Genomic DNA, 121,896 nt, shown 5'->3' with positions numbered 1-121,896 from the left:
TCAGGTCAGCAAGCCAACCTTTAAGGCACAAGGCTTTAACCCACTTCGCCACCGGAGGCTCCATATTTGTAACTCACACAGAACACATTCAGCTTTGGGAAACTGTGGAGTATTTTCAGTCCATTCCAAATCACCTATCATTTGCAAATAGTTAAATTGTTCAGTGATGCAAGTTATTTCAACTCTCACCAAAATGAATATGATATCTGCATTATTCGGCCCATTCTTATTTATTCACTTTAGTTCTCCAGCCTTTCTCCTGATATAGGGACTCAGCCTAGACATTCTTATTTGTCTGGGAATTCATTTTTAATTAGCATTAAAATAGGACAGTTCTTACTTTTGTTCTATTGTGTGCCTTCAAGTCAAAACCCTAAGGCAAACCTTATCATAGTGTTTTCTTGACAAGATTTCTTCATAAAGGTTTACCTTTGCCTTCCTCTGAAGGTGTGACTTGCCCAATGGGAAACCAGTGGTTAAATTGAGCTTTAGATCCGGGCCTCCAGAGTTGTAGTCCAATGCTAAAACCACTACACCACTATAAGACACTAGAACAATTATATTGATATTACAATTAAATAAAAAAAAACATTGTAGCACTTTATTTGATAGTGGTATGTCAAATTTAAAAAGTTAATCCAATTGAACAATTTTTTAAAATGTCTTTATATCTGCAGGTCAGACAATGTTGCATATTACATTCATAAGCAAATGATTCAACTATCAGTAGAACTTGGGGTGTCAGCCATCTAAAAGATGAGGACTGTGTGGCCTTCCAGATGTTTTGGGACTGAAACTCCCATTAGTTCTAGCCCACTAGCCAGTGGTGAGAGATTATGGAGGGACAGAGGTACCTCCACCTATGATCTGTCTCATCTTTAAAAAAAACTTCCCCACTCCAGTTTTTTCTGTTCTGCTTTATCTTGAGAGCTGCTTCTTATATCATTCCATAAAAGAAAATTAAATGAGATCTAAAATAGGATGGAATTCCATAATTAAATAGGCAAATTAAAGAGATGCTATTTCTTTCTGTCATCACTGTTACAGCAAAAAAGTATTAGGGATTTATTTAGTAACAACTATGTGTTAAGTATTGCTGAAGAAATTATCAAATCTAGTTCTACCCTTGATATCTTTCACACCTTTGGGAAAATAGTATGTGAACTGGAGCAAGAGTTTCCGTATTCGTTGGATGTCTGCACAAGGGTCTCAGATGTGAAGGGCTTCTAAAACAAAATAAAATGTCAGTTTCTGTTTCTATTCAAATAACTCCCTCTTAAGAGGAGGCCTCTTAAAATGACATATCTTGGGGCCTCAGCATGTCTTAATCTGGCCCTGCAGGGTTTGCAGAGTATAAACACCAGGAGCTTTTGATTTGAGGAACAATGGCATCCTTTGTTAATTCTCTCAATGTTCCCTCTTCCATCTTAGTTTAGCTGAGATACACACAATAACTAGGGGGTTGAAAGATGGATTTTCACAGCAACAATCTATTGTTTTGAGCAATCCTTGTTCTAATGCAGAGTATTTTTTGGCAGCTTGGTCTTGAAGAATTCCTTAGGACACATTAGCTTTACAAAAGACTACCTCCTAGTGGGGATGAAAATCACTATAACTAGTTTGCTGATATGAATCAGCAATACTATCTACAGTTTATTTCTGGAAGCCTGTTTTTTGGAAATATTCTTATCAGTGTCTGCAGTTCAAAATTTACCATCTTACCCCTACTGAAGAGGAATTCCTAGGCATAAACTGATGATATCATGCAAACTTTTGCATGCACACTGAGCTAGAAGTACAACTACTCTTGTTTGTGAAAACCTTCCATGCAACATAATACCTCAGGGCAGATTGATGCATGAGAGGGGTGGACAATTCCTTATTCCCCAATACATATTTGTAAAAGGTAAAGGTAAAGGTTTTCCCCTGATGCTAAGTCCAGTCATGTCTGACTCTGGGGGTTGGTGCTCATCTCCATTTCTAAGCTAAAGAGCCGGGAGTTGTCTGTAGACACCTCCAAGGTCATGTGGCTGGCATGACTGCATGGAGCGCCATTATTTGTAGGCTGATATATTCAGTCAATTTAATACTCATCTACCCAGAACTGAGTCCAATTGAAATCAATGTGATTTATGTCTTAAGTATGCAAGAATGCATGCAGGCCTGGCCTCAATACAGGCAAGAATGTACTTTTATTCTAAAATTGGACTGTCAAACAGCTCTGCAGGTCAACACTTTTTTCAATAGAAAGTAAGAGGGTCAAAAATGTCACCTTTACTACCTTCTCTTATTCTATAGAGTACAGGATACTATTATCCTGTTTCCTGTTGTGAAAATTATTTCCCTCTTTCTGAATTATTTACTATTCTGTTTAATGCTGAATCAAAGAAAAGCGAAGGACATTAAAGAGGAACATTTTCACTTTTGACAGACTGGTCAAGGCATTCAAGCCCATTGCTTTGGGCTCAGATGAATACAACATACATAAAACATCACATGACTCTTTCTTTCTTTCTATTTTCTTTTGGGGAGGAAGGAGAGAACCTATATTTCAGGCAGAGTGCCTTCCACACCTCTCCCATAAAATGCCACAGCAACCTATGGATAGTCAATAAATCTTATTAGTATTCCTGTTTACACAGTAGAATTCCAAAGAACAAAGTTCAAGAGAGATTTCAATGCTGGAATTAATGCTATGCCAATCCTTCAGTTACCTATTCAGTAAGCTTTTTGTTAGATTTCCTCACTGCAAAAAGCAGATTGTTTTATGAGCATTGTTTGGTGGGCTTGCGAGGAAAGAGTTGTCCTGCATTCTCACCCCATTAACAGAAAATAATCTTATCTTTTTCTCACATCTGCGATTTATCCATGGACAGCTCTACAATTAGACAGAGTGAGGCAACTGCTTCAGACAGTCTGCGCTGGCAGCAAGCAAAGGCAGTCATTCCTTCTCTTTTGTAGGACAAAGCTATGTGTATCACAGAGCCTGTCCTCCACTCCCGAAGCTAATCCACTGCCTTCAGATGTGATAAAGGACCTAACCTCTGTGCCAGGGTTGAACTAAGATTCAATGTTTTGTTCAGTCAGGCTCTGCATGTTGAACACACCTTGTCCTTTGCTTCATACTGCAAAATACTTTGGACCATCTCCAGATTCAGTACTGGGAGAAGCTACTGGAAATGCCTTATCAGGATAGAATGGGCAAACCTTTCCAGTTGTATGCAAAGTTCCAGCATCTTGCTACAATGACCCACATAATGTACCTGGGTTGCACACATTCTGCAGACAAAACACAATAACACCAGCAGACTATTATTAGCAGTGCACCCTCCCTCCATACAAGCACACACACAAATACAAATCTTAAAAGGTTTTCATCTTGCTATGTGCATGTTGGGTTATTTAGCAATCATACATGCATTTTCAATGTGGGATGGTTTATGTAGTTAGTTTTGCTTGTTGCTTAGTAACCTGAAGCTAAAGCTGCATTCCAGAGTTGATGGCACCATTTTGGGGTTTTCCATGTGATGTGGGAAATGGGAGTATACTTCCTGGAGACTTAGAGGAAGTGACATATGCCTTTAGAATTTGGGGCATAAAACATGCTGATGTTACTTCTTTGTTAAGAGATATGTAGTATCCTGAACTGTATTCTTTTGGAACTAAGATGTTTTACCTGTATGACCATCATCATACAAGATTGTGAGTAAACATATTTTTGCTATTTTACTTTTGATGTCTCTGACGCTTATTTTATGACATGACTCTTTAAAGGGAAAGGGAGGCTGGTTGTTTTTGCTTTTTTCTCATCTCTGTTCACATAAACCCCTAGTATTCTGCATTTTTGCTACTATGCACCAATATCTAACCATATTGGTATCATAATCCTAACAGGTTATGAATATATTCCTAATTGTGCAGGGGACCCACCTCTTTTTTTTAAAGTAATTTTTATTGAGGTTTTCAACAAACAAAACATTATACATATTATATATAAAATGGGAGAGGGTGGCAAAATGGGGTCCAAGGTGAAAGGGGGGTAAAAGGGAAAGGGAGCAAAGGAAGAAAAAAAAAGACTCACACACACAAAGGGCAGGGATAAACACTATTTGGTTTTCCATCCAAATAGACCTTAGAGTTGTTTATTTTTAATTTTTATAGTCCTGGTTGCTCTATTATTGTCTATCTGAATCTTCAATTCCAAGGCTTATTTCTTACTGATTGCTCATGTATTCTCTATATAACGTCCAGTCTGTCTTTTTTATTGACTCACCCCTATGTACTTTTAATTAAAAAAAGTTAATTCATCCATGTCTCAGATCTCTTCCATTTTTCCCTGCCATTGTTCTTTCGTAGGAATGGCTTGTGACTTCCATTGTTTCGTGTATATAATCCTTGCTGCCGTATTAATATAAGTGAACAATTTATCTTCATTTAAATTGAAATTTGTTTCTGTATCTGTCAGTCCCAATAAATAATATTCTGGCTTCATCGGGAATCTTTTTTTAAATATTTTTTGAGATTCCAAATGTATCATTTTCCAATATTTATTTGTTTCCGGACACGTCCACCACATATGATAATACGATCCAATATAAATTCTACATTTCCAACAGGTGTTTTGAGTTTCTTTGTACATTTCCCCCAGCTTTTTTGGTGTAATATAGCACCTGTGGAACATTTTCATCCAATTTTCTTTTAAGTCCCATGCGTAAGTGTATTTTATTTTTTTCTTCCATATTGTTTCCCATTCATCCATATTTATTGAACGACCGATATTTTTAGCCCACTTTACCATACAGTTTTTACCTCTTCTGTTGCAGTTGACTAGCCAAGTAATTTGTCATAATTTTTTATTATCTCCTTTTTATCATTTTGAAGAATCTTATCCCAGAAATTTTCTGTACTACTGAAGCCAGTTTTATTATCAACCAAAAATTGTTCCTTAAATTTGAGCATATTGTAGCCATGATAGGTTTTTAAACTTCCTTTTTATCTCTTCTTGACTTTTAATTTGGTATCTACTGTTCTTTTTGGTCAAAATTTCTTTATATGTGGGCCACTCCGCCCAACCTAGTAATTTTCTATTGTTCCCTTCTAGCGGTGAAATCCATAGTGGAGTTTTATCATAAATGAATTTTTTGTATTTTTCCCACACTTTTATCAGGGATGATCGAATAAATGATTGCCAAAATCTTTCTCTATTTGTTTTTTACCATACCATACGTACGCATGCCACGCCCGTCTCAAATCAAAACTTTCTAAATTTAAAATATCCTTTCTGTTTAGGTTACACCAGTCTTTTATCCATGTCAATGCACTGGCTTCAAAGTATAGTTTAAGATTTGGAAGGCCGAAGCCTCTCCGATCTTTATTATCAGTCATTATTACATGTTTAATTCTGGGGTTTTTACCTTTCCGAATAAATTTTGAGAGATCTCTGTTCCATTCTTCAAATGTTTTGGCTGTTCTTATTATAGGTAAGTTTTGGAACAAGTAAAGGATTTTCGGTAGAATATTCATCTTAATTACTGCAATTCTTCCCAATAAAGAACTGTTTAAGTTCTGCCATTTTTGTAGATCGTTTTTTATTTCCTTCCACTTTGATTTGTAATTGTTTTCTAATAATTGTGCATTTTTAGCTGTCAACCATATTCCCAAATACTTGATTTTTGTAGTTACAGAAATTCCCATCATGTTTTTCAAGACATCTTGATTTGTTTTTGTCATGTTTTTTGTTAATATCTTTGTCTTCTTCCTGTTTATATAGAAGCCTGCCACTTCCCCATATTCCTCAATTTTACTTAACCAAAATGGTAATTCTGTTCTCGGATCTTCTATAATGCATATAATGTCGTTTGCAAACGCTCGATATTTAAATTCATTTTTCAGTATTTTAGTGCCTTTTGTTACTTGATCTTGTTTTATATTTTTTAATAAAAATTTCTAAGGTGAAGATAAAAATTAAAGGGGATAGTGGGCAACCTTGCCTTACCCCCTTCCCAATTTTTATATTTTGTGTATATTGACCATTAATCATAATTTTAGCTCTTTGTTTGTCATAAATTGTATCTATGGCATTGAAAATTTGATACCCAACATCAGTTTCTTTAAATAATAATTTGAAAAAAGGCCAATTTAAGTTATCGAAAGCCTTCTCCACATCAACGGAGAGCAGCGCTAATTCTTTTTGATGATTCCATTCATAATATTCTATTATGTCTAAAATGCATTTGACATTCTCTTTCATTTTTCTTCCTGGAAGGAAGCCTGTTTGTTCTGATCCGATCCAATTGTTTAAAAATTATTTAAATCTATTAGCTAAAATACTGGTGAATATTTTGTAATCTGTATTCAAAAGGGATATGGGGCGATAGTTCCTCACATTTGTCGTATCTAAGTCTTCCTTAGGTATGGCAATTATTTCGGCTTCTCTCCATGTGTCCGGTATTTCCTTATTTTGTAACACTTTATTCGTTACTCTCTTCAAATAATTTATTGTCACGTCCTGCATTGTTTTATAAAAGCTTGCTGAGAAGCTGTCTGGTCCTGGAGACCCACCTCTTTTTCAGTTCCTAGCTTCCAGACTAAGCTTAGCAAAGCTGGGTCTACCGTGTTTCCTCTAAAATAAGACCTCCCCAAAGAATAAGACCTAGCAGGGGTTTGGGGGGGATTGCCAAATATAAGGCCTCCCCTGAAAGTAAGACCTAGCAACTAAGGCTGCAGCAGAGTTCCATTGGGAAGCATGGCTGCAGGGCAGAAGCAGCACTCATTCATACACACCGGAGGGAGGGAGGGAGAGAAAGTGCTTGCTGGCCTTGCCTTGCCTGTCCCCCAGCCTCCCTGGCTGCTGCTGCGCTGCTGTTTCTTCCTTCCATCTCCGTCCTGGCCATGCTCGCTTCGCCCCCAAGGCTTCTGATTGGCTCCTGGAGCCAGGGCAAGGGAGGGTGGGAGGGAAGGAAGAGGGCTTTCCACTCGTCCTGCTCTTTCTGTTTCTTGAAGGTACAGGACGCATAGGGATTCTCCTCTCATCCTTTTTCCTATCCTATGCCATGAAACTTATTATTTTATACTATTATTCTATTACCATGTTATTATCATCATATCTGTTACTATTATTATATCCCATTATTATATTATCTTATTAATATATTTTATATCATTATATTATATTTTTCTATTATTATTATATCATTATATTATTATTATATTATTATTATATTATATTTTCATATTATTATATTATTATTCTGTTATTATTATATTCCATTTTATATTATCCTATTAATATATTTTATATCATTATATTCTATACTATTATTCTATTATATTATCATATTATTATTTTATTATAATTAGCATATTCTGTTTTATTATTATATTCCATTTTATATTATCCTATTAATATATTTTATATCATTCTATTCTATTCTATTATTCTATTATATTATCCTATTATTATTATATTATTATGCTATTATGTTATTATATCCCATTATTATATTATCCTATTAATACCATATTATTCTCATATTCTGTTATTTTTATATCCTATTATTATATTATCTCATTAATATATTGTATATCATTATATTATTATTATAGTATATTATATTATTCATCATTCATGACTACATTGAAACTAGAATAGAGAGAAATCAGCATGGAAACCTTGTGAAACCTAAACTGCAAGAGGTACCATAGATTGTTGTACATGTAAATAATGGTAGTAACAAGAAATTCTTGATAGGATTCATAGTTTGTCTGGTTATGCTGGTTTGTGACGACAACTACTTTACAGTATATAATAAATGTTCATTTTGTTGTTATAAATGTGAGCTCTTCTTCATGGAAAAATAAGACATCCCCTGAAAATAAGACCTAGTGCATCTTTGGGAGCAAAAATTAATATAAGACACTGTCTTATTTTCAGGGAAACAGGGTACCAGAATATAATCAAAGTGCCATTGAATGACTTGTCTCTGCTGAAAACAGATTAAGAGGGTTTTCCAGGACTATTTTAGATGCCTCCACATATTACAAGGGCAGAGATCTCAGGCATCCCTTCAGAGATCCAGGAAGACATAGTGATTTGGACATTGAATTACAGCTCTGGGGACCAGAGTTTGAATCCCTGCTTGGCCATGGAAATGGATGACCTTGGGTATATTACACTCTCAGCCTCAGAGGAAGGTGAAAACAAACCCTCTCTGAGCAAATCTTGCCAAGAAAACCTGATGATAGGTTCACCATTATCTAGGGGGCAGTTAGACCATTTAGGCTGCAGTCTGGGAGCAAATGTCATCTAACTGTAGCCAGATTCTGAGTGGACTTGCATAAACTGGATTTGCATGGTTCCCTATTCCAGATCCCGTGGATTTTAAAAAAAGATTTAGATACTGAGTGGTTTGATTGTGTTTATTTTTGAATTTGTGGCAGACAGGTGTTAAAACAAGAATGGGAATCATGTTCCCCACCCCCACCCGAAATGTTGTAGGACTGCAAGACTTAGCAATATTAAATGTGGTGAGATTATGGTGATGGTGAAGAATACTGGTACTTGCAATAACTTCTGGAGGGCCACAAAAATCCTGTCCCTGTTTTAAAATCCCACAACTCATATATGCAAGGTTCCTCCCCTCCCATCAAATAATATTTGTATATTTTAAATTGTATTGTAATGCTTTTAATCTTGGCCACTTTGAGTCTCCTTATGGAGAGAAAAAGCCGGGTATGAGTAACATAATACCAACACTAATACAAATAATATCCACCAAGTGCAAGAAAAGCTGTATTGCAGAATGAATGCAGCTTGACACCACTTAACTGCAATGGATCTATGCTACATATTCCTGAGAGTTGTAGTTTTAGAAAGGCTTTAGCCTTCTCTGCCAAATAGTGCTGGTGCCTCACCAAACTGCAACGCCAAGGATTCCTCAGCATTAAGCCATGCCAGTAAACATAGTGTCGAACTGCATTAATTCTACAGTGCAGATAGATGTTCCTTTTTCTCATCCTTGTGCACCGACTCTGGATGTGTTCCTACAAGGAAAGACGTGAGACCACCGATAGCAAAGGAAACCTTCTTTCCAAACGCGCCGATCCCACAGCAGCCCCTCCAGGCCTTTCAGTTCCTCCTCCCTTCACTCGCAAAAGCATCCTCCACTCCCGCGCGTCCATCTCGGATCGATGCGAGCCTTCCGAAAGTTGATGGGCGGTTTTCCTCCCCGCGCCTCCCCCTCCCCAGCCCTCCCCCTCGGGCTGCTTTCTCCAACGGCGGCTCTCTGTCATCTCTCTCCTGGTAATTGGCAGCAACATCTGACAAGGGATCAACCGTTGCTCGCAATCTGTTCAGTGACATTGCACACCTGGTCTTCGCATCCTCTCTCCCTGCGTGCACGCGTGTGTGCCTCCCTCCCTCCCTCCCACTCCGGCTTTTTGTACCGTGCTGGCACCAGACGCCTCTCCAAGAGTCATCACTGGCGGGCAAGAGAGGCCAGGCTTTCCTTTCCCTTCCCAGCCAGGAACAAGGTCGGCTCGCCCTGCATGACCCCGCGGGAGAGGCTCTGCCGGATCCTGCCTCTGAAAAAAAAAAAGGGAAAAATGTGTTGTCGAAGGCTTTCATGGCCGGAATCACTGGGTTGCTGTGGGTTTTCCAAGCTGTATGGCCATGTTCCAGAAGCATTCTTTCCTGACGATTCGCCTGCATCTATGGCAGGCATCCTTAAAGGTTGTGAGGTTTGTTGGAAATTAGGCAAGTGGGGTTTATATATCTGTGGAAGGTCCAGGGTGGGAGAAAAAACTCTTGTCTGTTTGAAGCAAGTGTGAATTCTGCAGTTGATCACCTTGATTAGAGTTGAATAGCAACAAAATGTGATTCAAAGCCTAACTGATTCCTGCTGGGGATTCTTTGTTGGGAGGTGTTAGCTGGCCCTGAATGTTTCATATCTGGAATTCCCGTTTTCGGAGTGTTGTTCTTTGTTTACTGTCCTGATTTTAGAGTTTTTCTAAATATTGGTAAACAGATTTTGTTCATTTTCATGGTTTCGTCCTTTCTGTTGAAATTGTCCATATGCTTGTGGATTTCAATGGCTTCTCTGTATATTCTAACATAGTGGTTGCTCGAGTGGTCCAGCATTTCTGTATTGTCAAATAATATGCTGTGATTCCCAAAGTGGGCGCTACTGCCCCCTGATGGGCGCTGCAGCGATCCAGGGGGGCGGTGATGGCGCCTATTAGGACACAGGGGCGGGGCCAGGGAAGGGGCAGGGCCTCTTCCCAAGTGCCGGAGACAGGGCTGAGCACCTGAGGCGCCTGTTAGGACACAGAGGGCGGAGCTAGAGGAGTGGGCGTGGCTTCTTCCCAAGAGCCAGAGACAGTGCTGAGCCTCTATGCCTCTCCTGAGAGGGCTTTTAGGACTTAAAGGGCGGGGCTAGGGGTGGGGGCGGGGTGTCTTCCCAAGAGCCTCTGTACACCTCCCCTGAGGTGCTTGTTAGAACATGGGGGCGGGGTATAGAGGTTCAGCCCTGTCAGGCACTTGGGAAGAGGCCTCGCCCCTTGTGTCCTGGCAGGCGCCGCAGGACAGGGATAGAAGCTCAGCCCTGCCTCAGAGCTTGTAAGTCCGCCCATCCCAGTCCTGGCCTCCCATTTGTGGCCCTGCCCCCCTCCCCCTCCGAGCCCTGCATCTTGGACTAGGGGAGAGGCTCAGCCCTGCCCTCTTGAGCAGGAGCCACACCTACCCCTCTAAGCCACACACCCCTTTCCAGGGGGCACTGAGTAATATTTTTTCTGAAAAGGGGGCGGTACTGCTCTAAATAAAGAACAACACTCAAAAATAGGGGAATTCCAGACAAGAAACAATCAGGGCCAGACCTTGAAGCTGAAAGGCTATTCAATGCTAATCAAGGTGGCCAATTGAAACATTTACACATGCCTCAAACAGACAAGTGTCTTTCTCTTATCCTGAACATGGGAGCCCTTGGTGGCGTAGTGGATTAAAGCTTTGAAGGTTGGGTTGCTGACCTGAAGGCTGCCAGGTTCGAATCCCACCCGGGGAGAGCACAGATGAGCTCCCTCTATCAGCTCCAGCTCCATGCAGGGACATGAGACAAGCCTCCCACAAGGATGGTAAAAACATCAAAACATCCGGGCATCCCCTGGGCAACGTCCTTGCAGACGGCAAATTCTCTCACTCCAGAAGCAACTCTGGTTGCTCCTGACACGAAAAAAAAAAAATCCTGAAGATTCCACAGATATATAAACCCCTATTGCCTCATAAGGGCAAAACCTCAGGAAAGAATACTTCTGGAACATGGTCATACAGCCTGGAAAACTCATAGCAACTCAAAGAAAGGAAACCCTCAGCACTTCCCTTGAGGGACACTGCAGCTGCCCACTGCCTCACCCCTGCAATAAACCTACTCTTGCTCTCTGAAGTGGGAAGACTTCAGCAAACCTACTGTGTGTTTGTGCCTTCAAGTCCCCTATGGACTGATGGTGACCCCTATGGATTTCTAGGGTTTTCTTAGACAATATATACTCAAAGGTGCCTGCTGCCCTTCCTCCCTCCCCTTCCCCCCTCCCAACCCAAAGCAGTCACAAAATGCACTTCTGAGGTGTCCCCAGTGATGGCCTTAGGATAAATGAGGCCCTGTGCTAGTTAAGTTATTAGGCCCGCTCCTTGGGCCCTGGAAGAGGTAGGCTCATTAGGCCTACATTGCCTACTTTGTGACACACTCCCATAATCAACTCGATCACATTTAGAATTGCACCACAAAATCTATCCTAAAATTGGGGGGAGGGGCAAGGAGACCCCCCCCCAACAGGGCCCTGTACTTAAGCACACCTAAACACAATGGTAAATCTGGCACTGAATGTATCCCAGAGTCAGGGAGAAATCCTCTGGCAAAATGCGGAGGACAGTGTGGACTCCTGCCCTCACCCCAAGTGCACTATAAATTCCAGAACAAGGGCTGGAGAACAGCACCCCCCCCCCAGGCATGGCTGTACAACAGGGAACTGACCATATGGGAGGGGTAACTTATTTCCTCTGCCTCTATCTGTCACATCCCCCCTAATTTTAAACTCCCTATGCCTCTGGAGTGCTAGGAAATGGAGGAAAAAAACAGAGTAGTTTGAGGCCAGGTTCCATAGTTAATATAATCACGTTCCTGTCTTCAAAATTTCAGACATGTCAATCATAACATCTGTGCATGTCAAAACTATTTCCTCCCAAACCAGTTCCAAGCAGCATTATAGTGTCAATGTAGATGTGCCCTGCAACTCACTCCTTACAGGCCTAGACCCAGCCCCACAGGCCTCAAACCAGGCAACCCAAGCTAGAAATGCACTGCATATGAAAGTCCTACAGAGCAAGGGTTGTAGTTCTGGCCAGAAGGCAGCAAGGCTGACAAGAAAACGGTTACTGGCTGAGGAGTGAAGTTAGCAGGATTGGTCCAGAGCTGCCTGGAATTAGTCAGGCACCATTTGTGACTGAGGAAAAGACCATAAGAGTCAGGCCCCATCTATAGTGGCTGTTCATTTCATGCAGTTTGATGCTAGCTTCACACTGCAGTGATCAGACAACCAACTTCCATATAAGTGCACAAAAGAAAACCCTTAATGTGCAGCAATATTATGTAGCAATTTTATGCTATCACCAGCCAGGCCTCAACCCGGCACCAGGATTTCCTATACACAGCAAAACCACTTTTTCCAATGGTTAGTGTAGATGAGGTCACAGAGGCTAAATACAATGCACCCAGAGTGACCCTGAAAGGTTTCACTGTTACTAGGCACATCTAAATGTCCACTTAATATGTGATGAAAGCAGCAAAGGAGGAAATGATTCCATTATGGAGCTGATCACACCAGGTCAAGGCCCTTGGTCCTGCTTATGTTCAAGTGTGGATCACCAAGTGTCATCTTTTTACCATGTAACGTGGTTTACACATAGTCTTGTATGTGGCTTATCTGGGTTTATCACATCCCTGTCCATCCCTGTCAACCCCCCTCCCCGAATTTTTTCAAGTTTTTTTTTAAATTTGGTTTACTTATGAATTTTAACTGGTTGACCAAATCCCCATGAGTGTCCACTGAAGGAACTACTCTTCATGATTTGCTTTAAAAAAAAAGTTTCAAACCCTCCAAATATTTTCTGGCTACCGCCCTGCCTGTGACCTGCCTTCAACCCACATTAAGTAGCCAGTGTAGATGTGTGCACTTCTCTCCCAGCCCTTGTGCTTCATTTGCAGACTACTGTGGTCCAATCCTATGCTGGTTTGCCAAGGGTAGCAATCCCCAGGGCATTTAGGAATATGTAGCCAGACCCTAAAAACATTTAATGGCGGGGGGGGGGGGGGGGGGAGAGAGTTGGGGATTTCACGCGTTGCCTAGGCACGTTTAGGGAGTCTTTCAACCCATCGACCACACTCGTTTGAATTAATGCTCGCTGGTCTATGTAATATCCTGCCTCGCCGCCCAGCACCGGCACTCAGCCCGACTCTGCGTCCTTGTGAAAAGGGAGGGAGGGCATAAAACCCAGGCCCGAAAAGCTTTTAAAAACACTGAAGACTCAGCAGGGAATTTGGACCACGGAGTGTGTGGGGGGAGGGGGGAGGATTGCGAAGGGGAAGCAGCCAAGAGAAGCCACGGTTGCAAGCGAGGCTTCACGAGCGAGAGCGGCGCGGTTCTTCTCCTTTCTCTCTCTTTTCTCCTCGATGAAGGCTGCCGAGGAGAGATTTCTGAAGGCGAAGGAGGGACCGAAGCTTCCGAGGAGATGGGAAGGGATGGGGGAAGCCGGCAAGGAGAGGCAGAGGTGTCCTTTGGAAAGAGGCCAGTTCTTCAAGGTTTGGAAAGTTCCAGGCTCTTTATTATCACTATGTAAACTATGGACTTAATCTGCTCAGAAGCAACTCATCTGTGGTTTTCTTTTCAACAGCACAAGGTCCAGCCACCCTCCCATTACTCCTTCTTGCAGTCTCGATCATTGGGTTGCTGTGAGTTTTCCAGGTTGTATGGACATGTTCCAAAAGCATTCTCTCCTGACATTTCGCCCACATCTATGGCAGGTATCTTCAGAGGTTATAAGATGTTGGAAACTAGGCAAGTGGGATTTATAAAGCTGTGGAATGTTCAGGGTGGGAGAAAGAACTCCTGTCTGCCCCAGGCAAGTGTGAATGTTTCAATTGGCCAGCTTGGTTCGCATTGAAAAGCCATGCAGCTTCACAGCCTGGCTGTTTCCTGTCTGGGTGAATCCTTTGTTGCGTGGTGTTCCTCCAAGGTGAACTGAACCATCTAAACTGGGCTCTACAGGCCAATAGAGACTCCAGATACAAGAAGAGCTGCAAGGCCAAGAAAAGGCCAAGAGAATAAAGACAATGATCCACCTAGATCATTGACCGCATAGGCAAGTTGATGGAGAAACACAGCCTACAAACTATCTACAGAGCCATTAAGAAAATCCAACAAATGCTACCTTCAGGGAAGGACAAGAGATCCTCTTACCTCTGCAGGAGTTTACCAGATAGCATGCAGCTATAGGGATGTTGGGTAATCTAGCAATCATGCATGCATTTTCAATGTGGGATAGTTTATGTAGTTAGTTTTGTTTGTTGCTTAGTAACCTCAAGCCAGAGCTGCATTCCAGAGTTGATGGCACCATTTTACGGGTTTTGCATGTGATGTGGGAAATGGGAGTATACTTCCTGGAGACATACAGGAAGTTACACATGCCTTTAGAATTTGGGGTATAAAAGGAGAGACTTCCTTTTGTTCTCCCCCTTCCTGCTTCTTGATCCTGCCATGCTGATGTTACTTCTTGTTAAGAGAGATGTAGTATCCTGAACTGTATTCTTTTGGAACTAAGTTTTTTTTTTACCATCATCATACAAGATTGTGAGCAAACATATTTTACTATTTTACTTTTGATGTCTCTGAATGCTTATTTTATGCGCATGACTCTTTTAAAAGGAAAGGGAGGCTGGCTATTTTGCTTTTTCTCACCTCTGCTCACATAAACCCCTAGACTTCTGTGTTTTTGTTACTCTGCACCAATATCTAACCATATTGGTATCATAATCCTAACAGGTTATGAATATATTCCTAATAAGTTATGATCATATTTTCTAATAAGAGACCACCAAATGCAGCAATGCCCAAATCAAGGAACATGAAAAGCATTGCAGACTAATTCAACCAGAGAAGCCATCCATAGCAGAGTCCTTGCTGAACGAACTTGTACACAGCATATTATTTGAGAACATAGAAATGATGGACCACTCTAGCAACCACCATGTGAAACTACACAGGGAAGCCATTGAAATCAGCAAGCATGTGAACAATTTCAACATAAAGGAGAAAACCATGAAAATGAACAACATCTGGCTACCAGTATTAAAAACCTCTAAAATCAGGACAGTAAACGAAAAACAACACTCTGAAAACAGGGGAATTCCAGACATGAAACAATCAAGGCCAGCTAACACCTCCCAACAAAGGATGCCCTCAGACAAGAATCAGTCAGGCTTTGAAGCTGTAAGACTTTTCAGTGCTAATCAAGGTGATTAATTGCAACATTCACGCTGGCCTTCAACAGGCAAAGTTCTTTCTCCCACCATGGACCTTCCACAGATATATAAACCTCACTGGCCTAATTTCTTCTAATTTCCAATATTAGGCATCCTCGCAAGCTCTGAGGATGCCTGCCATAGATGCGGGCGAAACTTCAGGAGAGAATGCTTCTGGAACATGGCCATACAACCCGGAAAACTCACAACAACCCAGTGATTCTGGTCTTGAAAGCCTTCGACAACACATTACAACTCTCCTGATTCCTGTGGACCCAGAGCAGGTATCCTATCGGCCAGGGCTTTGAAAAATGCTTTCCTTTTGAGTTTCCCTGCGGATTTCCAGTTGACTTCCTCGTGGCCTGCAGAAAATCCTTCTCTGCAGCCAGTTTTTTTTTTTGGGGGGGGGCTTGTCCCGGGGCCCCTGGGCCGTGACTGGACTGCCCCGTCAGAGGAAACTTTGCAAAGCCAGCGGCGGCCTTTGAAGTGGGCAGCCGCCAGGAAACGGCAGAGCTGAGCGCTCCTCTCCGGCAGGCCTCATTTCAAAGAGAAGCGCTTAATGGTGCGGGTTCCTGCTTTGGGGAGAGAGGAGGAGGGAGGGACACAAACACACACACACACGCCCGAACTGGCGCCCAGCCCGACTACGGCGACATCAAAGGTATTTGTTTTGATGATCTCCTGGCTATTTTTGGCAAGAACTTTCCTCCTCGTTCCTCGCTGGAGAAGTTTCGCCCCTGAGAGCGACTGGAAGGGCCTGTCTTTGTTCTCCCCTGGATGTTTACGCTGCTCGGGGAGTCACGTGCCTTTTGCGGGGACCACCAGCCCGCCGTTGCACTGGCTTCGTTTGGAGTTAATCCGAGAAGGGAAGGCGGAGAACAGGACGGATTGCCTTAACTCTTTAGGCCCCAGCTTGAGCTGTGCGGAGGGGGAAGGGAGGGAGTTTGTGCCGTGGAGCCTTGACTACCGTATTTGATCGCTTAGAAGTTCATCGCAGGCTTAGTAATAACAACGTTGCCTAGTGGCACTGGTTAGGCACCCTTCCTCGCCTCTCTAGAGCTGCCCTGGATCAAGCAGTGTGAAACTATTGATTACACTGGCCAATTCACATTTTGTTGCCTCAGATATTAGGCCTGTTTCTGGGTATATTTGACCTGCTGATTCCAAATGGCAGAAGTTACCCCCTATCCGTTCTAGTTTTTGAGAGACATATGCCATCTATCAGTCTTCATAAGTTTGCCCATAGAAAATCATGATAACCTTATCTAAGGGTCCTTCTACATTGCCATATAATACAGATTATCAAAGTAGATAATCCACATTATCTGCTTTGAACTGTATTAGATGAGTTTACACTGCCATATAATCCAGTTCAAAGCAGATAAACCCCACTTGCATAGTTTCCAACATACCTCACAAATGTGTTGTTGTGTGTGTTTCCAGGCTGTGTAGCCATGTTCCAGAAGCATTCTCTCCTGACGTTTCGCCCATATCTTTGGCAGGCATCCTGTGGCAGGATGCCTGCCATAGATGTGAACGAAACGTCAGGAGAGAATGCTTCTGGAACATGGCCATACAGCCCGGAAAACACACACAACAACCCTGCGATTTCGACCATAAAAGCCTTGGACAACACATACCTCACAACCTCTGAAGGTTCATGCCATAGATGCAGGCGAAACGTCAGGAGAGAATGCTTCTGGAACATGGCCATAAAGCCCGGAAAACTCACAGCAACTCAAAGCAGATAATCTGAATTTTATATGGTACTGTAGAAGGGCCCTAAGAAACTAGAGCCTACGCTGTCTATTCAATATAATCCCAAGAACAGGCCTAAAAGACAAGACACCAAGAAATTATTGGAGGGGGGGTTAGACTCTATTATCCTTCATCTTTGTGATTCCTGTATCCAAAACTAGTTCATAAATTGAAACACAAATCACAGAGAGCAAGCGTGATGCAGTGCTGGAAGATCTGGGTGTCAACCTATTAAAATGTTGTGGTTGTTGTTGTTGTTGTTATATCCTGCTTCCCTCTCATAAAGGAGGCTCAGAGAAAAATCCTCTGGGTGAACCTGGGCAAGTCACACTCTCTTCCAGAAGGAAGGCAATGGCCAACCTCCTTTGAGTAAATATTGCCAAGAAAATCCAGCCGAGAGTTGGCATGAGTCGGAGCCGCCAATCACATCCTGCCTACATTCTTCATTAATCCAGACTGGCTACTTCTGCGCATACCATTCCAACCCCTCCAGGCACTGAAAGACTGGGAGAAAGAATGTTTTGCAATCTTAAAGCACTTTCCTGGTTCGTCGGAGCAGACTTGATGTGATCCCCTGATGTAAAAATATAATTTATGGAGGATCAGTGTTTATTGCTCAGGACAGATACGCATTGCTTCCAGGAGCCTTCTCCAGCGGGGGCCGCAGTGCTTTGAGGGTCGGACTGCAATTCTAGAGACCCGGATTCAAATCCCCGATTGGCCATGGCAACTGGGGACCGAAAGCTGGCCTAATCCTGCAAGAATCTTCTCATGGCATCTTTCCTAAATCTCTAAAGCGGATGCGATCCTGCGGGGCCTGTTAGGAGGGGGTTGTCTCCCAGGCAGTCGGCGCCCATTTTTCACGCCCTTTTTATGGAATGACAGTCACTGAATGCAGCGAGACTGACTTCTAGGGGACACAAGGCCATCCTTCTTCTTCTGAGTGTCTGGAAGGGAAGGACGTTCTGGGGGGCTCAAGGAAAGGGAGAGGGGGCATCCATAGCACCGCGTCCGAGGAAGGCGCGACCCTTCCCCACCCCCCAAATATATATCCCTGTCGGCTTTGGCTCGCCTTCTCCAGGAGGCTCCAAATTCGAAACAGCTGCTGGCCTTGCCGTGGTCTGCCTGCTAAAATATGCCGATCTCCTTTTAATCTGTTTCATATTCACAAATTAAGCACTTAGCCTAGGTAATAAATCATTAGCAGTTTACGAGACTCTGCCAGAGAGAGACACAGCGGCGGAGGAGGGAGGGGGAGGGCATGGCGATGGGGGAAGGGAGGGCGATCCCCTCGCAGCAGGCCAGCCAAGGCGGGGGAGAGAGAGGGCGAGCAGGCCGCGCTGCCGCTGGAGCCCGTTGCCAGGCGGGCCCGGCCTGGATGCCATGGCAAGCAAGCAAGCAAACACACAAACACTTGGGCTTCTTGCGAGGCTTCGGCCTCACCCGCCTGGGCCGGAATGCAAGCGCCTTCCCTCCTCCTCCTCCTTCTCTTGCAAAACGCCCCCGGGTTGCCCGGAGCAGGGAGCGCCCAGCTTGACTGCACCTGCAAAACAAAACAAAACAAAACAGCCAGAACAAAAGCGCTCCGCTACGAAGGACTGGAGAGTGGCAGGGAAGCGAAGCTGAAGCGAAGCTGAAGCGGGGCCTCTCCTTCCTCCTTCCCTCCCTCTCTCTTCCCCGAAGGTCTGCGTGCCCTTCTCTTTCGCAGCGGCAGCTTGACCCTTCCTGAGACCAAAGGCCCCACACATGTGTGTGAGTATGTGTGTGTCTGGGTAGAGATACAGAGACAGAACAGATGCATACATATACACACACATATATATTGAGCCCCCGTGGCGCAATGGGTTAAACCCTTGTCCGGACAGGATTGCTGACCAAAAGGTCGGCGGTTGGAATCCGAGGAGCGGGGTGAGCTCCCGTTTGTCAGCTCTAGCTCCCCATGCGGGGACATGAGAGAAGCCCCCACAGGATGGTAAAAAGAACTCTTGTCTGTTGAAGGCCATCGTGAATGTTCAATTAATCACCTTGATTAGCACTGAAAAGTCTTACAGCTTCAAAGCCTGGCTGATTCCTGCCTGAGGGAATCCTTTGTTGGGAGGTGTTAGCTGGTCCTGATTGTTTCGTGTCTGGAAGTCCCCTGTTTTCAGAGTGTTGTTCTTTATTTACTGTCCTGATTTTAGAGGTTTTTAATACCGGTAGGCAGATTTTGTTCATTTTCGTGGTTTCCTCCTTTCTGTTGAAATTATCCACACGCTTGTGGATTTCAATTACTTTTCTGTATAGTCTGACATGGTGGTTGTTAGAATGGTCCAGCATTTCTGTCTACACAAATAATATGCTGCCTCCAAGTTGGTTGATGCGTGTTTGATACGTGTTTGGGAGCTGCGTTTGGTGGTCCCTATGTAGACTTGTCCACAGCTGCATGGTGTAGTGTAGACAATTTACACTCGCCTCTAACAGACAAAGAGTTCTTTCTCCCACCCTGGACCTTCCACAGTTATATAAACCTCCCTTGCCTAGTCTCCAATATACCTCATAACCTCTGAGGATGCCTGCCATAGATGTGACCGAAACGTCAGGAGAGAATGCTTCTGGAAAATGGCCATGCAGTCCGGAAAACTCACAGCAACCCAGTGATTCTGGCTTTTTTTTTTTCGTGTCAGGAGCAACTTGAGTCGCTGGCTATGAAAGCCTTCGACAACAAATCAAACCGCCTTGCCTTCTTCTGAGGAGCCTCTGCTTGAAGCCTCGCCTCTCGCTGCGCCTCCTTCCTCCAAAGGTTTCCTCCCCAGGAAAAGCCTGAGGCGAGGATTTTCTCCGGGAGTCTCCTCTTGGCGAGCTTGTGGCCGGGCTCCAGCGATGCCAGAGGAAGAAAAAAGAGGCCGAGGCGGGCCAGGGACGCTGCTACTCCTGCTGTTGCCCTCCCTTCTTCCTTCCCTCCCTCCTCAAACCGGTTCAGCCGGAGAGATCACCCGTCTCACCGGCTTAGCGTGGGATCTGGCACTTCCCGAGCTCATTGGCATTCCTCTTCCCAAGCGCTGGGGCCTCGCCTGTCGATTGAATAATCCGCTCTAGCGGGTTCAGTGGTGCGAGCGTTTGGGGGGGGGGGGCATTCCCCCTTTGAGACACGCTTGCTTGCAAGTTGGTCTGGAATAAATGCATGAAGACCCAAGCAGATCAACCTGGAAGCCAGACAAGGTGGACTTTTCCTTGAGTAAGCATGCCTAGGGGTGCATCTGCACTATGGGATTAAGGTTCGACCCCACTTGAACTGCCTTGGCTCAATGTTTTGGGATCCTGGGGTTTGCAGTTTGTTGGGGCACCAGAATTCTTTGGTGGAAAAGGCATATGACCTTGTAACTTTACAGTTCCCATGATGCCATAGCACTGAACCTTGGCAGTTCAGGTGGGGTCAAGCACATTAATTCTACAGTGTAGATGCCGCCTAGGATTGCATCCTACTGCATGCTACACAAATGTATGTGGATGTGATGTGTATCTTATTCTGGGGTCTTTAATCCAGAAGGAGATTGCCATTGCCTTCTGGGAAAGCTAGGTGATTGTGCCTCGCCCTAAGGTTACTTGGAGGGATCTAAACTCTTGGCTCCTGGGGTCAGAGTCCAGCAGTTCTCTCTGACTTGAATTAACTCCCTGGATAAACAATGGGGCTTTCTTCGAAGTAAACAACGTTTAGAATTGCAACCTTAGGGCTGAGTTATGTTATCACTCCCCACCAGAGCAGACTCCCTGAATCAATGGGAGTTACTTACACAGTGCTTCAGCTTTCAATACTGGATTCAACTGGCCTACTCTCTCTGGAACCCAGGAGTAAGAGAGAGGCATTTTGTCATTGTGGCCTACTTTGTGTCACTTTGTTGGAAATAGCAACTTTCTACAAGCCTCCTATACTAGTTATTTGTCATGTACAGTAGAGTCTCACTTATCCAACATAAACAGGCCGGCAGAACGTTGGATAAGTGAATATGTTGGATAATAAGGAGGGATTCAGGAAAAGCCGATTAAACATCAAATTAGGTTATGATTTTACAAATTAAGCACCAAAACATCATGTTATATAACAAATTTGACAAAAAAAGTAGTTCAATACACAGTAATGCTATGTAGTAATTACTGTATTTACGAATTTAGCACCAAAATATCACAATGTATTGAAAACATTGACTACAAAAATGCGTTGGATAATCCAGAACGTTGGATAAGTGAGACTCTACTGTATATAATTGTAATTGCTTACTATATTGTATGTATATATTGATATGCAGTTTTCCCTTAACTCTATGTTGTTTGAGGTTGTGGGAGGGATTGCAGACCATGTGACCAGATCTGCGACTTTTCAGATTAAGACTCCATTTTAGAAGCCAGTTTGCATCAGAAGCAGTGGAGCCTCCGAAGGCCTAGGGGATAAAAGCCTGTGACTTGAAGGTTGGGTTGCTGACCTGAAAGCTTCCAGGTTCGAATCCCAGGGGGAGAGCGTGGATGAGCTCCCTCTATCAGCGCCAGCTCCATGCGGGGACATGAGAGAAGCCTCCCACAAGGATGGTAAAACATCAAAACATCCGGGCGTCCCCTGGGCAATATCCTTGCAGACGGCCAATTCTCTCACTCCAGAAGCAACTCTGGTTGCTCCTGACATGAAAAAATAAAATCAGAAGCAGTACAGTTCAGAAGTCAGTCAGTACAGTATGCAATTGTCAGTGTTAGTGTAAAGTCAGTGTCAGTATGCTGCAGTGTATAGTCAGACTGTATTGAGTCAATGTTCAGTAATGTATTAGTCTGAAGAGTGTTAGTCTATATGCAACAAAGAAAACACAAACAGAATGCTTTAGAGACCTTACTGTTTAAACTATCAACCAATAAGAAATCTACCTGTATGCTGAACACATGAAGTTTGTAAGTAAATCAAATATGTTACTTTTAACAAAGAGTGTTTATTTTTAGTCTCTTGAGAGCATGATTTAAAAACCAATATATTGTAGGGGAGAGTAGATCTTTTTGGGCAACTGAAATAACACTTCTGAAGATCTGCTATCTATTTTGTGCATTGGCATATATTTGTTCTTAACTGTTCAGAGAGATAACCAGGTATATCAGTCTAACAACTGAGAAGCTTACTTTGCCTTGCATGAATACTAGTGGATATTTACAACTAAGGAGAAGATTCACTCAAACGAGTATTTAGTTCTTCTCAGAAAGATCGTCCTTTCCAAAAAGCTTATGATTGTTCCAAATAATAGGGAGGCCTCACAGTCTTAGACCTGGCTCTGGAAGAAAGCCAGTGAAATGGCCTGGATAGGGCCCTGGGGAGAATGTCCAGGCCTTTCCACAGCCACTTCACTGCTGCCTACTTCACCATAAGGTTTATTGGTAAATAGTGGGGCACAGAAGTACCTCCTAACACTTACTTTGGGCCAGCTTGCCTGGAGGCTTCTGCTTGGGTATCCCTCCCAATTTAAACGGGGAAGGTAGGGGAATATCTAGAAATACCAGGTGCCTCTGATCTTGGAAGCTAAGCAGGGTCAGCCTGGTTAAGTGAGCAGAAAACTGTAATGTTCTGAATCAGTGTCCCAAATAACCTCAGGAACAGGTCTAAAAACCAAGACACCAGTAATATTTGTTGTTGTTGAGCTGTGTTATATTTCAGAGGAGAGTCTGGAAAAATCACCTCTATCTCTTGCCCAATAAAATCCTGAAATCCATGTGGTGACGGGCTATTTGAAGACTGGGCTTCTTTGGAGAGGCCAAGCGCAATGCTGCTCCACACAGGAAGTCCCTCTGTTTGCAGGAGGCCTTCCGACTGAACCCAGCCATATTCGACTCGACCCTGTCCTTCCCTCTTCTCTCTCTGCCGGAACCGCGAGGCTGCAAATCGATTTCCGTTGCTAATCCATAGACATCAACGCTAATTCCAGCAGGGGAGGGTTACGGGGGCTCCTAGTGACACTTTCCTCATTGAGCCCGTTGGCTTCAACGAGGCTTGACTGTCACCTCGGCCGTTTTGTGTGGTTGTGGTCCTCTTTCAATCCCTCAGTCGTGAGTGAGAGAGAGGATCTGAGCGGTTTCGATCCACACTGGCTGAATTCAAGGCTGAAGATTGGCAGCATCAAGGCTGATTTGAGAGAAGGGGGGACATTTGTCTGGTATTTTTTTTTTCCTTTCAATGTGTAGGAAAGATCGGGTTTGTGGATGGGAACCGTCCTGGATTTGTAATGTTGTCAATAGTAACCTCCCAAGCCTTTCACTATTAATTTGTTAATGTGTATATGCTAGCCTCTATTCTATGTTGATTTGTCAGTTTGACTGTACCCCTTTGGTGTGGAAAGGGTTATAGATATGTGATTATACAGAGCATGTTGAGACTCAGAACTCCATTTTTCATTCAGTCTGCTCTACACCTCATTGGAAGTGGATGTGTCTGCATCACACCTCAGTGGTGCATGCTGCTGTTTGGACATACAGAATAATGACTTATGGACTTTTAGTGAATACAATTATACCTAAAGACTATGGACTATATACCTTGTGTACTCAACACAGAGAGAAGACGACCCAGACTGATGTATGGATAAAGTACGAGGATATTGGATGAACGGATTTTAAGCATATGTTTTATATTTTATACTGTATTTCACTGTTTGTAATAGATTTTATATGCTGTTTGTTTTTAATGATGTGTCGGCATCAAATTGTTCCCTGAGTCCCTTCGGGTGAGAAGGGCGGGATAGAAATATTGGATATAAATAAATAAACTACATCCTATCTATAACTGAACTTTAATTCACCTGTATGGTGAATTAATCAAGATGTTTATGAGTAAACAAGATATGTTATTTTTCAAAGAATACTTTTAAAAATCTCTGAGTGCATATTTTAACGAAGAAATATCAAGGAAGTGTATATCTTTTGGGCAATTACAACTGCAACGGCAAAGAAACAATCATCCTCTGTTAGCCAAATACATTTTTGTAGTGTCATGTCTTTGTCCTTGGCCGTTCAAAGACATGGTTCTTCGGTTTAACAGCTGAGTTACCTATGTGCCATTACATGGATGCTTATGAATCTCACTTCAAAGGGCTGACTTCTAACAAGGTCATGCCTTTTCTTGACTAGTGGTTTTCAAAAGGTGGTCCCCACATGTTCATAGTGACTGACATTTGCCAAACGGGTGTGAGATCATTTTTACCTTTTCAATAAGGTTATGGTTATTAGTTATTTGCAAAGGGATATGTGCCTAGAGACTGGGTGCAGTTATTTCCAATAATTAAAGCCTCCAGTTTCGGGTGGCGAAAGCAGACGTGAGCAAAGGCAGCTCTGAATCGTGGTGGCTGGGAAACGAAGGCAGGAAGGAGAAGGGAGGAGGGAGGAGAGGAAGGGAAGGCAGCCTAAGAAGCAGGGAGGGAGGGACAGGCCAAGGCGAAGAAGAGGGAAGGCGCCGCCCGCCCGCCGACCTGGGAGAGTCCTCGGCGCGCAATTGGAGGCCATCCCCCGGCGACGAGGCGCTGTCAGAGGCGATTTATCTCCTGCCAACGCCGCGGCTCCGGTTCCCCCGCCGCCGGCCGTGCGGAACAATGGCAGCCATCAGCAGCCTTTCACGCGGCCCAGCGCCGGGATGAAAGGCGGAAGGGGCCCGCGTGGTGCCCCATTTACCCATCTCCCGCACACGGACGGACGGACACACACACGCACAGGGAGAGGACGCGCTCCACTTCTCCCTCCCGCGCCACCTGGTTTTCCATTTGCAAGGCTGGGGCTCGCAGCCAGAAATGTCAGCGAGGGCTGAAACCTGACACAGAGATAGCAGCCCAAAGCAATTTCCTGCCTCCGCCTCTTCTTCCCTTGCTCTCGCCCCCGCCGCCATCCACTCCGATGCCTTACAGCTCCCAAGTCCACTCGGAAATCGTTCGGGATGAGATAGAGAACGAGGCACAGGGGAAAGCTGTCTCTGCGCTGCCATATAATGCGGTCTGAACGGCATTGTATATAGCCAGTGTGGGCCCATATAATGCAGTTCAGTGCCCTTCAAACGGCATTATATATGGCAGTGGAGATCCAGTCAGAGGACCCAGCTACACTACTACACAATGCAATTTAAAACTGCATTGCGTTGCTGTGAGCTTTCCGGGCTGTATGGCCATGTTCCAGAAGCATTCTCTCCTGACGTTTCACCCACATCTATGGCAGGCATCCTCAAAGGTAATGAGGTCTGTTGGAAACTAGTCACGTGGGGTCTATATATTCGTGAAAGCTGGGAGAACGAATTCTTGTCTAAAATGTGAATGTTGCAATTGATCGCCTTGATTAGCATTGAATAGGCTTGCAGATTCAGGGCCCGGCTGCTTCCTGCTTGAGGGAATCCTTTATTGGAAGGTGTTTGCAAGGACATTAAATGGTAATCAATTGCAACATTAACACTTGCCTCAAACAGAAAAAAGTTCTTTCTCCCACCCTGGACATTCCACAGACATATAAACCCCACTTGCCTAGTTTCCAACAGATCTCACCGCAGGGGCAAGCACTTGCACCCTTCATCACAACCTCTGAGATACCTGGCATAGATGTGGGCGAAACCTCAGGAGAGGATGCTTATGGAACATGGCCATACAGCCCGGAAAACTCACAGCTACCCAAAATTTCCTGCCTTGAAAGCCTTCGACAACACATAAAACTGAATTAAATGGTCAGTGTAGACCAGGCATGGGCAAACCTCGGTCTGCCATAGGATGCCTGCCATAGATGTGGGTGAAGTCTTTTGGACTTCAACTCCCACAGTTCTCAGGAGGAACTGTGGGAGCTGAAGTTCAAAACATCTGGAGGGCCCATGCCTGGTGTAGAGCCATATAATGCAGTTCAATGCCTTTCAAACTACATCACATGGGTCACTATGGCAGTCTAGATCCAGCCAAAGAGGACATGCACATACACAGAGAGAATAAAATAAATATTTTGGGATGTTAGTGGTTTCTTCTTGTTGTTGTTGATTGCTGTTTTTTAACACACACAAACCCCACACACAACGCAGCGTTTCCAAGGGCATCTGCTCTCTTCAGTCCGGAATGTTTTATTCTCTGCCTAATGCAAACCGACAAAAACACGAGCGTTTCAGACTCTTGTATGGGAAGACATGCTAATCCCACTCTCTGGAAATAGATTGCCACGATTCGGGTGGTGATAAGAAGGCAGCCTAAAGATGCTCTGAGGCCCTCCCGCCCCGAAAGTGCTCTCTGGATGTTGAAAACGCGCTGAAAGAGGGGAGATTTGGGGAGAGCAGCGCAGCGGGGAGTTTGGGAAACGTGAAGAAAGATGAGCCATTCAGAGCAGTCCACGCGGGTAAACGGCCTCCCGTTGTTGTTCTTGTGTGCTTTCGAGTCGATTCCACTTATAGCCAACCTCTTGCATGTTTTTCTGCGGCCAGTGTGTGTGCCTTCTGCCCAAGTGGGTTTCCATGGTCTCCAGAGTCCCAATCCAACGCTGGATATCCATACTTTAGTGTAAATTAATCTGAAGGAGGATTTCTGCGGCTCGTGAGTGTGCTTCCTAGGAGACCTCTCAGCGTGGCTCGGCAAAGCCTTGGACCCCAAAGATCCGAGAAATGGAAACTTGTATCTGTGTTCCGACCAACATGGAAGTTGTTGTTGTTGGGGAGCGGATGCACAAGGGAATTGTGGGAGGACAGCCCAGGCAGAGGCTTCCTGTCTGGTATCTCGGGGCTGTTTCCTGCCAAAGGAGAAGGAGGCCGAATGTGTGTTGGTGGGAGAGAGGTGTAATTCTTACTCCACTGCTGACATTCTTCTGACAACAGGAAATACATCAAATACATCTACAGCCAATAGCACTGTCTGCATGATTCCAATAAATAATATTTACTGTCTTCAGAGCATAGCATTCTTCTCCTAACCAGTACGTTTACAGTATTTCTTCTGAGCTTCATTTGTCCATCAGTCCAAAATAGGCCATGACTCACAGAGATAAATATGGCACTTCTACATCTGTCTTTCAACGTGGAGCTTGACTGACCAGAAGTGGGAGGAAATCTGACTACCAGCATTTAAAAAAACCCTCTAAAATCAGGATAGTAAATAAAAAACAACACTCAGAAAACAGGAGAATTCAAGACAGAAAACAATTAGGGCCAGCTAACACCACCCAACAAAGGATTCCCCCAGGCAATAAGCAGCCAGAACTTGAATCAGCAAGGCCATTCAGTGCTAATGAAGGTGGCCAATTGCTACATTAACACTTGACTCAAACAGACAAGAGTTCTTTCTCTCACCCTGGACTTTCCACAGATATATAAACTCCTCTTGCCTAGTTTTCAGCAGATCTCACAACCTCTGAGGATGCCTGCCATAGATGCAGGCGAAACGTCAGCAGAGAATGATTCTGGAACATGGCTATACAGTCCGGAAAACTCACAGCAACCCAGCGATTCCGGTCATGAAAGCCTTTGACAACACTTTGGGAGGAAAGGTTTGACGGTGGGCCTTTGGGTCCATGGAGATATTATCTCGCATCTTGGTTCCATTTGACAACAGAAGGCAGATGTTAACGAGTCAACTGTCCATGAGGTGAAAGTACAAAGCAAGTTCGAGCAAATGCACCGGCCTAAGTAGCTGCGACGCGGCTCTTCCTTTGGCTGCCAGACTCACACTCGGCCTCCTTCTTTGGCACGAAAAAGCCCCGAACCAGCCAAACCCTGGACTGTCGGCCTCGTTGGACGTTCCCGTGACCCAGCTGCCTCCCTCTTCCCCATCGCTAACCCGGGTGGAAAGGACAAGAATATGCCTGGAGGAAAGAGGGGAAGGGAAACCGAAGTCCTGCGCTACCGTGGCTAAAGGGCGAGGCGAGCTGGTGGGAGAGACGGGGGAGGGCATGTCTCAGCAGTTTCCTTTCTCCCTTCCTGCCTCCCTCCTTCCTTCCCTCCTTCCTTCCCTCCCTTCCTCTGGTGCCTTTGCAGCGCGACGCTGGCTAATTCCTCCGCTGAGGGCCTCAATCAGGCATTTATTTGACACACATGATGCATGAACGGCTAAACGCTTTTCTCGGCAGAGGCGGGGCGGGTGAGGGGAGCGGAGCGGATGCTGGAGAGGGAGAGAGGGAGAGAGAGACATAGAAAGAGCGAGGCTCGGCGACCAAGCCGATCAGCCAGTCGTTTCGGGCCGACGTGCAGCTTGCTGGTTTTGAGAAGGGCGAGGAAGGAGGGGGGCGAGGGAAGCTCAACTTTTCCCAGCCTCGTCTCCGCCGCAGCCAGCCAAGGGCGAGGTGATAAACCTCCCGGCCCTTCCCCCTTGCCAGATGACCCCCTCCCTCCCTTCCTTTCCTTCCGTCCTTTCTTCCTCCTCCTCCCTCCCTCCTCCGGCTGTTGTTTCCTCCCTCGCTGGCTCTCCCCCTCCTCGCCTGCCTCGCCTCCCGCTTCCTCCCTCCCTCCTCCTTCCCCTGCTTTGTGTTTCGCTGCCTGGCTGCACCGCTTGTATGCTGGTGGGCCCTGGACTGAAACTAACACGGGAAGCTTGGCAGGGCCCCACCGGTCTGCCGCGTCCTGGGCCACAGGGCTGAGTGGGGAGGCCCACGCAGGACCCATTTTCTCGAGTGGAAAGCTACTAGGGGTTACTCGCTGGGTAGCTCATCCTTTCTGCCTTTGATTCTTCTTTTGCCTCTTAATGACTGGGGCTCCTTGGATATCCCATCCTTTGAGCTTTTAAACATATATTTATACATCTATATCTTTATTTGCCTATCTAAATATTAATCTATCTCACTGGTCAACACACATTTTTCGTGCCTCAAATGTTATGCCTATTTCTGGGTATTTGACCTGCTGGTTCCAAAAAATGGCACCAGTTTTCCCCTATGGGCTGTAGCTTTTGAGGTATGCCATTTACCAGTCTTCATCTGCTCACCCATAGGAAAGCATGATAACCATATCTAAGAAACTAGAGCTGACACATCTATCCAATGCAATTTTCTGAATCAGAACCCCAAGTAAACCCAGGAACAGACCTACAATCCAAGACAACAACAACAACATCATCAACAACAAAAACATTTTTGTTGTTGGGTTGCTGTGAGTTTTCGGGGCTGTGTGGCCATGTTCCAGAAGCGTTCTTCCGTCAGAAGTTGTTGAGGTCCTTCTGAGGATGCCTGACATAGAAGTGGGCGAAACGTCAGGTAAAAACGCCTCTGGAACACGGCCATAGAGCCTGGAAAACTCGCAGCAACCCAGGCCATGAAAGCCTTCGACAACACATTTTTGTTGTTGTTGTTGTTGGGCTGTGTTACTGCTGGTTCGCTTCTTTTGACTTGTAATAATTGGGGCTCGTTGGTATCCTCTTTTCTGTGCTTTGATTGTCCCAAGATGCGTGGAACTGATTTAAAACATATACGCGCTATCTCCGATTCAGACTCTTCAGAGGGGGGGGGGGGAGAGAGAGAGAGAGAGAGAGAGAGAGAGAGAGAGAGAGAGAGAGAGAGAGAGAGAGAGAGAGAGAGAGAGAGACTGACTGACTGACTGTAGGAGACGGGTAAGACTGCCTTCCGAAACTTACCTCTGAGGCCTGCGTTTCTTTGCAATCGCGATGGTGTTATATCTGTAGAACACAATAGATAAGGCTTTCTCCTTGAAGTCAAGCCCTGCACTGGGAAACATGGCCAGGCCAAGGGTCACCAAAGGCTCTATACATCGCCGAGCCTGGCTTGCGGTATTGTTGTCAGGCGTTCAAATACGAATCTGTCCTCCCGAGGAGATTTGGATTCATTGTTCTTGTAAATCCTCGGGTCTCTCTTGCTCTTACTGCGGCATCTCTGGGTTGGGTTTTTGTCTCCATCGATGACTTTCAGTTATAGCATTTTAATAGCACTTAAACGGCCAAAGCTCCATCATATGGAATTCTGGGAGTGGTAGTTGGGTGAGGCACATAATTCTTTGGCAACCTATTCAAAATACCTCACAAAACTACGAATCCCAGGATACCATAGGATAGACCCATGACAGTTAAAGTAGGAGCAAACTGTTGTAATTATGTAGTGTGACCAAGCACTTAGTCCCAACTACAGCAAACTTACTGACTGAACGCTGGTTATTAACTCAAGGGCCATTGATTGAATTCTACTTGAGGCTAACACCTGGACCGAGGCTAGCATTCAATTTTATGTCTGACGAAATCACCACCACCTCCATAGTTGTGGGTGCAAATGTAACCCTGGACAACCCAATGCAGTATGTTTTTTATAAATGTCAGTGTGAAATACATTTTTGTAAATGTCAGAGCAAAAGCCTAGGAATTGGTGGAGAGAAGGCTTTTCGGGGAGTGTCACTATTGTCTTCAACACTACACGCCCATTTCATTGAAACTCCAGAGCCATCCGTTCAACCTGAAAACCAGTGCAAATGTTGGGCTTGGCTGAATGCCTTAGCAACTGCCTCTTCCTCTGAATGCTGTAATCTACTTCTAAAAATCAAGGATCCGTGGCTCTGTACTATGCCACTGCAAATTAAGGAAGAATAGATTATTTGATATTACATCTTCAGGAAGAATGGCCATTCATGTGCAAATTTATAGGTGATTGATTTAGCCCTCTGACTCATCCAACAACCTTTTCCTGGGTATTTCAGCAACTTCTCATCTTCAGTGGTCACTCCTACAAGACCTTTTCTGTACCAACTCAGGATTTTCAATACTTTTGTTATTCAATTAGCAATCTTCTAGTCATTTCTCTAGCTTCTGTCCTTGTTCCTGTATTGTACTGTCCATGTACTATGCAATTTCTGAGGCTCTGTCCTCTTTTCTGTACCTAGAACACTGTTACCAAATATATGAAAGGGAAAGGTATACATTGTGGAGACAACTCATGTTTGCTGTTTTATCAAGAGAGTGTTATACTTATACAGTATTGCTGTGGGTCGATTTTTTGTAACATGACTGGTGCCCCATCCTAAACAAGTTTATTTTAAAATAGATTGATAGGATTTATTTCCACTGAGTGACAGCTTTCAATAGAAACTTCATCTTGTTTAAGTCCTATTACAACCAATGTGAAATGAATGCATTGTGGTATGTGGATTTGATCAAGACTCAGATGATCATTATTGTGTGTTGTGTTCTTAACTTAAAGACACAATTCTGGCAAGTTCAGAGGGGACAGATCCATATCACAAGAGGGTATCTCCTTGCTACACACTGCCATAAAATCTGTCTTGCATTCTAGGTTTGAAGTTAATATGTTTCTGACTGGTTTACCTTTCTCCTCAGTCAGGATGGTTGGTTTGGTGACAACCTTTTAGGGAAAGCTTCTATTCAGTATATACTATATAGACTATATACTTACAACCTTTTGCATCCCATAGAGAGATTTTCAGCAGAAATAATAATAAAATAGTACATGAATGGATGATAATAACAATGCTATGGTGAAACGGTATGCTACAAAGAGACCTTTCCCAGCTTGTAAAAAAATGACTAATCATCTTCCTTTATCTAAAAGTGTTTATTGGTGCTTGCATATACAAATGAAAACAGGCATTTATTTACTGTATTTCTATGACATTCAGTAGTTCTCTGGGTGGTTCACAAGACAGAAATAAAACAATCACCACCACCTCTCCTTGCATAACAATCTTCCCTTTAGAAATCTGAGCTGTTCATTTGCAGATGCTGTTTCAAATGAGGCAAGGGATCAGGCTTGATCAGACCTGGCCTCCTAAACTTAGCAAAGAAAGTTCACACTTTCAAAGTAGAGCTTGGGGACACAATGTCTTTGATCTGCAAGCCCTAGATTTTGCCAAGCAGGATGGCAACTGCTGTCTGGACATTCTGGAATTTGTTGCTCTAAAATACATAACAAATAAATCCAGGTTCTGTCTCAAAGTAGAGGATCTAGCAAACTACTGAAGAAGGAAGACTCAGGCCTAGTTCTCACTGAATCAGAAAATGTGTGTTTGGTCCACTAGAACTTGGTGAGAATGCATGACTGAGTCTAACTGAGAATTTCTCCACATAAAAATAAAAGGTGCTTAGAACTTTCTGCCATAAAGCTCTATTGCTGTAGCTTAGGGGACTGGGCTAGAGGTTCTCCAGCTGAGAATTCAAAGTATTTTGTTGTTCTTGTTATGTGCCTTCAGGGTGTTTTCAGCTTGTCCCAACCCTAAAGTGAACCTATTGTGGGTGTTTTGGGCAGTGAGATTCATTCAAAAGGGATTTCCACTGCCTTCCTCTGAGGCCCAGAGAAGTGACTTCCTTGCGGTCACTCAGTGAGTCACCTTGGCTGAGCAGGGCCTTCAAGCTTATGCTGGTACTTTATTAAGCTCCAAAACTCTGGTTTCCATAGAATGAGACCCTGTAACAGAAGAGTGTAGATGCAAACACATCGACTTTTTGGCAGGAAACTACTTTGTTTTGTTCTGAAGGAGTGTTTAGTAATGCAACCCATGCTCACCAGCCCTGAAGGACAAAGGGTGGAATCAATGTGTCGAATCAATGTATTTAACATTACTTTAACTGCACGGCTCAGTGCTATGGAATCCTGGGAGTTGTAGTTTGATAAAGCACCAACACTCTTTGGCAGAGAAGGCTCAAGACCTTGCAAGATTATCAGTACCATGATTGCATAGCATTGAGCTATGGCAGTTAAGGTGGTGTCAAACTGCATTAATTCCATAGCGTGAATTTACATGAACTTTCTTCAGTCTTGATTCTAGTTTTCCTACCCAATCCATGAGTGATTAGAAATAGCATATTAAACAACTCAGGTAGTGAAGAAAAAGTGCCTCTGAAAACATACAGAGTACTTTTCCCGAGGCCATTTGGTGGGGATCTCCAGTGGTCCTGGCCTGAAGAGCTTTGTGAAATTTTATCGGAGACAAATCTACAGTGTCGTTCAGGGTTTCTTAGCTTGGGGGTCGGGACCCCTGGGCGGTCGCGTGGAAGGTGTCAGAGGGCCCGTGGGACATGGAACTGAGAGTGTCCCAACAGCATTAGGAGGAGGAGGAGGAGCAGAAGCAGAAGCTGCTTAGGTAATTTATAACGCTATTTATTAGAAAAAAAGTTCAGTTTTTCCTTTTGTTTTTTATTAATTCTCCTATTAGAAAATGCATAAGGCTGTGGGTGAACTACAGCTCCCAAAATCGTGGGTCAACCCCCCCCCCCCAATCCCACCAGTATTCACAGTTGGCTATGTTGGGTATGTGTGCCAAGTTCAGTCCAGGTCCATCCTCAGCTGAGTCCAGTGCTCTTTGGATGAAGGTGAACTACAAATCCAATATGCCAAGGTCAATCACTCCCAAACCCCGCTTGTATTCACCTTGGGTCTGTGTGCCAATTTTGGTTCAGATCCATCATCAGTGGGGGTCATAGGGTTCTCTGGATGCAGGGAGAATACAATTATTATCATGTTGGATCAGCCCCCCCCCCCCAAAAAAAATCCCCACCAGTCTTCTCGGTTGGTTATATTGGGTATTGGTGCCAAGCTTGGTCAAGAACCATCAGTTGGGTGCACATAGCTCTGTGGATGTGGGTGAACTACTGTAAATAAATACTGTAAATAAATTATAACTACCAACCTCTGATGTCACTCCCATCGAAACCCCACCAGTATTCAAAGTTTGGCATGTTGGGTGTGTGTGGCAAGTTTACTAGGTTCATCACCAGTTTGGTATAGAGTGCTTTCTGAGTGATGGTGAACTACAACTCCCAGGATCCAAAAACAGCCGCTGCAACCCTACCAGTATTCATTGTTGGCCATGTGGGTAGTGTGCCAAGTTTGGTGCAGATCCATTGTGGGCTGAGTTCAGAGTGCTCTTTGACTGTAGGTTAACTATAAATCCCAGAAACTACAATTCCCAAATGACAAAATTAATCCACCCGCCCAACCTCACTGGTATTCAAATTTGGGAATATCGGGCTTTTGTGCCAAATTTGGTTCAGTTAATGAAAATACATCCTGCATATCAGATATTTACATTACGATGCATAACAGTAGCAAAGAAAATAATTTTATGGTTGTATTAAGTCTGTATTAAGGCAGGCAGGGGCAAACTTTGGCCTTCCAGGTGTTTTGGACTTCAACTCCCACAATTCCTAACAGCCTACCGGCTGTTAGGAATTGTGGGCGTTGAAGTCCAAAACACCTGGAGGGCCAAAGTTTGCCTATGCGTGTATTCAAGGGCCGTGGCATTAGGAAAGTTGAGAACAACTGGTGTAGATGCTCCCAACAATATCTCCTGAATTTCCCTTGACAAAGCTTAGCCGATGTGGAATCCCACCGAGACCCTCGCGGTGGGTCAAGCGGAGGGGTCCCGGTGCCCCCCCCCTTCTCCTCGTCCCCCGTTGCCCCGGGCGAGGCCTGGCGAGGCCGTGCTGGTCTTTGGAGGCCGGCAGGCAGGCAGGGTCTGTTCTGTTCAGCTGCACCTCCCGACAGGCCTGGAGCACAAAGGCGGCCCCTCCCCGAGTCCCCATCAATTTCCTAATTAGCGACGCCTTTTTGTGTAGCAAGGCGTTTCATATTAATGGGGCCTTACGCCTTGGTGGAGCGAGAGGCCGGAGAGGCAGCGCGGGGCACGCTTCCTGAGCAGGCGGCCCTCCAGGGCCCAGTGCGCAGGCGCAGCGGCGGGGAGGGGGAAGGGGAGGGGGGAGTCTGCCGCGGAGGAGGCAGCTCGCATCTCCTTTTCTCTCGCTCTCTAGCTCTCTCCCGGAGATCCGTCGGAAGCCTTTTCCTTCCTGCACAGTCATTCTCCTTGGACCAGCGAGCTGCAGTCAATCCCTCCATTTATCTCGGCCCACAAGGCCTTCCTTCCCTCACCCCCCTTCCTTCCTGCCTTCCTCCCGCACCGCTCCCTTCCTGAAGCGTTCGCTTTGCTGGAAGCATGGCGAGCCCAAGCAACGGCGACCTTAAAAATAGACCAACTTTTCTCCCCTGCGTTTCAGAGTGGAGCCTGGCGCCGAAGGCCGTGCGGACAAACACACGGCGCGCTGCTTCTCTACGTATATTCACATTTCGAGGTGTGGGCTTGCTATTTACATCCTTCCCCAAAATTAAAAAAAAAAAAACATATCCGCCATCAAATATGCTGTCCGTGGGAGCGTGTGTAGTGGGGGAGCCGGGATCGATCTGTTGTTATTGCTGAAAGGGCGAACGTCATAGACATAACCTTCCCCCTCCGCCGCCCACTCCATCTATTGTTCCATAAAGGTCTCTCTTTCTCTCTCCCTCTGCCTCTCTCTCTCTCTTTCGCTCGCTTGCTTCCAGATGCTGCCAGATTTATACCGTGTGCCTTTCTTTCCTCCCCTCTCTCCCTGCCTGCCTTTTTCCTGGCTCGTTGCTCTTGTGGCTGTGGGCCTCTTTCCTTTGCCTTTGCCCTGGCCCAGCAAATGATTTCCTGCCACCCTCGGGTCGCCTTCCTTCTCTCCGTGGAAGGAAACGGCGCTTGCAAAGCAATACAAAAACACAGCCAGAAGCGCTCTCGCTCTCCTGGGTGGAAGGCAGCGGCTGGAAAAAAAGAAAGCAGAGGGGTTTTGTTGGCAAGTCAATGCGCTTCCAAAGAAGGCGAGGCTGGAAAATACTCGGTGCAGTGCGGGGATCTCCCTGGAAAATCTTCTGGCTCCTTTCAAACAATATTTGAAAGCCATATTTGAAAGGATGTCACATTGAAGAGGGGACGAGCTTGTTTTCTGCTGCTCTAGGGAGCCCTGGATTCAAATAGCGGGGGGGGGGGGGGGGGAGAGATCCCACCTAAAGCATTTTCTCCTGACGTTTCCCCTGCATTTGTGGCAAGCATCCTCAGGAGTTGTGAGGTCTGCAAGTGGAATTTATATATCTGTGGAATGTTCAGGGTGGGAGAAAGAGCTCTTATCTGTTTGAGGCAGGTGTGAATGGTGCAATTGACCACCTTGATTAGCATCAAATGGCTTTTCAGTTTCAAACTATGGCTATTTACTGCCTGGGGGAATCTTTTGTTGAGAGGTGTTAGCTGGCCCAGATTGATTCATGTCTGGAATCAATCCTCTGAGTGGAAACCATGAAAAGGAACAAAATCTGGCTACCCGTATTAAGAAAAACTCTAAAATCAGGGCAGTAAATAAAGAACACCACTCAGAAAACAGAGGAATTCCAGACATGAATCAATCAAGACCAGCTAACACCTCCCAACAAAGGATTCCCCCAGGCAGTAAACAGCCAGACCTTGAAACTGGAAGGCTAATCAATGCTAATAAAGGTAGCCAATTGCAACATTCACACTTCCCCCAAACAGACAAGATTTCTTTCTCCCACCCTGAACATCCCACAGATATATAAACCCCACTTGCACAGTTTCCAACAGACCTCACAATCTCCGAGGATGGCTGCCATAGATGCGGACGAAACGTCAGGAGAGAATGCTTCTGTAACATGGTCATACAGCCAACAAACTCACAGCAACCCAAGAAAGCAACTCAATGATTCCGGCCATAAAAGCCTTGATCAACACATCCCACCTAAACATTAGAAAGGATTTCCTGATGATAAGAGCTATTCGATAGGGCAATATTGGCTGCATCGTGGTGTGGAGGAGGGGAGGTTTGTAAACAGAGGCTAGATAGCCATCTGTCGGGGGTGCTTTCCTTGTATCTCCCTGCGTAGCAGGGAGTTGGACTGTATGGCCCTTGGGATCTCTTCCGACTCTATATTTCTACAGTGGGTCAGGCTTGGTGATGTTTCTGGAACTTGGGAACGGAGTGGAGAGACTGCGTCGGCCAAGGAAGGGGAAATCTCGGGAGAGAGGGTTGTTTCCCTCCTCGCAAGATAAAGGCAGTACAAAGAGCGATCCATTTGCTGGAAGGAGCTGCCGAGAAAGAGGAGGAAGAAGAGAAGGAGAAGGGGGAGGGGATAACCAGGGAAATGTTCCCGGAGCGGCTGCCTGGGCTGAAAAACAGTCTCAGCCGGGGCCACCAAGGTCAAATCCAGCCGGTTAAGAAGCGGAGAGGGAGGAGGGAGGCTGAGCTGTCTCCGCGGAGCCCGGGTCTCTGGATGAGAAGGAAGGAAGGAGGGAGGGAGGGAGGGAGCAAAATCGCTTTTTTTGCCTGTCCAAAGACGCCGTATTCCCCCCCCCCCCCCCGCCGCCGCCCCCAAACCCATCAGCTGCTGCTTCTCCTTTCGCCAAACCTGCCGGAGCCAGGCAATCCGGGGCGCCTGCCCGAGGCCGCTTCACGGGGATTAGGCCTCGCCTTTGGGCGACCCTGTTTGACCCATGCAAGCATGAGGGCAGGGAATGCCTCCCTCCTGCTCCTTCCCTCGCGCCCCCCCCCCTTCTCGGCCCATCCACATTGATTGATTGGATACAGTTTCACACCGGCGTTGAAGAAAGTTGTTTGGCTGCACAGATGGCGACATAGGGAATTCTTAACCATACAGCTGTAGACAAGTCCACAGACCCATTAAGGAAATCCAACAAATACTACGTTCAGCAAAGGACAAGAGAGATCCTCGCTCCTCTGCAGGAGTCTACCATATACCATGCAGCTGTGGACAAGTCTACATAAGGGCCACCAAACGCAGCAATGCCCAAATCAAGGAACGTGAAAAGCACTGCAGACTAGTTCATCCAGAGAAGTCAGCCATAGCAAATATAGCAACCTGGACACCGCGAATTATTTGAGAAAATAGAAATGCTGGTCCACTCTAACAACCACTATGTCATACTACACAGAGAACCCACCGAAATCCACAGGCATGTGGACAATATCAACAAAAAGGAGGGAACGATGAAAATGAACAAAATCTGGCTATCAGTCTTTTTTAAAAACCGCTAAAATCAGGACAGTAAATAAAGAACAATATGCAGAAAACAGAGGAATTCCAGACCTGACTCAATCAGCTAACACCTCCCAAAAAAGGATTCCCCCAGGTAAGAAGCAGCCAGGTCTTGAAGCTAATCAAGGTGGCCAATTGAAACATTCAGACTTGCCTCAGGAAGAAAAGAGTTCTTTATCCCTCCCTGAACATTCCACAGATATATAAACCCCACTTGACTAGTTTCCAATATATCTCACACCCTCTGAGGATGCCTGCCATAGATGTGGGCGAAACGTCAGAAGAGAATGCTTCTGGAACATGGCCATACAGCCCGGAAAACTCACAGCAACCCAGTGATTCCGACCATGAAAGCCTTCGACAACAAATTCTTAACCAGTTTGAGGCCCAGATGGGAATGAGATAAACCGCAAAGCACTGATGCATATTGAGGGCTTTCTTTCGTAGGAGCACGTGGTCCGGCCACCGCGGTTTGAAGCTAGTTTTCAACTGCATTAAATAGTCAATGCAGATGTGGCCTAAGACACACACACCCGTGTATGTGTGTACCTGCTTTCAAGTTGCCTGTAGGTTTATTTATTGCTACCCCGTGAATGTAATGTTTTTCATAGGAGGTGGTTTGGCCAGTTCCTTCTCCTGAAATATAGCTTACATCTGCTTATATTCATTAGCGGTCTCCTATCCAAGTACTAACCGGGTCTCACCCAGTTTAGAATCCAAGATCAGTCGCGTTTTGGCCTACATCTCGGTGAGGTGAGGTATGAAAGCCCCACAACTCGCCCACTCACACACAAAGGCAGCACACGATGTCTGCCTTGGCGACCTGCCTGTTTAGTAAGAGCGCTGCCTCTCCAAATCCTCCCCTCCCCCTTTTCCAGATTGGGGGAAAAGAGAGAGATTGTGCGATCGCAGCCAGTAAACCCAGATCAGCATCTCCCTCTTAGCTGCCTTGAAAAGAGGGAAAGGGCTGATCCTCAAAAGGCGATAAAGAAGACTGGCCCAGCTTCAGTGATTGGGAGACGCATCCTTGGCGGCTGGAAACAGGGAACACGTCCTGGTTGTTGCCAGTGGGCTATTTTTAAATAAATATATATAAAAACGAGAGGGGATGTGTCCTTCGCTGGGGTGAAGCACAGACTGACGCAGGCAGAAGCACACGCCGCCCAATGTCCCCGATGGATGTGTGCCAGTCTGCGTGTAAATGTGGCTCGGGTGCAGCCCTCCCCGAGCCTTCCTTCCTTCCTCCCTTCCTTCCTTCCGCGGGGAGGGACATTCCAGTCCGGAGGAACGCGTCTCTGTCCGCCGGCAGCCCCTCTCCTGCTCCAGCCCAGTCACACAAGTGTTAAGTCCTCAGACAGCGGCCTCAATAGGTTGAGCCAAAGGTCGAGACCTTTGACCCGCCGGCCTCCCGGTTCCCGGCCCAAGGAGAGACTCTCCGATACCACGTTGGGCGCCCGAGGTGACCTCCGAGCGGGATTTCGTGTCCCCCGCACCCCGGCCTCCTCCCGGAGAGACTGAGGTTGGGTCTACACGACCAAACAGCGCAGTCCAGACTGCGTTATAAGGTACTACACCAACTGCATTGCATGGCGGAGTAGAGCCAGCCTTCATCTACCAAACCAGTTGGTTGAAACAACTCAAGTCTCTCAAACGAGCAGGGAAAACAAAGGGCGGCGGTTAACTTGGGGAATCAGAGAATCATGTGGAATAATAGAGCTGGAATAGACTACAAAGGTAATCCAGTCCAACCCCTGCCATGCAGGAACACACAATCAAAGCATACTCAGCAAATGGCCACTCAGCTTCTGCTTTAAAACTGTTAGAAATAGCAACCTCCCAAATATTTCACTATTTATTTGTTAATGTATATATTTGCTAACTTGTATTCTATGGGTATATTGATTTGCCAGCTTGACTGTATCTCTTTGGTGTGGAAGGGGTTATGTATTGAGCACGTTCAGACTCCATTTTGTATTCTGTCTGGTGGAATTCTGTCTGGTCTCAGTGGAGGTGGATGCATGTTACTGTTATAACTTTAGTAGAGAAGTATGACTTATGGACTTCAGGGAGTACTATATATATATATATATATATATATATATATATATATATATATATATATATAAATGAGTGATGGCATCACGGCGACCCACAAAACAACAAAACTACAGGCCCCCCAACCTCGAAATTTGACAACACAACCCATCATCCACGCCTCTAGGTTGATACAACAAAAAGAAAAGAAAAATAAAGTCCTAATTAGAGGGAGAGCAATAATTGTTTTTATCCAATTGCTGCCAGTTTAGGGGGCTAATCTCTGCCCACTTGGTCTCCTAGCAACCAACTCAGCCAAGGGACAGCCAGGGTTCAGTTAGGGGACAGGCAGATTTAGGCCTCACTTAGGCTTCTTCCACAGATTATCTAATTTGCACTGGATTATATGGCAGTGTAGACTCAAGGCCCTTCCACACAGCTATATAACCCATTTATAATCTCATATTATCTGCTTTGCACTGGATTATCTTGACTCCAAACTACCATATAATCCACTTCAGTGTGCATTTTATACAGCTGTGAAGAAGGGGACTCAGATAATCCAGTTCTAAGCAGATAATATAAGATTATCAATATACAGTAGAGTCTCACTTATCCAACATAAACAGGCCGGCAGGATAAGTGAATATGTTGGATAATAAGAAGGGATTCAGGAAAAGCTGATTAAACATCAAATTAGGTAATCGTTATACAAATTAAGCACCAAAACATCATATTATACAACAAATTTGATGGAAAAAGTAGTTCCATGCGCAGTAATGCTATGTAATAATTACAGTAGAGACTCACTTATCCAGCACTCACTTATCCAACATTCTGGATTATCCAACGCATTTTTGTAGTCAATGTTTTCAATATATCATGATATTTTGGTGCTAAATTCATAAATACAGTAATTACTACATAGCATTACTGCGTATTGAACTACTTTTTCTGCCAAATTTTTTGTCTAACATGATGTTTTGGTGCTTCATTTGTAAAATCATAACCTATTTTGATATTTGATAGGCTTTTCCTTAATGCCTCCTTATTATCCAACATATTCGCTTATCCAACATTCTGCTGGCCCGTTTATGTTGGATAAGTGAGACTCAACTGTACTGTATTTACAAATTTACCACTAAAATATCACAATGAATTTAAAACACTGACTACAAAAACATTGATTATGAAAAGGCAGGCTGCGTTGGATAATCCAGAACATTGTATAAGCGAATGTTGGATAAGTGAGATTCTACTTTAATATGAAATAATTACTGGGATAGAATAATGCAGAACAATATAATCTCTAAAACCAGGACAGTAAATAAAGACCAACAGTCTGAAACCAGGGAAATTGGAAATTCCACAAAGGAAACAATCAGGGCCAGCTAACACCTCCCAATAAAGGATTCTTCCAGAAAGGAAGCTGAGAAGGGAGTGAAGCACTGTGTATTACCAAAATCATTATTATTACTATCATTACTATTATTACTATTATTATTATTATTATTATTATTATTATTATTGTGTTGCGGTCAACCGTGAAAATGAATTCAATCTGGCTCCAAGTATTCAAAAAGACTAAAATAAGAATATATAAAAATTAATGTGGTATAATACAGAACAATACAATATCTAAAATCAGAACACTAAATAAAGAACAACACTCTGAAAACAGGGGAATTCCACACAGGAAACAATCAGGGCCAGCTAACACCTCCCAACAAAGTATTCCGATCATCAAAGTCTGGCAAATCCTCTGTTTTCTCAGGGCCACAGACAGTAGAAGAACATAAAATATTGCAAACTACACCACTCTGAAAACAAGGGAATTCCAGACAGGAAACAATCAGGGCCAGCTAACACCTCCCAACAAAAAATTCACTCAGGGAGGAAACAGCCAGGCTTTAAAGCTGCAAGGCCATTACATCCTAATCATTTTTCCTAATTGCAGCATTCATACTTGCCTCCAACAGACAAAAAAAAACAATCAGAAATATTGTATATTCATAACCTTTAGGAAATAATATCCCCTGATGGCGCAGTGTGTTAAAGTGCTGAGCTGCTGAACTTCTGGACCGACAGGCAACAGGTTTGAATTGAGGGAGCGGAGAGAGCCCCCACTGTTAGCTCCAGCTTCTGCCAACCCAGAAGTTCAAAAACATGCAAATGTGAGTGCATCAATAGGTACTGCTCCGGCGGGAAGGTAACGCCGCTCCATGCAGTCATCCCACATGACCTTGGAGGAGTCTACGGACAACGGACAACGCCGGCTCTTCGGCTTAGAAACGGAGATGAGCACAAACCCCCTGAGTCAGACATGACTGGACTTAATGTCAGGGGAAAACGTTTACCCTTTACCTTAACTACCACCAATTCCTCAATACTTTATTTCCCATACCACCATACTTTGCCATAGCAACGCAGCCGGGCATAGCTAGTATATATATATAAATGTTCTGACCGTTCCTGCTTTAAGGTAAACAGCAAAACTAAACACCCCAAACCCACAAAACTTGGCCACAAAAGACATGATCATCTCGGCTGTGTTTAGACATTTTAAAAAAACCAATTCAAACTGGAAGTCACTCAAAAAACCCCAAAAAACAGAAAACTGCACTGTGTGCATGCGCGGAGGAGCTTCCACCCTTGGAAAACCTACATCACTGACAGGCAGCAGCACACGAGCATCCCAACCCAACGTGAAGGAGGAGGACATTAGGCCAACACAACCACATCCGGCAAGTCCTCAAAACTGTGGAGGTGAACGAGGCAGAGGAGAAATGAGTGAAGGAAAGCTTTCCCCTTTTCCAGCTTTTAAAAACTTATTCTCTTTGAATTCAGTCAGGAACTTTGCGAAAAGGACATAGCGTGAACGCTGGCGGGAGGAGGGAGGGAGGGCGAAAGCCACACCGCCATTACTTCAGAGATGCCTCAGTTTGCTTACCAGACATCCTCCGAAGGGCTGCGAGGCCTTTTCTTTTACCTCAGTCAAGCACTTCTCTGACAAAATGGGCCCCCATTTGGACTTCAACTCCCACAATCACTAACCAGCTATTTGGGACCAGCCAAGAATACCCCCACAGAGGAAGCAGCCAGACTTCAAGGCAACAAGGCCATTACATGCTAATCAGGATGACTCATTGCAGCATTCATACTTTCCCCCAACACACAAGATTTTTAACACCAAACATGGACAATACTCCACTGGGACATAAATCCCCTCTAGCCTCACTACTTCCTTCCAAACGCAAAACAATAGTAACCAACATGAATAGCACTACAAAGCTTTGCATCAACAAACCCATCCAATCCCTATCTTCAATGAGGAGCACAGCCAATGTATAGAAGTGTGTGTACACACAACCGCAATATAGGGACAGAGCAACGGTGACACAGACAGTAGAAGAACAGTAGAAAATTATAAAACAAAAATAAATGCCAAACACATATATGTTGTCAAACGCTTACATGGCCAGAAAAACACAGATAACATATATGAAATACCACCACTTCCTCAAACATTTTTTATCAACACCATCAGACTACGCCACAGCAACGCGTGGCCAGGCACAGCTAGTTATACTTAAATACTATGGACTATTGATTAAAAATGATACCCTGTATACTCAACATACACAGAGAAACTACATCCTATCTATAACTGAAATTTAATAAGAAATGTGCCTGTACGGTGAATTAACACAAGATGTTTGTGAGAAAACAAAATATGTTATTTTTCAAAGAAGGTTTTGTTTTTAATCACTGAATGCATATTTTAAACTAAGAAGTTCCAAGGAAGTGTATATTTTTGGGCAATTACAATTACAACTGCAACTGCAATTTCAGCTTCAAAGAAACAACCATCCTCTACTAACCAAATATATTTTTGTAGTGACATATTTTTTACCTTGGCTGTTCAAAGACCTGGTTCTTCAGTTTGACAGCTGAGTTACCTGTGTGCCTTTACATCAATGCTTATGAATATCATTTGTTCAAAGGGTTGACTTCTAACAAGGTCATGTTTTTTTCTTGACTAGTGGTTTTCAAAAGGTGGTCTCCACATGTTCATGGAGATTCACATTTGCCAAACAGATACGACATCATTTTTCTTTTTCAATAAGGTTATAATTGCCCTTTCTTTCCAAAGGGATATGTGGCCAGAAACTGGGAGCTGTTATTTCCAATAAAAACATCCAGAGAAGGAGACTCCATCACTCTCTGAGGCAGTATCTTACTGTCTGGGAATTATTCCCAATGTACTTTTCCTGAAGTTTGAATCCATTTCTAACCTCAAGAAGGGCCAGTTCCTAGTGAATGGCCACAGAGGAGAGGTTTAGCTCAAATAGAGACCCTATCTGGAAAAAAAGGAGGAACAAACATTAAGTCAACCAAAAAAAAAGCGTGCAGATTATTCTGACCCTTTGTTCTTGCATTGATTCATTTACTAGCACGCTAAGATTAGAGGGGGTGTAAACTAGTACCCCTGGCAGAAGGGGTAGAATGGAGGGAGAGAGGGAGAAAAGGAAATGGGACACCTTTGAATTTAGCAGGAGTTTTCATGCATTTAAATCCACTTCTTCAAATCCACAGAGGGATACCTGAAACTTCAGCGTGTTTCTGAAGGGGTGAAAACCATACTGAAATAAACAGCAGTAGGTCTCAAAAATATGGCCCCGTTCTCCCTTCCCCCTCTTCCTCCTTCTTTGAAAACAAGCTCTGCACATATGCCATATCTTGTACCAGAGATATGTGCAGTACTGACCTTGCAAAGTTTAAAAATTGTGTTAATATACAAAAAGAAAATGAATAAAATCTGGAGGTAGCCTGTCCAGTCCATAATATTTTCCCCAACCTTATCAAATTCAGTTAGGCTTGTACCTGGATTTTCAAAGGTCAGGTAAAACCAGATATTTTCGGTTTACAGATACAGATGAGTGAGAGGATTTTCACTCAGAAAAGCTCTTGCTGTACATAGCCCAAGGAAAAAAATAGTATCTGTGTTTTCAGGCCTGTTCCTGTTGGAATGACATCCTCCGTCAAGCCTTTTCTAGCAATCTGTTTGTCTATGATCTTGTTGCTTACTGTTTCCTGTATGTATGTTCTGGTGTGCAGCTTCCTTTACTCTATGGTTTCTGAGAAGTTATAAAAGGGGCTACAGACCACATGCTTTCCCCCCTCTCCTTTTGACTGTGACCTGTTGATAGCTGTTTTGTTACAAGAGAGATGCCCTGGCCTGCTGGCACACGGAACCATCTCAAAGATATTTGAAACTGGACTAAGAAGTTTTTGTACCTAGAATGTAACACACTTAGTGTCTCAACATTAGACAATAAAGATTTTGCAATACATTTTGAAGGAAACAAATGTGAAATCTCCTTGAACAAAGTCTTATATGTTGAAGGAATTCAGAAACAATGTGTTTATGAACTTTCATTTTCATCTGACCAAATTAATATGGTGCAGACACAGATAAATAAAATAGTTTGGAGATATGGCATAAAAGACTGGGACATCGAAATTGTGAAGCCATATTACAGCTACAGAAAGAAAAACTAGCTGCTGGAATAAATGTTAATAATGATAAAATTGATAAATGTGTAATTTGTGTTCAATATAAAGCAACCAGTCCATTTTTTCTCTCACAACACTGAACAGAGAACCAGCAGAGTTCTTGATTTAATACACAGTGACATTTGTGAACCTATCAAAGTAAGTTTGCTTGGTGAAAATAGATATATTTTGATTTTCCAAGATAGTGCATTACTTATCTTCTGAAAGAAAAGAGTGAAGCTCAAAAGATGCTACAAAAATATGTTGCCATAGTTAAAACCAAATTTGGTTACACACCAAAAACTCTTCAAGGTGATTGTGGTGGTGAATACACCTCACGCCAGACCCAAATGCTTCTAGCAGAAAATAGAATCAAGCATAGACGTATGGTGCCTTATTTACTTCAGCAGAATTGAGTTTCAGAAAGAAAATTTAGATTTCTTATTGAGATGACAACATGCATGTTATTGGATGTAAATTACCCAGAAGATTTTGGGGTGATGCCATTGTAACAGCTACTTACATACAAAATAGATTGCCAAAAAAAAAAGGAACTATGAAGACTCTTTTTTAGATGTGGCATGGAAATATACCAAATATAAAATACATTAGAAAGTTTGGAAGCATAGCTTATGGATACATTCCAGAACAAAAAAAATGAACTGGATTCTACATCTGAACAAACCATTTTGATTGGTTATGTGAGTGGAACAAAACAATACAGAGTAATGAACTTAAATACTGGAGAAGTATTTGTCAGACGCGTGACCTACTTTGATGAACAAACTAGAGTCAACATGAGAGGAACCATAATTGAAACTCTAGATGAAGATACCAGTCTAGAACTTCTTGAACTTTTGATAATACACCAACATTTTCTCCAAATGAAACACTAGAAATAAGACCTGATTTAGATCAGAGAAGCAATGGATCAACTTTAGAAAACCAGCAAGAGTAATCTAACAGTACATCAAGAAAGGAAAAAGAAATGAATGATGCTGATGAGCCAGAGACTGTATCTGCAGAGGTGGACCAGATTCCAGAAGAAGCTCACAGATATTCACTGTGACCTAACAGAAGTATGCCACCTGATCAGTTGTCTTACAGTGTAAAATCAGTGTTATCTAGTGAACCAGCAAACATTGAAGAAATTGAACTGATGCCCACTGCTGAGGCAGAACAATGGAAAAGGGCAGCTCAAGAAAAAATAGATGCTTTACACAAAAATGAAACATGGACTCTTACTGAACTTCCACCAGGAAAGAAATCAATTGGATCCATATGGCATTCAAATTAAAACAAGATGCAGAAAGAAAAATAGAATGCTCCAAAGCAAGTTTAGTAGCTCAAGGTTTTTCACAAAAATACAGAGTTGATTTTGATGAAACTTTTACACCTGTTGTGAGACACAGCACTATAAGATTACTTCTAAGTTGAGCTACTTCTAAGAAAATGAAGTTTGACATCTAGATCTCAAGACAGTATTCTTACATGGAGTGATAACGGAAGAGATTTACATGAAATAACCACCAGGTTTTATAAAAAGAAGCAACCTTATCGTGTCTTCAAACCTTAAAAAAAGGACTATATGGACTCAAACAAGCTGCTAAAGCTTGGAATGACAAACTTGATGCAATGTTAAAACAATTAAATTTTAAACAAGGAGAAGCAAATCAATACTTTTATACAAGAAGTAAAAATTGATGTTTAACCTATATTTTGACTTATGTTGATGATTTTATTATTACAACACAATCACATGATGATTACACAGAAGTTGTATATCATTTGAGTAAACAAGTTGAATTGAAAGAATTAAGAAAAGTTTCACATCATCTTGGAATACAAATTCAGAGAGAACAAGATGGCTCTTTCATGTTAAATCAAAACAAAAGATTATTGATCTTTTAGAAACACTTAGACTTCAAGATGCTAAACCCATAGCAACACAAATGAATACAAATTATTTTTAAAATGATGAAGGAAACAATCTTTTACCAAGCAATGATAAATACAGAACAGGAATAGGATACCTTCTATACCAAGCAACAAATACTAGATGTGACATATCATCAGCTGTTGGAATTTTAAGCAGAAAAGTCAATGCTCCTACTGAGAAAAAAAACTGGACTGTATTAAAATGAATTACCAGATATCTTTAAAAGACCATGGACTTAAAATTAAGACTACCAGCAAATAGTGATCTAAAGATGATTTGTACACTAATGCAGACTGGACAAATAATGAAAGTGACTCCAAATCTGTTAGTGGTTTCTTGTTTTTATATAGAAATAGACCTATTTTGTGGGCCTCAGAAACAAGAAATAGTAGCTCAGTCTACTGCAGAAGCAGAATATATTGCAGCATCACATGCAGCAAAAGAGTTGATATGGATTGACCAGCTACTGGCTGATTTCAGAGTTGATGATCAAAAGCCAATTCAAGTTCACAAAGATAATCAGAGCAGTATGAAATTCAGTGTAAGCAATAAAATGATGTTATGGAAAAAGCACATCAGGATCAAGTACCACAATGTATGCAAACTCATGTAAGAGGGGATGATTAAGATGACCTATTACCCAACCAAAAAGATGCTGGTGAGCATTTTGACAAAACCTCTGCTGAGAGAGAGTTTTGAAGACCTAGATGATCAGCTTGATTGGTTGAGAAGGGCTGTTGGAATTACAACCTTCATCAAGCCTTCTCTAGCAATCTGTTTGTCTATGATCTTGTTGCTTACTGTGCCCTGTGTGTATGTCCTGGTGTGCAGCTTCCTTTACTCTATGGTTTCTGAGAAGTCATAAAAGAGCTGCAGACCACATGCTTTTTTCCTTCTCCTTTTGACTATGTAACCTGTTGATAGCTGTTTTGTTACAAGAGAGATGCCCTGGCTGGCACAGGGAACCATCTCAAAGATATTTAAAACTGGACTAACAAGTTTTTGTACCTGAGTATGCTCATCACATAAAAGTTGTGAGTAAACCAAATATGTTAGTTCCATCACAGTCTACTTCAGTTTCTTGAGTGCATGATATGAAACAAGTAGTTTACATGAGAGAGTACCTTTTTGGACACTGGAAAAAAACTTCTAAAGCTCTGCTTTTTTATACACTGGCAAATCTCTGTTTCCTGACAGATCAGAGATTGCAGGTTATTCAGTCTAACAACTGAAACCATTGCCTAGCATAATTATATTTGCTTGTATACTAAGAGAGGAAATTCTACTGTAAAGGGTTTTTTTTGTTTTTTGTTTTTTGCTCTTCTCTAAAGGGTTATGTTCTCTAATAGTTCCTGGGCTTATTTGGGGCCTTGATCCAGAACATTCCATTGGGTAGACCACATCAGATCTAATTTCTTAAATAATTTTCTATGGGAGAACAGATAGCACATGTCTTTCAAAAACTAGAGCCTATAGGATAAACCTAGTGCAATTTTTTGAATCAGGAGGTCAAATATACCTAAAAACAGGACTAATATCTGAGGCACCAAAATGTGCCTTGGCCAGTGTTATTATCAAGCAGTCTTGAAAGGCAAGGAAGGCTCTTTGTTGTTGCCCATTGCCAGCGTCCTTGGCCTTCAAACCTGCTCGCTGTGGTCCCGATTGTTTTTGACCACACCATACACACACCCTGCATCCCCCTCATCAACTGGGCCGGTTGAAGTGCTCTCAAGGGCCCTCCCCCCCCCCACCCACCCACCGGCCGAGGCCATTGTCTGGCAGGCAGCGGAGGCCCGCCAACCTCAGCTCCTTTGGCTCCGCCGAAGCCCCATTTGCCAACCTCGCCGAGCCCCGTTGGGCTGCTCGGGGCCTTTGTCGCGCTCTCTGAAGAAGAATGGCGCTTCTCTTGCCAGGGTCCCACAGAAAGGCGAGCTGCAGGGCCTGAATGTCCGCATTGTTCGGGACGAGGAGCCTCGCGCTTCTGTGGGGGAAGAATACAAGGCATGCCTTCTCTTTTAAAGAGGCAAGGGGGTGGGGAAGCAAAGGCCTCCCGGCTCCCCTCTCCCTTTCCCTCCCCAGGCCCTGGAGCAAGGCGTGGGCGCTTCCCAAGAGGCGGCCCCTTCACTTGCTCCCCTCGGAAGGGGCCGTAACTCTCCGCTCCCCTCCTCTTCTCTTTCTTTTGCGGACGGGAAAGAATAGGGTCCCCGCCCGCAACAAAAAGGCTATCTGGGCAAAGCCGAGCTGGACGAGCAGGACAGGGAAGCGACCCTAAAATCGTCAGCCCTGCAAGCTCTCCTGGCTGAGACAGACTCCTCAAAGCTGCGCCCTGGATTCTGCAGTCAGAATCAATGCAAGGAAGAGACTCCAAGGGCCCCAGCCATGCATTTTGGGGGTGCCTCCTGCAGTCAGAATCTATGCAAGGAAACAGAGTTGGAAGAGACACCAAGCTTTGCCATGCAATCTAGAGATGTTTCAAAAGTGCTCCCAGAATTCCCTAGAAAACATAACGAGGGTGGATGTGTTGGATGTGGGATTCTGGGGGCTGTCGTCCAACTTCCCTCATTGCTCCGTTGCACCTCATAGCGTGCCTTCTCCTACGTTAACCGGCCACTTAAAGCCCTACAGTACACAGAGCCACGGAATCCTTCTCATTGAATTCAAGAAAATATGCACCACGTGGATGTTTGGTTTATTCTCTTTCCAGCCTCGTCATTTTTTCCTCTCCCTTTCTTTTCTTTCCAGGCCATAGATACAAACATTATTTGGAATCCAGTTCTTCACAACAAAAACATCAACAAAAGCAACCACAACAAGGGCTGAATAAATCAACCCATTGAAATGTCTCAGCCAGAGGCTGCAGCCCCACCAGGCATCTGCCCTACATAAGAAGCCTTTCCAAGTAAACGTAGCACTCCCTTGACGTCAAGACGATGACTAAACTGAGGCTACCATAGGTTTCATGAAAAGGCGTGATTAATTAGAGAAGACGTGAAGGTGTAGCGGTTCCAGCACTGGACTACAACTCGGGAGACAAGGATTTGAATCCCCCCTCAGGCATGGATTTCCCCGTTTGACATCTTCCCTGGCATTCTGCTGGTTAGTCCCAACTCGAGTAGACCCTTTGAATCAATTATTGAATGGCGGGTCAACATGTAGAGAAATCGAATGGACTCAATAGGCATGCTCTAACTAGGACTAACAATAGGATATCAATGGAATATGATATTAGGAGGAGGGCAAGACAGGTGTCCTTCCTGGATTGAACCATCCTCCCCATATTCCTAGATTTTCTTATTTTTTTAAAGTAAGTCTTTAGCACACCTAAAGCCAAAGATTCAGGAGATAATTGAAATTGCCAAACTTAGCCCATTCCTTTGGTGAGGAATCAACCCGTCTTGCCTTTCAGTGTTATCACCCAGTGGATTAAGTTTTGATTGTGGTTGATGATTAGCAGAGTTAGTCCTATAAACAAAAAGAAGAGTACAGTGATGCTGCCCATTGCCTACAGAAGGAATGTCTTGGTCCATTTTAAAGACGTTTGACCTCTCCTGAAGAAACACCACATAAAACAATTGACTTGCCCTACAAAAAACAACGCAGAAATCCAGAGATGCAGTGTAATTGTAATTGGGTAACAGCATCTAACCCAGTGGTTCCCAAACTTATTTGGCGTGCTGCCCCCTTTCCAGAAAAAATATGACTCAGCACCCGCTGGGAAGGGGGAAGAAGCCACACTCACTCCTCTAGCTCCGCCCCCTGTGTGTCCTAACAGGCGCCTCAGGTGCTCAGCCCTGTCTCCGGTACTTGGGAAGAGGCCCCGCCCCTCCTCTGGCCCCACCCCCTGTCCTAATAGGTGCCATCACCGCCCCCCCTGGATTGGGGGGGGGGGCGCCGGTAGCACCCACTTTGGGTATCACTGATCTAACCAAAAACATAATGAAGCAGTATCAGAGAGGCCATATTTCTAACTCATGCCTTATTCTATGAAAAACATGACCCTGTTTATGTATTTTTTACAATGATTCTACTGTGTTCTAGTAAATGAAGTCTACCTGGGTAAATGGAAAAAAATATGACTCTGTTTCATTGATTGGACTTTTTATGTTCCCTATGTTCGGTTTACTTTATAAAACTCTGCCTTTTGGACTATTGGCATCTTTGAAGGTTACATGCTATTTTTAAAGGTTCTGACATTTTGAAGAGATAGGAGAAAGGCAGCAAAGTAAGGAAACTCGGGAGATATCCAGTAATATAAAATCCTTATTTTATGTTGTGTATTTTGACATGTATATATTATATTTATTTGTGTATGTGACTACGTACCTATTGTATACAAAATTGTATATATGCTTTCCCCTCTGTAACAACAGAAATCTGTGCAAATCAGATAAATTTTGATATTTCGCCAAACTTCACTAAAAGTAACACTTGCAATTCTACTATTTTGCTTATCTAATTCCATTAACTCAGGCCCTACTGTTTGTACTGGAAGCAACTTTTAAATAAACTAGACCCAAACTAATTCCCTTTATATGTTTTCAGTCCAATAACTTAAGCAATTCCGTTCTGGAGATGCTGATTCATAACATGCAACCTAACCCCGTTTCCTTCCTGTTTTACGCTAAGATCAGGAAGAGTGTTTCCTTAGAAATTAATTGCCGAAATAAATGGAAGGAGCCATGCTCCAGATCAGATAAGGGCCATTTTGCTTCGGAAGTCCATGATGAGCACAGATTCTAAATCCAAGAGTCCATGGCTTACCAGTTAAAGAATAACAAGACCACGGGAAAGTAGGAATTCAAGTCAGGCCATTTTGATTAACTATTTATAATTAGCAGCACCGAGGCGGGAGCTGTGCAGTCGAGCTCCAGCAGAAGCAGGGCTTCACCACCACCACGTTCTCCCCTCTCCCCCTTCGTCTTAAGCCCTAAGCAATCGCTTGTCACCAGCAACTATTACATATTTAATGGAGGCCTTCCTTGGGGACCTCCCGCCTCAGGCCAAAGGCGCAGGGGGAGTGCAGGGGCCGGATTTAGGAAGAGTTCGCCCCCTTTCCTCCCTCAAGCCCTGCTCCCCGGAGTCTAAGACATCCCTTTGGTGAGCAAAATGTGAGAAAGAGCAGTGATTTCCTAGTTTTCGGTCCCTTCAGAACCTACAATGTGTGTGGTAAGCGCCTTCAAGTCGCCTGTTGACCTATGGAGACTCCCGTGAATTCCATAGTTTTGCTAAGGCAATGAATCCTCAGAAATCGTCTTTTCCAGCTCTTTCCTTTGAAATATAGCCTTCAGCATCTGATATTTATCCGTGGTCTCCCAACCAAGTACTAACCACTCCTGGAGTTAGAAATAGCAGCCTCCCAAGCCTCTCACTATTTATTTGTTAATGTATATATTTGTTAACCTGTATTCTATGTGTATGTTGATTTGCCAGTTTGACGGTACTTCTTTAGTGTGAGATGGGTTATAGACATGTGATGGTACTGAACATGTTCAGACTCAGGACTCCATTTTGTAGTCAGTATGTGTTTGGTCTTCAGTGAAAGCAGATGTATGTGTCCAGATCTCAGTTGAGGTGGATGCATGTTGCTGTTTGGACTTCAATGAAATAAATTCGCTTTAGACCTCAGTGGAGGTGGATGTATGTGAGTACAACTATACTAAAGACTATGGGCTATTAAGAATGAAACCCTGTGTACTCAACACAGAGAGAAACTATCTATAACTGAACTTTAATAAGAAATGTGCCTGAATGGTGAATTAATACAAGATGTTTATGAGTAAACAAGATGTGTTATTTTTCAAAGAAGATTCTGTTGTTGTTTTTTTAATTTCTGAGTGCATATTTTAAACTAAGAGGTTTCAAAGGAGTGTATATGTTTTGGGCAACTGCAACTGCAATTTCAACTTTAAAGAAACAACCATCCTCTGCTAACCAAATATATTTTTGTATTGGCATGCCTTTGTCCTTCAAAGACATGGTACTTCAGTTTAATGGCTGAGTTACCTGTGTGCCATTACATTAATGCTTGAGGATATCACTTGTTCAAAGGATTGACTTCTAGCAAGGTCATGCTTTTCTTGAGTAGTGATTTTCAAAAGGTGGTATCCACATGGTCATGGAGATTTACATTTGCAAAATGGATATAACATCAATAAGATTAGGATTGCCATTTATTTCCAAAGGGATATGTGCCCAGAGACTGGGTGCAGTTATTTCCAGTAACTGCTGCTTAGCTTCCAAGATCAGAGGAGACCTGGTGCCTTTAGGCTGTTTAGGGCTAAACTTCTCTCTGCCTGCTTTCTAGTCCACCTTCTAAATAGGCTGCAGCTTCCACCTCCAACAAGGCTTAACATTTCAAAGCAGACTGGACTTTGGTCACATCTGAATGCCTTTTTCTTTTCTTTTTTCTTTTTTGTCATGTGGGGCAGTCTGTGTATCCATGGAGCGTCTCATCTGCATAAAATAGCCTCCTGAACCCACAGCAGTGGCCCGCCCCCCGCCCCCCCCCCCCCCCCCCGCCAGGTCAGCTTTCCTTTCATCCCTGCCACGACTCGCTCCTTAAGACTGGGCCCAAGGCCAATCGCTCCAGAGGCCTTACTGAGCTAAGCTCAGCTAAACTCAGGAGATGTGAAAGAAAACGATTCTCACCAAATTCACTTTGGTGCTTATTGGCTTTTTATATCATCATCACATTATTTTATATAACATCATTTGTCATTTTATACTTTTAATTCCACCTAAATTTATTTAGATCATTTTGATATAAATGTGTATGATGACGTTTATATGTTTTTAACTGTTCTTTGGTTAATGTGTTGTGGAAGGCTTTCATGGCTTTCCGTTTAGATTGATGCTAGTTTTTTCTTGGGTTACTGAGAGTTTTCTTGGTTGTAAGGCCATGTTTCAGAAGCATTCTCTCCTGATGTTTCACCCACATCTATAACAGGCATCCTCAGAAGTTGTGAGTTCTATTGGAAACTAGGTAAGTGGGTTTTATATACCCTGTTTCCCTGAAAATAAGACAGTGTCTTATATTATTTTTTTGCTCTCAAAGATGCACTAGGTCTTATTTTCAGGGGATGTCTTATTTTTCCACGAAGAAGAATTCACATTTATAGTTGAACAAGAAAATGAAACTTTATTATATACTGTACAGTAGTTGTCATCACAAACCAGCATGACCAGACAAACTGTGAAGCCTATCAGGAATGTCTTGTACTACCATTATTTCCATGTATATGTTTCTATAATATGTACATTTACGGATTCTGCACGCTCTGGTGTTCTGTTTGGCGGGCATGATTCTAAACAAAAACTTTGCTAGGTCTTACTTTCAGGGGAGGCCTTATATTTAGCAATTCAGCAAAACCTATACTAGGTCTTATTTTCCAGGGATGTCTTATTTTCGGGGAAACAGGTACAGTAGAGTCTCACTTATCCAACGTAAACGGGCCAGCAGAACGTTGGATAAGCGAATATGTTGGATAATAAGGAGAGATTAAAGAAAAGCCTATTAAACATCAAATTAGGTTATGATTTTACAAATTAAGCACCAAAACATCATGTTATACAACAAATTTGATAGAAAAAGTAGTTCAATACACAGTAATGCTATGTAGTAATTACTGTATTTATGAATTTAGCACCAAAATATCACGGTGTATTGAAAACATTGACTAGAAAAATGCGTTGGATAATCCAGAACGTTGGATAAGAGAGGGTTGGATAAGTGAGACTCTACTGTATGTGTGGAATATCCAGGGTGGGAAAAAGAACTCTTGTCTGTTTGAAGCAAGTGTGAATGTTGTGATTGGCCACCTTGATTAGCATTGAATGGCCTCTCAGCTTCAAAGCCTGGCTGATCCCTGGCTGGGGAAATCCTTTGTTGGGGGTGTTAGCTGGCCCTGATTGTTTCATGTCTGGAATTCCCCCAATTTCAGAATTTTTGAAAAACTGGTTGCCAGATTTTGTTCATTTTCATGGTTTCCTCCTTTGTGTTGATATTGTCCACATGCTTGTGGATTCCAATGGCTGCTCTGTGTAGTCTGCCATGGTGGTTGTTAGAATTGTCCAGCATTTCTGTGTTCTCAAATAATATGCTGTGTCCAGATTGGTTCATCAAATGCTCTGCTGTGGCTGCCTTCTCTGGTTGAATTAGTCTGCAGTGTCTTCATGTTCCTATTTATTTATTTCTTCTTTTGATTTGTTTTGTTGCTCACTTTGTCATTGAATGTTTGCCCTTTTTTCTTTTCTAGAAACCGCCCTGAGTACCCCTAGAAAGATAGAGCGGGTTACAAATAAAGTATCATCATCATCATCATCATCATCGTCGTCGTCGTCGTCGTCTTCGTTGTTGTTGTTGATGGAGCCCCGGGTAGCGAAATGGGTTGAAATCCAAGCGGGGGGAGCGGGGGCGTTCCCCTTTGTCAGCTCCAGCTTCCCATGTGGGGACATAAGAGAAGCCTCCCACAGGATGGTAAAACATCCAGTTAACGTCCTTGCAGACGGCCAATTCCCTCACACCAGAAGAGATTTGCAGTTTCTCAAGTAGTTCATGACACAACAAAAATATCATCATCATCATCATCATCATCATCATCTAAAGGCCACCCACTTCGGAATGTCCTGCCATTGAACCCTGAGAAGGCAAAGGGCTGAGCTTTGGGCAGAAAGGTTTCAGTTGCCCAAGCTCTGCTCTGGGTCCGAGAGGCCCGCGGCTTTAGAAAGGCAACCAAGGCGGCCTTTCCCACAGGAGCCGTGTTTGGGAAGGTTCCCAGCCAGACGAGTCCGGAAAAGGGTTTGCTTTCAGAGCACCGACCGGGAGAGCAAGGCCAACTGGTTTGTTCGGAAACTCGTGTTTCGGTCTGCACTCCCCCCACCCCCCATCCTCCTCGAAATCGCTTCAGCTGGACGCAAAATGTCCGCCGGGTCCCGAGTCCAGCCGGTGGGGAGCCTGGGCAGCCTTCTGCGATCCCTGTCTGTTCCCTTTCCTTGCTCCCAGGGAGCTCTCTCTTTCGGGCAGCCCCTCCCTCCCTCAATGAGGCTCAAAGGGAGGCGGGGGCGAGAGGAGGCCATGGCTTCCGCCCCCCCCCCCCCCAGGGTCCGGCGCACAAAGGGCTCCTTGAAAGAGGTTTCCAAAGCCTCGCCGAGGCCCTGAGAAGGCGCTGGGGGCAAAGGCTCGGGCACCGCGGGTGGGAAAGGCCTCCGCTGTCTGAGCTCGTTTGGGAGGCCTGGCCTCGCCCTTTCCCCTACTCCCCCTCCCACACACACACACACACACAGAGGCCAGAACAACCGGCTGCTGCTGCTGCCTCCGTGCGTACCAAATGCGGACCATGTGTGCCAGGAAGCGGGGAGAGGTGATTCGGCCCCGAGGCCTCTGTGCCCTTCAAACGAGGCGCGCCGGGGTCGTTCGACCTCCGAGCCAGAAGCCCCCTTGACTCCCTAAATGGGCCCAGAGGCCGCTGGCTTCGCACGGAGGAGATCGGGGGTTAGGATGCGACACGGGAGATATGAACTGGAGAATGAATGCACTTCGGCACCACTTTAGGCCATGGTGCAATCCTCGGATTTGTGGTTTAGTGAAGCACCAGCACTCTTTTGGCAGGAAAGACTGGGGAAAGACTGCTGTGAGTTTTCCAGGCTGTATGGCTGTGTTCCAAAAGCGTTCTCTCCTGACATTTCGCCCACATCTAGGGCAGGTATCTTCAGAGGTCGTCTGAATTCCCCTTCAGAGGGGAGTTCCAGACATGAAACAATCAGGGCCAGCTAACGCCTCCCAACAAAGGATTCCCCAAGCAGGAATCAGCCAGGCCTTGCAGCTGCAAGGCTTTTCAATGCTATTCAAGGTGATTAATTGCAGCATTCATACTGGCCTCTAACAGACATGAGTTCGTTTTCCCAGCCCGAACCTTCCACAGATACATAAATCTCCCTTTGCCTAGTTTCCAAAATACCTCACATGCGGGCAAAATGTCAGGAGAAAATGCTTCTGGAACATGGCCATACAACCCGGAAAACTCACAGCAAACCAGTGATTCCGGCCATGAAAACCTTCGACAACACATTGAAGATCCTGCAAAAGGACAACACCCAGGATGGGCCCCCGCCCATCGCCCCCGCATCCTGAAGTGGCCCCAGACCACCCTCTTTGGGGGTAGGCTGCCTAGCCTACCCGCTGAGATTAAATCCCCGCACTGCCTCTGCAACTGTAGGTCCCGACCCTAAGTGGGCTCCCCTTATTAGCTCGATGTTCGGGTCACAAAAAACTCGGCAACAGGAACAGGTTTCCGAACGCCACTTTTTTACAGTCATGGCAAGAACGTGCCGTGTTTACAGCGGACTCTGTAGAAAATGCTTCGGCTGCACTCCACAGAAAGAAAGCAGCCTATTTAGCAAGCCTTGCAAATGCTGATTTATTGTCAGGAAAGGTTTGACGTTTTGTCGAAGCCTTTCACGGCTTGAATCCCTGCCTTGCTGTGAGTTTTCCGAGCTCAGGTGCCTGCTATAGATGCGGGCGAAACGTCAGGAAAGAATGCTTCTGGCACATGGCCATACCACCATGGAGAGCAAATGAAGGTTTTAGGAACCTGGAAAACTCACAGAAACCCAGTAAAGGTTTTTTTATATACAGTAGAGTCTCACTTATCCAACATAAACGGGCCGGCAGAATGTTGGATAAGCGAATATGTTGGATAATAAGGAGGGGTTAAGGAAAAGCCTATTAAATATCAAATTAGGTTATGATTTTACAAATTAAGCACCAAAACATGTTATACAACAAATTTGACAGAAAAAGTAGTTCAATACGTAGTAATGCTATGTAGTAATTACTGTATTTACGAATTTAGCACCAAAATATGACGATATATTGAAAACATTGACTACAAAAATGCGTTGGATAATCCAGAACGTTGGGTAAGTGGGTGTTGGATAAGTGAGACTCTACTGTACCTATATACACAGAAATTTATTTGGCCAGAATGGGTCCGTGAGTGGGAAAAGTTTAAGAAGCCCTAGTCTACACGATTTAGGATAAAATAAAACAGTTTTAAAGATGAAAAAATAATATGTATATGTATATGTGTGTGTATTTGTGTGTGTGTGTGTGTGTACACACACTATACAGATGTAAGCAATATAAACTTAGAATTATGCACAATAAAATAAATAATTTTGGTTGGACGGACAAACAAAAGTCCAATGTGTTGTCGAAGGCTTTCATGGCAGGAATCACTGGGTTGCAGTGAGTTTTCCAGGCTGTATGGCCATGTTACAGAAGCATTCTCTCTTAATATTTCGCTCACATCTATGGCTGGCATCCTGATATTGGTAGCCAGATTTTGTTCATTTTCATGGTTTCCTCCTTACCTAGTTTCAATTAGACCTCACAACCTCTGAGGATGCCTGCCATAGATGTGGGCGAAACATCAGGAGAGAATGCTTCAGGAGCATGACCATACAGCCCGGAAAACTCACAGCAACCTAAACAAAAGTCCATCTTTTACGAAGTCCCTTTTGGTCTTCTGTCCTGCTCCCCCACCTAATTCCAGACTAAAGCGCTTTGTGGGGTCATGGGTTGAGCCTTTTTCATAGTCCCACCCTGAGACTTCTCCCCAGGAGCTCACGCTATTCTCCCCAGGGCCGGAGCTGTTTCCCTCCCCCCCCCCCCACTTTCCTTAAATGGGGAAGAGTTCGCCCTCAGATTCAGACCACGGTTTTATTCAAAGCAAGGCCACGCATCTTGTTCGCTCGGCACGTCTAAGCCTCCTCGTTTGGCCCACTTCCCCCTCCCTCCGCGTCTCTTTCTCCTTTCCAAGATTGATAGATTGTTTCGGCTGTTCAATCAGCCTGCACTGCTGAGTCCTCTCTCGAAAGAAATCCACAAGCCTTATTTCGTTAGGCAGAAATAACGAACACCTCTTGATTTGTCTCTTCTTTTCGAGTACTTTTTAAAAGTAAGATTTTATTGTTTCCATAAGCCAAACAAAAGGTATCTCGCAGTCTTCCTCAGAGCTGCCTCCGAATATTTCCCAGATGAGGTTTAGGCCTTTGGCTTAGTCGACCCAAAGTCCCACAAATATCCAAAACTCAGAATTGGGCTTCATGGCCAACACAGCAACCCTAAAATATGTTTCCTGGGTCTGCAAATTCAGTAAAATAACAGTCTTGGGCCTCTTCCACACAGCTGAATAAAATTCCACGTTATCTGCTTTGAACTGGAACATATGGCAGTGTGGACTCATATAACGCAGTTCAAAGCAGATATTGTGGGATTTTCTGCCTTGATATTCTGGGTTATGTGCCTGTGTAGAACGACCCTTGAAACCAAATCCGGTAACTCAACCTGTTCAGGGCAGCCGAAATCCTATGCTCCCTTATGAGTTATTTTCCACTCAAAAACAACAACAATGCAACGTAAGGGCACAAGGCAAAGGAGATCAACCATTCTCCAGCACTTAAACCCCAAGGACGCTCAGTTTAGCTAATGTGTGGAATGTGTTGTCGAACACATAATTCACACAACATTCACACTGGCCTCCAACAGACAAGAGTTCTTTCTCCCGCCCTGGACCTAACAGAGGAAGAGGCCATGGAGGTGAATCCACAGATATAGAAACCCCCCTTGCTTAATTTCCCAATACACCTCACAACCTCTGAGGGTGCCTGCCATAGATGTGGGAGAAACGCCAGGAGAGACTGCTTCTGGAACATGGCCTTACAGCCCGGAAAATACACAACAACCTAAGGAGTGCTCAGAGCCTCTTTTTATTTACAAGCTGTGTTTTTTAAAAAGGGAAATGTCTCTTCCAGAGACTTCCCTCCCCTTGCCTTCCCTCTCCGCCTCTTTTCCTAGGAAAGAGAGAGGATGGGAGGAAGAAGAAGGCGAAGGAGGTTTGATGCGGCTGACAAAGGCGATGCCTTTCTTCCCCATCGACCGGAGCGCGGACAGATGTGAGATTTCCAGCCGCACAAGGCGGCGGCGGCGCCTGGCTTTTCTCTCCCTCTCCCAGCTCCGGCTTGGCCTCTCCCTTCCCTCCCTGCCTGCCTCTCGCTCCACCGCCTCCCCACCCCCCTTCCTTCCTTCCTCCCCTCCTCCCTGCCTGCCTGCTTCCCTCCTCCTCCTCCTTCCTCCCGTCCCCGCTTTGTTCTCCTCCCCTTTCCCTCTCTTTAAATAGATTTCAAGGCGCTGCTCGCCCGAGAGCAGCTGCTGAGCTCTCCAGAGGGAAGGCCGGCGTTCGCTTCCCTGTCAATAGCCTCCCCGCTTCTCCGATTTCCAAACAGAAAACAATCCACGGCCGGATCAACCTGCGGGGAGGAGTTAAGCCCGCGGAGCTGGAGGCCGGGCGGCGGCAGGGAGGGACGCCAGAGTCACAGGGGTCCCCACCCGCTCCTTCCCCTTGCCTGGGCCGGAGACCTCCACTCTGGATCACCCCCCCCCCCCGCCCGCAAGTGGGTCCCAAGCAGACGCCCCCTCTCCCTCTCCGCCGCCCCCAGCGGCCACTAACCTGCTCGCAATGGCTCTAAAGGCGCCGCGATACGAACCCGGCACTGCTGCGCTGGCCAGGCACCGCCATTCATTTCCAGGGGCTTCGCAGGGCGAGCGAACTCTCTGGGCGACCAGCTGCGCCTGCGCAGTCGCTGCTCTCGCCGCTCGCTTCAGTTCAAGGAACTCCAGCCTCAACGTCCTTAGGCCTGGCCTCGACCCTAAAAGCTGCCTCTGGGGTCTCCTTCCCACGGATCCCTCTGCTCCGAGGGGCCCAATGGGTCCTTGGGCAGGAGGCACGTCGCTCCGTGAGGCGAGAAGGCCCTTTCTGGGCACAGAAAGGCCAGGGGGAGCTGCCCATCGCCAGAACGGAGAACAGGGCATCCAACCAGCGTCAAAAGGCCCGAGTGGGGGTTAGGACGGGGCTCAAATGCAATAGGCTTCTCAGGAAGCCAACTCAGCCAGCTACCCCCATCTACACTGATAAATAGATGAAGTTTTGAGACCACGTTTAACTTCCGAAGCTCAATGATATGGAATCCTGAGAAGGTCTTTAGCCTTCTCTGCCAAAAGGTGCTATTGTTAGGGAATCTGAGCTGTTAGGCTCAAAATAACCCTCAGTTGGGGTGATCCCACCATAAATATAGCAGAATATAGAAATAAGCTTCATAACCAGCAGAAACTTACGTGTGGTGAGCTGGGATAAGCTTCTATTCCTCAGGATGGCTTACGATTGCAGAGTCAGAACTTCAGGTACAAAAATATTTATTGAATTAAAAGAGATACATTCTTGATTGAAAATATCTTGGAGCTATCTAGCTTACTAAATCTCATCTTCTAAAGCGGTAAAAGTCCATGCAGCTACATTTTGCCTAAAGAGAGGCAAAATGTGCTTCCTCATAGGTAGAAAGGAAAGCAGGAGACTGAAAAATAGCGAATGGCCACATGGCCATCCCAGGGCAATAAAACCTAGAAAACAACGCTCACAGAATTCCATTGTTACATCATCAAAGATTGGAGGGGACAGTGGCTAGCAGAAGGAGGAAAGACGAAGTGGGACAACGTGCATAGGAATGTGAGGAAAGGAATCTCTCAGCTTAACCCTGTCTTTGGCCTAGCTACTTATTGAGGACTGGAAACTTGATGACTAAAGAGACGTGTGCGGTTCAGGGATGAAACCCAACAAGGCTGTAACTATAATTTATATCACTGGGTCACAGCAGTTAAAATTGTGTTAAACTGCATTGATACTACAATGTAGATCAGGCATGGGCAAACTTCGCCCCTCCATGTGTTGGAGTCCAAAACACCCGAAGGGCCGAAGTTTGCCCATGCCTGATGTAGATGCACCCGAAGTCTCGGGAGAGGCTAGGAGAAGCCAAAAATAAAGAAGCACCCCCCCCCCCCCCCAACCACCACCACCACCACCCGCATGCCTGAAAGATGGCCCTTCCTTAACCCCTGGGCCGCAGGGCACTTTTCATGGTGAAGGAGGCCCTTATCAGAGAAACAAAATCCAGGTCTCAGTCAACATTTCTTTGGGGGAGTTGCACCGTTGGAGGATTCTGATGTTTTTACAGCGATAACACACTGCTGTAATTAGAAATGTGCTGTTTACAAGTCGCAGGGCTTTTCTGGTCGCGATGTGCCTTCCTTCCACTGACCCCGAAAGGGGCCCCATTCGCTGGGGTTTTATTCAGCCTTCCTCTGAGACGGAGAGAATGGGGCCTGCCCTGATGTTCACCGTGGGGCTTAAACAGTCGAGTGGGGTTCAATCATTCAAATAACTATCCCACGCTGGCTTTTTCTTGGGACTTTGTTTTTTATTCAGATCATTTCGGAACCTTGGCGGAAGGAACCAAAGGCAGGGTTTTCCTGGCAAGGTTGGATCAGAAGAGCTTTCCATTGCCTCCCTCTGAGGCCGAGATAGTGGGTTTTATGGCCTAGTGGGGCTTCTAGCCCTGGTCTCCAGAGTCACAGTTCAATACAAACCATCTCAGCACACTGGCTTCCTAGCAAAGGTGGTAAGACAGATAGGTAGATCTGTTAATTGATTAGTCCACTCACCATATCAACAATAAAAGACAACCCCCCCCCAAAAAAAAATACACAAATAGACACTAATCGCTATCCTAAAACTCCTGTAATAGTTAAGTAAAATTAAAATACAATTTTAATTTGTATCGGCTGTATGTTGACCTTTATACCGTGTGTTTTGGTGCATGCTCTATAACAGTGCTGTATGTTTGTGTGTGTGTGTGTGTGTATGTTTGTGTGTGTGCTGTCAAAGGCTTTCATGTCCGGAAACGCTGGGTTGCTGTGAGTTTTCCAGGCTGTATGTCTATGCTCCAGAAGCATTCTGTCCTGACCTTTCGCCCACATCTATGGCAGACATCCTCAGAGGTTGTGAGGTCTGTTGGAAAAATATACGTATCTGTGGAAAGTCTAGGGTGGGAGAAAAAACTCTTGTCTGTTTCAGGTAAGTGTGAATGTTGCAATCAATTAGCATTAAAAAGCCTTGCAGCTTCAAAGCCTGGCTGATTCCTGCCTGGAGGAATCCTTTGTTGGGAGGTGTTAGCTGACCATGATTGTTTCACGTCTGGAATTCCCTTGTTTTCATAGTGTTGTTCTTTATTTACTTCCCTGATTTTAGAGTTTTTTAAATACTAGTAGACACATTTTGTTCATTTTCATGGTTTCTCCTTTCTGTTGAAATTGTCCACATGCCTGTGGATTTCAACGGCTTCTCTGTGTAATCTGCGTGTGTTTACGGTGTATGTATTCTATAATGGTGTGTGTGTTTTATATAGATAGATAAATAGATAGATATGTTTTGAACCTTGAGGAGAGGTGGGTGTTGTTGTTGTCATATGAGATAGCGGCTGTATCCAGGAAGTCCGGGTCAACGATTTAAGCGGTGCACTTTACTCTTGTTCAAATGGGATACACCCGATGCACTAGGGATTAATGCAGTTTGACACCGCTTTAACGGCGTGCGAGGGAGAAGGAGGAAGGGGAGAGGAGGAAGGAAGGCAGGCCCCGGCTGACTTCTATGTCACCCTGGGAGCTGTAGTTTGGTGAGGCGTGGGCCCTCTTTGGCAGAAGAGGCGAAAGACGTCGCTCCCACTTTCGCCTTTGTGAGCCTGGCAGCCCCGGAGCCTCCGGCGTCGCCTTTTCTCTCTCTCTCTCTCTCTCTCTCTTTCTTTCTCTCTCTTCCTCTGCGGAGCTGCCAGGGGCGGAAGCGCAGCGGGGCTGCTGGTGGTGGGCGGAAGGCAAATGTCACCCGTGGAGATGTTCTGACAGATGCTCCGAGGAGCTGGGTCGTGCGCGTGCGAGGGAGAAGGAGGAAGGGGAGAGGAGGAAGGAAGGCAGGCAGGCAGGCAGGCAGGCGCTGAAGGCAGATTAGCCAGCCAGGCTCTCCATCCCTCCCTCTCCTTTCTTCCCTCCCTCTCTCCCTCCCTCTTTCAGGCGCCGCTGGTAGAAGCCGTCCATCAGCAACCAGTCCAAGCTGCCAGGGATAATGTGCGATCAACACCAAATCACCCCCGCCAGGCACGATCCATCATCCCCTGCAACATCGGCACCCCTCCCCCCAGAGGAAGGGGGGAAGGGAAGGAAGGGAAGGGAAGGAGGGAGGCTACAGCCACGTTAACGTACAAGGCGGTTGCAACCACAGCTGCAGCAAACGGAGCCCGTGGAGTGGCTGCTGCTGCGCACCGAAATTGGATCGCAGCCCAGCCAGCCAGCCGAGCGGGAGGCACCCCAACAAAAGACAGGCTCTCGGGCTGGCCTTCACCCGGAGAAACCAGACGCCTCCGCCCAAGGCAGCAGAGTCAGCCACTGGCCTACATACATTTAGGTGCCTCAAACGTTAGCCCTGTTTCTGGGTATATTTGCTAACCATACCTAAGAAACTGGAGCCCCCATGACGCAATGGGTTAAACCCCTTGTTCCGGCAGGACTGCTAACTTGAAGATTGCCCCTCAATTCCAACCCGGGGAGAGCGCGGATGAGTTCCCTCTGTCAGCTCCAGCTCCATTGTGGGCACATGAGAGAAGCCTCCCACAAGGATGGTAAAACATCAAACATTCCTGCGTCCCCTGGGCAACGTCCTTGCAGATGGCCAATTCTCTCACACCAGAAGCGACTTGCAGTTTCTCAAGTCGCTTCTGACACACACACAAAAGATCCAAGAAACTTGAGTCCAGACGGTCTAGTCAATGGAACTGTCTGAATCAGCACCCCAAATAACCCCAGAAACAGACCTAATAAAACAAAGACACCAAGATTTTAATTTTGGTAGGTTGCTATGAGCTTTACGGACTGTATGGCCATGTTCCAGAAGCATTTTCTCCTGATGTTTCACCCACATATATGGCAGGCTTCCTCAGAGGTTGTGAGGTCTGTTGGAAACTAGGCAAGTGGGGCTTAAATATATATGTGGAATGTTCAGAGTGGGAGAAAGAACTCTCCTCTGTTTGAGGTAGGTGTGAATGTTGCAATTGGCCAGCTTAATTAGCATTAAATGGCCTTACAGATTCAAAGCCTGGCTGCTTCTTGCCTTTGTTGGGAGGTGTAAGCTGGCCCTGATTGTTTCTTGTCTGAAATTCCCCCCTTTTAAAATGTTGTTCTTTATTTACTGTCCAGATTTTAGAATTTTTAAAATAATAGTATCCAGATTTTGCTCATTTTCACGGTTTTCTCCTTTCTTTTGAACTTGTGGATTCCAGTGGCTTCTCTGTGTAGTCTGAAATGGTGGTTGCTAAACTATCCCAGCATTTCTGTGTTCTCAAATCATATGCTGTGTTCAGGTTGATTAATCCAATGCTCTGCTATGGCTGACTTCTCCGGTTGAAATGGTTGGCAGTGCCTTTTGGTTTTTGTTGGGCTATGTAGTTTGCTGTTTTGTGCTTTCAGGTTACGTCTAGCCTAAGGAAATTCTCTCACCGGTTTTCGAGAAAGATTTATTCCGAGTGGGGTTGACTTCTCAACCTCAGAGGAAGGGAAGGTCTCCTAGCTGAAGGACTAGCCCAGTCCACTTCGGAGATAAAAAATGGTAAGGGAGGAGACAGGAGATTTGAAAGAGCACATCCTTGTTTACAGATCAGAGTGTAGGTCATGCAAGTCACCTTGTCTTTAGGGTGTATATACACTGCAGAATGTATGCGGTTTGGCACAACTTGAACTGCCAGGGCTCCATGCTATGGGATCATGCACGTTTAGAGGATTGAGCCATGGTAGTTGAAGGCCCCATCTATCCTGCCATGTAATGCATGTTTAACTGCATTGGATTGGATTATATGAGTCTACACTGCCATATAATGCAGTTAAAGTGCATTCTGAAACAGCATGACGTGGCAGTGTAGATAGGGCCAAGGGAGTGTCACACTGCACTCTTTCTACAGTATAGATCAGGCATGGGCAAACTTGGGCCCTCCAGGTGTTTTGGACTTCAACTCCCACAATTCCTAACAGCCTATCGTTGAAGTCCAAAACACCTGGAGGGCCCAAGTTTGCCCATGCCTGGTTTGATGCACCCTAAAAGTCTTCTGGAGTCGAGTATTGATACTGATATCATTTCCAGTTCAATACCTACAACGCAGCAAATGACGTTTAGACTTTGGCCCTCTTGTCTGAAGATACTTATGCAGCCAGCTTTCGGAGGCCAGATCGAGTTTGCTGGGAAAGGAAGGAAGGGGGGAAGGGGAAAGCTAGCCATGGAAGAGGGGCTCTCCTTCTAAGCGCCACGATCTGGTTTGGGAAGGAGAGCTACCCGGATCGGGAGCGAAACCTGCCAGCTCCTGGCCCGGCTGTGCTAGCAGAGCGAGCCAAGGGCCTCCTCCCCCTTCTCCCCTCCCGCTCCGGCGCAGGCTTATCTCCGGCAGGGCTCGCTGGCCTTGTCTCCGGCTGCCCCGGGGGCCTCCGTGGCGCTGGCACCCTCTTGACCCAGATAAGAGCCCAGGCGAGGGGGTTGGCTCGCTCCGGCGCCTCCGTCTCCAAGGCGGGGAGGAGAGGAGAGGAGAGCGGGGAGGAGGGGAGCCAGGCGCGGGAAGGAAATGCCCATCAATCTTGTGCCGCGAGAGCCCGCTGCTTTTCCCAGTGCTTGGAATAAAGTGGAGAGCTTTCGCATACTCAGGAAGGGGAAATTTGGTCCCTATTGTCCAGGCTCTCTTTGTGTGTACCGACCCCGGAGGAGAGCAAATATGGAGGCCGAGTCCAAAGGTCCCTTTGAGGCCCATTTCCTGTGCCTTCCCACCCAGAAACGTACTCTCCGCGTCCCCAGAGGCACTCTTCCTCTCTCCTTCCCTCAGCTTGGTTTCTGCTGCTCCGGCGACTAGGAAGCAGAGCAATGGAACCAGGCTGCACGAAAAGAGATTCCCATCGAAACATTAGGAGGAATTTCCTGAGGGAAAAAGATGTTCCGGAATAGACTGCCTGGGAACGTGGTGGAGCCTCCCTTCCTGGAGGCTTTTAAAGCTCCCATCTGTTGGGAGTGCTTTGATTGTGTTTTCCTGCATGGATAGGTTTCCTCCAGCTCTGTGACTCTGTGAGTCAATCTGCTATTTTTATTCACTCCAGGAGTGCGATGAGGACACTAGAATCAGGGCTGAGGAGACTTTTAAAAACTCTAAAATCAGGACAGTAAATAAAGAACAATACTCTGAAAACAGGGGAATTCCAGACATGAAACAATCAGGGCCAGCTAACACCTCCCAACAAAGGATTTCCCAAAACAGGAAGCAACCAGGCTTTGAAGCTGCAAAGCCATTTAATGCTTATCAAGGTGGCCAATTGCACAATTCACACTTGCCTCCAACAGACAAGAGTTCTTTCTCCCACCCTGGACCTTCCACAGATATACAAACCCCACTTGCCTTGTTCCTAAAATACCTCACAACCTGTGAGGATGCCTGCCATAGATGTGGGCGAAAGATCAGGCGAGAATGCTTCTGGAACATGGCCATACAGCTCGGAAAACTCACCGCAACCCAGTGATTTCGGCCACGAAAGACTTCGAGAACACGCTGAGGAGACTTCTGGTGAAGCCACACTGTAGAGTCCACACCTTAATTGCCATGGCTCAAGGCGATGTAATCATGGGAGTTGAAGTTTTACAAGGTCTTTCACCTTCCCTGCCAAAGATGACCGTGCATTACCAAACTACAACTCCCATGATCCCATAGCTTTGAGCCAGGGCAGTTCATGGGATGTCAAGCTGCATTATTGCAATGCCCTGTATGTTGGCCTTCCGTTGTCTACGACCCGGAAAGCTCCATATTGTTCAGAATGCGGCAGCCAGGCTACTCACATGAACACCCATGAAATGCCATATAACACCAGTGCTGCAGCATCTGCATTGGCTTCCAACCGATCAGACCGGCTCTCCTTCTCCCATCATTGGAGGTCGGGATCAGGTCCTAGAGAAGTGCACTTGGAAAGGACCAGACGCAGAGCTTTTCTATTTCTGCCCCTGCCTTATGGAATGCCTTGCCGCCCTATATGAGAGCCATGCGTGAGTTAGGGCCTTTTACCCTAGCACTCAAGACCTGGCTCTTTACTAGAGCTTTTAATCTATGTTAATTTTATCAATATTTGTATGTATGTATTTTTATCCTTTACAATTTTATCTTGTAAATTGCCTAGAGCATCTTGGATGGAGGGCGATCAATAAGTAATTAAATGATGATGATGATGATGATGATGACGATTATCTGCAGGGAGAGGCAGGCAATAAATTATTATTATTATTATTATTATTATTATTATTATTATTATTATTATTATTATTATTATTATTATTATTATTTCTACAGTGTGGGTGCACCCTTCCTCTCCGTGGCACCATCCTCCCCTTCCTCGTTTTCCTTCCCCCTGAATCGCCTGCGCAACTGCTAAAACGGCAAATCCCCCAAGAAGTGCGCGACCAAATTTCTGCCTTTGATGCTGAGTTTGTTCTCCTCCTCCTCCTCCTCCTCCCATTAAAAGCTATTCATCCGGAACGTCGGGAAGCGCCTGTTTTAAGTGCTTTCTCCAAATGCTCTGCTCTGAGCCCCAGCCCGTCGCCTCTCTTTTCTCCCGAGAGGTCTTCTTGCCCCGGTTTATTTATTTTGGGCGAGGGCAGGCAGCCATGGCAGGCTCCTTGCCTCCCCCCCCCCTCCAGCCCCCCAGAGAGCCCCAAGGGGCCTTGGGGCCGGGTAAAGCTGTACCAGCCAAGAAAGCCCATTCTCGGGGCTTTTCTTGGCTCGTACAGCTTCAGCCGGGCCCGAAGGGGGAATCGCCTCCTGGGGAATCAATCTCCATATTTTGCAATTCGAAGTACAGCAGATCCAGATGGGAATAGCGCATCTTTGCCACGCAAGATCGCGACGTACTCGTGTGCATCAACACTGGAGAATGAATGCAGTTTGACACTACTTGAGCTGCCAGGGCTCTGTGCGAGGGAATCGTGGGAGTTGTAGGTTTTACAAGGTCTGTAACCTTCTCTGCTCAAGATTGCCGGTGCCTCACCAAACTACAACTCTTGGGGATCCATAGCTTAGATCCATGGCAGTTAATGTGATGCAATGCTGCATGCTTTATACAATGTAGCTTCGGGAGGAAATGGAAGGCATTGATCATAGAATCGTGGAGTAAATGCAGCCTCTGGGCTTCTGTGAGTTTTCCGGGCTATACGGTCATGTTCCTGAAGCATTCTCTCCTGACGTTTCACCCACATCTATGGCAGGCATCCTCAGAGGTTGCGAGGTTGGTTGGAAACTAGGCAAGGTCTAGGATGGGAGGGAGAACACTTGTCTGATGGAAGTGTGAATATTGCAATTAATCGCCTTGATTAGCATTAAAAAGCCTTGCAGCTTCAAAGCCTGGCTGATTCCTGCCTGAGGGTATCATTTGTTGTGTTTTCATGGTTTCCTCCTTTCTGTTGAAATTGCCCACATCCTTATGGATTTCAATGGCTTCTATGTGTAATCTGCAAGGCCAAAAACAAGCCATGAGAGCAAAGACAAAGATCCACCCAAAGGAAAAGTGTTCTTACTATAAATCAAGGGAAGCACTGACCCTATAGGGAAACTGATGAAGAGACACAACCTACAAACTATCTACAGACCCACTAAGAAAACCCAACAAATGCTGCGTTCAGCAAAGGGCAAGAGATCCTCTCACCGCAGGAGTCTACCAGATACCATGCAGCTGTGGAGAACACGAATCAAAGAACATGAAAGGAACTGCAAACTAACTCAACCAGAGAAGTCAGCCATAGCAGAGCACTTGATGAGACAACTTGTACACAGCATATTGTTTGAGAACATAGAAATGCTGGACCACTCTAACAACTACTATGTCACACTACACAGAGAAGGCATTGTGTGGACAGAAAGGAGGAAACCATGAAAATGAACAAAATCTGGTTACCAGTATTTTAAAAACCTCTGAAATCAGTACAATAAATAAAGTACAACACTCAGAAAACAGGGGAATTCCAGACATGAATCAATCAGGGCCAGCTAACACCTCCCGAAAAAGAACTCCCACAGTCAGGAATCAGCCAGGCTTTGAAGCTGCAAGGCTTTTCAATGCTAATCAAGGTGATTGATCGCAACATTTACACTTGCCTCCAACAGACAAGAGTTCTTTCTCCCAACCTGGACCTTCCACAGATATATAAACCCCACTTGCCTAGTTTCTAACAGACTTCACAACCTCTGAAGATGCCTGCCATATATGTGGGCGAAACGTCAGGAGGGAATGCTTCTGGAACATGGCCATACAGCCCGAGAAATTCACAGCAACCCAGTGATCCCGGCCATGAAAGCTTTCGACAACACAGTGTAGCCTCTGCTTTCCATGCTCGCTGCTCCTTCCGCGTTTAACCCTTTAAACCCAGCCCACTGCGAGCCAGACGCGCTTGAATTCCCAGCCTAGCCGAGCTGCTCCTCCCACGTCAAGCGTTTCAATTACCATCTCCCCACTTATGAATAAGGCAAGACCCCGAAGCCCCTTCAGGCACCTACGTGAGGACTGGGAAATAAAAGTCACATTAATTTCATGGCGCCTGGAGGAAGATTCACACGAGCGAAGGTGCCTTTCGAGCCCACGCACGTGGGACTCGTGGGGCCTGGAGGGTGGGGTGCGCGCGGGTTTGGGGGTTTGATTCGTGGGAGTTCAAATCTCTGCAGACAGATCAGCCTTTGACGCTGCTATCACCAAACAGGCACTTGAAAGGCACGTGTGCTATTTTCCTAGTTTTCGCATCACTCCAGTGCCTGTCTATGTCTTAACGAGGCAGGTAGCCAAGGTTTCAGCCAAAGGTATTATTTATCACGAGTGGATGCAATCTTGAATCCAAGGTCCATCTCCATTGCTGAATTAATTCAATTTGACACACTTTAACTACTCTGCGCTATGAAATCTTGGGAATTGCAGTTTAATCGTGTCTTCATAACCAAATACAGTAATGCTGATACCTCCAGAAACGACAGCTCCCAGGATTCCATAGCATTGAGCAGAGCAATTCAAGTGGTTTTAAAGGGCATTACTACAGTGTAGATCAGTGATTCCCAAAGGGGCGCTACCGCCCCCTGGTGGGCACTGCAGCGATCCACGGGGCGGTGATGGCACCTATTAGGACATGGGGTGGGGCCAGGGGAGGAGCGGGGCCTCTTCCCAAGTGCCAGAGATAGGGCTGAGCCTGTATACCTCTTCTGAGGCGCTTGTTGGGACACAGAGGGCGGAGCTAGGGAAGGGGGCGGGGCCTCTTTCCAAGAGCCCGAGACAGGGCTGAGCCACTATACCTCTCCTGAGAGGCCTTTTAGGACTAAAGGGCGGGGCTAGGGGTGGGGGCAGGGCCTCTTGCCAAGAGCACGAGACAGGGCTGAGCCTCTGTATACCTCCCCTGAGGCACTTGTTAGAACACGGGGCGGGGCGGGATATAGAGATTCAGCCCATCAGGCACTTGGGAAGAGGCCCCGCCCCCTCCTCTAGGCCCACCCCCTGTGTCCTGGCAGGCTCGACAGGACAGGGATAGAAGCTCAGCTCTGCCTCAGAGCTCATAACTCTGCCCATCCCAGTCCTGGCGACCCATTTGTGGCTCTGCCCACCTCTCCCTCCCAGCCCTGCATCTTGGACTAGGGAAGAGGCTCAACCCTGCCCTCTTGAGCAGGAGCCATGCCCACCCCTCTAAGCCACGCCCCCTTCCCAGGGGGCGCTGAGTAGGTATGCCAAATAAGTTTGGGAACCACTGGTGTATATGCACCCCAAGATGAATCTGGAAATAGATTTCCTGTACCTATTGGAAATAGCAACCTACCAAGCCTTTTGCTATTTATTTGTTCATATATATATATATGCTAACCTGTATTCTATGTGTATATCGATTTGCCAGTTTAACTGTACCTCTGGTGTGGGAGGGGTTATAGACATGTGATTTTACTGAGCATGTTCAGACTCAGGACTCCATTTTGTAGTCAAATTGCTTTACACCTCAGTGGAGGTGGATGCCTTTTTGAATCAGACCTCAGTGGGGGTGGATGCATATAGCTGTTTGGACTTCAGTCGAAAAGTGTGACTTTTGGACTTCAGTGAGTACAACTATACCTAAAGACTATGGACTATTGATTAAGGATGATACCCATGTACTCAACACACAGAGAACTACATATTATCTACAACTAAACTTTAATAAGAAATGTCTCTGAATGGTGAATTAATGCAAAGATGTTTGTAAGTCAACAAGACTTACATTTTTCAAATAAGGCTTTGGTTTTTTTTATCTCTGAGTACATATTTTAAACTAAGAGGTTTCAAAGGAGTGTATATTTTTTGAGAAACTGCAACTGCAATTTCAACTTCAAAGAACAACCATTCTCTGCTAAACAAATATATTTTGTAGTGGCATGTCTTTGTCTTTGGCAGTTCAAAGACATGGTTATTCAGTCTAACAACTGAGTTTCCTGTGTGCCATTACATTGTGGATATCACTTGTTCAAAGGGTTGACTTCTAACACAGTCATGCTTTTTTCTTGACTAATGGTTTTCAAAAGGTAGTCTCCACATGTTCATGGAGATTCACATTTGCCAGATGGATATGACATCATTTTACCTTTTCAATAAAGTTATGATTGCCATTTATTTCCTAAAGGATATGTGGCCAGAGACTGGGTGCAGTTATTTCTAATAGTACCAAGCTTCATTATAACTCTTTCTTCCCAGAGGACTTTGTTTCTGAGACTGTTCCGTGCACTTTGGGGGAAATGCCACCCGGTCAAAGGGCAGCGAGTCCTCTGGGTATAGGTCATCCTCAACTGTTTTCCTTATAGAAAGCAAGATTTAAGTGTAAATGTTTACACATCATCACCTTTCCTGTAGCTGCTTATGCTGTTTTGGTTTTTATTATAATAATGAGTAGCAAAAAGTGAGGCTTTCCTTTGGACTAGGGGCGATTCTGAAGCATATCAACACTACATAATTAGAACGTTTTTATACCACTTTAAATGCCATGGTTCCATCCTTTAGAATCACAGGAATTGTAGTTCCACTCTCCTGAACTAGAGCACAGAGGTTGCATCTACACTGTAGTGTTGATACAGTTGGACATCACTTGAACTGCCATACCTCAATCCTATAGGATCATGGGAACTGCAGTTTTGCAATGTCTTTAGCCCTTTCTCCTGAAGAGAGCTGGTGTTTCAGCAAACTACAAGTCCTAGCATTCCAGAGCATTGAGTCATAGCAGTTAAAGTGGTCAAACTGTATTAAATACATATTTAATGGTATTTAAACATGTTTTTCTATATGCTTATTTTTATCTTAATTGAACTTTTTATGTTTTATGTTGTAGACACTATGTAGTGCTGTTTGTAAGCCTCCTTGAGTCCCCCCAGGGGTTAAGAAAGGCAGGATATAAATATGGTAAACAAACAAACAAATAAATATTAATTCTGCAGTGTAGATGCACCCAAAGAATCTGAAGTCTTTATTTATTTACCACATTTGTACCTCAGCCTTACAAAGGCAATATTTGATGCCATACAGATAGATAGATAAAACACATTAAAATCCAACACAATTAAAAATATCAACACTAAAACATCAATTAAAATCACGCAATCAAACTTTCACCAAACTATATAAACCAGGACTTCACAGGACAATGCCATGGTAGGAAAAGTGGGATTTATCTGATATAAAGGTGCAGTCAGTATGGATGGATGTGTGCATTCTGTTGCTGCTGCTGCTAGTTACAGTCCTCTTCCTAGGCAAAGAAGGCACAGCAGTGTGTTTATTAGTGCTCCTTTTTCTTTTAACTCAGTGGTGGATTAGGAGAACCAGCAGCCACTTGGTGGATGTATCATTGTTCCTAATCAGCTAGCAGTAAAAGTAACAGTTAGGGGAAATGAGATACAGCTTTAACTGAATGGACCCTTCTACAGCACATATTATTCTCAGAGGCCCAAACTGGTTGTTCGAAACTGGAAGCCACACTTCCTGTTTATAACTGATGAAAGGCACAAGGTCTGGCAGAAGTTCCCCACCCATCCTCTCTTTCTTTCCACTCCCCTCCTTTATCTACTGCACCAGAATTGGTTATAGCTTTATGATCCTGTTCAGTTTTCTCCTAAAAGAAGCACAAGGGTCCACATTCAATATGTTTTATGTCAGCAGTACCCCATACAACAGTATTGTGAATGAAATCCTGTGAAAGGAATCACAAAGCCAAGGAACAGCTTTGTGTCTGAAGCCAACTTTGAGATTGCATCTTAGGCTTGGACCTCTGCCATCACAGAAACTTGGTCAAGAATAATTCCAGGCAGCAAACCACAAACTGTGCTCCTGCTGATTGCAAGAGGTCTACCGCAGGGTAGGTGCTCTGAAAACAGTAGCGATGAACTTTGTATGTTTTCTTTAGTTGTGGGTTACTAATGTTCACACACATCAATAATACGCTGAAGGATCACTCATAAAACCTCCAGGGTGAAGTTCATTCCTATTTCCTTACGACTAGAACTTGTAAAACTACAGCTCCTGTGCTTCCATGGCATTGAACCAGGCAGTTAAAGTGGTGTCAAACTGCATTAATTCTACAGTGTAGATGCACTCTTTGAAAGGTTCCATACATATAATACAATTTGAGGGCCAAAAATGATGCAGCTATGTGCTGTTACTGAACTGGAAAACATGCTCTAGATACCATCTTGGTTTTTCAGCAGTTGACAAAGAATCCAGTTTTCCCAATATACTGTATATAAGGAGCCAATTATTTTGACTATTGATCTTTAAGATATATTGTGTTGTGATAAGTTTTTTAAGACTCACAAGCAAAACATGGGATGACTGAAATTTACAAATGTGATAGCTGTAATACCCATTAAGGCACCTCAAGTCCCCATAAACACACAAATCATATTGGATAGAATCTAGACATAGTGTGGCATCCAAAATCCCAATTATTTCAACAGCAGAATGTGCAAATGCTTCTCCCATTTAAATCTCTGAGACTTAAAATGTGCTTAACATTGGCTCATGCCCTAATTGTCTCTGAGTCCTGACCATCTCTACAGCTGCTTGAATAATAAAGTCTTTCTTATCTGATAAACTCCCCTGATTGTTCAGCTAAGCAAGATAGCCTGCATATGAAAAGCTATTGTTTAAATCCACACCCTGAAAAGACCCAGATGGTTAGTTGGCCTTAGCAGAAAGGGAGCTGGAATGAACCAGTTTTCTTTGGGGGGGGGGGATTTCCCACCCCAAGGGGATTTCCCATGAGGATTCTTTTCAAGGGAAAAAAGGAAGGGCCCACTTGAAGACGTCCAGAGGACAGGGCTTTTGAAGTTGAGAGATAAGGAGGTGGGCTTTTTATAGAAAACCAGATTCCTTTTCTTCTTTTTCTGGTCAAGTTATTGAGTGAGCATTTCTATCACACAAAAATATTACTCTAGATGCCATTTTCTGCTTGCACTTGATTAATACAATAAAAAGACTTCTAAGTTTAGACTATCAAGCAGAATCTGGATCTGTTTATATAATCCATTAGCTGTGCCTGACCACGCATTGCTGTCGCTTATGGGAATAATTTGTTGACCAGGTGGAATAGCAGTGAATAGCCTTGCAGCCTCAAAGCCTGGCTGTTTTCTTCTTATGCGAATCCTTGTTTGGTGAACTGGAATACAATGGAATAGGCTTGTTGCTTGGAAGGCTGGGTAATAGTGTCGCTGCTTCAAAGCCTGGCTGCTTTCTATATAGGGGCATTCTTCCTTGGGCAGGTTGAATGGGACGGAGTAGCCTCGTGGCTTCAAAACCTGAGGGGAAATCTTGGTTGGCCAGGTTGAATTGCACTGAATAGCATCACTGCTATTGCACTGAATAGCCTCGTGGCTTCAAAACCTGGCCGCTTTCTACATAGGGGCATCCTTCCTTGGCCAGGTTAAATGGGATGGAATAGCCTGGCTGCTTCCTGCCTGGGGGAATCCTTTGTTGGGAGGTGTTAGCTGGCCCTGATGATTTCCTTTCTGGAATTCCCAATTTCCCTGCTATCAGAGTATTGCTATTTATTTAATGTCCTGATTTTAGAGATTATATTGTTCTGCGTTATTATACCACAGTAATTATTACATATTATATTTATAATCTTATATTATCTGCTTAGAACTGGATTATATGAGCCCCCTTCTACACAGCTGTATAAAATCCACACTGAACTGGATTATATGGCAAGATAATTCAGTTCAAAGCAGATACTGTGGATTATCTGCCTTGGCATTCTGGGCAATATAGCTGTGTGGAAGGGCCTTAAGTCTACACTGCCATATAGCCCAGTTCAAATTGGATAATCTGTATTTTATAGGCAGTGTGGATGAGGCCCAAGTGCACTCTGCCTCTGCCCTGGGCGCCATTTTGGCGGAGGGATTTCTAGGATATGAAGAGGGCGGGGCCTAAAGTCAAGGGGGGGGCTAAAGGCAGCGGAACTTACCTTTCTAACTGGCAGTTAGAGAGGGAAAGGCTTTTCCTCATCCTCTGTAATTTGGACTATTTTTCTAGGTTTTTTTAAATTGAAAGACATACCTTGGATGACTATGACTTTTGTGGCCAAATTTGGTGTGATTAGGTTCAGTGGTTTTGCTGTTTACTCCATAATAAAGTGCCACATTACGTTTATATATATATAGATTTTTGTTATTAAAGATCGGCAACTATCCTGCATTGACACAAATTTGCACGTTCTGGCTGAACAAAATATGTATTTGAATAGTTTGGGAGCTATGAACCAGTCAGTTTTGGGATACTGTGATTATTCAAAGGTGATTGGTTCATTTAATTATTCATCTGATTTCTACTTCTTCCAATAGGTGAAGCTATGTCTAATTCTTGTTCTACATTTTTTAAAAGAACAGGTTTTGAAGACAAAGCACTCTTGTGGATCCTAGATAATAGAAATGGATTGCAGACATTTCAGAGTACAATCCTGTGCATCTTCCATTGGAAGTGATCCCCAGTGTTTTTAGTGGGGCTACACAAACATAATATTGTGCTGCTAGAAGACATCTAGATCTGAGCTACAGTTGGAGAGTTGAATTATGATACCCAAGAGAGAGTAAATGGAATATCTGGGTAATATTTTCCCACTCCAGGACCTCTTTATCGCCCTTTTATAATAAAATTTGGAATGGGCATAACAATTAAGTGAGTGCTGTAGTTGGAGCATTGGATTGGGATTCCAGGAGACTAGGGTTCAAATCTCTATGTGGGCATGGTAACCCACTGGGTGATTTTGGGCAAGTCATGTCTTCTCACAGAAAGGAAAAAAGAAAACCTTCTAAACAATTCTTGCCAAGAAAACCATGTGTTAAGTTCATCTGAGGGTCACCATAAGTCAGAAAGGACTTGAGGGCACACAACAACAATAAATAACATGAAGGGCCTCATACAAGCCAAGTAAGGAGTGCAGCTCTCTCTTTTTCTTCTTTAAACAAAAATTAAATAAACAACATTCACATGCATCCTAACCTCCCTGTTCCTCCTTGTCCCTGTTCACCACCTCTCTTTACCTTCCTATCCCTGCTGGGGCCTAGGATGCACCAAGGTATCAAGTGGATACATAACAACTACACAATCTGATCCTGCACAAGAGTCTTTATAAATACCGTCATGTTGAAGATGCATAACTGTTTAGAGACAGGGATGCAAACTTGTGAAAGTGAACCATGTATAAGTCCTATGAATTTCAGTGGGGTGACATGTTTACATTGCAGTACTTTATGTATCCAATACTCTGAAGTAAGCCTCACTGATCTTCGAAACCTCTGTAGAGTTAATGCAGTTTGGTGCCACTTTAGTGGCTCAGTGCTAAGGAATCATGGGAGTTATATTTTTTTGTCTTCTCTACCAAAGAGTGCTGGTGCCTCACCAAAAGTAGCATTGAACCATGGCAGTTACACTGATGTCAAACTGCATTGGTTTTTTTAGTGTAGAATCAGCCTTTATCTCGCTTCATTCCCATGTGCATAGAACTTCAGTCTTAAAAGTCCATGTTTAGGGTTGTATTACCCATGCACTATCAATCATTTTGGAAAGCCTATAATGTGTGTGGTTTTTTTTTTAACCTTTCTTAAAGCACAATTCTGATTTCCAGGCAGAGGAATGAAACCTTTTTTAAGTTTCAGACCTTGAACATGGTAGAGAAATCAGCCTTTGAAAGGGAGAGGGATGGTTGCTGCATGCAAAATACAGCATGAACAAGTCAGTCAGAAAACTGTAATTTATGCAAAAGTAAACAGCGATGGGATTTTTTTTGTCTCTAATCAAAATATGCTGGAGAAACTCTGGTGTATGCAATCTGCTGAACTCTTTCAGTACATTTCCAGGCCTCCTTTTTGGGTAAGAGTCCACCTAATAAAAGTGTGCTTTTCATAGCAACAACATAAGTATTGCTGTCTTCCCACCAAAGTGAGGCAGTCTCTTTGGGGGAAGAGGTATCTGTTTCGTTTCCAGGACAGGATGTATCTCTCTTGGTGATCAATATAAATGGAATTGCAGTGTCATCCTGTAGAGAACCTATATGGTGTAATGGACTTTGGAGACTTTAGATAAATCCCACCAGAGCTGGTCCAAGGTAATTTTCAAGTGTAGGCGAACAGAAATGTTGGCATCCCCCCCCCCAAAAAAAACAATCACTGAAAAATAAGTGTTGGATAAGCAAAAATGTGGGATAATAAGGAAGGATTAAGGAAAAGCCTAAATAAACAACACTCTGAAAATGGGAAATCCAGACATGAAGCAATCAGGGCCAACTAACACCCCCCAACCAAGGATGCCCCCAGGGAGGAAGCCCCACTTGCCTTGCTTCCTAGACTTCCTACAGAGGAGGAGGAGGAGGCTGAGTTGGATGACCCAGTAGTCTGAATCAGTACAACTATTTCTGACAATGTATGTCAGATTTTCTCAAACTGACATTTTCCAGAAGTGCTGGACATTCATTACTGCCATCTCTGCCTTGCACATCCATTGGAAAGTGTAGATTCTATATCTCTGCTAAACTAAATAGTTGCATACAGTTGTTAAAACTTTAATCCTTGGGAAAATCTACTTATAAATGAAGGTATTAGGACTTATTTAACAATTTCCCCCCTTTCTTATAAATGGGGCCAAAAGTGAAGGCCTCTTCGCCCCATAACTCACCGGCCTCATTTTTTCCTGGGAAACTTTACCCCAAACCAGCCAGACTGCTGAAGCCCTGACTGCTGAAGGCAGGACTCCTTGGCTGGGCCTCTCCAAAAGCAGGGCTCTGATTCGCTCTGGGAGCTGCCAATCACCAACCCGGAAAAGCAAGCTCCTGCTTCTGGCAAGAGCTCCCCTAGTGGCCGCGGCCAGGAATGCGGCATTGGGTTTTTTGCCATGTTTTCAAACCCAGGCCCTGCCGACTGCCCCACCGCCAGCGCCATCTTGCTTTGGGGAGCTTCTCTGCTCCCCAAAGTGGTAACCTCGGCTCCTTCCTGCCGCAGGAGACAGGAGTTGCCTCGATGGCACCCCCAACAACATGGCGCCACAGGCAAATGCCTAGTTTGCCTGGTGGTAGAACTGCCTCTGAATCTCACTCTCTCAACCCCAGAGGAAGCCAAAGGGCTTAATCCACTGGGTAGTTGTATGTTTTCCGGGTTGTATGGTCATGTTCTAGAAGTATTCTCTCCTGACGTTTCGCCCACATCTATGTGGGCAAAACATCCGTAGAGAATACTTCTAGAACATGGCCATACAGCCTGGAAAACATACAACAACCCTGTGATCCCAGCCATGAAAACCTTTGACAACACGACTTAATCCACTGCTCTAAGTCCCACTCATGGAAGAAAAAGCAGGATAAAAATGAATATATAATATTGATAGGCCACCCACGCTGAGCAAGAGAACTCTGTGATAGATTCCCCTTAGGATCACATAACAGCAAAATAGCAAAGTGGTTGTGTTCTACTGATATCAAAACTTTGTTTTAAAAACAGAGAGACTATCTTCAAAACAATACTATCTTCAAAACAATACATGTTGATTTTGAAGACTATCTTCAAAACAATACATGTTGATTTCCAAAAATAAAAAGTAAAAGTAACCATGATGGTTCATTTGAAAGAACAAAACCTGCAGTTTGCCGATACCAACATCTGCAGTTAGGAATAACCAAAAGGTCAAAAACATTTACTTTCTGCCATAATTTTCCAACATGACTACTCCTTCCCTTCTATTTTTTGTACCATCTGACCTGATGAAGTGGCCAAATGGTTCCACTGTTTCGTAGCATTTCCTTGGGTTCTAATAAAGGTGTTGCCTAACTGCAGATACCATCTTCTAGGAAGGAAAAGTTTCCCAACTGAGCATTCTTTATAGCCTCCTTTTCCCATTTACTATTAGAGCAATGGGGCTTTAGGCCTCTACCCTATACATGTTGTCTCTAGGACTTTCCCCATTTGTTCAGTTCCAGTCTTGGGGATGTATCTAAGCAACCACACCATGTGACCAGAAGGACCTTCTAGGTGTGTTTGCAAGCACATAAAGGATTCCTCCCTCTCTTCTCTTTCTTTATTCTGCCCTTAAGATGGTAAATGGTAAATGCAGGCCCTGTTGAGCTGCTTCTCTTCTTGAAACTTTCCCATAGTTAGCCAAGGCTTAGGCATTGCATAGATACATGTTTTAATGTAGCTTTACATGTAATTAGTAAAATGTGCTGCTATGAAGTTTACATACTGACTGTTTGTCTTACTTAGCTAAAACTAGTTTCAGAGAGACCCATGAGATCCAACGCTTCTCCTAAAGGAGGCCTCCTTTTAATTGGACCAATCTTCAACTTTCCCAGAAAAGGGGCTAATAACTCAAGAATCTATTTCTAATCCAACACCTCATTTCACATTCTTACATTAATCAAAGTCATTTCATCTTGGAAAGGAGTCTCCTGGCACAAGTGCATTTTTGGAAGACAGCTTTGGCAGGATAAATATAGTTTAGGTTTTTCTTCCTCTCCTTTCCTCTAACTAGCTGTGGACGCATGGCTAGATTGTGTCTGGATCAACCAGCTCAGAGAGAAATGGAGGGACATTTCAAGCGGTATTACATGTGGAGGCTTCAAAGGCCTGTGGCCTAGTTTCCATTTCCCCTTTAATAGGGTACTGTGTTTCAAAGGCATAAGGGCAGGCTGGCTCATAAAGTCTCATGTAACTGAATAGATCCCATGTCTAAAGGAGTTTGACTGATTCTGCAGCTTGCCTGGAAATACCTGCCATACTCAGCCCTCTTCAAGTGTCCCCACGCCCTCCTGAACCTACTCTGATGATGCAATCAGAATCCCAGCAACTGGAGGTTCATTGGGTGCCAGAACCTAGCACTGCTCCATATTAACAAGGTACTGTCCATGTTCTTTATTGTAACAAGAGAAACACCTCTAGGGTCAATAGTCGCTTGAAGAGAATGACCCTTTCTTCCTTTTGTGAGTCATCTCACTGTGTCTGCATGAAAACCAAAAGAAAGGGGGGAACTGGGTGACTAGAGGATGCAACTACACGGTAGTATTAGTACAGTTTGACACCACTTTAACTGCTATGGCTCAATGCTATGGAATTCTGGAATTTGTACTTTGGTGAGTGACCAGAAACCTTTAGCAGAGAAATCCCCTATGGTTCCATAGTATTGAGCCATGACAGTTAAAGTGGTGTCAAACCACATTGGTTCTACAGTGTAGATTTACCCTGAGTGAGACTGAATAGTTGGTCTGCACCAGTGGCTCCCAACCTTTTTTTGACCAGGGCCCACTTTGACTAGGATCCACTTCACCATGGTCCACTTTGACCAGGGCCCACTCTCCAGGACCCACTCTCCAACATCAATACTAAAAGGGGCAGGGCTAGTCAGCTGTGTGGAAAGGAGTGGAAATAAAATAAAATAAATAGAGAGGAAGGAGGTTTGCAGACTGGATCTTTGTTCTCCTACACATAGTAAATATGTAACTTGCTATGGATGTCTATACTGTATTATGTGCATATTTTGTAGATTTGATCTGTGCTAGAATTATGCTCATGGCCTCCCAAGGTGTCATGGAAACCAGGGCAGACAGCAAGGAACTGATTCTTGCTATCACTTCGCTGTGTCACACTTTGTGTGTAATATTCACTGGAGGGAAAAATGCAGGGCCTTAATCTATTGACCTTATTACAAAACAGCATAGTCCTGTTTAAGCCCCTGGTAACTATGAGGGAGGTATAAGTTCTAAATTGTTTAAGCAGGATAGGCAATGCGGTCTGAAAGCTGTTTTGCTACAAAGATCCTTTTCTCCACTTCTATTTATTTCTTTTTTTAACTTTTTTATTTGTGAGTTTTTTTGTGATACATAAAAAATGAGAGAGAGAGAGAATATATATATATATATATATATATATACACACACACATATACATACATACACACACACACACACACATACACACACACACACACACACACACAGTGATAAGTGTGTGAAGCTTCTAGATTGCCTTCTAATTTCATCTTTCCACACTAATGTCTAATAAGTTTATAACAAAAGAATTCTAAGCAATCCATAGGCAAAAGAGAAAAAAAAAACAACCCATTTCCCTTCCGGACCTTTTACATGACAGCACATCTTTATCCATCTTTACGGCGTCCATGGAAACAATCCTAAGGTATTTTCTTACAATCATTTGTCTTCAGTTCATTTTTTCTTTTTCCATGTATTCTCTCAATAAAGTCCAATTTGTCTCTCGCCTGGTTGCATTGCCCTGTTTTAAAAATTGAGTTAATGAGTCCATATTTTTGATGTCCAAAAGTCTCAGAAACCAGTTTTCTTTAGATGGTATTTCTTGCGTCTTCCACATTTTTGCCAGGCATATCCTGGCTGCAGTCACCATATATGTAAACAGCTTTTCTGTATTATAGTCCATTTGAAAGTCCGTTATTCCTAGTAGGAAATACTCCGGCTTAAAACCGAATTTCTTTTTGATTATTTTCTCCATTTCTTTGTGTATTGTTTGCCAGTATCTTTTAACATTTTTACATCTCCACCACATGTGCATAAAATCGCCTATATGTTTCCCGCATTTCCAACATTTGTCATCCCCTTTCCCTTTACTCATTTTCGCAAGCTTGTCTGGAGTTAGATACCACCTATAGAATACCTTATACCAGTTTTCCTTTATTTCTGCCGCGTATGTATATTTGATTTTTGTTTTCCATATTTTTTCCCATTCTGACATGCTTATCGTATGGCCTATCTCTCTGGCCCACTTCGTCATTACCTCTTTTACCTGCACTTCTTCCGTTTCCCATATTAGCAATTGATGGTATACTACTTTTATTATTTTCTTTTCTAATTTTAACATTTTATCCCAGCAGGTTTCATTCTTTTCAAATCCTGTCTTGCAGTCTTCTTTAAAGCTTTCATTTATTTGCCAATAATTTAACCATGTCATTTTTGGCTCCAGCTGTCTTATTTCTTCGTATCTTTTCAATCTAATTTCTTGGTTTTCTATCTTTAGCATCTGCCTATATGTTAACCAATTCTCCCTTGGTGTTTCCCTTCTGTGCTCTGCTTCTAATGGTGAATACCATATCGGGGTCTTCGTATAAAATCTTCTTTTATACCTATTCCATGTTCCTATCAAGGCTGCTCTTAAGTAGTGATTTCTAAAGTTTTTTTTCCTTTTTGTCTTTCTCTTTCCATAGATAGCTATGCCATCCCTTGTTTAAGTCATATCCTTCCAGGTCTAGTGTTCTCTTATCCTTTAGATTAGCCCAGTTTCTAACCCAGCTCAATGCCGCTGCGTCATAGTATAATTGTAGATCTGGTAAACCCAGTCCTCCTCTTTTCACGTCATCTTTCAGGTATTTTAGAGCGATTCTGGCCTTTCTGCCTTCCCACAGAAATTTACTTATTTCTTTGTGCCAATTTTTAATCATTTTTTTGTTTTTCAGATTCGGTATATTCTGAAAGAGAAATAAAACCTCCGGCAAAATTTTCATCTTAACTACAGCTATTTTACCTAGTAATGAGAGTTTGAGAAACCCCCATTTTTTCATTTTTTCCCTTATCTCCCTCCATTTCTTTTCATAATTTTTTTTTGCAACTGAGCATTACTTGCCGTCAGTTCTATCCCCAAATATTTTATCTTTTTCACAATCTCTATCCCCGTTTTCTTTTGAAGATTTTCCTTATTCTTCTGTGACATGTTTTTTGTTGATATTTTTGTTTTTTCCCGATTGATCTTCAATCCCGCTACCTCCCCGAAATTTCCAATTGTCTCCCACCAGCCCTCAAACTGTTCTAGTGGATTCTCTATCAAACAAACTAAATCATCAGCAAAGGCGCGGACTTTATAGCTATGATTTCTTACTCTTAGACCTTGAAGATCTTTGTTTTTCCTGATTGCTTCCAATAGAACTTCCAGAGTCATAACAAACAATAGCGGAGAGAGTGGACACCCCTGCCTTGTTCCTTTGTTTATCTTTATGCTACTTGACCGTTTCCCATTTATTATTATTCTTGCCACTTGTTTAGAATAAATCGCCTTTACTGCCTTTATAAAGAAGAAACCTGCATCCATCTCTCTAAGGACTTCTAACATGCAATACCAGTTGACATTATCGAATGCCTTTTCCGCGTCGAGGAATAGAAAAGCTATTTCCTTTTGGGGTTTTTTATCGTAATATTCTATGGCATTCAGAATGTTTCTGATGTTTTCCTTCATGTGTCTGCCTGGTAGAAAGCCTGTTTGGTCGTTCTTAATCCTTTCCTTTAGTATCTCTTTGAGTCTTGTTGCTAAAATACTAGTAAATATTTTATAATCGGCGTTCAGAAGCGATATTGGTCTGTAGTTCTTTACCTTGGTAATATCTGCCTTGTCTTTTGGTATTCATGTTATATTTGCGCTTTTCCAAGTTTCTGGGATTATTCCTTCTTCTAATATCTTATTCATAACCTTCTGGAGTGGGGTAGTTAGAATTTCCTTAAATGTTTTATAATATAGCATTGTGAATCCATCCGGTCCCGGTGTTTTGTTGGATGGGAGTCTTTTAATGGCTCTATTTATTTCATCTTGTGTTACCTTCCTGTTTAGGGTCTCTCTCTGGCTTTCCGTGATCCTTGGAATTTCTTGCTTTCCCAAGTATTCTGTGATCTTTTCTTTTGAGATTTTATCTTCTGAATATAATCTTTCATAATACTTTAGAAATTGTTTTTCTATATCCTCATTGTTGCAGTAAGTTTTTTCCCCTTCTTGTATTTTGTTAATTATATTTGCCTGTTTCTTTTTGTTTATCCTCCTTGCCAACCATCTACCTACCTTGTTCGCATTCTCAAAGTAACATTGTCTAGTATATTTTATTTTTTTTCCTATTTCCTCCACATGCAATGCCTCTATTTCTTTCTTGGTCACTACTATTTTTAGTTTGATTTCTTTATCCTGGGATTTTTCTTTTAATTTGGTTTCTAATTTCTCCATCTCCTCTAGTAATTTCCTATATCTTAAAGACCTTGCTTTGTTCATTCTGGGATTATGCTGAATCATAAGTCCTCTTATGTACGCCTTACTGGTGTCCCATATTACTTCAATTGGTGTGTCCTCCTCTTTGTTAATTTTGAAGTATTCCTGTAGAAATTCTCTATATCTATTCTGATCAGCTGCATTTTTTAATAGTGAATCATTTATCCTCCAATTAAATTCTTTGTCTTTCTTCCCTTTACTCTCTATTGTCATTTCTATGGGTGAGTGGTCTGAATTTAGTCTGGGCATTATTTTGATTCTGTTTACTTGATTCGTTATTGATTTTGTACCCCAGATCATATCTATACGGGTCCAAGTTGAGTGTCTATGAGAAAGATATGTATAGTCTCTTTCGTCTTCATGCTGAAACCTCCATATATCTTGTAATCCAAGATCTTCTTTCATTTGTTTAAATTTTTTAGGTAATTCTCCTATAGCTTTCCCTTTCCTAATTTTTCCCTGTTTAGATTTATCTAATTTTTGGTTTAATACCCCATTAAAATCTCCCATAAGCAGGAGGTCGTCATATTCCTGTTCCAATATTTTTTGGAATAACATATCAACAAACTTTATTTTGCTCCCGTTTGGGGCATATATATTACAAATTAAGATTTTTTTCCCTTCCACTTCTACCATGACCCCTAACATCCTCCCTTCTTGATCGTTAAACGTTTTTTTGGATGGAATCTTCTCATTGACATATGTTACTACCCCCCTTTTTTTCTGCGCTGGATGCGTTGTACATTGTCCCCAAATTCTTTTGTATTAAATGTGCAACATGTTTATTTGAAATATGCGTTTCTTGCATACAAATCACATCATGTTTCCCTTCTTTTACTTGATGCCATATTTTACTTCTTTTATTAGGAGCATTAAAACCGTTAATATTATTGGAGTATATTTTAATTCTTTGCATCATCGTCATCTTTTACCTCGCCCTCCTTATTCACTATCCCTCTCTCAAAATCCATTAAATTTATGAAGTCTTCTGGGGATTTTCTCTTATTCTTTTCTTTTGTCTACCTGTCTCTTCATCTTTATCCCTCCCCTCCTCTCCTCTCGCGCCCCCCCTCCCCCCTCCTCTCCTGCTCATCTCTTCCCTCCCCCCCCCCACTCCTTTCTTCAGATGTTTCTCATAGAACGCTCTTGCCTTATGTTCGCTTGTAATCCAATGCCTATTCCCTTCCCATGTCAGCATCAGGCCTTCCTTTTTCTCCCACTTAAATCTTATATTCCTTTTTCTTAATTCGTCTGTCAAAAAGTAGTACTTGCGCCTTTTTTCCAATACAGATGCTGGATGTTCTTTTAGAATTGCAATTTTGTTTCCTCTATCAATTGTTGGGTTACTGGTATTTCCCTTCAAGACCTCCTCTCTCAAATTTTTTTTACAAAAATAAACTACTACATCTCTTGGGGAATTATATTTTTTGGCGTAATTTGATTGTATTCTGAACACTCTATCAGTGTTGGAATCTACCCCTTCTCTTGTTTTTTGCGTAATATTTGACACAATTTCCACAATCTTGTCTCTTATATTTTCATTTTCTTCCTCTCTTAGATTGTGGAATCTCAGTTGGAATTCTTTTTCTTTTGATTCTAGGATTTCCTGTTGTATCTTAACTATATTTATTGTTTTCTCAATTGCCCCCATCTCTTTCCTCAGGATTCCCTGTTGTTTCTTAATCATTTCCACTTCCTTTTCCCTTTCTTTGCAACCTTTTTTTGTTGACTCTAGATCTTCTCTTATTTTATTTAATTCCTCCTTTACTAGAGTTTGTATTTCTTCCTTTATATCCCTTTTCATCTCTAACATCTCTTCTCTCATCTTGAGATATTGTCTATCTTGTTTTTCTTGAATTTTAGTTACCTCCGTTTGTAGTTTTAGAATCTCCATCATCACATCTTTGATGCTATATTCTTCTGTTAATGATTCCTTCCTTACACTTACACTTCCTCTCCTTTCCTTATCCTTGTCCATCTTTGTTTTTGGTATACTCATGACTTCTATAGCCCCTTATTTCTTCACAAGAAATTGTTCTTCCTTCACTCCCCTATAAAAAGAGAGGGAGGATCTATCTACATTATAAAGTTAATGCAATTGGACACCACTTTAACTGCCATGACACAATGCTATGAAATTATGGGAGTTGTAGTTTGTTGCAGCACCAGAATGATTTGACAGAGAAGGCTAAAGACCTTGTAAAATGACAAGTTCCATGTTTTCATAGTTTTGATCCATGACAGTTAAAGTGGAGTCAAATTGCATTAATTTAACAGTGTAGATGCACCTAGTGCTAAGTTGCTCCTAGTGTGTGGCCTTTGGTACCAGTAAACATGGCACTTTGGGATTCGAGTCTGGACATGTGTGTGTATATAATTGCTCTCTGATGAAGTTAATTGCTTTATTATTGTGTTGTGGACATTTCACAGAGATAGAAACCCCACTTGCCTAATTTCCAACAGATCTCACAAACCTCAGAGGGTGCTTGCCATAGATCATAGAATCATAGAATCATAGAATAGTAGAGTTGGAAGAGACCTCATGGGCCATCCAGTCCAACCCCCTGCCAAGAAGCAGGAAATCGCATTCAAAGCACCCCCGACAGATGGCCATCCAGCCTCTGCTTAAAAGCCTCCAAGGAAGGAGCCTCCACCACAGCCCGGGGGAGAGAGTTCCACTGTCGAACAGCCCTCACAGTGAGGAAGTTCTTCCTGATGTTCAGGTGGAATCTCCTTTCCTGTAGTTTGAAGCCATTGTTCCGTGTCCTAGTCTGCAGGGCAGCAGAAAACAAGCTTGCTCCCTCCTCCCTATGACTTCCCTTCACGTATTTGTACATGGCTATCATGTCTCCTCTCAGCCTTCTCTTCTGCAGGCTAAACATGCCAAGCTCTTTAAGCCGCTCCTCATAGGGCTTGTTCTCCAGACCCTTAATCATTTTAGTCGCCCTCCTCTGGACGCTTTCCAGCTTGTCAACATCTCCCTTCAACTGTGGTGTCCAAAATTGGACACAGTATTCTAGGTGTGGTCTGACCAAGGCAGAATAGAGGGGGAGCATGACTTCCCTGGATCTAGATGCTATACCCCTATTTATGCAGGTCAGAATCCCGTTGGCTTTTTTAGCTGCTACATCACATTGTTGGCTCATGTTTAACTTGTTGTCCACAAGGACTCCAAGGTCTTTTTCGCACACACTGCTGTCAAGCCAGGCGTCCCCCATTCTGTATCTTTGATTTCCATTTTTTCTGCCTAAATGAAGTATCTTGCATTTGTCCCTGTTGAACTTCATTTTGTTAGTTTCGGCCCATCTTTCTAGTCTGTCAAGATCGTTTTGAATTCTGCTCCTGTCTTCTGGAGTGTTAGCTATCCCTCCCAGTTTTGTGTCGTCTGCAAACTTGATGATCGTGCCTTCTAACCCTTCGTCTAAGTCGTTAATAAAGATGTTGAACAGAACTGGGCCCAGGACGGAGCCCTGCGGCACTCCACTTGTCACTTCTTTCCATGATGAAGAAGACGCATTGGTGAGCACCCTTTGGGTTCGTTCGCTTAGCCAATTACAGATCCACCTAACCGTAGTTTTGTCTAGCCCACATTTTACTAGTTTATTTGCCAGAAGGTCGTGGGGGACTTTGTCGAAGGCCTTACTGAAATCCAGGTAGGCTACATCCACAGCATTCCCTGTATCGACCCAACGCGTAACTCTATTGAAAAAAGAGATCAGATTAGTCTGGCATGACTTGTTTTTTGTAAATACGTGTTGACTATTAGCAATGACCGCATTTGTTTCTAAGTGTTCGCAGACCACTTCCTTGATGATCTTTTCCAGAATCTTGCCTGGTATCGATGTGAGGCTGACCGGACGGTAATTGTTTGGGTTGTTCTTTTTTCCCTTCTTGAAGATAGGGACCACATTCGCCCTCCTCCAATCTGCTGGGACTTCTCCCGTTCTCCAAGAACTCTCGAAGATAATTGCTAGTGGTTCTGAAATAACTTCCGCTAATTCCTTCAATACTCTTGGATGTAGCTGATCTGGCCCGGAGGACTTGAATTCGTTTAGAGAGGCCAGGTGTTCCTGGACAACTTGTTTCCCTATTTGGGGTTGGATTTCCCCCAATCTTCCGTCCATTCCATGTTGCTGAGGTTGAAGATGGCTTTCTTTTTGTGAGAAGACCGAGGCAAAGAAGGCATTGAGCAGTTCTGCCTTTTCCCTGTCCCCTGTCGCCATCACCCCATCTTCTCCTTGCAGAGGCCCTATCGCCTCCTTTTTCTTCCTTTTTCTACCAACGTAAGCAAAAAAGCCTTTTTTGTTGTTTTTTATGTTGTTTTCGCTTTAGCCTTGCGAACCTTTTCCCTACAGGTGTTGGCTATACGTTTGAATTCTTCTTTGGTGATTTCTCCCCTTTTCCACTTCTTGTGCATGTCACTTTTGAGCTTTAGCTCAGTTAGAAGTTCTTTGGACATCCATTCTGGCTTCTTTGCACTTGTCTTATTTTTCTTCTTTGTTGGCACTGTTTGCATTTGCGCCTTGAGTATTTCACTTTTGAAAAACTCCCATCCATCCTTAACTCCCTTGTTTTTTAATATTGGCGTCCATGGAATGCCGCTCAGTAATTCCTTCATTTTTTGGAAGTCAGCTCTCTTAAAGTCGAGAATCCGTGTTTGACTTGTCTTAGTTTCAGCATTCCTTTGTATTGCAAACTCCAGGAGCACATGGTCACTTGCCCCTAAGGATCCAACCACTTCAACTGTATTGATCAGGTCCTCCACATTTGTTAAGATTAGATCAAGAGTTGCTGATCCTCTTGTTGCCTCTTCTACCTTCTGGACCATAAAATTGTCTGCAAGGCAAGTGAGGAATTTGTTGGACTTTGTACTCTTGGCTGAGTTTGTTTTCCAGCAGATATTGGGATAATTGAAATCGCCCATGACTACTATATCTCTTCTTTGTGCCTGTTTGGTCAGCTGTTGACAGAAGGCTTCATCAAGTCCTTCATCCTGACTCGGAGGTCTGTAGTAGACACCCACGACAAGATCTTTTTGAGTCCCGGTTCCCTTGATTCTTATCCAGATGGTTTTAAGCTGGTTTCCCGGATTACAGTCTTGCATTTCTTCTGCACTGTAACTGGTTTTGACATATAAAGCTACTCCCCCTCCTCTCCCCTTTGTTCTATTTCTGTGAAAGAGGTTATAGCCCTCAATGGTTAAATTCCAGTGATGGGAGTCATCCCACCAGGTTTCAGTGATGCCTATGACATCGTATGTGTGGTGCTGTGCTAAGAGTTGGAGTTCGTCTTGCTTATTTCCCATGCTCTGAGCATTGGTGTAAAAACATGTAAGCCCCTGTGACCTCCCCTCGAGCTGTTTATTTGGGATTATTGTGCTCTCTGTACTTGGTCCTTGCTGTGTTTGTGCAGCCCTCCGTTTAGCCTTTTGGCGGTTCCCTGTGGTCGTGGGTAATATAGTGTTCGCCAGGCTGTTGTTCCCCTCCCCCAGTGGATCTAGTTTAAAGTGTGCCTGATGAGGTTTGTGAGTCTGTGTGCAAAAAGATGTTTTCCTGCTTGTGTGGCGATGGGGCGATATGTCAGGATAGAATGCTTCTGGATTATGCCCATACAGCCCGGAAAATTCACAGCAACCCACTGCTTTCTTATTTTTATATTCATATTTATATACCTTTGTCTTGTTTTTGAATTTTGTTGTGTGTCATGTTAATGTTTGCTGCCTTGAGTCTTTGTGGGGAGAAAGGCTTGTAAAAATAAAGTTGATGATGGTGTTGTTGCAGCTTCATCCATCTCCTCGCTTTCTCCAAGGTTGAGCTCAGATTTAGGAACACTTGGGGGGGGATCCAAAGGAGAGGCCTCAGATATCTCAAGATCCGTCAGCTTTCAGGGATTATTATTATTATTATTATTAATAATAATAATAATAATAATAATAATAATAATAATAATAATAATTTCAACGATTATTATTATCATAATCCTCATTCCAACTGAGGGCTGCTTTCCTTTGCAATCCCAGCCTCTTTGAGCACCGTGAGGCTGCTCGCTCCGTGCCTGTGTGCCTGTGCTTGTGTGTGTGTTGCGTGGGAGGGAGGGGGAAGGCTGGGAGCCCTTCTGCGTTGATAATAGGCTTAGAGGCGACGAGGCCTCCTCCGCCCCCACCGCCGCCTATTTACATTTAAAACACCGAGCGAGGCAGAGAGGGAGGGAGCCAGGAAGGGGGCTGGAGGCCAGCGCCAGCAAAAGGGGATTTAAGCGCGCGCACATGCGGGAAGTGTGTGTGGGGGGGGGTGACTCCTTATGGCCTTCAAAAACAAACGCAAAGACCTGGGATAATAATTAGCGCGGGACCCTTCTTTTCTTTCATATGTACGGTCTCTGCATCGTTAGGCATTGTCGATTCAGCCTCCTTGGTCGCCCCATGCCTCCTTTCAACAGACCGAAGCGAGACGTCTCCGGCTTCAGCCTCGGGAGCGCGCTTTTCCACTCGGCGGCGGCGCGCCTGCCCCTATTCCCCGCTTTCCTTCCTTCCCCCACCGCTTGCTTGCTTGCTTGCTTGCTTTCTTCCCAGCTCGGCTTTTTGTCAAGCGAAGGCTCCAAAGGAAAGAGAGGCAGGGAGGGAAACGCGGGGAAACGCTCGAGCGTGTTAATTCCCGGCTCGGCTCCCGCACCGAAGTGCCCGCTCTCTCTCTTTCTCTCGCTCGCTCTCTCTCCTTCTCCTTTGCCGGTGGCTCTTTCGGCAGCTCCCTCTCCTCTCTTCCCCATGGCGCATGCGCGCACACGGGCACAGGAGGCGACCCGGGGAGGCGATGGCTCTGCTCTAGACCCCGCGCGGAGGCTATTATGTGGGTTAATAGGCCGAGCTTGGAGACGGGGTCTCCCGCTTCAAGCTTGGGAGGGAGTCCGCGCGGCCTCGGAAACGAAGCGCACCTCGACACACGCAGGCAAAGAGAAGCTGCCTCGACAGACACTGCGAAATGAATGCCATTTTGAACCGCTTTCACGGCCGCGAGGGTGTCCTTGGTGAAGCGCCAGCCCTTTTCGGCAGAGAAGGCGGCGGCAAGCCTTCTACAACGACAGCGCCCATTGTCCCATAGCATTGGGCCATGGCTGTTGAAGTGGTCTCAAACCGCATTCATTGCACCCAGAGAAAGAGAGAGAGATACTGAAAAAAGTGGTTTTGCTGTGCAGATGACTACAGAGAACATCTTGGAGACAGTTGAAGGCCTGGGTGGGGGAATTACACAAACCACAGAGCACTGGAAATTTATTGTCTGGTCGTCACCGCAGTGTGAACATGGCTTCGAACTGCATTAAGTGATCGATGCAGATGGGCCCAGTGAGAGGCCCGGTCTCTAGCACAGGTCTAAACACGATGTCTATAGGAGGGCCTCCCCCACTCGTTGGCTTTTTTGGGGGGGACACATAGACACCCTCAGGGAGAGGGAGGCTGGGGAGTCCTTCCACACAGCCCTATATCTCAGAATATCAAGGCAAAAAATCCCATAATATCTGAGTGTGGACTCAGATAACCCAGTTCAAAGCAGATAATGTGGGATGTTCTGCCTTAATATACTGAGATATAGGGCTGTGTGGAAGGGCCCCCAGAAACATGGAGTGTGTGTGTGTGTGTGTAAGAGGAGTAAAACTGTCCCATCCACACTTTCCATTTGATACCTCCAGACAACAAACTCCCACAAAAGCTCGAGAGCTGCATCCCTTAATAAACATCAGTACTTTGTGGTTTGTGTCGTCCCTATTAGGGATTCAGTGCTTCCAGGATTTCCAATGTAATCCTCTGCACAGAAAAGAGGGAACCATGAAAATGAACAAAATCTGTCTACTGGTATTTTTAAAAATCAGGACAGTAAATAAAGAACAACACTCAGGAAACAGGGGAATTCCGCGCATGAAACAATTAGGGCCAGCTAATACCTCCCAACAAAGGATTCCCCTAGGCAAGAAGCAGCCAGGCTTTGAAGCTGAGAGGCCATTCAATGCTAATCAAGGTGGCCAATTGCACCATTCACACTTGCCTCCAACACATAAGAGTTCTTTTTCCCACCCTGGACCTTCCACATATATATAAACCCCACTTGACTAGTTTTCCAACAGACCACACAACCTCTGAGGATGCCTGCCATAGATGTGGGCGAAACGTCAGGAGGGAATGCTTCAGGAACATGGCCGTACAGCCCGGAAAACTCACAGCAACCCAGAAATCACTTTCTTCAATACCGACTTCAAACTGAATTCAATGGTTAAAGTAAATGAGGATCAGAGCGAGCTGGGGGAAATTCAACAGGAAGGAGAGAGACGACAGAAAGGAAGACGAAGGGGGAAGGGAGCCTTTTTTCCTCTTCTCAGTGTTTCGTCTCTTTCTTTCCTCCCTCCCTCCCTCCCTCCCTCCCTTCCTTCCTTCCTTTTCTCTTTCTTCCGTCCTCTCTTTCTCTCCCAAGGGCTGGATGGAGCGAGCCATCTGGGCTTGGGTGGCACCTCGTCTCATTACAGGGCATTAGGAGAGCCGGGCAAATATACAGCTATTAAAATTAATCGCCTCGCGCTGTCAGCCGAACATAATGGAAATTATTTATAGGCCGCCGCCTACGTCGCCTCGCTCGTCAGCAGGCCGAGGCCGAGGGCGAAGGAGGGGAGGGGAGGGGAGGGGAGGGGGGGAAGGGGGGCCGGTGGCTGGATCCGCGCCTTGCCTTCTCTGCGGAGGCGCCGTCCAAGGCTCTCCCCCCCCAACCTCCCAACCCCTCTCTAGGGAAGGACAGACGAGGTTGGCGCGGGTCCAAGGCGAGCCAAGAGGCAAACAGAGGAGGCCTTTTCCCCCAAGACGTGATCCAACCCCAGCCAGGAAGCAGGCGGCTTCTCCAAGGAGCCCCCCCCCCGCCACAAAGGGACCCCCCTCCCGTCACCCAGAGTCCCTAGCATACAGTAAATATAGGGAATAAACCTCCGTTCCGTGTGAACAATCAACCCGTAAATGTCGTCCTGCACTATAACATCATATGCACACTATATGTAGGAACCCCTTTGTGACTTTTGGAACAGAACAGGCCCACGGAAACAAGTCGAATTGAGCCCCAAGGCATTGAGTCGGGATGCCACAACCTGGAGGCCCCCTGTTTTAAAGCTTTTGAAAAGGAAAAGATACCGGATCCCGGCTGATCTTGGATGCTAAGAAGGGTCAGCCCTGGTCCGGGCTGGGATGGGAGACTTCGAATGAATGCTAAGCGCTGCAGGCTATATTTCAGAGGAAGGAACTGGCAAAACCAGTCCTGAGTACTTCTTGCATAACCTTATGAAGTTTCACGAAATCACCATAAATAGGTGTAGTTCACCTACATCCAGAGAAACTGTGACCCCCACCGACAATAGACCGGGATCAAACTTTGCACAGAGAAGCCCCATGACCAACTGAACATTCTGCAGGGGTTTGCGGAAATGGACCTTGATTTTGGGAGTTGTAGTTCACCTGCATCCAGAAAACACTGAACTCATCCGACTTCAGATCAGGACCAAACTTGGCACACAGACCCAACATGGCCAACTGTGCATACAGACCTGGTTTGTGGGTGATTGACCTGGGATCTGGGAGTTGTAGTTCACCCTTATCCAGAGAGCCCTGAACCCAGCCGTCAAATCTGAACCAAACTTGGCACACAGACCCAAAATGGCCAACTGCGAATACTGTCAGGGTCTGGGGGTGATTGCCCTGAGAATCTGGGAGTTGTAGTTCACCTTTATCCAGAGAGCATTGAACCCAGCCAACACAGATCTGGACTAAGCTTAAGTGATATTACCTAACACCCAAAACAAACAATGCTTTCCTCTAATAACCCGGGCACCATCGGGTCCCCAAGCTAGTCTATACATGCACACACACTTCTCAGGGTATTTTTCTTATAGGCTCTGCAGCTCCTTTGTGCCCCTTATTAGGATGTGCCCCTGACTTAACTTTTTGATTATTTTTTTTCTTTCTTGGCAAGGTTTACTCTTTCGATATTTGCCCTGCCTTCCTCTGAGGCTGAGAGAATGTGGCTTTTCCAGAAGGCTCTCATGGACGATCAGGGATTCAACTGTAGTCTCTTGGAGTCCAACACTGAAACATCTCATGCTTAGTAAAGCAGGGCCCCTGCGAAAGACGTGGGCCGGTTTGTTTGTGGAGATGGATGGAGACTCTGGCGAAGAGATTTCGCTTTTCTGCCTCGCAGGCCCAATGTTTGCAGATCAGCCCACAGATTAGTTGTTAATTGCTTGAGGCAGAGCGGCCTTGGAGCTTATCATTCTTCGGGGAATGTCTTCTCTCCAGCCAGGAAGGTATGTGGGGCGGGAGAGGGAGAGGGAGAGGAAGCTCTGGAAGGGCAAGGAAATACCCAGAGCAGACTTTTATGAAGTAAGGAACTGCAGGACAGAGAAGACATGAGGGGTGCAATCCTACACAGCTTCACCAACAAGTAAGGGATATACCAACCTGTGGATATTTTTATCCGTAAATGAGGGAGGTTTGCAACCTTGAGGAGACAGGCCACCCCTACGGTGAGGCAGAGGGGAGGAAAGCAAAATTAAGGCCAAGGGGTTTTATTCCACATAAACATACATTTACCATAGGCCACTCCATAGGGGCCCAAATACACTGAAATACTCTGAAAGCCTAAGATCCCATCTGAACCCAGAAGCTGTCAGACCTGGTTAGTACTTGGCTGGGGAGCCTCTAGATAATGCTAGCTCCTCAGGGCTTCTTTTTCAGAGGAAGGCAATGAGTTCTCACAGCAACCCAACATTGGAATGGGAACACATTCTAGGTATGAATGGTTTTCAGTGTGTTCCAAAATGGTATAAATTTTGAGAAGAGCGGGAACCCTGACCCTTGAGAGCCAGTCTGGCGGATTAGGACTCTGGAGACATGTTATAACCCTGTTCCAAAAGCATTCTCTCTTGAAGGTTCTCCCACATCTATGGCAGGCATCCATAGATGATGATGATGATGATGATGATGATGTTTATTTACACCCCACTTTTTCTTTCCACAAGAAGACTTTAACTTTGGGAAGGCTATTTAGAGTTGTTAGAAGTTGGATTTAATAGTTGTTGTGTACCTTCAAGTCCTTTCCAACTTATGGTGACTCTAGGCAACCAACCTTCATATGGAGATTCCTTGGCAAGATGTGTTCAGAGAGATTTGTCTTTGCTATTCTCTCAGGCTGAGAGATCAATAGCATTTCAGGCCTGGTCCAGAGTCTCACCCCCAACTCAATATACCACAGACTCCATTTCATCTCAGGGGTAGCAGTTTCTCCTTTTTGAATCCTATGGATATCATAAAAATATGTTTTTAAAAGAGGAGTGTGTTCCCACGACAAGGGATGCTATAAAGCCCCCCAAACGACCTCTCTCATCCTTTTATATAGCAATGTCCTTCCCTTCTTCAACTAAAAACTGAGTCCACTAAAATCAACAGTGGATGCTGTTTCTAAAGACAGGATTCGTGGGAAACGTCAATACCAGCTCTAAATCTCCTTCCAAAGAGGAGATGCAAAGCTTTGTTTTTGCAACTCAACGTTAATGAACAACGACTGTCCAGGAAATGGTTAACAATTAACCTTGTTTTACAGAGCTGGGCTTTCCTTGCCACCTGACTTGTGGACGAGGCCCGACTCTTAGCGGCAGTTCCAGTCCCGCCTGTGCTGGCGCATACTTCGCCCCCATTAAGGAGACTTTTGAGATGGACGCCTTCCAAGCTTAGGCCATGATCAATACACCCACATCACAATAGACCATTTATTTCTATGAAATACTAGTTCTTCTGCCCAGATTTTCTAAAGAGAGCGATAAAAGGACAGCGCTGGGGGCTGAAAGGTCTCAGGTCTCTGGCGTTTATGTCAAGGCGAATGCCAGTTTCGTTACCCTTTAACACGCTTGAGCCCCAGCAAGAGCGCCAAAAGAGGTCGTAAAAGGCTTGGTTTCCTCCACTCATTCATGACATACTTGCAAGAGACTTCGGGGGCAGGGCAGGCGTGACCATGTGTGGCTGTAATGCCAGCCCTAACTTAGTGGTGTGACCTTTGGGGTCAGCTTCAGATTGCCCTGGTTTGAACTGGGACAATCTGGACCTATTGTCCTGAGAGTAAACTTCTCGGACTTCGGCAAACACGACTGCATTCCTCTTCCCCAGCTCTTCCCACCTGGCCCCATGAAAATCAGCATGCGGAGAAGCAGGCATCCGCAGAGAATGTGAGGTGTGTTGAAAACTAGGCAAAAAGGGGTTTATATCTCTGTGGAATGTTCAGGTTGAGAGAAAGAACTCTTGTTTGTCTGAGGCAAGTGTTAACGTAGCAACTGGCCTTGCAGCTTAAAGGACTGGCTGCTTACTGCCTGGGGGAATCCTTTGTTAGGATGATTGTTTCCTGTCCGGAATTCCCCTGTTTTCTGAATGTTGTTCTTTATTTAATGTCCGGATTTTAGAGGGTTTTTTTTTTAATACTGGTAGTCAGACTTTGTTCATTTTCATGGTTTCCTCCTTTCTGTTGAAATTGTCCTCATGCTTGTGGATTTCAATTGCTTCTCTGTCTAGTCTGACATAGTGGTTGTTAGAGGATTCCCCCAGCTAGTAAACAACCAATCCTTTAAGCTGCAAGGCCATTCAACGATAGTCAAGGTGGCCAGTTGCTACTTTAACACTTGCTACATTAACAATTGCTACATCAACACGAAAACCTCACAGCAACCCAGTAATTCCTTCCATGAAAGCCTTCGAGAATACATACATCAGTGGTTCTCAACCTGTGGGTCCCCTGATGTTTTTGGCCTTCAACTTCCAGAAATCCTAACAGCTGGTAAACTAACTGGGATTTCTGGGAGTTATAGGCCAAAACACCTGGGGACCCACAGGTTGAGAACCACTGACTTACATAAAATAATATAGCCGTCCTACCAAAGGGACGAAATCTCATTTCCAGATATACCAGAGTTGTCAAATATTGGAAGGAGGAAGGAAGGAAGGAAAATCCCAGGACATTTGCCTCTGAGAGGTTTCCCCCGATCTCCCGGATCTCACAGAGGCTGCCTTGTTGTTAACACATGTTTCAATTTGGGCTGCAGCCTGTCAATTACCCGCTGCGCGGCGAGTCAGCCCTGGGGCAGCCGCGACGGAGGACTGCGTGCTTATTAACACCCCCCCCCCCATCCTCCCTCCCTCCCTCCAGATGGCTGCCTTGAGCCTCCCTCGCCGCAGGGCTGTCCGCGCCCGACCGCAGCGCCGGGGCCGTTCATCCGTCACGTCACAGGACCGGATTCGTGGAACCGCTTGAAGGGAACGGGCCCTTCGCCCTTCGGAGGCACGAGGGAGGCCTTTCTGCGGACGCCGGAGGACTGGGAAAAGAGGGCTTGCTCGCTTTCTCTCCTCGCCCCGCTCCGGAGAAAGGCCAACCAACCAAGTTTTTCCCCAGCAGGATTTTGCTCTTTTCTCAATACAAGGCAAGCCAAGGTCTAACAGTTGTGCTCAGGAAAAACAAACACAGAGTAGGAAGGGAGCGCTAGAATTCTTCTGGGGGAGCAATTCCCTTGTTTTGCCCTAGAGAAGAATGAAAAGAGCTCCAAAGAAAGGGCGTGCATCGCCCTCCAAAGCAACCTATACAGATGTGTTGACGAAGGCTTTCCTGGCCGGAATCAATGGGTTGCTGTGAGTTTTCTGGGCAGAATGGTCATGTTCCAGAAGCATTCTTTCCTGACGTTTCGCCTGCATCTATTGCAACCATCCTCAGAGGTTGTGAGGTCTGATCGAAACTAGGCAACTGGCAGGAAGCAGCCAGGCTCTGAATCTGTAAGGCCCTTAAATGCTAATCAAGGTGGCCAATTGTAACATTCACCCTTGTCTCAAACAGACAATAGTTCTTTCTCCCAATCTGGACTTCCCACAAATATATAACGCCCACTTGCCTGGCTTCCAACAGACCTCACAACCTTTGAGGATACCTGCCATAGATGTGGTCGAAACGTCAGGAGAGAATGCTTCTGGAACATGGCTATACAGTCCGGAAAATTCATGGCAATCCAGTGGATTCCCGGCCATGAAAGCCTTGGACAACACATTTCAGTGCTGATTTTGCCTCTCCCTTTTTTATTTTTGGAGCCCTAACCTCCGTCGCTGGATGCTAAGTAGAAACTGTAAATTGCTACACTGCGAGAAATAGGATGGAAGGAACATTTCATGGAAAGGAGCGGAATTATTCGGGGGGGGGGGGGGGGGCAATACCTTTGTTTTGCCCTAGAGAAGAATGGAGCAAAAGGCAGTCCAACCACATGTGGAAAGCCAAGCCTTTTCCAACCTGGCTTTGCAGACAGCTGTGCCTGGAACCTGAATTCATTTCAAATCACTCTTGTGTCCATTTGCATTTTTATTGTATTTATTTATTGGCGATAGGGACTGGAAAGACACACGAGGAGAAGGCGGGGGCGCAGAAGCCACGGGCAATGCTCCAGCCAAGGACGGTGACCCTGGCCTCCCCTGCGCCCTTCGCAGCTGCGCACTGGCGGCCCGGGCGCGGCGGAGAAATCCGCTTAATCCCTCGCAGGTCATCCAGAACGGCAGCTGTCTGGTTTACCTTCTCCTCCCCTCGGGGGCCAATCAGGGGCGCTCCCAGGGATGAAGGGGCGGGACTACGGTGGCAGCCTCCCCCCCTTTCTCTCTCTCTCTCTCTCTCTCTCTCTCTCTCTCTCTCTCTCTCTCTCTCTCTCTCTCTCTCTCTCTCTCTCTCTCTGCGCCCCACCAGCAAAGCCGGGGGCTTAAGGTGAAGGCAGTTTGGCTTGTGTAAGACACTGCACGGCTGCCTGCCTCTGCCCTCGCCTCGCTCGGAGACAGGAAAGGAAAAGCCTGTTTCCTCGTGGGAGCGGGCCTCGGATCCGCCTGCCTTTTGGGCCTCGATCAGGCCTGCCAACCGTGACTGGCATTAGTCCAGGCTCGGAATGATTCATCGCCCACGTCAGGCGCGTCTGCAGCGAGGGGTAGCAGCCATTCCTCCAAACTCGTGCTCTCTAGATAAGCATCAGTGGAACTGAAGTCAGGGAAGCTGTAGTTCAAGTCCAGGTTAGGAGGGGCTGACAGATTTATAGTTCTGGTATCCCGTGACCCAAGGACTGGATCATAAGGCTTGCTCGAATCAGGTGCACACAGGGTGCATCTACACTGTAGAATTTATGCAGTTTGACCCCCCACTTGAACTGCAGTAGGTCAATTCTATGGAATCCTGGGAGTTGTAGTTTTGTGAGGCATTCTTTGTCGGAGAAGGCTAAAACTGGGTTGTTGTAAGATTTCCGGGCTATATGGTCATGTTCCAGAAGCATTCTCTCCTGACATTTCGCCCACAGCTATGGCAAGCATCCTCAGAGGTTGTGAGGTATATTGGAAACTAGGCAAGTGGGGTTTACATATCAGTGCAGGGCCGTAGCCAGAAAAAAAATTCGGGAGGGGTTTTGAAAATTTCAGGGCGGGGGGGTGAACCCCTGACCCACCGCCCCCTCCCCCCGGGTTCAGACTTGTCAATATCTGCTTGAGATAGTGCCTGGAGGGACTCTTAATTTTTTGCGTCTCATAGACTTAGCATGGGGATTTGGTTAAGCAGTTAAAATTCATAAGTAAACCAGTTTTTTTTTAACCTGAAAAATTTCAAGTGGGGTTGAACCCTTAACCCCTCCCCCCCCCCAAGCCTGTGAAGGTCCAGGGTGGGAGAAAGAACTCCTTTCTGCTGAGGCAGGTGTGAATGTTGCGATTGGCCAGCTTGATTAGCATTGAATAGCTTTGCAGCTTCAAAGCCTGACTGCTTCCTGCCTGGGGGAATCCTTTGTTGGGAGGTCTTACCAGGCCCTGATTGTCGTCTGGCTAGTCTTACTGGTTAAAACCCTTGTAAGGCTACAGATCTCATGCTGCCATAAAATTGAGCCATGGCAGTTAAAAGTGGGCACAAAATGCATTAATTGTATAGTGTAGAGATGCAGCCACAGGCATTTTCTACATGTGCTTTGGAGAGATCGTCAAATGTGACAGTTCACCCCGTGACCCCAGGCACCTTCTTGGGATCCCTCTCTCTTTCCTGGAATCGTAGAGTTGCAGGGGATCATAAAGGTCCACATTCACTCCTACCTCTTGCTTTGCAGAAGCTGGAATCCTGCATCCGTGAGCGCAAGTGGGCTTAAACTGCATTCCTTCTCCTGTAGTGTAGATCCACGCCCAGCCTTTTGCCTTAAGCCTTCGCGGGGTCCAAAACACCCTGAGCCCCTCCTTCGGACTCCAGTCAAAGTGCGCAAAGAGACTTGGTGTTCGGTGACACCCTGTCACTCTCTTCCGGAACAAAACGGGGTAGGAGCAAGCTCCCCACTCTCCCAATGGGCCTCTCCGGAGGCCTCTCTGCCTTGTTCTGCCCGCGGCGCCTGCTGCTGCTGCTGGGCTTTCCGCGCCATCCCCGGCCTCCCCTGCCAGCCCTGATTGGATATCATTGGTTTGATCGATCGCCTTCGGGACGGAAAGGGAGGGAGGGAGGGGCGGGGAGGCGAGTAGAGGGGGAGGGGAGCCGTACTTGACAGCCTTCCCCTCGGCCTCTGAGAGCCCCATCGCCCACAGAGGAAGAGTAAGACGGTGGCCCCTTCTGCATTGATCATTTAATGAAGTTCGAAACTATCTTGAAACTGCTGCGGAGGCCAGACAACAAACTCGCTCAAGAATGTGTTGTCGAAAGTTTTCCGGGCTGTATGGCCATGTTCCAGAAGCATTCTCTCCTAACGTTTCATCCATGTCTATGGCAGGCATCTTCAGAGGTTGTGAGGTCTGTTGGAAACTAGGCAAGTGGAGTATATATATATCTGTGAAAAGTCCAGGGTGGGAGAAAGAACTCTTGTCCGTTTGAGGCAGGTGTGAATGTTTCAATTGACCAGTTTGATTAGCATTTAAAGGCTTTGCAGATTCAAAGCCTGGCTGCTTCTTGCCTGAGAAAATCCGTTGTTGGGAGGTGTTAGCTGGCCCTGATTGTTTATTGTCTGAAATTCCAGTTTCCTGAGTGTTGTTCTTTATTTATTTGAGAACACATAAATGATGGACCACTCTCACACCCACTATGTCAGACTACACAGAGAAGCCACCGAAATCCACAAGCATGTGGACAATTTCAACAGCAAGGAAGGAACCATGAAAATGAACAAAATGTGGCTAGCAGCGTTTTAAAATCTCTAAAATCAGGACAGTAAATAAAGGACAACACCCTGAAAACAGGGAAATTTCAGACAGGAAACAATCAGGGCCAGCTAAGACCTCCCAACAAAGGATTCCCCAGGGAGTAAGCAGCCAGACCTTGAAGATGAAAGGCTATTCAATGCTAATCAAGGTAGCCAATTGCAACATTAACACTTGTCTCCAACAGGCAAGAGCTCTTTCTCCCACCCAGGACACTCCACAGATATATAAACCCCACTTTCCTCGTTTCCAATAGACCTCACAACCTCTGAGGATGCCTGCTATAGATGTGGGCCAAAAGTCAGGAGAGAATGCTTCTGAAACATGGTCATACAGCCCGAAAAACTCACAACAACCCAGTGTTTTCGGACATGAAAGCCTTGGACAACACATTGTGCCTATTTCCTTCATTTGTGCTCACATACACGTTTCCATGTTTGGGGAATAAGCTGTGGAGGTTTTTAAACTGAGACTGGATGGCCATCTGTCTGGAGTGCTTCGATTGAGTTCTTGCTTGGCAGAATGGGATTCGACTACACGGCCTTTGGTTCTGTAGTCTTTGGTTCTTTGGTTCAGCTATGGTTCTGTGAACCCCAGGCTCGTGAAGCGCCCAAATATCCTTGCCTCATCATCCCTTTCAGAACCACGCCATTCATTCGCATCCTGTAGTTTCTCCAGCCACTTCACGCGCTCCGGGGCATTTGAGAGAAACCCCTTCTCCCTTTTCGCAGTCCTCTTTTTTTTATTTCACGAGATTGTCAACCGCTCCTCCACGTATTGACTTGGAAGCGCATTCCGCGGAAATCAATGGGAGCTGAGAAGAAGAAGAAGAAAAGGAGGGGGGGGGGGGGAGGGAGAGGGAAAGTGCCAATCTTGTAATTGCCGGGTTTGTTTGTGCGCCGGAGAAGAAGGGGGGAAGGGGAGCCGCGTACAAATGTATTCCTCTCAAAAATATTGACAAGAGTAATCGCCTCCTGGCGAAGCCCTCGCGCCGCCAGGAGGTTTTGTGCTGGAGAGATATTTTATTGCCGGGTAATTATTCCCGATTCCCCCTCCTAACGAAGGGCGGTAAGTGAAAACGCTGCCAGAATCTATTAAATGTCGCCAAGGCAAAATTGAAGTCAAACTGCTGCTGGGTTTACACGCCCCCTGTTGGAAAAGATCTTGTAATTAGGGAGAGCTCTCCCGCCGGAAGGGAGGCTGCAAATCAGGGCCCGGAGGCGGGGGGGGGGGGGGGGGGGGAGGGGAGGGGGAGAAAGAGGGGGAGGGCTCCCCCCTTCCCCCCCGAAAAGGCAGCCTTTCTTCCTCCTCCATGCAAATCAGGTTGCATTCAAACGCACGGCGGAGAGAGAGACACAGAGAGAGAGAGGGAGAGAGAGATCGTTATGCAACGGGCAGCAGATGTTCCTTTCCGCCTTGCCTGGTGGAGAGGCGCGGGAGGGAGAGAGGGAGGGGGAGGGGGAGGGGAAGCCGGCAGAAAGAGAGACCCCCCTCTCCCTTTTTTGGCTTTCCTTCCACACCTTGATCTGCGCTCTCCGCGATGCAAAGGGAGGCGACGTTGTTATGAATGCTGCGCGCCTGTGTTTGCTCTCTCTCTCCTCTGCCGAAGCCACGCTGCCTCCAAGCGAGCGTTTTTATTGTTGGCAAGAGGAAGGAAGGAAGGAGCGGGGAGAGGAAGGCGGAGGGAATCTCGTTAAAGCAGAATTTTCCACTGGCTCATCCTTGGCAGGCCAGCTCCCCAGCTGCACCGAAGTCTTCCTCGAACAGGACGGAATCCGAGGCAGGCCTGTCTGTCTGGAAACTATTTCCAGCCAGGCCCTGCTTCCAAGGTCAGCCCTCTCGTCAGCCTTGGCTGCCCACCCGTGGCTCCGTTTCCCTCCGCAGGAAAACACGTCCGGGCCTTAATCCATCAGGGCTTAGGTTGGCCGCATGCACTTCACATCGGGATGCTCCTCGACTTTCCACCGTAACATTCTTACTGTGTTGTCGAAGGCTTTCATGGCCGGAATCACTGGGCTGCTGTGAGTTTTCCGGGCTGTATGGCCGTGTTCCAGAAGCATTCTTTCCTGACGTTTCGCCCACATCTATGATAGGCATCCTCAGAGGTTGCTCTGAGGATGCCTGCCATAGATGTGGGCAAAACGTCAGGAAAGAATGGCTGGAATCACTGGGTTGCTCCGGTGGCGCAGTGGGTTAAACCCTTGTGCCGGCAGGTTGCGTTGCTAACCTGAAGGTTGCCTGTTCAAATCCAACGAGGGAGAGTGCGGATGAGCTCCCTCTGTCAGCACCAGCTCCGTGCGGGGACATGAAAGAAGCCTCCCACAAGGATGGTAAAAACACCAAAACATCTGGGCGTCCCCTGGGTAACGTCCTTGCAAATGGCCTTTTCTCTCACACCAGAAGCGACTAGCAGTTTCTCAAGTCTTTCCTGACACGAAAAAAACCTGGGTTGTTGTGTGTTTTTCGGGCTGTATGGTCGTGTTCCAGAAGCATTCTCTCCTGACGTTTCACCTGCATCTATGGCAAGCATCCTCAGAGGTTGTGAGGTGTTGGAAACTAAGCAAATGGGGTTTATATATCTATGGGACTGTCCAAGGTGGGAGAAAGAATTCATGTCTGCCTGAGGCAAGTGCGAATGTTTCAGTTGGCCAGCTTTAGCATTGGACCTCATTACACTAGAGCCTGGATCCACTTTAAATCCACTTTAGGGAGGGGGCTTTAAACAGCTAAGCCAGACGGGTCTTGGGCCTCACCAAACTACAAACCCCAGAATTCTGCAGCAGGCAGAAAACCGGATTTAAAGTGGATCTATGCTCTAGTGCAGGGGTCCTCAAACTTTTTAAGTGGAGGGCCGGTTCAAAGTCCCTCAGACTGTTGGGGGGCCGGACTATGATGAAATAGTCCAAAATTAAGATTGTTGTTGTGTGCCTTCAAGTCATTTCACACTTACGTCAACCCTAAGTCTAAAGTTTAGGGCAGAGGCCAGGTCAATGACCTTGTAGGGCCTTAGATTGGGGACCCCTGATCTAGACAATCTCATAAGATCATAGGTAAGCAAAGAGACCTCCAAAGACCATCTAGATGGTCTCATAAGGCCGTAACTAAGCAATGAGACCTTCAAAGACCATCTAGACGATCTCATAAGGCTATAAGTAAACAAAGAGACCTCCAAAGACCAGGTAGACTTAGGTCAACCCAAAGTCTAAAGTTTAGGACAGAGGCCAGGTCAATGACCTTGTAGGGCCTTAGATTGGGGACCCCTGATCTAGACAATCTCATAAGACCATAGGTAAGCAAAGAGGGAGTCTGTTGTCCGGCCATGTACTTTGAAGCTAGCTTTGAACTGCACAAAATGACCAGTGTAGATGGGACTTTAACCCACCGGGGATTGAAACCCAAGAGGGCTCAGCAGCACAATCCCAGGGGGAGGGAGGCGCTTCGCTTTCCTCAAGCAGCTCCCGCTTCTCCCGGATTCAATTCGCTTCATCTGGCAGGTCAAGCCTCAGCTCTCCTCTCCCCGGAAAGTCGTCCTCGCAGAGCACCTCTTGCGCGCTATTTCCGCCCACGAAAACGGGGCCGTGCACATCAGTGGCCAAAAGGGAGCCATTCATTCTCGTTCCCTTGCTTTTTAAAAAACATTAAGCACAACAAGTAGCAGCTTTTTATACACCGCATCAGTTTGCGCAGCCGAAGAAGAGAAGGCGGCGAGGGATTTCGCTGGCACTGCGGTTTCTCCATCTGGAAATCTACTTGGTGGAGCGAGGAAGTTTCGGGCCAGAAGACCACGCCGTGGAAACACACCGGTTCCCCGTCCCCTCGAGACTCCTCTGCCACAAATGACGGCTCTTCGCCCTGGCCTTCGCTCCGGCTCAGCCCTCGGTGGCCCCACCCGCCCCACTGCAAACAAGCCTCTCTTTCCAAGGCCGATGGAGGCGTGGAGGAGGGAAGCGCCAGGCCGGGAAGGCAAGTCCTTGGCTCAGCCGGCTCCGTGGCGATGGCGCTGCTCTCCGGAGGCCTTGCGGGGAGCCCCAGATCCCCTTGTCTGCGGGACACAACGCCTCCGAGGAAAGCGCCTTTGGGTTGCTGTGAGTTTTCCGGGCTGCCTGGCCGTGTTCCAGAAGCCGTCTGACGTTTCACCATCATCTATGGCAGGCATCCTCAGATATTGTGAGGTCTGTTAGAAACTAAGCCAGTGTGGTTTATATCTGTGGAATGTCCAGGTTGGGCGAAAAAAATCTTGTCTTTTTGAGGCACGTGTGAATGTTGCAATTGCCCATATTCATTAGTATTGAATAACCTTGCAGCTTCAAAGCCTGGCTGCCTGGGGGAATCCTTTGTTAGGAGATGTTAGCTGGCCCTGATTGATTCTCGTCTGGATTTCCCCTGCTTTTGAATGTTGCTCTTTATTTACTGTCCTGATTTTAGAATTTTTAAATACTGGTAGCCAGATTTTGTTCGTTTTTCATGTTCCTTGATTCGTGTTTGGGTGCTGCGTTTTGTGGTCCCTATGTAGACTTGTCCACTGCACTGCAGATTAACTCAACCAGGGAAGTCAGCCATGGCAGGGCACTTGATGAACCAACCTGGACACAGCATATTGTTTGAGAACACAGAAATGCTGGACCACTCCAACAACCACCATGCCAGACTACACAGAGAAGCCACTGAAATCCACAAGCATGTGGACAATTTCAACAGAAAGGAGGAAACCATCAAAATGAACAAAATCTGACTACCAGTATTTAATAACCCCTCTAAAATCAGGACGGTAAATAAAGAGTAACATTTAAAAAAAAAGGAGAATTCCAGACAGGAAACAATCAGGGCCAGCTAACACCTCCCAACAAAGGATTCCCCCAAGCAGGAATCAGCCAGGCCATGAAGCTGTAAGGCCTTTCAATGCTAATCAAGGTGATTAACTGCAACATTCACACTTGCCTCCAACAAACAAGAGTTATTTCGCCCATCCTGGATCTTCCACAGATATATAAACCTCACTGGCTTAGTTCCCAACAGACACCTCAACCTCTGAGGATGCCTGCCATAAATGTGGGCGAAACGTCAGCAGAGAATGCTTCTGGACCATGGTCAGATAGCCCGGAAAACTCACAGCAACCCAGTGATTCCGGCCATGAAAGCCTTCGACAACACAGAAAGCGCCTTTGTTGTGCCGGAGCTTTGGCTTGGCTCGGCCGGCCTCTCCCGGCGGCGCCCTGAACTGCAGCGGGACTATCGGGCCACGGCTGCCTGCCTGCCTTCCCGACACGCAAAAGACTAGCGAGTGCGCGCATGTATGTGTGTGTGTGTGCGCGCGCGCGCCGTAGGAGAGATAATCCCCCGCCGTCACTGTGCAGCTGTCACGCAGGCCAAGCGCCCTTGTCAAGGGAGGACAGCCCGGCTCGCTCCCTTAGCAATGCCAAGCGCCTTGATTCCCTTCCTCTTCCTTCTCTATTTTCGTCCTCCTCCTCTTCCTCCTCCCCCTCCTCTTCGTCGTCTTCTCCTCCTCCTCCTGCTGCTGCTCCTCTTCTTCCTCCTCCTCTTCCCCCGGAGCTGCGGCTCCTTTCGCAAACAAATTGCACAGTGGGTTTCCAAGGAGGTAAAGAGGAGCAGAGAGGAATCCCTGCAGTGGAACTCACTGTTAGGGAAAACTACCCTAAAATATAGCAGAGCATCCAAAATACAAAACAGGATTCTAAAAGTTGAGCATTCAGCTCATTAGCCAGCAGAGCATGAGGTGCCCTGTGATGTGGCTGTAAAGAATTCAGAGCTCAGGCAGGCGAAGATGCAGAGTCCAATCTTTAAAATCACAAATGGTTTATTTACAATAATAATAAGGAATAACTGCATTTTTTCATAATCAAGAACCGAGTCTGGACTACTCTAACACCCATCTCTTCTTAGGTTTCAAAGAGTGGAAAAGATACTAAGCAAGACATCTCTACGCAGCACATACACTCCATGCTAAGATGTAAGAAACAGAAGTCAAACTAAAGGCTTGCAGTAAAAAAAATCCATTCTACACAACCAATCAGAATGAGAGCAGAAACTGAGAGAAGAAATTAGATACATTCCCAACTGTCATACAGGTGACATAGGGGAAGGGAAACCCTTAGTCCAGTGGTATTCCACTGGAGTCCAGGTGTTTTGGCCTACAACTCCCAGAAATCCAAGCCACGTTACCAGCTGTTATGATTTCTGGCCAAAGTAACTGGGGACTCATAGGTTGAGAACTGTCTTAGCCAATACTGAGTTAACTAAGTTGTTCAACAGTGGAACAACACTCTGGTTTGGAGTGTAGTGAAGGCTCCTTTTTAAGAGGCATTTAAGTAGAGGTTGGATGGCCATCTGCCAGGGGTAGTTTGGTGGTGCTTTTCCTGCATGGCAGGGGGGTGGACTAGATGGTCCATACAATCTCTCTCAACTCTAGTCTCCATCTTCCTCACCCTAGGAAATTGTCTCCTCATTTGCTCCAGCTCAACCATCCATCCTCAGACCCTAAAAGTCCAGGCTGGGAACTAAAAAAGTGACTCTTTCTAAAAAAAAAAAAAAAAAAAAAAGGAAAGAGAAAAAAATCCTAGGTTGCTGAGAGTTTTTTGAGCTGTATGGCCATGTTCCAGAAGCATTTTCTCATGACATTTTGCCCACATCTATGGCAGGCATCCTCAGAGATTGTGAGATCTGTTGGAAACTAGGCAAGTAGGGTTTATATATCTGTAGAATGTCCAGGGTGGGAGAAATAATTCTTGTCTGTTTGAGGCAGGTGTGAATGTTGCACAGGCAGGAATCAGCCAGGCTTTGAAGCTGCAAGGCCATTAAATGCCAATCAAGGTGGTCAATTGCAACATTCACACCTGCCTCAAACAGACAAGAATTATTTCTCCCACCCTGGACATTCTACAGATATATAAACCCTACTTGCCTAGTTTTCAACAGATCTCACAATCTCTGAGGATGCCTGCCATAGATGTGGGCAAAATGTCATGAGAAAATGCTTCTGGAACATGGCTATTTATTTATTTACAGCACTTTTACCCCGCCTTTCTCACCTGAGGGGACTCAAGGCAGCTTACAATAAATAGGCAAAAATTCAATGCAACCCAGTGATTCAGGCCATGAAAGCTTTCAACAAATCAAAAAATTCTTGTTTCAATATTTTGAAGTGTGCTTAATGCTACGCTCTGTTTTTAAACACATTTCCTGGCATCCTCTACTGTGAAGCTGGAACTAAAATAGGGTTTTTCTGAATGGCAGATGTGCAACAGCTGGATGTCTCTACTCCCAGGAAAGGCAATGTGAAAGTTGCAAATGGGTGCTTCTAGCATCACAGCAGCATAGAGTTGGAAGGGACCACAAAAGCCATCTAGTCCAACATGCTCCAAGCAGGAATACACAAATAAAACATTGTGGGAGGATGGCCATCCAACGTCTATTTAAAGATCTCCCAAGAACAGCTCATTTTCATGTGAGTTTTCTATGTCCCCATAATTCAGTTTTTGAGCGAATTTTATTAAAAACTACATGAAATACAAATTGAATAATACATATGGCACATACTGCAAATTAGATGATACTAAAGTTAAACACAAAACATACCACACTCACTTACCACTATACTAACTAGTGAAAGAAAAAGACAAAAAATGACTACCAACCATCTTTTATGAGCTTACAATTTAACCCTTAACATTTACTCAATGTTATCAATTGATTGATACCTATTAATTGATACACTTAATTAAAGTTACTATTTTCCTGCTGTAAGATGAAGTTGGGAAACAGAAAGCGTAATTTAATTCATTCTCAACCATGGGCCTCTTTGAGAACCTCTGACTTTTGCACATGTTCATGTCAAAAACACACTCTTTAGTATTTTGAAATACATGTCCAGTCAAATGTAGCATTCAACTAACGTGGAGAGCTGCTGGAAATGAGAAACTTCTTCAAACTTTCTCTATGTTTATCTATGATCCTGTTGCTTTCTGTTTCCTGTATGTATGTTCTGGTATGCAGCTTCCTTTACTCTATGGTTTCTGAGAAGTTATAAAAGATGCTGCAGACCACACAATCACTACAGACTACTTCAAACCTCAGATCATATACTTGCTGTTTTGCTGTAAGAGATGTCCTGGCCGGATGGCACAAAGAATTATCTCAAATATATCTGAAACTAGACTGATAAGTTTTGTGCCCGTGTAGGTGGAACACATGAAGGTTGTGAGTAAATCAAATATGTTATTTTTTATCCAAGTCTACTTCATTTTGTTGCTGAAGATTTTCATGGCCTGAATCACTGGGTTGCTGTTGAGGATGCTTGCCATAGATGTGGGCAAAATGTCAGGAGAGAATGCTTCTGGAACATGGCCATACAGCCTAGAAAATTCACAGCAACCCACTTGTTCATTTTTGTCTCTTGAGTGCATTATATAAAGCTGTTTTATGGGAGAGTATATATATATTGGGCACTTAAAAACACTTCTGAAGCACTGCCGCTTTTTATGCACTGGCAAAATCTCTGTTTTTCAAATAGATCAGGTTATTTGGTCTAACAACTGAAAGCATTGCCTAGCATAATTACATCTGGTTTGTAACCGCAAGAGAAGATTCTATTCTAAAGGGTTTTTGGCTCTTCTCTGAAAGGTCATGCTTTTCTTAAAGAGTTATGATCTCCAAAATGTGTTTTCCAAAAAGAAGAGAAAGGGGATCCTCCTTTCAACTTTCCAATATCTAGGATATATGAATATCCACCTTTACTCTTCTGTGTTCTGCAGTTGATAGGGGATCTTGTACTTGCTTGGAGGAGAAATTTAAAAGTGGCTTTGAATGCAAAGCTTATGTTAAAGCATTTCTGCTGAAACAAATACATACTTTTTAAAAAAATTAGCAAGCAGACAATTTCCTCCCCAGTAATGAAAGGGCAGCTTTGTTTATTCATTGATTTCAGGCACCAGAGCCACCACAATAGCACTTTGATACCATTGTAATTGATATAGCTCCATCCTATGGAATCCTGGGATCTGTAGAGTCATAGGTTTCTGACATAATGTTTATGCTGTAATTCAGGGGAACAGACTGCAGAATTCCAAGTTTCTCAGAACTAAAAATCCCAGGGTTTCTTAGGGCAGAGAGTTATGAAAATGAAGTGGTTTCAAGTTACTATAATTGTGCTCCATAGATACACCTGAGTCCGCTGATTGAAAGAGTAGAACTAAAAATTGGTGAATGGACATTCCTGGTTAGTGGATAGGACTGAAGTTCATTGTGGATAATAGAAATATATATTCATAACCTGTTAAGATTATGATACCAATATGGTTAAATATTGGTGCAGAGCAGTAAAAACACAGAAGACTAGGGGTTTATGTGAGCAGAGGTAAAAAGAAAATAAACAAGACAAAATATCCAGCCTCCCTTTCCCTTTAAAAAGTCATGTGCATAAAATAAACATCAGAGACATCAAAATAAAATAGCAAAAATATGTTTACTCACAATCTTGTATGATGATGGTCATACAGACAAAAACATCTTAGTTCCAAAAGAAAAAACAGTTCAGGATACTACATATCTCTTAACAAACAGGAACATCAGCATGGCATGGTCAGGAGCAAAGAAGGAAGAGAGAGGAAGAGGCATCTGTACATCACTTCCTGTGTGTCCCCAGAAAGGATACTCCCATTTCCCATTTCATATGCAAAAACCCCTAAATGGTGGCTTCAACTCTGGAATGCAGCTTGGCTCAGGTTACTAAGCAACAAACATAACTAACTACATAAACCATCCCACATTGAAAATGCATGCATGATTGCTTAGATGACCCAACAGTGGATCCACAAACAGAGGCAACCCTACCCCACACACCATACCTTCTGGTAGAACTGCAGCGGAGTGAACTATGCAATTGATCACAGATCCAAAACAGTTGCATCTTTTTAACAATCACTGTTCTGCAACTTCCTATGAGACAATGAGGAAAACATGTCTTGGGCTTAAGGCGGAAGGCCCTCCCAGTCTCACCTCTCTGTCTTGCCTATACTATATCAGCTACTTACAGTCTTATATTCTTTTCATCAGTCAGAGCTCTGAAAAGTTACAGAAGATTGTGCAGAAGCTGAGAACTCTTGCAAAAAGCTAAGGCCAGCATAGTGTAATGGTTTGAGTGTTGGACTACGGGTGCATTAAAAACGGATGTTAGATACTATTTTAACTGCCATGGTTACTGCTTTGGAATCCTGGGAGTTGTAGTTTGGTGAGGCACCTGCATGCTTTGGTAGACAAAGTTAAAGATTTTCTAAAATGACAACTCCCATGAACATAGCCTTGAACCATGACAGTTAAAGTGGTGTCTGTTGGGTTTCATCCATGAACTGCACAAGCCTCTTGTGTCATCAAGTTTCCAGTCCTCAATGAGTAGCTAGAGACAGGGCCAAACTGAGGGATTCATTTCCCCACATTCCTATGCATGTTTTCTCCCAATAGGCCTTTGTCTTTGTTCCTCCTGCTAGCTACTGTCTCCTCTCCCCTTTGATAATGTAGCAAAGGAATTCAGTGAGGCAACTTCCTTTTTAAGTTTTATTGCTCTTAGCTGGCCATGTGGCCATTAGGCATTGTGCCCTGCCTTTCTTTCTATGAAGATGCACATTTTGCCTCTCTCTAGACCAGTGGTTTTTAACCTGTGGGTTCCCAGATGTTTTGGTCTTCAGCTCCCAGAAATCCTTACAGCTGGTAAACTGGCTGGGATTTCTGGGAGTTGTAGGCCAAAACACCTGGGGACCCACAGGTTGAGAACCACTGCTCTATGCAAAAATGTAACTGCACAGGCTTCCCCCCCCTTTACCTCTTTAGAAGATGAGATTTAGTAAGCTACATAGCACCAAGACCTTTTCTGTCAATAATGTATTTCTTTTACTTCAATAAATATTTTTGTATCTAAAGTTTTGTCTCTGAAATCCTGTGCCATCCTATGGAATAAAAGCTTATCCTAGCTCACCAAATGTAAGTTTCTGCTGGTTATGAAATTGACTTCTGGTACTCTGCTATATGTATGGTGGAATCACCTCAACTGAGGGTTATTCTGAGTCTAACATTCTAAGATTCCCCAATAGTATTAAACGGTGTGAATCCTACAGTGTAGCTGTAGCTGAAGCCGAGAGTTCAAATCCTGGGGAACCCACTGGTGACCTGGGGCAAGTCACACTCTCTCATCCTCAGAGGAAGGCAAAGGCAAACCCCTTCTGGACACACCTTGCCTCCAGATAGAGTCTCCCAAGGCATGAGATGACCTGAAAGCGCCCAGCAAAAAGGTGAGCTTGTCTGAGAGGGGCTTCCATTTCCGTGGTCGCTTGGACCCCAGGCTGAGCCCTCGCCCGCTCGCTTGCCCGCCGCCGAGCGCGTAAATATACCACCGCCCCCTCTCCCGCGGGGCAAGCGCCGGAGAAAGCAACTGCCTTGTTCTCCTGAGCTCGCAAACAAGGCCTCCCGAGGGTGGCCTTTCCCCGCTCGGCCCGCCTTCCTTTTGCCGCCTGAAAGAGCTGAAGGCAAGGCGGGGGGAGGATGCCGATCAACTCGCTCATGACTCTCTCTGCAGAGAAGCCGCGGACGCGAAGACAGTCCAAGAGCTCTTCCTTTGCAGGAGAGGGGAGGCTGGCTGGAGAGGTTACCCCAAGGATCACTCAGTCCAGCCCCTTGTCATGCAGAAACACAGAGATGGTTATCAAAAATCGGTTTAAAAACCTCCTACACACTCGAAGGCAGCATATTCCACTGCTGATCAGCCTGAGAGGAAAGCAAAGGCAAACCCTTCTGAACAAATCCGGCCAAGAAAAACACATGAAACTGTCGCCTTAGGGTCGCCATAAGTTGGAAACAACTTGGAAGGCAGACAACAACAACAACAACAACAAATGGCTAGGGAGAGCCAGAATGGTGGAGTGGTTTGAGCCCTAGACTACAACTCTGGAGACCAGGATTGAAATCCCTTCTTGGCCATAAAGCCCACTGAGTGCCCTTGGGCAAGTCACATTCTCTCCACCTCAGAGGAAGGCGATGGCAAACTTCTTCTGGAAATATCTTGCCCAGAAGACACCTCTGATAGGTTCACCATTAAGATTGCCATAGGTCAGAAACAACACTAGAGTATTCACGCGGCAAAAGGAAGGCGGGCCTAGGAATGCTCTTGAGACCCCAGTTTGAAGACCATTATTTGGTTAAATTATATTTCCCCAGAGCTCCTGGTGGTGCAGTGGGTTAAACCGCTGAGCTGCTGAACTTGCTGACTGAAAGATCAGTGGTTCGAATCCAGAAAGTGGGGCGAGGCTCCTGCTGTTAACCCCAGCTTGTGCCAACCCAGCAGTTCGAAACATGCAAATGTGAGTAGATCAATAGGTACTGCTCCAGCAGGAAGGTAACTGCACTCCATGCAGTCATGGCAGTCATATGACTTTGGGGGCGTCTATGGACAATGCTGGCTCTTTGGCTTAGAAATGGAGATGAGCACCAACCCCCAGAGTTGGACACGACTTGACTTAATGTCAGGGGAAAACCTTTACCTTTACCTATATTTCCCAGAATCCTCCAGTTATATAAGTGGGAGTTGTAGTTTGAGAAAGTAATTTTCCTGAGGTCTGGTTTAGGAATTAGTTGATTTGAGAGCTCTAAATGAGATTTTTCATGAGATTTTTTAGAAATATTTTGCCCCAAACTATGTCCTACAGCCCTAAATATTTTGTTTTACTAAGGAAAACCTTTGCTATTGAGGCTGTAGAAAATTTTACCACTACTTTTGCTATGTATAAATGATCTCTGTTGTTTAAACAGTGCTTTCAATCTATCTGCTCAGCCATCTGCTGTTCCCATTCAATCCTTCCATGGCAAAGTGCTCCTTATTATATCACACACATTTCCAAGGCAACAGCGTGATGATGTAAATACCATGTGATGATTTCAGAAGGCTGTGTGCTGGAAAAATGGGGAGAAACTCTACTCATCAAAATTAAGGATGGAACGAAGCATAGCTGAACAACGAAATCTGAATAGGCTATTCATCATTATTTTTTCATTATATTTATCTCAGACTCATTTTGGAGGGGGCTCCTCTGCATTTGAATTTTAATAGGTGAAGGTGGCAATGAGAAACTTTTATGATTTGCTCTACACTAGTCATGCTCCTATTGCAGGCTAGGTTAGCCCTTTCAAGTGCCACTAATTTCACTGCAAGAGTGAAATAGTTTCTGCTCTGCATTTGCTTCTGAATGATTCACTTGTCCTTTAACTGTCAAAGTAATCTACTGAGTGCTCGACTTAGGTTACAGATACATTAGGAGAAGGCCATGAAAAGCAAAGAGTGGCTTTAGAGAGATTTTTCCACTTTCTCCCTGCTTTACACGATTGTTTTAAGGAAACAAGAGAGGAAATTTCATTTAAGTTGTTCTGAACTCCTTGGAGGAAGAATGGGATTAAAATGTGACAAATACACAAGGCTTTAGGCAAGATCATGAAAAGATGTTAAAGAACTTGTGACACTTGTACTGGCCATGGAAAATTAAAGGAAAGCAGTAATCCAATCCTCATTAATCTGCAAAACTGCACTGTTTATGATGGGGTTTTATTTACTTATTGCGACTTTATATGCTATCATCACAGTACGTTATGCCTTACATGGTTGCAGTTTACAGAGAAATACAGGTGAAAAAAATCTATGCCCTGAGGACTCTGGAGTCTATTCATACCCATTATAATATTCAGTTTATATTTGGGATAAATCTGTGGTTGCAAATTCTGGCCTTTTGGTATGGCTTGAAAACGGTGCCATCAGTTAAATTGCTGAAGGCATGTCCTCAAACAGACAGGTGAAGGCTACCTGTAACATGTCCAAAGCACGGAGAGGAGGGTTGCTGTGATTTATTACTTGAACTCATCTGATTCCCTCCAGCTTCTGACCACCCATGCATGCAGTACACAGAGGAATAACATGCAGTAAATCACATCAGGTGGTTTGGGATTCTTTCCAGGTACTTTCTTTCTGCACTTTCAAATAAAGCAGTCTGCATGAAGATGGCGTTAGTAACCACGGATGACAGAGAGAATGGTTGATATATGCAAATGTATGTGTTATTTTAACAGAAATGGTTTGCAACAGAAACAATGCTTGTTATCTTGGGCGTTTCTTTCAAACTAGTAATGTTTACATTCAGGATTAACAGGGTAAAAAACGAGAAAGCAGGAAAAAGTGTATGTGCTTGTTATCTCTTATGGACAGATGCAAATGCAAAGTTAAATGATAAAAACAGAAAGAAATGTAAGCAATATGATTCATTTCTGTTGATTATATCCAACCTTGGAACATTGTGGAAAAAATATTACAGCAAGACTTGGAAAAAAGCCATCTGTAAGATAAGAGCATTGTGAAATGTGTTTTCTATTTGTAAATTGTTTGAATAAATGTACAGGATGACCTCTGTATCTATGGGGGATATTCATGTGGATACTCAAAAACATCAAATTTGCTGGAGAATCTAGACAATTCATAGAACATATTTTGTCAGACATGAATAAATGAATCCATCCAATAATGGTCCCATAGGTCATACTGTATTTTCAAGTTGTATGCTCTGGGCTTGGTCCCACATTAAACTGTCCCGAGTCCCTTTGGGGAGATGGTGGTGGGTAGAAAATAATAGTAATAGTACAGTAGAGTCTCACTTATCCAACGTTCTGGATTATCCAACACATTTTTGTAGTCAATGTTTGCAATACATCGTGATATTTTGGTGCTAAATTCATAAATACAGTAATTACTACATAGCATTACTGCGTATTGAACTACTTTTTCTGTCAAATTTGTTGTATAACATGGTGTTTTGGTACTTAATTTGTAAAATCATAACCTAATTTGATGTTTAATAGGCTTCTCCTTAATCTCTCCTTATTATCCAACATATTCGCTTACCCAATGTTCTGCCGGCCCGTTTATGTTGGATAAGTGAGACTCTACTGTAATAGTAGTAGTAGTAGTAGTAATAATAATAATAATAATAATAATTATAATAATAATACCTTTTAAATTTAGGGAACAGGATGGACCAAAACAAATTAGCCAGTAATAGGCATTAGCATTGTCCAATGTTCATCAAGGAATAGATTTTGAAACTCAAGACCCCTATATCAGCTGGGGGTTTTATTTTTATTTTAGGGGATGAAAGAAAGATACAGATGCTATCCTTTAATTATCATTTTAAAACTAAAGTGGGCATTAGAAAGCTAGTGTTAGGGACTTGAAATGCATTTGTGGCACTGAATGCATGAAAGGTTAAGTGAGTTAGTGGTGAGCCGCAGTGGCATATTGAGATTCCCAAAATGACTATTCCAATATTAGAGGTAATGAGAAATAGATTTGAAGAGGAGGGAGGAATGGCAGGAAGCCCTGATGCAGATATGATCTCATGGACAGGAACAGATTTTTGAAAGAAAGCCCTGAGATACAAGTAAGATGAAAACGTAATGAAAGACTCGATCCCATTTATGTTCGCTTTTTGACAAAGATAATTGTTAGCCTAAATGTACAGCTAAATAAATTCCATTTTGTGCATACTGAGAAAATGACAGAGCTGAAGTGCCAAATGCAATGAAAATGTATACAGGTACAGTCACTACTGAGCAAAACATAATCCATCAGGATACTATTTTGTTTTATTCTTTTCTGTAAAAAATCCTCAACCTGCAGTTCTAAAATGAAAGTTAAATGCCTCTTATAGCTTGCACAGGACATGGCAATCAATACTTTTAAAAATGCAAGATGGCACCCTGTCGGGATGTTGCGTCGTTGTTAACTGACTTACAGTCGCATGAAGTTGAATTATGTCATTGCACAACATTTGTGTTCTCAGGAGAGGAGGGGAGATGTTGCTTCACCATTAGAACTATTGCACAAGTGAAGCAGCAGGGTGGCTTTTATACAACGTGTTCCCATTACACAGTGGGCTCTTTTGTTGTACAACTGGACATCTTGCGCAGTTCTCCTTTGTGCATCATTGCAAGTTACTATTATGGTTGCACATTGTGTCAGCAACAGCTCCATCAGCATGATGCTTCAAATCATAGCCTCTGATCGAGGAACTCAGCTTGTATTTCATATGAATTTTTAAAAAACTGAAATCAGGCATTCAATGATGTTTGCATTTCTTTTCTTGTAGTATTTATAATTGTATCATTTTGCATATGGACTGTGATTTGATTTTCAAATGCTTGCACTTACCTGTAAATATCTTCGGTAAACACACATTATATTAAAACAGATTGTTCTTGGCACATGTTCTGTCACTGGCTGATACACAACAACGTGTCCCAATGCTGCACCTCATAAGATTCAGAAATTTGTCACCATAGTTCATCACAGTCATAGAGCAATCATATCCTCATCTGTATCAATTAGTTATGATAGAAGAAGCACAAACAAAACCACACAGGCATGTTCATTCTCCAAGGCTAGCTCACTAGGAAACCAGCTTTTACAATATTCTTTTGTAGCAAAAAAAATGTAATACAATTTTTGAAACACATATGTTATGTCCAGCCTTGAGACTTTACTTCTTCTCTGTAGCTCTAACTATTCAAAATGGAATGATTCAAATTAATTCACAGCCATCTATTTAAGAAGGAAGACTTAACAATTGTTCAGCCAGATAGAATGTGCCATTTTGTAAAAACTACTGCACCCTGAAAATGAAAGCTAATATGAAAGAAGTCTGTTTTACTGGTTGTTAGATGCGGGACGGAGGGGTCAGCTTGGCCTTTTGTATTCAAAGTCACTTGGGAAGGAACTGTGCTCATTTTGCTTTGAATCAAAGGCTTGTAGTTACTGTTCTTCCAAAACACTGATCTTGCAAAGTGATCTTGGAAGAAGGGTAATGAAACAGTTGATGATTTTTCTACCATCACCAAGAGGATGACAATATTGGAGGGGTAGGGGGCAAGAGACATTGTAGGAAGCTGAAAAAAGGAAGAAAACTAAACATACTGGTCAGATTAAGAGAGGATTATGCCGACATCCTCTACAGAAGCTTAATCAATCGTTGACTTAATAATTCAATACCTCTGACTACAGCCCCCAAATAAAGGGTATCAAAGCCTGAGATATCAATATAAAAGAGCATTTCTAGATATAATGACTTCTAACTATAGCTTCCTGTGGTTGAAACATAGAAGACAAAAGAGTTTATTCACGGCTTCATCCAACATCAAAGTCTAGAAAGTTCAGAGAGAGAGAAAGCTACAATTCTCAGAACAAACTTCAATGAGACCATCTATGGCCTCTTCAGAGAGGCAGGGAGAGCCCGGCTTCAGAAAGCTATGGATTAACTAAGAGATGACAAAAATGTTCAAAAGTCCCGGGGAAATGCTGGAGATAATTTTGTGTAGGTAGGGATACTTAAGAAATGTCAAGGCATTTCAAAAAAGGACAGCATCCAGTAATTTATGTTCAATTGTTTGTGTGTCATAACACCTGCTTGGACCAGAGCAGCTCTGTAAACCCACCAAAGGATCTTTGTTTCATTCAGTCTTCCCAGCCTCAAACAAACAGGTTTCCTTGTGAACACACTTAATTTGCTGTTGAGCTATCATGGGTTTACTACATGTAAATCTTCCTAAACACACTTCTGATTTTTAATTTGTTATATTTCACTTGCTTGGATTCACTTAACTCAGTTTGTAGCACCTCATATAGATTACAATTCTCCACCTTTTGGTCATGTCAAGGTTAGATTAGTGTAATGTGCTTTATTTGGGGTTACTTAACAAGAATCTTTGGAAATATTGATTGAGAAAGCAGAGGTACCATTTCCAGACACAAACCAAAGTATGCTGTTTCTTTTCATTTTTACCTTTAACAGAATAATGCATGGTTACTGTGAAGTAAAGTTAGTTGTGCTCAGGTTTTCCTCCTGTTCTGTTTTGTTCCAGGAACAACCTTACAATACAAGCAAAAGTAACCAAAAGGCTTTACTTCAGCAAAATAATAATAATAATAATAATAATAATAATAATAATAATAATGCAAACAGCAGTAAAGGAAACAGAAGTTAAAGTTCAAAAGCAATGCAAAGTCTTGCAGCAGATGTAAAACAAAAGTCTTTGGCAACAAGTCTTCATAGCAGACAGGAGCAAGAGTCTTCAACAAAAAAGGTTTACCGAATACAGAAGCAAGAGTTTGTGGCAAGTAGTCTTTTGCAAAGCCAACGCTGTAGCTGTAGCACAGAGACCAGAACACAAACACACCAAGTAGGTCAGTTGTTTCCAGCACTGACTACTGGCTTCGCTGCTAATTCATAGCCTTGAGCTCCCAGCACAGATGTTGCTAGGGTGAAGTCTTATTGCTCAGCATTTTTACTGTGATTCTAGCTCACCTTCTCTTTTCTTCTTTTGCCCTTTGCCATTCTAAAACTGTAGGGACTTGTAGTATGTCTTCCTCACCTTCTCCTTCCTCCTCAACCCTTAGCCCCATATCCCCAAGTGCT

General features: G+C 44.6%; 2 long non-coding RNA genes across 2 annotated transcripts; both read left to right on the top strand.

The window, feature by feature from the left end:
• Positions 1-18,620: 18,620 nt before the first annotated feature.
• On the top strand, positions 18,621-24,119 carry LOC134297491 (uncharacterized). Its single transcript, XR_010004251.1, has 2 exons — positions 18,621-19,076; positions 19,988-24,119. It is a non-coding gene; the product is annotated as an uncharacterized LOC134297491 (long non-coding RNA).
• Positions 24,120-39,374: 15,255 nt separating this feature from the next.
• LOC103278350 (uncharacterized) lies at positions 39,375-53,274 on the top strand. The gene is made up of 2 exons (XR_010004250.1): positions 39,375-39,685; positions 50,392-53,274. It is a non-coding gene; the product is annotated as an uncharacterized LOC103278350 (long non-coding RNA).
• The last annotated feature ends 68,622 nt before the right edge of the window (positions 53,275-121,896 follow it).

The sequence above is a fragment of the Anolis carolinensis genome, chromosome 3 (assembly GCF_035594765.1).
Source record: "Anolis carolinensis isolate JA03-04 chromosome 3, rAnoCar3.1.pri, whole genome shotgun sequence".
Taxonomy (NCBI): domain Eukaryota; kingdom Metazoa; phylum Chordata; class Lepidosauria; order Squamata; family Dactyloidae; genus Anolis; species Anolis carolinensis.
This window is presented reverse-complemented; position numbering and strand designations above follow the sequence as displayed.